The 121,896-nt window shown below is 52.0% G+C and overlaps 3 protein-coding genes and 1 long non-coding RNA gene across 24 annotated transcripts; 2 read left to right on the top strand and 2 right to left on the bottom strand.

Annotated features, from left to right (window-relative positions):
* The first annotated feature begins 3,401 nt into the window (after positions 1–3,401).
* Positions 3,402–13,791, top strand: REN (renin). The gene is made up of 9 exons (XM_072759322.1): positions 3,402–3,530; positions 6,890–7,040; positions 7,602–7,725; positions 8,310–8,428; positions 9,326–9,522; positions 11,669–11,788; positions 12,154–12,298; positions 12,521–12,619; positions 13,438–13,791. The coding sequence occupies exons 1-9, from the start codon at positions 3,436–3,438 to the stop codon at positions 13,597–13,599; spliced, it is 1,212 nt and encodes a 403-aa protein (XP_072615423.1). The 5' UTR covers positions 3,402–3,435; the 3' UTR covers positions 13,600–13,791.
* On the bottom strand, positions 5,024–15,777 carry LOC112914402 (uncharacterized). 4 transcript variants are annotated; one of them, XR_012001762.1, is made up of 6 exons: positions 14,451–15,777; positions 11,374–14,025; positions 8,287–11,073; positions 7,979–8,064; positions 6,385–7,421; positions 5,024–5,891 (listed from the first exon to the last, which is right to left on the bottom strand). It is a non-coding gene; the product is annotated as an uncharacterized lncRNA (long non-coding RNA). The 4 variants fall into 4 exon arrangements; XR_012001760.1 differs by having other exon boundaries at positions 6,385–8,387; XR_012001761.1 differs by having other exon boundaries at positions 6,385–8,387; positions 12,760–14,025.
* On the top strand, positions 15,738–37,759 carry ETNK2 (ethanolamine kinase 2). Of its 2 annotated transcripts, XR_012001758.1 has the most exons (9): positions 15,738–16,231; positions 17,845–18,104; positions 21,302–21,424; positions 25,847–25,989; positions 26,579–26,662; positions 29,518–29,663; positions 31,200–31,273; positions 32,836–33,015; positions 34,871–37,759. XR_012001758.1 is itself a non-coding variant. In XM_072759323.1 (8 exons), exons 1-8 carry the CDS (start codon positions 15,974–15,976, stop codon positions 32,906–32,908), a joined length of 1,161 nt encoding a protein of 386 aa, XP_072615424.1. In that variant the 5' UTR covers positions 15,738–15,973; the 3' UTR covers positions 32,909–34,053. The 2 variants fall into 2 exon arrangements, 1 of the variants encoding a protein (XP_072615424.1); XM_072759323.1 differs by lacking the exon at positions 34,871–37,759 and having other exon boundaries at positions 32,836–34,053.
* On the bottom strand, positions 36,928–84,754 carry SOX13 (SRY-box transcription factor 13). 17 transcript variants are annotated; one of them, XM_072759317.1, is made up of 15 exons: positions 78,191–78,655; positions 75,360–75,431; positions 48,388–48,586; positions 47,163–47,274; positions 46,779–46,865; positions 45,411–45,583; positions 44,997–45,065; positions 44,520–44,631; positions 42,055–42,140; positions 41,683–41,845; positions 41,186–41,295; positions 40,916–41,012; positions 40,524–40,667; positions 39,333–39,549; positions 36,928–38,610 (listed from the first exon to the last, which is right to left on the bottom strand). In XM_072759317.1, exons 3-15 carry the CDS (start codon positions 48,583–48,585, stop codon positions 38,334–38,336), a joined length of 1,845 nt encoding a protein of 614 aa, XP_072615418.1. In that variant the 5' UTR covers position 48,586; positions 75,360–75,431; positions 78,191–78,655; the 3' UTR covers positions 36,928–38,333. The 17 variants fall into 17 exon arrangements, with proteins under 17 accessions (XP_072615418.1, XP_072615413.1, XP_072615412.1 ...); XM_072759312.1 differs by having other exon boundaries at positions 44,520–44,634; positions 78,191–78,654; XM_072759311.1 differs by lacking the exons at positions 75,360–75,431; positions 78,191–78,655 and adding exons at positions 53,616–53,820; positions 54,593–54,860 and having other exon boundaries at positions 44,520–44,634.
* Positions 84,755–121,896: the final 37,142 nt, after the last annotated feature.

Here is a 121,896-nt window from a genome sequence, read left to right as displayed (position 1 = left end):
CTCCTCTTTGATCACACCTGGCACCACCTCAGCCCTGGATGAAGCCAGCCACACACTGTCCTGATGTCCGTACCTGAGCAGTCAAGCACTGTGGTGGCTGCAGGGAGGCAGAGAACAGGGGAGACTGGCTTCCTACAAAGGTGCGATCTCCAGACATTAAATGTCTTAATTCCTCCCAGAAAACCTCTTAGTTTCCCTAGTCAGCTCCTTCTCACTTTCCATAACTATCTCAAACCTTCTCTGTATCCCTTATGCCTCCAAGCCCCTCTGATCCCCAAGCCCCAGCGGAGGTCCTTACTCTACTTGTCTGAGAAGATAACAGTCACGGCACCGACAGACCCTCGGCTTCCAGTACCTGGCAGGTAAACGACTGTGGGCATGCGCCCTGCCCTCTCATCTTCTCACTCCTACCTGCTCAGGAACCTTGCTATGGTGATTGGGAGGATTTCTTCCACTACACCCTCAGCATCACCAGGCACCAAGAAACCTTCCTCCCCCTTGCTCCCCATATCTCATCTACCACCCAGTTTTATTTCCTAAGTGTTTCTCAAATCTATCCAATCTTTTCTCTCTCCAGCATGCCCACCTCTCCTAGTCCAACCTGGTTCTAAGGTAAACACAGCATAGAACTCAAGAACTTTCATGGTTGAGGCACCTGCATAGCTCAAATAGTTAAGTGTCTAACTTTGGCTCAGGTCATGATCTCAGGGTCCTGGGATACCCATGACGGGCTCTGTACTCAGCCAGGGTCTGCTTCTCAACCTGTCCCCTGCTCATGCTCTCTCTCAAATAAATAAATAAATAAATAAATAAATAAATAAATAAATAGCTTTAAGAAAAAGAAAATAACTTTCATAATTTGACACTCAAGTCAGCTGCGTAATGAGCTCTGGGACATACTGCCTAAGCTTACAGGCCAACTGCATCAGTTATTGTCAGTATGATCCTAGGCAAGTTCCTTTCTGAATCCTCCCGTATCTGTTTCCTCATCTATAAAGTGGAATAATAAAGGAACCACGTCATGTAGTTATCAGGAGAGTAGAATGCATTAGGCACTTAAAATGGCATCTGGCACATAATAAGCATACAGCAAGCATTTGCTCTTACCATCTTCTGCCTCTCCATCTCATGTCTCACCCCACTTCTTGTCTAGCCACACTCGCTTTATTTGGGCCTTATTCTCATCATGTTTCCTCTCTCCACAGGGCCTTTGCACATGCTGCTCCCATTGGGACTCTATTTCTTTCCCTCTTCAGGCTATTCATTGCCTGCCTGTGTAGCCTTGCTCCCCATATCCCATCTACCACCCAATTTTATTTCCTAAATGACAGCTCAAGTGTCATTTGTTTGGAGATACCTTCCCAGAGCCCCCTGACTGTACTGATCATCATTATTATTTTATATTTATGTTGTGATGATAATCTATCTCTCCTACAGACTGTGAAATCCATGAAGGGCAGAAATGGTACTTATTTTTGTCACCTTTGTAATCCTAGCATCCAGAAAAGTGTCTGACAAATAACAAATGCTTAATGAATATTGTCTAATGAATAAAGAGCACCAAGGCCTATTCAAATGCTTGGTAAATATTTTTTCAATCTGACAAGACAGATACCCCACGTTGAGGGATTTTAAAAAATTTTCCCCTGTCATCAGATACTTCCTTCACTGCCGACCACAGTGCCTGAAAATTCTCCAATAAGAGTTTACATGGGGCGGGGAGCGGGGGGGCCTTGGTGGCTAAGTAGGTTAAGCATCTGCCTTCAGCTCAGGTCATGATCCCAGAGTTCTGGGATACAGCCCTGCATTGGTGGGCTCCCTGCTCAGCTAGGAGCCTGCTTCTCCCTCTCCCTCTGCTGCTCCCCCTGATTGTACATCCTCTATATCTGACAAATAAATAAATAAAATCTTTAAAAAAAAGAATTTACACCAGATCCTTCTGTCATTCAGTAAGGGTGTTACAATCTCAGAGGACCAAACATGTTTATTGGCCAACACATTAGTAACAGAGATTAGCTCCTCTAAGTCTTTTTTTTAAAAGTAGACTGAGGTGGGGCTTGAACTCACCACCCTGAGAACAGAGAGTCAGATGCTCTATTGACTGAGCCACATAGGCACCCCATTTCTATTAAGTTTTTACTGCTCCCAGCTGGTGCAGAGAGCACCACCCTGGGCCAAGAACAAAAACTAAAGTGTCTGGCACCCTAGGAGCCACCCAGCATCTTCTTCATGCTACAGATTTAGGGACTGAGGCCCAGAGAGGGGAAGGGAGGGGCCCGATGTCACACAGCAAATTCGTGGTAGAGTTAAAAGCAGAACCCAGGTCCCAGACAGCCAGCCCAGAGCTAGTTCCCCAGTTCACTCATTTGATAAGTGCTAAACACCACTTTGGGCAGGAAATAGACGCCCGTACACAGGTTCATCTGATCTGGGACAGCTGAGGTGTGTGCTCTCCCAGAAGGGCTTGCCTCGCTAGGTAGAAGCCCATAGCAGAAGGACAGCCAATGCCAGGCTGAATCGGGGCCTGCTTGAAGGACAAGGGGTGATATTTGAAATGTGCCCAGAAGGATGAGCAGGAGAAGCCAGGAGAGAGCACCGTAGGCTGAATAAATAGCACCCACCCGGGACTTAGGGGCCAGTGTGTGTATGGAGAGCAGTCCCAGGCTGTAAGCAGGGGCTAGGGGACAAGAGAAGGGAGCAGAGACTGGGCCCAGAAGGCTGTGCAGGAAGGCCACCTCACCTTTTGCAGCAGGTGCCCCAAACCCCAGAAGGCTGCCCTTCCCTTGCACCAACGCTAGGTCCAAGGGAGGCAGACATGCAGCCCTTCCCCCAGCTCCCTGCCTCCAGAGAGCCCCACAGGGTGCTGCCCTACAGGGCGCTGCCCTACAGGGTGCTGTGGTGTCCTTCCCCACCAACGGCTGCTGCAGACCAGGGCCCCAAGTTCCCGGGGCCTGGCTTTGTCCCAAACAAGCCAGCAAGAGTCCCCCATGTTCCAGAAGGAAATTGAGGCAGTCAGGAACACAGCTAGGGTTAATGCAGAGGATGGAGCTGAAGGGTATGCACGGTGGTGTCTGGCTGGGAGGTGGGAAGCTGAGGTTTGGGGGCCGTCTCACCCCTGACCGCTGCTGTTCCCCGTAGGCCTCTGCCCCCGTCAGGGGGTTATAGGGCGAGGCTGCCATGGGGCTGCTGGCGTCACAGGGCACAGAATCACTTTCCCACAGCCCTTCTTCCCCTGGGTCCTTGACTAAGTCCTAATCTGGTCACCCTTAACCCACCTAGCCCCGTCCCATGGGGGGGATTTATTACTGGCTGCCTTGTATCTATCCCAGGACAATAAATCAGGGCAGAGCAAAACCGCAACCAGTCCACGCATAGAGCACATAAAAGGAGAAGGGGAAGCCACAAGGCTTCAGCAGAGCACCCAGGCCAAGCACCATGGCCAGATGCAGAATGCCTCGCTGGGGACTCCTGCTGGTGCTCTGGGGCTCCTGCACCTTCGGGCTCCCTGCAGACACTGGAGCCTTCAGACGGTAACTGGGGGGGCGGGGGGAGGGGATGGGGGACAGGAGTTCCCACCTTCCTAACTCCCTGGGCTTCCAGATAGGGGGTGCCATCCATCCTCACCATCAGCAGGGCAGGGAGATGCAGTCCTGTGGAGAGAGATGACTCGCCCAAGGTCACACAGCCAGTGGTGGCACATTTCTCAGACTGAAGAGCCAGGTCATTTGATCTCTGCCCAAAGCTTTTGTTCCTTGCATGGATCACCAGGGGTGCTGTGGGGACCCGGATGATTAAGACCTATCTCTTGTTCTCAAGCCTCTCACAGCCTAATTATTAAGAAGGGGGTGGCATGGGCAAGCCTATCATGGAAAAACTGTATAGTGGTTAAAGACGAGCCTTCTAGAGCTGAATTGTCTTGGTTTAAATCCTGCCTCACCAGCACCCCTCACTAGCTCTGAAAGCATGAGCGAGTTAACCTCTGGAGGTCTCAGTTTACCATTTTGAAAACAGAGATAATAACAGTGCCTACTTCGCAGATTGGCTTTGAAGATTTAATGAGATAACGGATGTATAGCCTTCAGCGTGATGCCGACAACGCTGTAAAAACCCAGCTGCCAGTCATCCTATAGGGTGGATTGTCACCAATGTTAAAAGAAAAGGCTTAAGGCAGCCAGGAGGAGGGAGGCATAACTTAACACCCAAATCCAAGGCCAGGCCCTATGGGAACTGGGCTCATTACGTTCATTAAGGCTGGGGTGTGGGGAGGATGACAAGAGACCTCAAGAGGAGAAGGTCTCAGTGTGGGGAGAGTGGTGGAACCTGAAGACCTCAAGGCAAGAGGGCAAGAATCTTTTTTAAAGATTTCATTTTTGAGTCCTCTCTATACCCCATGTGGGTCTTGAACTCACAATTCCAAGATCAAGAGTCACATGTTTTAGTGACTGAGCCAGCTGGGTGCCCCTAAGAGGGCAGGTTTTAACAGCCATAGGCATTTTACAGGCTTAGCACCTAGGATTTCACAGAATCTTTTCACATGACCCAAATTGTCCTCCCGACAACCCAGCAGTCCCACTTTATGGTGAGGACACAGAGGCTCCGGGAGGTAGGTCCTCTATGAGAGGCTGAGCCTCAGCACACATTGGGCCTTTTGTTTCCAAATCTTCTTGCCCTGCTCTGAGGCTCCCAGAGGGTCACTGCTAGGGTAGGGGTGTGGGGTGAGAGCATGTGCCTGAGCGCAGCCCCCACCCCCAGGGTAAAGACAGAGCAAGGTAAAAACATTCTCCCTTGTTCTCTTTAAAAAGAGAAGAAGGGGTTGGGGGCCAGGAGAGCAGAAAGAGGCTTTTGAAACACAGAAGGTCGCCACCTGCTATGTGGGCAGTGTCCTGCAAGGCACTTTGGGAGCTCCGAACACAGGATCCCATTCTCCAGATGCTTTCCTAGCCTCTCGTACACACACTTTCCGTTTATTGAGCAGTGGGCTGCTCATTTGATCTGCAGCGAGGCAGGACTACTGTTTCATTCATTTTTTTAAAAGACTTTATTTATTCATGAAAGAGGCAGAGACACAGGCAGAGGGAGAAGCAGGCTCCCTGCGGGGAGCCCAATGTAGGACTCGATCCAGGACCCCGGGGTCATGCCCTGAGCTGAAGGCAGATGCTCAACCACTGAGCCCCCCAGGTGCCCATGTTTCATCCCTTTTTATAGAGGAGTTAATGGGGGGGGGCGCTCACAAAAGGCCCAGAGGGGTTAGGTAAGCTGATCAGAATCACACAGTAATAAGGGGTTTTAGCATGTGCTCACAACTACTGTATCCTCACCACCGGACAACACCACCACCATGAACGTTAGGCTGTGCAGCGCTGGCTGTGAGTGCCCCAGGAAAAATGAAGCAGGAGCCCAAGCAAAGGTGGGGTGTGGAGGGGAAGGAACTTTCTGAAAGGAGAATGGGAAAAGTAAAGGTCCAGAGCAGAGGCTGTTCAGGGTAGATGGTAGAAAATGCACCCTCCTTGGGGTCAGGCCTTCTCTGTTACTCCATTTTTCCCATCTGTAAAATGGGAAGAATCACCCACCCTGTGGGATGGCTGAGAATAAGATCATAACTGTGAAAATGCTTTGTGAACAGTAAATGGTGACATGACTGTGACAAGCCATTTCCATTAAGATGTGGCGCTGGCTGGCAGGAAAGCTGCATTTTGGCCCGTGGGCATGATGGGGTCCGGGAGTGCTGGGTGTGAGCAGGAAAGGACAGTAGAGGTAGACCAGCATCTGGAAAGGAAGACTGGTTCTCCATCAACTGGGCCGCAATCCTGGGACCTCCTGGCCAACAGCTAGGGACATCTCCCTCCAGGCTTCCACAAAGAGCCTTCACAGGGGAGCCCTGGGGATGCTCTCTGGGAAACAGAACCAGACACACTGCTTCGAATCCCTGCTCCACCATTTCCGAGTCACCTCATCCCTATGAGCCTCCAATTCCTCATCATACAGTGAGGACAAGGATGGCCTCATGAGGGCTGCGTCAGGGCGCGTATAGTGTTTGGCACTCACCAGGTGGCCGCTCTTGGTATGCTTTACCCCCCCCCTTCCCCCCCACTCCCCCCCCCCCCCCCCCCCCCCCCCCCCCCCGGCGTCTTTGATTCTGCCTCCCAAAGGTGAGCGGCAGGAGTCAGGGAAAGAAGCATAAAGCCTGGGACTCCAGCTCAAGGACATCTTTCCAAGGGCAGGGGGCACAGGGACTCTGGAGACGATGGCTGCTTCCCTCCCTTGCACCATCCCCCCACCCCTCTACCCCCTCCACTCCACCACCCCACCCCTGGACAAGCAGATCTGGTCCAGCCACCCCCCCCACCCCCCCCACCCCCGCCCCAACTCTGGCCAGGTGTGTACCTTGAACCCAGCGCAGAAGCCCCTGCAGGCTGCAGTGGGTGCCTGCTGCCACCTACAGGCCTCCCACAGCACTGCCTCCTCGGCCCCCCTTGATGGGAGCAGGCCAGCCACCATCTCACAGGGGATGTCATTGTAGTTTTCTCCTCTTCCTCCTCAGGCTCCTCGCCTGCTGGTGCTCCCTGAAGGCAGCGGGAATCTTTATCCCTCCGTCTCTAGTACCTAGTGCAGGGCAGGCCTGGAGTAGGTGGTCAACATGTAACTATGGAACGAAGGAATGAGAGAGCAAATGGCTTTGTAGAGATAGTGATCAAAATTAGACAGTGTTGAGGGTTATTTAATTAAGGGGACTTGCAAATTCTCTCTGAGAGGCCCAAAAGCACAAGGAGCAATTTTTAGGTGTCTGGGCTAGGGCAGAGAGAGTCGTACTAGAAGCTTCGGGGCCCCCACCATTATTGTGGGGGAGTACAGAGCTCTTCTGGGTTTTTCCTCCTTCACCCTGGGCCAGGATCTTCCTCAAGAAAATGCCCTCCATCCGGGAAAGCCTGAAGGAGCGAGGCGTGGATGTGGCCAGGCTTGGGGCTGAGTGGAACCAGTTCACCAAGAGACTCTCCTCTGGCAACAGCACCTCCCCCGTGGTCCTCACCAACTACCTGGATGTGAGTGCCGGGCTGGGGCCTTGCTCCTCCATCTCCTTTCCCTCTGGGGCCCAAGGCTTTCTTTGCTCTTTCCGTGCTGTCTCTGACGGAGTTGCTGAGATATCTGGCAGCCTATAAAATGCCCATTTCAGAGCTAGGAAGGCTGAGGCATGGAGGGCAGAATGGAGCCCAGAGGCAGAGTTAGGCTGGGAACCCCAGAATCTAGGCTCTGGGCCTCGAGTGCAGGTGACCTGGTGGGCAGGACCGGAACATGACCTCAGGGGCTGGCTTCTGTGACCGGGCTCCGCACAGCATGACTGCTGATGGCGTAGCAGCCCCTCAAGGTGGGGCGCCTTCCTGCTTCATTTTCAGCAGATTTATTTTGCCCTCTTGTCTCACTTCCTGAGAAGTCATAAGACGGTGCTAAGCCTTCCACCCAGGCCCTGCCAAAACCTGGAAACCCAGAGAAGGCTGCGTGGTCTTCGCATCTCACCCCGAGTGCCAGAGGGGGCATCAGGCAAAACCCCAAGGCCCAAGGCTCCCGAGCTCTTCCAGCTGCCTCTTCCGTTCCCTCGTTCACAGACCCAATACTATGGCGAGATTGGCATCGGCACCCCACCCCAGACCTTCAAAGTCATCTTCGACACGGGCTCGGCCAACCTCTGGGTGCCCTCCACCAAGTGCAGCCCTCTCTACACAGCCTGTGGTGAGCCCCCCTCCACCACCATTCCTGCAGGGCCAGTGGTCCCTGTCCCCAAGCCCCCTCTGCGCCTAGCCAGTCCTGCCTCACTCCCTCTGCCCCTGCTACCGCCGCCCCCGAGAGGAGAGACGAAAATGTCCCCCATTTTCCTGATACGACCACCAAGGTAAAATGGCAAGCATTAGGAGTCCCCAGCTCACCTACAAGGCCATCCCTCCCCTTTCCTGAGATTGGGAGAGGACTGAATTCTCAGATTCACCACAGGCACTGGGCATCTTCTACCCCTTTCCTTAGTCAGTAACCTCTTGGTGAGTGCTTACTGGGACCAGAATCTTTTCCTCATCCCTGCATTGGAAATTTCTGTGAAATGCTTCATTCGAGACAATTCTCACAGATATGGGCACATGACAGGAGCCCAAGGAACACAGTCCTTGGTTGATGAAACACATTTTCAAGCCTCCAGCCTCAGGGCCACCCCACCCCTGCACCTAAGTCCTCCACCACACGAGCCATACACCCAACGCACCTGCCTGCAAGGCCCCCTGCCCAGGGCTCCCTTGGACATACCTGAGCCTATGTCCCTTTGCCAGAGATTCACTGCCTCTATGACTCCTCGGAATCCTCCAGCTACATGGAGAACGGGACGACATTCACCATCCGCTACGGATCTGGGAAGGTCAAAGGCTTCCTGAGCCAGGACATGGTGACTGTAAGTGGGAGTGCCCCTAGCTCATCTGACCCCTGCCCTTCTCGTTCCCAGACCTCTCCTGCCACTCAAGGGCCCATACTTGGGTAGGGTACAGTTCAGCACACCTTGGAGCCTGGGGATTTGGGGAGCACCCCACCTTGCTGCCTGCCAAGGGCTGGTGAGTCAAAACAGCAGCGCCCAGGACAGAGCAAGCCCAAGCTCCTGGCTGGGCACTGGATCATTGATGGGGGCCTTTATCTCTAACTCCCGTGAGTACTTATCCTAAGCCCTACAGCCTTCAATCAGCTGACCTCCTGAGGTCACCTGGCTCTGGCTGGGCTTTTAACCAGACCCTGGACTGAAATATCAGGGTAAGGTCAGTGTCAGCGGTCTTAGGGTCAGGCATAGGTTTTAAGGTCACAGTTGAGATTAGAGTATGGGATTAAGGCCAGGGCTTGGTTTTCTTTTTCTTTTGGTTTGCATCTGACCCTCTCTGTTCTGGGGTTTCTCTGGCTCCTGCTCTGTCAGAGTTATGGGAGGGGTACGCATAGAATGTGGAACAAATCAGTAGGAGCCCTTACCCTCCGCTTGTCTGTGAAACAGGGGAGAAAGCCTGGCTTTTTGAAGAAATCCTTACCCGTGGTGGGAGTAGGGAACTTAGGCCCAGTGCTGCCAGTGTGGAAGCTGGGGCCCTGGGGAGGGGGTGTGAGAGCTCCTGGCATCTCTTCTGTTACTGCCTGGCAGTAGTGCCTCCTCAGCCTCTGCCCCTCCCAGTCCCGGGGTAACCTCGGTGGGTGGGGGGATTGATGAAATGCTCTCATCCCAAATTCCTCCACCCCAGGGCCTGTGGGCCCTAGACTAGACCCTGGCCTGGGGTGGGGCAGGAGGCTTGGTCTCCTCTGATCCTTCCTCCCACAGGTGGGCGGAATCACAGTGACACAGACGTTTGGAGAGGTCACAGAGCTGCCCCTGATACCCTTCATGCTGGCCAAGTTTGATGGGGTTCTGGGCATGGGCTTCCCTGCACAGGCTGTTGGTGGGGTCACCCCCGTCTTTGACCACATCCTCTCCCAAGGGGTGCTAAAGGAGGATGTTTTCTCAGTCTACTACAGCAGGTGAGCCTGGGGCTCCAGGGGCTGAGTCAGGGGTGGGGGTGGGGGGAGGGTAGGAGGCAGGAGAGCTGGGGCTGGAATTTTTATGTGTTCATGATTAGGTGGTATTCAATCCATATGTAGAGCTCCACTCCCAATATGGAAGCCACCACTTAAATTAAGTAAAATTTTTCAAAAATTCAGTATCTTTTTTACACTATCCATATTTCAATTGCTCAGCAGCCACAGTGGTAGCACAGATCTAGAGCAGTACTAATACAACTTTCTACAATGATGGAAGTGTTCTAGAACAAGAGGAAAATGCAGGGTTGGGGTGATGGAAAGTCAAGCATTACTATGAGTAGCCCATGACCCCTCTCACACAGAAAGCTGACTTCATTCATTCATTCATTCATTTGCTCACTCATTGATTCAACAAATATTGGATGCTTATGTGCCAAGCACTGTGGGAGGTTCTGGGGTGCAGCCACAAACAGGTGTACAAGACACAGTCCCTGCCCTCACAGAGCCCACAGTCTGGAAGGAAGACAAGAAACATCACAACATGATGGGCGACAATGGGGAGCATGAGGCTGAAACCCATAGGTGCCTTTCAACTCTGGACTGAGCTTACATGCACAGTTCAGCTAGCCTTGGGGAAGCCACTGTCCACTGTTGAGCAGGGCTGTAATCCACACCAAGCTGTTGGGTTTGGAAAGATATAAAGAGCTGGACACAAGGCATCATAAGAGTAGGAACACAAGGCTAGTGGAAGGGAGGGTCAGGGTCCAGAGAAATCACACAGGTAAAATGGAGATGAGCAAAAGGGAGAAAAGAAAATGCGAGGTATTGAGAAAAGACCACCAATCGGCCCTGCAGCCAGGAGTCTCAGGAAGAGCTGTCTTAGAGATGGAGCATGGCCAGATGGCCAGCAGTTGAGAGGAAGACGTAGAGATTTGGTAGGGAAGGGAACATCAGAAGAGGGTGCTGGCGGAGATGCAGGGAGAAGTAGAGAGAAGGGTGGGTATTTGGAAATGCTGGGGGAGGCTGGAGGGCGCTTGCAGGTAGAGGGAGAAGCCAGTGGAAAGCAAGAGACAAACTGTGGGAAGAAGGAGATCATTGAGGGCACAGGAGCCTGGAGGCCATGGGAAGGAGGAGAATCCAGCAGGCAGAAAAAATGACCTTGTTGAGAAGAGGCCTTGCCTTTACCTTGACCCTGAGACAAGAAGGAGGGACCATCAGAGGGATCTTGAAATGTCAGGAGAGTCGCAGAGGGAGCTGGTGATAGCACATTGCACCTCGGTATGGAATTTGTAAAAGGGCAGTCGAGCGCACTCGCTAGCATAACATGCGTACACCTAAACTCTCATGCACACACACGCTGGAAAACCGTCCCACACATGCACACTGGAAAGCAGCCAACACACACACACCGGGGGCAGGTCGTGAGCTGTGGAAGGCATCGTGCAGCAGGGAGGAGAGGAAGGCAAGGGGGTCAGCTGTGGACTGGGCACCAGGAGCCTGGCTCCACTAACCCCACCCACCACTTGAGTGACTTCAGGCAAGTGCCTTCACCTAAAGGGTAAAAAAAAAAGTGCATCATACCCACCACCACCACCTCCAACAAGAGGCCTATGAGGCTCAGCTGAAACATAGGCCTCCTTTCTGCTGTGTTTCTTTCTCTGCAGAAATTCCAAGTAAGGAGCTGAGACCCCCTCACATGGCCTTGACCCTCCTGAACACCTGGTCCAGATTCTATACACCACCAACCCCAACCCGCCTTGGCAGGCCCAGCCTCTGCTGGATGCCGAAGTTCTCCATTCCTCCTTCTAGTTCGCCTCCTACCCCTTACCCACCCCCACTCCACCCAAGCACCTGCTCAACCTGCAGCTCCCCAAACCCAAGTGAGGGCGGGGCCAACTCTCATCTCGCTTTCTGCTTGTGCCGGTTCCTTCTCTGTGGGGATGCTTTATTGGGTGCAGCTGAACTATCCTGGAACCTCCTCTGGTCTGTCTTGGGGTGGGGCAAGAAAGGTGGACAAGTGGTGTTCTTGCAGCTTCCCAGTCTTGCCATCCTTCCCGTCTCCCCTGTACCCTGGCCCAGTTTCCTTTGTTGCTAGGTCTCGAAGTTAGAGGTTATGGGTCTTCAGGAGCTCTGATCTTTCCTTTAGGAATTCTCACTTGCTCGGAGGAGAGGTCATCTTGGGAGGCAGCGACCCCCAGTATTACCAAGGGAATTTCCACTACGTGAGCGTCAGCAAGACTGGTTCCTGGCAGATCAAAATGAAAGGGTCAGGAGCCTTGGACCCTTCGTGCTCTCTGAAAATGCTGCTGCTGCTAGGGTGTGGGGCTGGGAAGGAGCAGTACTACTATCTTGTCCTCTCCTCATACAGTCACTTCTCAAGGCACTGCCAACACTGGCTCTCTGAGTGCTCTGTCCAGGGCTGGGAAACACGGAGCTATGAAGAGCAGAGGGGAGGGGGAGGGGGGCCACTGAGAGGAGGTGGTGGGTCACCTGAGGGAAGGGCCAGCACCTTTCCTTCTCCTGCACACGCCTTGCATCCTCTAGCACATCTCGGGACCACCAGCAGGGCCTCACCATACCGGTTGGTGTCACATCAGCCTGCTGACTGATCCTCTGACTGGCCTCCCCCAGGGTGTCTGTGAGGTCGGCCACCTTGGTCTGTGAGGAGGGCTGCATGGTAGTGGTCGATACCGGTGCATCGTACATCTCGGGCCCCACCAGCTCCCTGAGGCTGCTCATGGACACCCTGGGGGCCCAGGAGCTGAGCACAAATGAGGTCAGAAGCTGGGGAAGCACCACCTGGCCTAGGACCCAGAATTACCCCAGGAAGCATCAGGTCCCAAACAGGGCCATTCTGGGCCTTCCCCTCCTCTCCTCTCTCTTCCCACGTGTGACTTGGTCCCCCAGGGAGGGGGTGGGCCATGCACCCAGCCCTCCTGGGCTGTGTCTGCTGGTAGACTTCCCACACTCAACGGGGCTCCCTTTGCCTTCCCCTCAGTACGTTGTGAACTGTAACCAGGTGCCTACACTCCCCGACATCTCCTTCCACCTCGGAGGGAGAGCCTACACACTTACCAGTGTGGACTATGTGTTACAGGTGAGGCTCTGAGCTGTCCCTCCACGACCAGGTAGGAGGGTGGGAGGGTGGGCAGGGACCCTTTAAAAAGGCCAAGGCCTTATGCATGGATCACCTGCCACATCAGTGATTCTCTAACTTTAGCTATATGTTAGGGTCACCTGGGTGCTTTAAAAATCCCAGCAATAAGGGGTGCCTGGGTGGCACAGCCTGTTAACTTCTGACTTGGTTTTGGCTCTGGTCATGAGATTGAGCCCCACACTGGGCTCCATGCTGAGTGCAGAATCTACTTGAGATTCTCTCCCCCTCTTCTTCTGCTCCTCCGGCTCGTGTTCTCTCTCTCTCTCTAAAATAATAAACAAGGAAATAAATCTTTTTAAAAAATCCCAGTAACAAGCCACATCCCATACTTATTAAATCAGAACCTCTGGGGGTGGCACCTGGCCATCGGTGTTTTTCAAAACTCCTCAGGTGATTCCAATGTGCAGCAATGTTTGGAAATCACTGCGCATCCCCTTGTCTGCATCTTCCAGGCAAATGCCCCAGTAAGGCTCTGCTCCTTACTCAACAGACTTAGAGTAGCTCAATACCTTTCCTCGGGTCAGAAGGTCTGCCAGACCGTAAGCTTGGGAAGGCGGCACTTGGCCTGATGCATCGTTGGCCCAGTGTCTAGCTCAGTACTGGCATCCGGGAGGGCACATGATGGCTTGAGAGGGCCAGGGCAGAGGAAGTGGATGGGGGAGGAAGGAGGGATGTTGCTGAGGACAGCTGCGGGGGTCAAAAGGCAAGGAGAAAGCCCATGGGCTAGGCAGTGGGGAAATTCTCTTGCTTCCCAACAGGATCCCTATGGTAATGAAGACCTGTGCACCCTGGCCCTCCACGGTCTGGATGTCCCACCGCCCACTGGGCCTGTCTGGGTCCTGGGCGCCAGCTTCATCCGCAAGTTCTACACGGAGTTTGATCGGCATAACAATCGCATTGGCTTTGCCTTGGCCCGCTGAGGCCCTCTGCTGCCCAGGTGGGCCTTGCCTTCAGCCCTCTGTTAGAGCTAGAGCACCCTCTGGGACACTGCCCTGCCTGTGCCCTCACGCAGGGGGATGGGGTGTGGAGCTCCTCCCAGGCGCTCGCCTTGCCTCCAGCGCCAGCTCTTCCCTGCTTTGAGAACAAACAGAATAAAGACTTCATGTTCGAAACCCGTTGCACCTGGGTTCACTGGGGTCTGAAGCAAGAGGTGCAGCCATGTATCATATGCAGATAAGACTGTGACACAGAATGACAAACGACACACTCACCTGCACACACAGGTTCCTACATACACGGATGATGCCATTGATCCCCGCTCAGCTGGAGTTAGTTGTTTACACACACAGCCAGATCCATGCTCCCTCTAGTCCCTGCAGGACCAGGGCTAACGCTGTGGTAGTGTGCTGTGGGTCAGAAAGATGCTCCTACTTGGCAGAAGCCTGCTTCAAGCTCAGGTCCCATTCTGCCTCTCGTGCACTGCAAACCCTCTCACCCCCTGGTCCACGTCACCATTTACACATGCAGCCCAAGACATCATCACCTGAAAATATAGCACGTCAGAGATATGACTGATACCCCCTTTTTGCATGTGGGAAAACTAAGGCTCAGGGAATGGAAGGCATTTGACCAAGACGACTCGTTAAAATGTGAAAAGTTGAGATTAGAACTCAGCCCAGATGACTCAGATGCTAGGGGCTTTCCACCTTACCTGGTGCAGGTACACTTTCACAGGTACAGAGCTGCACACACCTAGCAAGGGGACATGCACACAAGCACATAGCCATGCACACTGCTGCCCCCCCCCCCCCAGCAGACCTGGGGCACTCACATGGGACAGGTTGAAATCTTTTCCCACTCTTGCTCCACCTACTATGGCATGGAGTGTATACGTTGGGGAATGAGAGGCAGCACTGCCCTGAAGCCATAGACGCTGTCCCTCTTAACGGTAGTGGTTCACTCCTCTTTTGACCAAAAAGAGGTGAAGCACTGAGTGGTCCAACCAGACCTCCTGGTAAACCTCATACCTCTAGAATTGCAACCTCTTGGGATTGTGCGGGCCTGGGGCTCGCTCCCCAGGGCAGATTCCTGAAGGCAGGAGCTGTCTGCAGGGTCCCCGTGCAGAGCCAAGAGCATGAACCTTGTGTTCAGGACCGTGGATCCCAGCCTCAGATCACCTGCCCTTATTCTGTAAGTTCTCTTGTCAGCCTGGCTTTATTTCCTCACTGCAGAAAAGACAGAGTTGGGGTCAGTGAGTGTCCTTTCCAGCTTGACATCCTGGGGCTCCATGATCTGAAATAGGCAGGTTTCTCCATCATCTCCCTGAGCTGTCCAATATGATAGCCACATAGAGCTTCTAACACTAGAATCAAGTGTCACAGTAGCCACATTTCCAGTGCTGGACAGTCACATGTAGCTAGTGGCCACTGCACTAGACAGCTCAGATATAGAACGTTTCCACTATCGCAGAAGTTCCGCTGGGCAAAGCTGGATTCTGGACAGCAATAGTGATAGCGGCCTTGTGGTTTGAGGTTCCTGAAGAGGCCAAAGGATAACTTGCAGAAACAGAAAAAGGCCCCTTCTCTGCAGGCACTTTTCTGGATGGGGCAGCGAGAGCTCTCCCACCCCGCCTGAAGACAAGAGAGCTCAGTTCCCCTTGGCACATCCACCACGCACAGGCATCACCCGGTGTCGCCTCCCCATCGAGGATTCGAGGATACGTGTGGGCGGGGGAGGAAGGACAGAGCCCCCGCTGGGGGGAAGAGCCTTTGAGATGCAGCAGGGGACTCCTGCAGGAGCCCAGGGACGGGGGGCAGAGCCCAGGGGCACAGGTGGCGAGCCCAAGCCAACCTCCTGACGGCAGCCGGATCTCCGACCTCGGGGCTGGAGCAGGGGCGCAGGAAGAGGCCTCCCCCGGCCCTGCCCCGAGCTGCCCGGGAGAGCGGCCCCTCTGCGGCGAGAGGAAGGAAGACCAGCCGCCTGCAGTCTCAGGGCCGGGACCCGGGGCCGCGGGGGGGGCGGGGCGGGGGCGGGGCGAGCCCAGGCCCCGCCCCCCGCGTCACGGCCTCCCGGGGGCGTCGCCCCGCCCCGCGCTCCAGGTAGCGGCGGCTGCGGAGTCGGCGGCGGCCCGCGGGCCGGGACGGAGGCGGGGCGGGGGCGTTCCCGGGCGCCCGCCCCGCCGCCCGCGATGATGTCACAATCGCGGCGGGCCCCGGCGTCCCCGGGCCGGCCTCGGGCGCGGGCTCCTGAGTCATGGGCTTCCCCGGGCCCCTCCTCCACGCCCCCCGCCGCGCCGGGCCCCCCCGCGGGGACTAGCGCTCGCGCGGCGGCTCCGAGGGGGTGGGGCTGCCGGGAATGGCCGTGCCCCCTTCGGCTCCTCGGCCGCGCTCGCCCTTTTACCTGCGGCGGCGGGCGCCGTGCCCGCAGTGCTCATGGGGCATGGAGGAGAAGGCGGCGGCCGGCGCGGGCTGCCGGGAGCCGCCGGGCGCCCCGAGGGCCGCCGCCGTCCCTTGCTTCGGCCTCTCGGTGGACCAGGACGACATCCTCCCGGGCGCCCTGCGCCTCATCCGGGAGCTGCGGCCGCACTGGAAGCCCGAGCAAGTTCGGACCAAGGTAGCGGGCGGGCGCGGGGCCGGGCCGGGGCCCTGCCGGGCTGCAGCGGGGATGCGTGCGCGGGTCTCCGGGGGGCGGTGCCAGGGGTGCGCGGCCGCCGCGCGGGGCAGGGCCGCGACGGCGCTGTGGGTGTGTTCCGCCCCGTGCTCGCGGGTCCCTCGCGCCGCACCGCGCTGCTCCCGCGGCTCCCGCGGCTCCCGGGCCGCCGAGGTCCACCTGCCCACGGTGCGCGAGCTGCGCCCGGGCCCCACCCCCTCCGCCGCCCGGAGGAGCGCGGCAGCCGGCGCTGAAACCGGAGGAGGCAGGAACTTTTAAGGGAGCCCCCCACACACACACACACCCCTGCCCCTTCTCCACCCGGTGATGGGAGCAAAGTCTCGGGCTCTGAGCGATTCCTGCCGGTCCCAGGAGCCACCGTGTGGAATTCCGGGGGGCTCGGAGCGCCCCCGCCCCCGCGCTGGATGCGAGCCCTCCCCGTCGCCCCAGGCCCAGGCCCAGCCCCCCCCACGAGGGGCCTCCAACCCCCCAGCCGGGCACTTTCTCAGGGACACAGATGTGGGCAGAGCCCCCCACTGAGGGGCCTCAGGCAGGCTCCCCAACTGGTCTGCATCCTCCTAAGAGTCTTCACCTGCCCACCCTCTCCCAGTCCCTCTGGGAGCCGCCCGTGGAGGCAGGAGGCAGGAGACCCGAGCTGGGCACGTGCAGCTGCTGCGGGGCCTCCTGGGTGGGGAAAGGCCAAGGTCCTCGCCTAGTGCAGAGGCTGGCAGACTCGTCTTGGGGGAAGGATGGATGGGCAGCATTTTCAAAATAAAAGACTCACTTTGGTTGTAAGACCCAAAGGCATCAAGCAGGGCTGAGGTTAATTCCAGCGCTGCTGATTGAACATGCTACGTGCCAGTCTCTCCCCTGGGCCTCAGTTTCCCCATCTAGAACTGGTTCAGATGTCCTCTAAAGCCCCTACCAGCTCTGTCACACTGTACCCCATAAATTCCATGGTTCATTCCTCCTGGTCACAGTACCCAGAGAGTCTGTTCCCCCCAGCCCATGGGCTACTGTCTCTTCTGGTTTCCCTAAGGAGCTCTGACCCCCAAAGCCCTCTGGTGGGTGCCAACATCAGTATTTCCCACACCTCTGCTGCTGGATGGGGCATGAGGTGCAGCAGAGTCCACAGCCGGGCAGATGGTGAGAGGCAGCTGGGTCAAATGGACTCGTCCTAGGCAACTCCAACCCTCCCTGGCCACATTCTGGCCCTGAAGGTTTCTTTCAGGGATGGAGGAGTGAGAAGGGGAGGGGGCTTCTCCCACCAGAGAGTGGAAATTCCCCCATTGCCAAATCCCATCTTCTGGAGGCAGACCCAGGAGAGATGCGGGTGCCTGGGCTGAGGTTTTCTTCTCCAACTCTCAGGCTGTCCCAAGCACTGAGGAGGGTAAAGCATTAGGAACAAGGCAGAGCTCTTGCTTAAGCTAGAGGGCCAAAGGATGGGGGGGCGGGTTCTGGGTGGTTGTGCTGTGCATTCAAATGAGCACCTCATGCTGGAGCTGGGGAGCCACAGGGTGGGCAAGAGCAGAGACCCCGCCCCACGCACTCTTGTGCTCCCCTCTTCCCATGCTTAGCGCTTCACTGATGGCATCACCAACAAGCTGGTGGCCTGCTACGTGGAGGAGGACATGCAGGACTGCGTGCTGGTCCGGGTGTACGGGGAGCGGACGGAACTGCTGGTGGACCGGGAGAATGAGGTCAGGAACTTCCAGCTGCTGAGAGCACATGGCTGCGCCCCGAAACTCTACTGCACCTTCCAGAATGGGCTGTGCTATGAGTACATGAGGGGCATGGCCCTGGGACCTGAGCACATCCGGGAGCCCCGGCTCTTCAGGTAAGAAGGTTGCCCAGGGTACCATTCATTTCTACTATTCCTCAAGTCTTGGCCAGCTTCCTTGGTGTAGAATGGAATCCATGAGTGAGTCATAAGGTCTATGAACTTCTGAAATTGCATGAGAAAAGTGTGTGTTTGTGTAAAAAAAAAAAAAAATGCGTGTTTGTGCATTGCTCTGCAGAGAGGGGCCATAGCTTTGTATGGATTTTCAGTGTGTCTGCTAGAAGGGTGAGCTGCCTCTTGGGAGGCAGGTGAGATTCTGGTAAACCGGGGACCAAAGGTCCTGGTTCCCTAAATGCAGCAGGTCTCTGCCTCCTGGCCTCATGCCTCAGCCCTTTGCCCACCCCATGTTTGACCTGGAAACATCATAGAGACTTGGAAATGAAATGTGAGCCAATCCCAGAGTGCCCAGGATTTCCTGCCCCTCCCCTCCTGCCAGGAGCTCAGACATGCTAGAATGGGCCCAACCAGGGTGAGCCTGGTTTTAGCAACCCAGAGAGACATCATCCCTCCCCCAGTCTGAGCTCCTTCCAGGTTCCCTGACAAAGTGGCAGCCCAGGTTTGGGAAGCTGCCAAGGCTTCCTTCCAGAGGTTCACAAGAACCCATGATCTCCTGGGAGCCTCTCCGTTTAAATGCCTGGATGTGAAGGACCCAGGAAGTAGACATAACATTTAAGCACCGTGGATGCCTCTGTGGGGTCTGGAAGTGGGGGAGCTAGAGAGAGGCCCAGAGTGCCTTTTCTCTCTTCTAACCATTCTGGGCCGGATGTCAGATAGTATCCACCTTCCTTCCTCGTGTGCCACACCTGCATGCAGAGCACTCAGACTATAGCGAGGTCCCAGGCAGGCTGAGGACACCAGCACAAGGGTTGGCCTGGGATCCTTGGGATCAGTCCCATCCCACCCACGGGGAAGAAGCTTTCCAGATACCGAGAAGAAACAGTAAAAGCCCATCTAGGGAACAGACCAAGAAGTTTCTTTGCTTCCTCACCTGCTACCCAGTTAACCCCAAGTAAGTGCACCGGGCCCTATTTGCAGAGGAACCCCTGGCAGGTGCTTGAGGGATTTAGAAGGTAGTCAGATGCCTTCCACTCTAGTGGAAGAGTAAACCAGAGCATTGCCTCTGGGGCTGGTCCTTAGGCCCTAGGATATTTACGTGGAGTCCAGTGTTGTATCTGTGTGTCTGTCTGTCATTGGGGGACATACAAACCTGTTTAGGGGTCTTCTCAGGTGCCCGCTGGTCACGTAGCCTGGAGATCAGAGGTCAGAACAGGGTGGGGGCCACAGGAACCCTGGCCAGGCTTCTCCCATGCTGTGCTCCCAGCTCCCCTTCAGTCTTGTGTAAATAAGCTCAAATATTGGCAGGTCCTCACCAGGTCATTCCCAGTCTCCAGCCACCTCTATGAATGTGGCACTGTCCCTCGTTCTCTAGGGGAAACAGTTATCACTGTCAGGAAAGTTGAAGATTGATGCAGGTTCGATAATGATTTTACATTTGGGGTAGAGCCCGAAACGGATAGGCGTAGGAGGTAGGCTCTTCCCTGATGATTTTCCAAGGATAGACCATCATGTTTCTCGGGTGAAGATGGATCTCTGAGGCAAAGGCACAGAGGAAGCCCTGGGGAGCCACGTCCTGTGCCCCCCTGAACCCCACCTCCCAACCTCTGCCTGCTGAGGCTTTGCAGCATAAAAATGCTGAGTGTTGAGGTTACTTTCATTGCTTTTCCAGACAACAGCCCTATTGATATTCAAGGAAACGCTCTGTTCATGCTAGTCGGAATCTTCTTTTGGGAAGGGAAGGCCTGGGTCTCAGGTCTGTTTCCCTGCCTCTCCTAAGCCCAGGCAGGCTTCCTCCTGCCCTGGGGCCTCTAGCCTCTGAAAGCACAGACTTCATCTCTCACCCACTCGGTGGCTGTCACTCCCCCTGCCCCCTCCACCCTCCAGGCGGTGGGAGCCTTAAGGGCTTCCAGAAGAGCCCCTAGACTGCCCTGTGATCCTACAGGGTGATGGCCTGCCCCTTCCCAGGACCTGGCAAGGGGAGGGGTGTCCCTGGAACAGCTCAGTAACAAGGTTTCAAACAGCCAATGCCTTTGTTGTCTTTCCCAGTGATTATTATTCGAGCAACAGGCAGAGGCGAAGGAAGCTTGAATGTTGGAGGCTTGGCAGCCGGGTTGGGGGTGGGGCTCCAGAAGGGAGAGCTGGCGGAGGACTGGGGGAGCCTGGCTGAGACGTAGGGCCTCAGACGCTGGAGTCCTTATCAAGGCCCTCCCTCTCTGACCGGTCAGTCCTCCATCCGCCCCCGCCCTGTCCCAGCCCCCTTCCCCACCGCCCCCTCCTCCTCTCTCGGGACCTTGGATAATGTCCACAGGAGAACTTGAAAATAGAACGCTGGTTTGTTTTGCGTCCTTGGCACCCAGCCGCCAGCATCAACTCCCTGCTGCAGAGGAAGGGGCTGCCCTGGGCCGGCCTGTTTCCCTCCCCACCTTGGCCAGGCTGATAAAGAGGCCGGCATTTCTTTGCAGTCTGGCATCATCACCCCCTGATCCCTTGGTACCCTGCAGTCACTACCTAGGGCATGGATCAGAGTCCTAGGAGGGAGGGGGGCCCTGCCCCCATCTCCAGGTGACCCCTCTGTCGTCAGCGGTTGCTGTGGGTACACAACCTTGGGGTGGGGCAGGGTCATTGACCTGTGGCCAGTGGCCTGCTGCTTCACCTTCCTGCTCCCCGAAGCAGCCCCAGCTCCGGTTCTGGAAAGGTCACTGCTGGGCTAAAAGCCTTACGTCATTTTCATGTCTTCTGCTGAGACCTTTCCCGCCGCCCCCCCTTTCTTTAAGATTTATTTATTTATTCCTGAGAGACACGAGAGAGAGAGAGAGAGAGAGAGAGAGAGAGAGACATAGGCAGAGGGAGAAGCAGGTTCCATGCAGGGAGCCCGATGTGGGACTCGATCTCAGGACTCTGGGATCACAACCTGAGCCAAAGGTGGACGATCAACCACTGAGCCACCCAGGTGTCCCCTGCCGAGACCTTCCTCCTGCAGGAGCTAGAGCTCCTAAAGTATCTGGAATAGTCCCACACTCGGCCCTCTGGCTAGCCCCCAGTCCTAACCCTGTAGGACCCCTTTCTGGGTAGGAGGGGCTGAGCTGGGATGGGCCTGCCGCACATTGAAACTCTGTCCTTCATGTTTTCTGTTGTAGGCTAATCGCCTTAGAAATGGCAAAGATTCACACCATCCATGCCAATGGCAGCCTGCCCAAGCCTACCCTCTGGCACAAGATGCACAATTATTTCACCCTTGTGAAGAATGAGATCAACCCCAGGTACAAAGATCTGGGAGGGTTTGATGCCACCTTAATGTGACGCCCTATCCCATCCCACACAGAGGTTGAGGGGCGTCAGTCCTGACTTCTGAGTCTCTGTCTCCAAGCAGAGTTGGGCCAATTGACTAAATCTCAGGAAGTCAGATCCACAGCTTTATGCCTATGTGTTGATTTCTCATGGAGTCTTCTGGTTGTGGTGGAGGCTAGGGTTGGGGAATGCATCTCATCCCTTACTTAAAGGAGACTGAGGCTCGGAGAGTAAGCTTTTCCCAGTGTCAGGAAGGCTCTTCAGAGGCAGGGTTCTGTGTCCTAGCCCAGGGCCATTTCTACCTAAGCTGCCTTCTGAGCAACCAGAAGGGAGAGCCTGACCCCTGAGAATGGGCTATGAGTTCATAGTCAGAACTCAGCTCGTCAGCTGACAAGCCCTTGGGACGTCAAGACTCCTGATATTTGCCTGGATACCTCTCATGCCCCCACGTGCTCCTGGGGACCCTGCTCCCCACCTTGTCCAGACTGACAGCTTACTATTTCCTCACTGCTCTTTCCAAGGAAGGGGGGTACTCCACTCATCCTGACATTGCCCTTCGGGGTTACCAGGCAGCTAGGCTCTCTGGCCAGCAACCCATAAGTCCTTGTAGCCATCTGCCACCTGGCTCCCCAGCAAAGCAAAACCTTGAGTGCTAGAGGAGGCTTGCAGAGTTGGAGAGAAGGCTGCGTAACCCCTGCCTCCTCCAGGAAAAGGCAGTAGTGAGTCTCTGATCCCTCCATGTTCCCTGCTGGGTTGAACATCACCCTTGTTCCAAAGGTTCATGGGAGTAGGGTACAGAAGAGGTTTGGGAGGCGGAGGGTATCTCCTTCCCTCTAAGATGACAAGACAATAATTAACTCTGTTCCAATCATGTGTCTCTGTCACACACACACAAGCATGACTTTATCTGGATCCTCCCACTTAATGATTATCAAGCACTGCTTTAGGACTATTTGTCCAGGATGGCCCACATTCAGACCTTCCATGCCAAATGTTATCTCTGGGACAAGGACTGCCTATCCCCTGAGGGCTAAGGCAGCACACGGTGAGCAGGATCCTGGGGTGTCTGAATCAGCGGAGCCTCTGATTGTGCAGCTTACCACTTTCATTTGGCAGATGGAAAAACTGGTCCAGAGAGGGGGTGGGACTTTCCAAGGTCAGTGGCAGCTCAAGGGCTAGAGTCAAGCCCTGATGCTCAGGCATGACCCTTGCCACTTTAGCTTCCTTTGACTGTACTATCACTGTGTAACCTTAAGGGGTGAACTTGTTGGGAGCAGAGTGGTCCCCGGAGAAGAGCTGACCAACTACCTTGGCTCTTGTCATACCTTTGACCTTGGGCAAATCAAGCTGTTTAACTTCTTGGAGCCTCTTCAGAGATAGAGGCCTGTCCTAAACTGCCTAACCTGCCCCAGGCAGTGGCAGTGATGAGCAGTCACCTAGATGAGATAAAACTCTTGAGCTCTGGTCAGCCTAATAATCCTGGTTTAGTCAATCTGTATGTCACAAACATTGACTGGGATTTAAAACCATAAAAATATGGATAGGACATTGGCCCTGCCCTCAAGGAGCTTAGGAACCACCTGAATAAATAGGACCTGCCCGTGCATAGTGACAAAGGAAGACGGTGTATCATGCATGCGGAGGTGGGAGAACCAGGGCAGGTCCTCCTGGCAGAGGTAGTGGGGCAGAGCTCTGGCACTCAGGCTGGCAGAGATGGTGGGAATGCTTGGCTCATGGGTGGTGAGTGGATAAGGGTGGCTGGACCCGGCCTTCAAGAGGGATTGAGAAGGGCTCTGGGAGATAGAGCTGCAGAGGTGGGTGGGAGCTAGACTGGGAGGACCCTTCCCTGCCAGGTTAAGGAGCCAAAATTTCATTTAGCCGACAGTGGAAAGTCATTGTGGAGGCATCTGAGCCAGGGACCATGATTGTGGTTGAGGAAGAAAGCTCTCTGCCATTGTAAAGGACAGAGTCAGGTGGGATTTGGGGAGGTGGGGGTAGGGATTGGAGGTAGGGCGGATCAGTCAGTAACTGAACGGGCAGGATCCATGGGCAGCTTTTGGTGGAGGAGAGGATGGAGAGTAGGGGAAGAGTCAGGGACCCTGTGGAAATAGATTTGGTGGCCTTGCTGTTTGGTTGCGCAGAGAAATGTCCAAGGTGGTTGGGAGAATGAGGGGTGATCGCTGCTTCGGGGGCATTAGGAGGAGATGCGGGTGGGTAGAAGGGCAAAGGTCGTGAGCCAGGAAAATCCAACACCAAGTCCACTGTGGGAGAAGGTGCTTTCCCCTGCTCAGCTCTGGACAGCTGAGTGAGCACTTGGCAGGCAGCAGTCTTTTCATCAGGAGGAACCCCCAGGCTTCCTTGGGAGGGGGGCCCAGCCCCTGCATCCCCCTCCTGCTGCCTGTAAGGGATAGAGAAGTAGGAGGAGCAGGTGCCTGGGGTGTGACCATTGCTGCAATGCGGTGGTGGTTACTGTTCTTTCAACGCCACAGCCTTGAGAAAGTCTAGTGGTGTCAGGGCTGAAGGTAGCAAAGCTGGCGGTGTTTCAAGCGCTCAGGGGAGGGAAGTAGGGCAGCCGAGGGAGGCTCCCCAGGGATATAGAAGGCCTGGATGGCTCCCACAGTAACTATCTGCGTGGCCTTGGTGGGCGGGGGTACGGTGGGGGTCAGGCGGAGGTCAGGGCCTGAGCAGTAGGTATCTCAGATGTCAACGTCATGTTTTTCAGGCTGAGACCTGGGCAAACCAAAGGAGGCCTCCTAATTCTTATCTTTAGATGGTCTTGGGCCAAGGGGAAAAAAAAAAGAATCTTGAAAGGTATCTTCTTACAGAGAGCCAAGACTGAGATGCATTTATGCAGACTGGTTGACACAGATGAACGCCAGTGAGGATAAAGGAAGGCCTCCCCCAGGTCACCCCCCTGATAGACTCTCCCCAACTCAGAGTGGACTTTGCAGAGCCCCGGAGGCTGACCGAGGCTCTCGTGGTTAGGGGTTCAGCTTGACTGTGGGTCCGTGGACAGTCTGAGGACTGTTTCCCTTGAGTGAGGGGGAAGAGGGTCCAGCTGTACAAGAAATTTCTGAAAGCAGGGAGGCCTCTGCCCTTCCTTGAGCTTCCATTTCCTCAAAGAGTTGGACTAGAGGCCAAAGATCCTCTTCAGCTTTGATCTTCTCAAAGCCTGGGAGGAAGCCCGCTCGTCCTTTCCCAGCGGGACAAGGGGGTTGCTGTGTTTTGGCCACTGGGCCAGGTGAGGGGGTGACAGGAGCATCCTTTGGGAAGATTGGGAGGACATATCTCATTCTTACGTACTCTGGCTGCCCTGGATAAGAGAGCAAACAGGAGATACTTGGAGCAGAATAGGAGATCAAACCCCAGCCTCCTCCCCTCCACCCATTGGTAGCTCTGGGGTTTTAAGGGCTGTGCTAACTATTTGGCTCTTTAGTGTACACAGACCTGTGTGCTTCCTGAAGACCAAAGTTCAGGGCAGCCCAGCACGGTGTGCCATCACCGCCTTCCACATGGCCTCTGCGACCAGCACCGACTGACCCATCTATCCATTCTCCAGCATGTGTTTCTTCCAGCAGCAATGCTGCTGATGGGGGATGTGCTGCGGGATGAGGCAGGGCAGAAAGAGGGGTGGCCTCTGTTATCTTTGTTCCTGCCCTAAAGTTGGATGCCTGGTCTGACCTGGATGTGGGACAAGGACACACACACACACAAGCTCCTGTTCCCTTGGTCTTGTAGGAGTGAGCCCAAGAAGCCATCTGTTAAGTGGGATTGAGTGGTTTCTCTGTGAGATGAGATGTTAGGCTTTATGAGCTTTCTGGTCCTTTCCACCTGTGACACAAGCTGCTAAAGCAGAGAAGCGACATACCTCTGCCTCTTCAGGACTGTTGGTGCTGCAGCTGCTCCACGGAACACTGTGATGCCTCCACAGAGACTCTGGTTTTAGAGAGCACACCCTCCCCTAGGAGTCTTCACCAGCGCCCCAAGAGTGGGTCTGTTTGCGACTCTCCCCTCTGCCCTTGTTCTTAGTCTGGAATAACTGAGTGTGCACATGCATTTTCACCTCCCATTCTTTCTCGGTGCCTCCTCCCTTACCTTCCTATCCCTTTCTCGAAGTATCAGGGATGCCATGGGATCAGGGACATACTACTTTGCAAAGTGCTTTTGTGCCCATGTTTTAATAAAGCTGCTTTGAGTGACGGCAGGAAGTCAGGACATCAGGAAGCCTTAGTGCCAAATGATGCAAAGTAGGGTCTGCAGGGCGGGCCGTTTGTCCAGAGGCCCTTTGCAGGAGCAGGTGACAACAGGCCCGGAGCTCAGGGCTCTAGAGGCCAAGCATCCACCTGTCTACTGTCAGCCTCCCCTCACCGGCTGCCATTCTTGCCACTGCCCAGCCTCTCTGCAGATGTCCCCAAGGTGGAAGTATTGGAACAGGAGCTGGCCTGGCTCAAGGAGCACCTGTCCCAGTTGGACTCCCCTGTGGTGTTCTGTCACAATGATCTGCTCTGCAAGAATATCATCTACGACAGCACCAAAGGTACAGCTTCTCTGGCTGGGCAGCAGTAGGGCTGGGCCCGAGTGGTCAGCTGCCTCTGGGGCTCCATCCCTCAAACTGGTACTTGGCCAAGCCAAAGGAGACCTTGTAGTTTAGATCTCAAGTTAATTTAAGAGAGAAAGGGAAAAAGAAATTTCCACTTTAAAAAATCTACCCTGAGAAAAGAACTCACAATCATGGTTTGTGGGGTCCTTGATGTTAGGACCATTTTCCCTGACACTACTGTGGGCTTCTGAAGACATCTTGGGTGGCCCAGGCCCTCACAGAGACAGAACTGTTCTGTGTGCCTAATGAGAGCTCCACCCCCAGGGAGCACAGACCTTTATCTTTGGTCCTTAGCCATGCTGAGGACAGATGCCTTTCTGTGAGCAGAGTCCCTCCAGGAGGACAGCTGGAGGGCAGATGGACAAACAGCTTCGAAGGTGGCCACTGAGGAGGGTGGTTTGGGCTGGGTTGCCCCAGAAGCCACCCAGGGTCAGCGGGTGTACACTCCAGAGGTCCAAGCAAACTTGACCAGGCCTTGTCCAGATCTCCTGGGACCGACCCTCACTGCCTCTCTTCTACCTCACAGGCCACGTACGGTTCATTGACTATGAATATGCCGGCTACAACTACCAAGCTTTTGACATTGGCAACCATTTCAATGAGTTTGCAGGTGAGAAGGAAATTACTATTTGGTCTTTGCCTAAGATGTTTCCCTTACAATGGATGGCCAGGCGCAGGGTGAGGATTAAGAAGGGGTTCTGTCCTCGCTGGGTTGGAGGCTTGAGAGCCGCTGTTCTCTAAAATCTCACAACTCGGGATCCCTGGGTGGCTCAGCAGTTTAGCGCCTGCCTCTGGCCCAGGGCGTGACCCTGGAGTCCCGGGGTCGAGTCCCACGTCGGGCTCCCGGCATGAAGCCTGCTTCTCCCTCTGCCTGTGTCTCTGCCTCTCTCCTCTCTGTGTCTCTCATGAATGAATAAATAAAATCTTAAAAAAATAAAGTAAAATCTCACAACTCATGGAGGGGAGGTATAGCCTGCCTTGAGGGAGCTCCAGGTCTCATGGGGGGAGGCTGGACCCACATACACAGCGCAGACCCCTGCCAGCCCATATGGCAGTTTGGTACAAATCAGGAGAATGTGCCCTCTATGGGATCCCTAAGGATACTCGGGTTGGTATGTGAGTTGGAAAAAGACCCTGGGGTGCCTGGCTGGTTCAGTTGGTGGAGCATGGAGCTCTTGATCTTGGAGTGGGGAGTTCAAGCCCCACATCAGGTGGAGCTTGCTTTAGAAAACTAAAAAACCTGGGACGCTTGGGTGGCTCAGCGATTGAACATCTGCCTTTGGCTCAGGGCGTGATCCTGGAGTCCTGGGATTGAGTCTGACACTGGGCTCTTTGCATGGAGCCTGCTTCTCCCTCTGCCTGTATCTCTGCCGCTCTTTCTGTGTTTCATGAATAAATAAATAAAATCTTTTTAAAATCTAAAAAAATGGAAAAAGCCCCTTTCTCTAGAGGGGCAGACACAGCCCCTAGCAGGCAGGCCAACACAGGACAGGCATAGCCTCTGTGTGCCCCTTTGCGCAGGCTGCTTTCTGCCCAGCATAACCTGCATGATTATGAATAAGGGTCCTCCGTGCAGAGAAGGGGCAGAGCGAGCTGGTGGCCTGATGAGAATAATCTAGGTAGAACTAGTTAAAAGTATACTTTGCACCTTGGCTGTCCCAAGTTCAAATCCTGGCTTTGTTGCTTACTGGCTGTGTGACCCTCAGGCAGGTTACTTACCTTCTCTGGGCCTCTATAAAGTGGAAATATCAATAGTATCTACACTTCATAGTATCAGCATGAGATACTCAAGTGTACTAAGCATCGTGTTGGTGTTTGCCAATACTAGGCAGGGAACCCTTCTGTAACTAAAGGAGACTGGCGGAGGAATGGAGAAGGTTAGATGAGGGGCGCTTTGTAGGGGTAGCCAGTTGTTCAGTAAAGCCAGTCTGTACAATAGAATCATTTGTATAAAAGAAGTGGGGCAGGTTTTTCCAGCTTGAGGGCTTAAATGTTAAACAATTTGATGGGGCTGGAGAGGCAGCTCATGGAGGAGCTGGGCACAGGCTGGAGGGACATCGTCAGGTGGTGCAGGTGCTCAGTGTGACCTCGCCAGCCTCCGTGGCTTAGGATTGGTGAGGCACATGGGGGCAGCTGTGAGGCTGCTGCCTGGCCCAGCCCCAACCACTCCCCAGCCCCTCCAGGCCAATCGTGTCCCTTCCAGAACCCCAGGTGACCAGGTCTGTCAAGCACTCACTGTACCTAAGGGTACGACTCCCCAGGGTGGCTACCAGCTGCATCTAAGAACCCAAGGGACGATGGGGCCACAGCTGGGCAGGGCAGCTTTGCTGTGGGGTGTGGTGCGGAGCAGAGGCTGCCGGACCCACTGGCCTTTCCAGAAGGAGTAATTCATAGGCATCTTAAGCCCTCTTCACACACAGCCAAGTCCAGTTAGAATTTCTCCAAAGGGGCAGATTGCATACTGCCCCCAGGCTGAGAATGAAGGAGGGTGCAGGGAAGGAGACTGGGAGCTGGGGAAGTAACACTCCTGGGTTCTTGGGAGCAGGAGATAAAAGAGTTCCAACCCCAAACTCACCTCCAACTGGCTGACCTTGGGCAAGTTTCTTCTCTCTGGGCCTTGGTTTCAACAACTGCACAAAGAGATTGTTTTCCAACCCTCCTCTGGGGGCCCCAGGAGACTTGAGTGTTTTTCTTCAGGAGTCTGAGGGAAGCCTGGGAAGGATAGGGAGGAAGAGACAGTGGGCAAGGTGGCCTGGTCCCGGTCTTGTCTTCAACGAATGGCTGCTTGCCATCCCCACTCTAAGCCAAGCCTCTGCCACTGTGCTAGGGATGTGTCTGGGTCGTACTGGGCTGGCAGCTTGAGTACTCAAGGGAGGGCAGGACCAGAGGGAATTGAAGCCATTGGTCCCGGGCCTCTGAACCTGGCTGCATTTCTGAATCATCTGGAGAATTGGTTGGTGGGGTAGAGGTGCCTGGGAACCTGTGTTTTCACTAAGCTCTCCAGGTGATGTTTTTAAGTAGCCAGCTCAACACTGGTCGGGGAGACAAGGTTGGAGACCCACACTTCTAAGTGAGAGACTCCCGAAGTGGGAGGGAAGGCTTTGTGCAGTGTTAACCAGTTAGCAGCCAAGCAGAGAGGAGTTCCCTGATACAGGGCACGGAGGGGACAGTGATGCTATCTGGCGGGGGGGGGGGGGGGGGTCCCTGTCACACCCAAGACTGTGCCTTCCCCTTCAACCAGTCTGCCTCTGTGCTTTCCTCCAGCCCATGGAAAGCAGCACCCCGCCGCACCACACGTGGGGTAGGTTTGGTGGTCAAGAGGCTGTATTCCTAGGCACAGCCCCACAGGGCAAAGGACCCGAAGATTTTGAGGGGATCAGGGAACACCTGCTGAGCTGGAGAAGTGCCCCCCCCCCGGGGGGGGTCCATCTCTCAGCATCTGCTGCGTGGCCGCTTCCCTATCAGGTGTGAACGAGGTGGACTACTGCTGGTACCCCGGGCGGGAGACCCAGCTGCAGTGGCTGCGCTACTACCTGCAGGCACAAAAGGGGATGGCCGTGACCCCCAGGGAGGTGGAGAGGCTCTACGTGCAAGTCAACAAATTTGCCCTGGTAAGTGCCCGAGCCTGGCAGAGGGCAGGGGCCAGAGGGGCGGGAGGAGGGGCCCACCCCGGCTCCTCCCGGAAGAGGCAGAGCCCAGGGTTAGGTGTGAGGTCCTGGGACCGCAGCCTCTGCTCCTGAAGCCAAACCTAGGGTGCGTTCTGGGAAGAGCCCTCGTGGGCATCCCCGTAATACCGAGATGCCCTGTTCCCTGTTTTTCCCTACCTCATCAAGTCTCTTCCCTCTTCCTAGGGAAAGACTTCCAAGAAAGATCCCAGTTTCGTATTTCAGCAATTCTCTCATTTGGACAAGTAGTTCTCTTAGTGTCTGACTTTAGCCTTTCATGCTGCAGTTAAACGTAGTGGTCTTATTTTTTTAAGCCTTTGGAGGAGACAAAGAATGTCAGCTCTATGCCTCCCTGTTAACTACCTCCACGGACTCAGAACTCCACGTAAGCCTCTCCCATCAGGCTCTTCCTCCTCAAATTACTGAGCCGTCAGTTCTGGACTTTGAGTGCCGTTTATCCAGGGCACCTTGTTTGTGCCAGGTCTCCGCTGGGGTGTGCCCAGGGGATTGCTAACTAGTCTTATTAATGTCAGCCGTGTAGAAGCACGAAGACAAGTCCAGTGCCCTGAATTTCACAATACATCATGGAGCTTAAGTAGAATCTTTACTTACCTGTCATTCTGGATTACCTCTCCTATTTTCCTCATTGGCACAAACTGCTTCTCCATCAGGTTTCTTCCTCTTAACTGTTCCATTTATGCCTTCCTCTTGCTAAATCTTTTGATGCAATCCTTTATACTTGGCTAATTGATCTATTCCCCTATGAAGTCCTGAAAAGTAGAGGAAGGTGCTATGCAGCCAACCCCAGAGCGAGCAGGACATTGGGGGGGGGGGGGGGGGGGGGAAGAAGGGGGACCTGACCTAGGATAGTAATGATGTCACTGCGGTTCAGCCAGGGGCAACGGGGAGCAGGTGCTGCCTTCCTGAGCCTGGGGTGGCCTGGCCCTGAAGGCACCTCTGGCCAGAGGGGAGAGCAGTTGAATGCTTAGTTAAAGCCCTCACTTAGGGCTTCTTGCTCACCCATCTATCCTTCTCTCCCAACCCGACCCACCTCCTGACAGAAGAGGAAAAGGGGTGGAGGTTAGTTAAGGGGGTGTTCCTGATGACCGCAGGACTGGGTCTAGTGCAATGATTCATTTCATCCTGGTATGTTGGCCTTGAAAGCCCTGGGAGACTCCCCTGGGTGAGGGAGAAACCAGGGAAGGGTCTGTGCTTAGGCTGCAGAATAAGCTGAGGTCTGCACCATCCTGCAGATCCCCACCTGAGGCAAGTAGAACTCTACTTTTTTCTTAAGGGAGTAAAGCCCCCAAATGCTGTCCAGTGACTTGACATCCACAATTTCCACAACTTGTGCTGGGGAGACCCTGTCATGCCTGCCAGCATCTTAGTTGTGTCTTCCAGAGTGACCGTTTTCCCTGGCTCCATGGGGTTCAGGACAGGCATGAGTGGTTGCCTTGCTGACTCACTCTGGCCTCTTTCTAGGCATCTCACTTTTTCTGGGCACTGTGGGCCCTCATCCAGAACCAGTTCTCCACCATCGAGTTTGATTTCCTCAGGTGAGTGCAGGGGACAAGTTGGGGTGGTGGGAAGTGGGCAAAGGTCAGCTCAGAGAGAATATCCAAAGTCCCTTCTTCTGCTCTGCGGACTTGTCCCCATTCCAGCCACCCCATATCCAGTGGGGTCGCCACTCTAAGGGAAGCACATGCTTCTAGGGGAAGCATCAGCGATGCTCTGGATAGTACTCAGAAGTTCTTGAGTAGATGTGTTTTCCATACTGCATCTGATGACCTACTCCACTGTCCCTGCTCTGCTGCCAGTGCTCTTAGCCATGGGGCCTGGTGGAAAATGGAAATGCTCATTTTATAGCAGAGGGGACAGAGTTCCAGAGAGTGGAAGTGACTCACTGAGGTCACTCAGGCGGCTTAGCACTTATTGTGTGGGGGTATTGGACCCAGCTCCTCCTTTGGTGAGGTACCAGGGCCTATACCAAGACCATACTTGAGTATTGGCTGCTGGCTCCATCATGTAAAGTATGTGTGTCCTTAAGAACTAGGAATAATTTTGTCCTCCACTCTGGTCTAGTCTTGCCTTTTCCTCCCCACCCACTCTCAGCTGGAAAGGAATCAGTACTCTGGCTTCAAAGTGTTCACAGTGATTGGAGAAAGGCAAGTCAAAGGCACAATGAGATCTCACCTCACACCCAGGATGGCTATTATCAAATAAACAGAAAACAAGCTTTGGGGAGGATGTAGAAAATTGGAACCCTTGGGCACTGCCGGTGGGAACATAAAATGGTTGTAGCTCCTGGGGGAAAACAATACTGTGCTTCCTCCCAAAAGTTAAAAATAGAATTCCTGGGCGATCCAGCATTCTTACTGCTGGGTGTGTCGCCAGAATTGAAAGCAGGGTGTCAAAGAGAGATTTGCACACCCATGTTGGTAGCATCATTTACAACAGCCAAGAAGTGAAAACAGTCCAATGTCTATGGATGGCTGAATGGGTAAACAAAATGTGGTCTACACATACAATGGAATATTAGCCTTTTAAAGAGAGAAAATCATGTCCCATTACAACATATGAACCCTGTGGACATGCTGAGTGAAATAAGCCAGTCACAAAAAGACCAATGTTATAAGATTCTACTTACATAACTGAATTAGTCAAGTTCGTAGAAACAGGGGAGGGGGGTTACCTGGCTGGCTCAGTCAGTAGAGCATGCACCTCTTGACCTCAGGATCATGAGTTTGAGCCCCACGTTTGGGTGTTTACTTAAAAAAATAAACAGTAGTTTTTGCCAAGCACTGGGGGGAGGGAGATATGCAAAGTTGCTCTTTGATGGGTACAGTTTGTTTTGCGAATTGAAAAAAATCTTAGAGTTCTGTTGTATAACAATATAAACGTACTTAACACTGCTGAACTGTTAAAAAAAAAAATGGGGGGCGGGGAGGACTGCTCCAGTCCAATCTAAGAAGAAAAATAAAGTAGCTGAAGTAAAAAACAAACATCCACCTGCCCTGGGGTTGAGCTGGTGAGTCTTCCTCATGGTGTGAGTTCCCCCAGTAGGACCCACCTGGCTTTCCTTCTCACCTGGGCTCCCACCTTTCTGGTCTTCTGGCAGGTATGCAGTGATCCGATTCCACCAGTACTTCAAGGTGAAGCCTCAGGTGTCCGCCTTGGAGATGCCAAAGTGACCAGCTTCCCCATCTCTCCCTTACCCATCTGCCTGGCCAGACCTGTTCTCCAGGGCTCGGTTCTGCTCTGGGGTCCACACTCTTGGACAAGGTGGGAGAGGGGACAGGTGGGTGTCCAAGGAGAAGGCTCTACCCCTGCCACCAGCCCCCAGCAGATGCTGCTGGAGACCACATTCTTTTGTTTGGAGGGACCCAGCTCTGGGGGTCCCCCTCACCTTGCCAGACTTGAGGGGGGTGGTAGGGGGTGGGGATGGGGAAGTGCCTGTAGTCAGCCAGAGCCTGGACCACACCACCCCTGGGAAGCCCAGTATTCCTGGCCTCAGGCCATGCTGGAATCTGGGCGGCCTTAGATGTGTCTTTGACCTTCCTGGCTTGGGGAAAGGGGGAGGTGGGAGGGCTCCTTTCTACCTCCAGTGCCCTGAGCCTCCAGCCCATCTCCCCCTGCATGCCCCACGTGGGAGGTGCTGATGAACCCAAACCAGCATCATACCAACTGACAGATGGATGTACATATCTTGGGGGGATGGTCTAGAACTGGGTTCAATGGCTCCCCCCCCAAAGCCACCTCATCTGAGATCCCTCCCTTTCTCCAAGCCAGATCCAGTCCAACAACCCCTTCCCAAACCTCAGCCCAAAGACCTCTGCTCTCCCCTCCCATCCATGCCCTTTTTGCTCTGTGCTTGTGTTCAGTCTTTCTGCCACTTGCTGGGAGGGAAGGCAAGGGAATGGTGATGTTCTGGGCCTCCGGAGCTCAGCTCTGCTTCATGCTTGGCCAGAGGGCGATGTAGCCAAGAGTGAGGTGGCCAACAGCTACCAGCAGCTTCCTGCCTTGTTCCCTCCTGTGCCCTCCAGGCCATCATTCCAAGGATTTGTCTCTCCCTCTCCACCTTCTGTCCTGAAGCTGACCCAAGAACTTCCCACTAGGAAATGCGTAGTGGGAGTCCAGGGGCAGGGACTAGGGTCCTCTGGGGCTTGCCCAGCCTATGAGAGCCTGGGTAGGATTGGTTGTGAAGGTGCTGAGCTCATGGCCCCAGACTCAACGGCCTCCACCTCCTTTCTGCCCTCACAGCCTCCTGGCTCTGGCCCAAAAAGTGATTCATTTGTAAATTATCATGGTTTTCTGCATTAAAATGGCCATTTCTGGACCACTCTGTGTGTGAGTGCCTATGGTGAGGACTTGACATCGCAGATATGATTGATTAGTTTTCCCATGGGGTGGGGGGAGGGTCACTACAACTCTTTTCTCTAGGTTCCCTGGGGCTGCACACTTCCTACCACACCCTCTGTGCACCTGGCTCACAGGGCCTACGGCTTCTGGTTTGGGATAGGCTTGGGCAGGGCTAGCGCTTTCAGCACTCTCTGCCTTTGACCATCTTCCTAGAAGATGAGCCCAAGAGGGTGTGCTACCAGGGAAGGGAGCTAGGCTGTGGCTTGGCCAGGTGGGAAGCACTCAGGACTTCTTCCTGGGCTGGCTCTGGCTACTAGCTGTTGAGGGGGACGGGGTGCTGCTCGGCTGGATAGCAGTCAAGGATGACTTCTGCAGCCTGTCTTTCTCAGAAGGTCAGAGGGAAGGGAGAGCAGGGGTACCCCCTCTCAGCAGCCTGGGCAGTATAGCCCCGCTGCCTCCAGGGCCCCCCAGGAGGGACCCAGTGCCCGTCAGAGCGGGGAGAGCAGTGGCTGCCTGCCAGGTAGACTCTGGCTGTTTGGCTTTTGCCGGCAAAAGTACCGGCTGCCATGGCAACCGCTGGAGCAGCCGCTGGGGCCTTCAAGGTCACAGTGATCCAGTGTGGCCAGGCCCCCAGGGGTAGCAGTACCAAGCCCAGGAAGAGTACGTGGGGAGGACGTGCGGGAAAGGTGGGCCCTGGCCTACCTGGGGCCGGGCAGGTAGGGCCCCCGAGGGGTACCGTGGGGTCAGGTGCTTGTCAACTAAAGGGCAGTGCCCACCCTCCTTGTTCCTCTCAGATCCACCTCTGGAGCTGAGGGCAGAAATAACCACTGTGAAGGCAACTTCGTTTCCAGCCTCCTGGGGCCTTGATGTCACAGCGTTGGAGACGGTGTTGCAGTGGTGAGCAGGGAATGGCTGGGACAGGGCCCCCCAGGTACCATCCTGTGCCCCTACGGCCCCAGCCACCACCTGCACCAAGGGAGTGAACCTGCAGGCACCATCCCACTGCCTTTGAGAAAACACACTCATTCCTCCAGTGCTCTGGGTGGGGGGTGGGGTAGTGAGGGGAGCATGGGGGGAGGATAGCTTAGGACACCCCTCCCCCTCGAAGCCTGGAGTCCCGTCTGTCCTTTCACTGCCACCCCAGACTAGCCAGCACCCCTGCCCCCTGGCTTCCAGCACCAGGGCTTGGTGACTCCTGGGGGTGGGGAGCGCCCAGGCTCCTCTTTCTCAGACCTTCGCTGGACACATAACAGGAGCTCCGGGCAAAGCACACCAGGGCAGAGGTTCATCTCTGCTGGGCTCTGACCCTCGGCCTTTGCAGGAGGCACAGAGAGGGCAGAGAATGCCCCAGCCTTCCTGGTACTGACCAGGACCTTGTGTTCCTGGCCTCACTGCCTACCTGACCCTATCCTGCCTCTCCCAGGGCAGGGCAGGCCAAGGGCTCCTGGATTAGGAGGAGGACAGTATTGGCCTCAGGCTCCCCTGAGGCCACAGAGGACTGGGGAACAAGGAAGTAAGAGGAACTCAGGACTGGCAGGAGAGGAGGAGGATGGCTGGAAGGGTCCTGACAGACTGGCCTGATTTGGTTAGGAACGAAGTGCAGGAGGTGGGGAGTCCCCACCGTCGGGGAGACGGACAGTGCAGGTTAAGACAGCAATTCTCCCCCCGACCACTAGAGGGTGGGCGCCACAGGCAGCCTCGCTGCTCTTCCCAAGGACCCCCTGTGTCTTTCCCTGGGATGTGTTTGTACCCACTGGAAACTGGAAACGGGGTGGGGAGGACAAGATGAGGAGGCCCAAAGCTCTGGGAGGGCAGGCTGGGAAAAACCAGCAAAGGCCAGCCGCCAGGATGCTCCCTAGCTCAAAAGGCCAGGACCTAATTCCTGGGGGAGTCTTCACCCAAGTTAGAGGCCCTGCCACGAGCCACACCTAACTCACTTCTCTTACCACCACCTTTCTCCCACCTCCTTGGCTGTGGACACAGGACCTCTATTAATCCAATCCAAGGCTCAGCCTTCCACTAGAATTACCCTTCAACTTTGCTGCCCCATTCCATACAATGGGATTATTTTTTTATAAGAGTTGGTCTTTTTATTGATCATTGTTAACAAGCACTTTGAGAGTTTTAGTTTGTCATCAGCCCTTTTAAGTCTAATGGGCTGTTACTTCTCTAAGTGTTCGGTAGGTGTTTGAAATCCCCATTCAAACCAAAGGTCACAGAGGCCTGAAGCACATCCTTAGCAACCTTGCTTCGTTACTCATCCTGGAGGGCTCCTAAACAGGCTCTGGGCATCCTGGGAAGAGGCCCACAGTTCTCATTAGATTTTCACTGGGCTCCTTCTCCTAAAGCAGATAAGGACTATGGATAAGACTTAAGCTTGGCGTTTTCAGATGATGAAGCCCAGAGGGGAGATCTGACTCAGCCCTAGCCAAGGCCACGGGGCTAGTTCTAGCATCCTGACTGCTTACTGCTCTCACTGCTGCCCTCTTCCTTAGGACTTGGGTAGACAATGTGTGGTGAGGTCTAGCTTATCTCCTGGAGGCAGGGGCAGTGTCGTCTTCAGGGGGAAGGCTCTCTGGGTGGCACCTGTCTCCCCAAAGGCTCAGCCTGGGCCCCTCTAGCCGCAGAGATTGCCTCCCAGATCCCCTGCCCGAAGCTCCCCAGAGTTGCCACAAGGGGGCAGTGGTGCCTGGGCTGGCGACACATTTTGAAGTTCTGGCCTTAGGCCAGCCTCCTTGCTTCGTGCTGGCTCCCCCCCACCCCCCAGGACCAGATTCTGAAATGGTCTGTCTTTATTATGCCAACAGAAAACAAAAAAATTCCCCAAGTGTAAACAGGAGAAAGGTGCTGGTTAAGTTACTCATCATTATCTTATTATTAACAAAATAAAGCACTATCTATGTTTACAGTCATAAAAAAAAACAGCCTGGAGAGAAGTTGGGGTTGAGGGAATGGGGGGGGGGGGAGACAGAGGAAGAAGATTTGGGGGGGTAGGCACAGATGCCACATCTGCCCCTGTGGGGTTTGCAAGGGCTGTTCTGGATCTTTGGAGTCAGGTGCCAGTGGGATTTCTTAGGGAAATAACTTGTCCATGGGAGCAGGAGCTGAGACAGATTCCCCGGGGTGAGTGGGGGGTGGAAGTGGGGGGAAGCCCTGGCTCTCCAGGGCTTCTGTCACTGCCAGGAAGGCAGGCACCATCAATCCTCCTGTCCCCAGCTCCTGGCACTCAGGTTGGGCCCAGGGCCTGGGGCCCAACACAGAGCCCCTAGGAAGCTGAGCACATTCCATATTGCTCAGAGCTAAAAGTGGCTCTATGGGAACAAACCGACAGGGGAGAGAGCATCAGGGAGGGAGTAAAGGAATGGGCAGGGGAGGTCAGGGCAGCTGGTGGGCGCAGGGGCCTTCTAGAAACTCAGATGGTCCAGCGGTGTCCAAAGGGCAGAGGCAGACACCAAAAAAGGGCGATAGAAGAACACCCCCACAGAGAAACAAGGACAGAAACACACGAGGACACACAGAACCTGAGACACCCAGACTGACAGAGGTAGCAATTTGGGACAATGAAGCACTGAACGAGGCCCCCAGAGAAGCAAGAGTGGCCTCAAGAGACACACCCATGGGAACGTAGCAACAGTGCCTGGCACACAGCAGGCGCTCAATAAATATCTTGTGCAACGAATGAACAGATGGAAACAGACGTGTGCATGTGCGTACACAAACCTATACACGTGCACACACCTACACACAGCAGCCAGAGGCACAGCAGGCTTGGCAGAAGATGAAGACAGCGAGGGACAGCCAGACCGTTCTGCACAAAGTACAAGGTGATCCTGTGATAGAGGAGCGATCTGGGAGGGGGGTGGGCGTTGGTCCTACAGAGGCTGGTCCAGCCAGGACAAGAATGAAAACAAAGCATGTAGCCCCAGGGGGACAGGTCTGGAGCTGCCACATCCCTGGGGTGAGCAGACTTGCAGGAGGGGAAGGTCACACAGTGTCTGCTGGCCATGAGCCCCAAGGGCCAAGGCGCTCAGCCCGGACCACTCTACAAGTCCTGCCCAGCTAGGCCCGCAGCTCCCTGGGGGTGGCCACAGGGCTGGGGGGCATCTCCCCTCAGGAGGGTATCTACAAGTACACAGCTGTGCCCCTCTCCCGGGCATGCCCAAGTCCAAGTACCAACATAGTCCAGGCCGGCTGGCTGCGCCCATCGGCTCAGGGCCGGGTCTTCCCGGGAAGGAGGCTGGGCCCACCCAGCTAGGCTCAGTCTGTGAGCACCACCAGCTCCCCGTCGCTCTTCTCCTCGCCCTCTGAGTCCTCGTCCTCGCTGTAGCGGTACAGCTCGCCCTCCGCCACCGAGTGCCTATCTTCTGTGGCCTCCCCCTCCTCCCTGAGGCTACAAGTGTTGACGATGACAGGCATGTTGGGATCCAGGCTCCGGGGCACGTAGTGCTCCACCAGGGGCTGAGCCAGGGGCATGCCTGCCACCCGAGGGTACAGGACGTCAGAGGAGCTCATTTGCAGCTGGCCAGCCTGTGGGCTATGGGGCAGAGAAGAGGCACAGAGTTACAGATGGACCGTCACTCTGCACCCCAATATAGCTTCCTCTGCCCACCCCACATCCAAGCCACTTTAGGGCATGCTCCCCCGTGCCACCACAACACTTTTGGCTCTGGGGCACAAACACTGTCCCCTCCCTGGCCTGCCTGCTGATGGCCACATTCCCTGTCCCCTGGCTCTGCACAACACGTGGGCCATGTGTGCGTTCAACAGATATTCCTGGAGGATCATGTGTGAGTCCAGTGCCTGGAAGTTACCTGATTGATTTAAATGGCCCAGGGGCTTTCCTATTTAAAAGAATCCACCAGGGGATCCCTGGGTGGCTCAACGGTTTGGCCCTTGCCTTTGGCCCAGGGCGTGATCCCGGGATTGAGTCCCGCGTCAGGCTCCCTATATGGGGCCTGCTTCTCCCTCTGCCTGTGTCTCTGCTTCTCTCTCTCTCTCTCTCTCATGAATAAATAAATAAAATCTTTAAAAAAAATAAAAGAATCCACCAGGTCAAGCCAGGAATCCCCCCCTATAATAAGCTCCTTCATTTTTAGGTACCCCTGAATGCCCACACGCGTATGTGCTCCCAGCCAACAGACGGCACCCCCGGAGGCACACACAAAGGTTCACCATGCACAGCAGCCTCTCCCAAGAGCTACGTGAACAGCACAGTTCACACACACGGTCTCAGCCGCCTCAGGAGGCCCTACTCACGGGGTCACATAGCTCTGGCGGGCATCCTGGCGCCGGGTCCTCATCAGGGCTTTGTACTCGCCCACCCGCAGCCGCTTGCCTTCCACAATGCAGGTGCGCTTGGGCCTCGGCTTGTACTTATAGTCAGGATACTTTTCCAGATGCTGCCGGCTCAGCCTTGCCTGCTCCTCGTAGTAGGGCTGCTTCTCCTGGTTGGTCATGGACTTCCAGCGGGAGCCTGGCCCAACCCCCAGGGGCAGGCATTCAGTGCCAGGCTCTGCCAACCCCACCCCCTGCAGGCCCCAAGATTTTGATCCCCAGGTGAGTCAACAAGGTGGTACATGCGCAAGATGTAGTGAGGATCTGACCCAAACTGGGTGCCCTTTGGATGTCAGCTAAGCAAATGGATGAATGAAGCTGGCATGTATTTGGGCGTCTATACAAAGAACAACCAAATCCCAAACTACCCAGCAACTTCTGAAAGGCCTCTGGTCAGCATGATTTGCATAAACAAAAGAACAGTCAACCTCAACCCCAGGCCCCCAACAACAGACAGGTCCCCCTACTTAGGACAAAATACCTTGTCAACTGAGACCATTGACAAGACACAGAGGATCCTCAGTCTAAGGACAACTGCCAACTTCTAGCCACACCGGCCTGCCCTATGTCCCTCCTTGGCCTTCAATCAGGACCTATGATTTATTTAAAAAAAAAAAAAAAAAAAAAACCTTTCTAAAAAAAAACCTTTCTACTTGGGGCAATGGCTGGCTCAGTCAGAAGAGCATCTGACTCTTGGTTGGGAGTCTGAGCCCTATGTCGGGTACAGAGATTAAATAAAATTTATATAAACTTTCCAATGATAGCTGAAGAACAATTTTTCCTGTTTCCTGCCAGAGCCAGAGTTCCAAGGATCTGAGCAAACAGTGGAATAGGTCAGGGACTAAAGAATGTGTGCTCACACCTGTACACATGCACATACCCACATCCCTGAGTTCTCGGGTGCAGGTGTGAAGAGCCCTACAACAATCCAAGACCCCAGAACCTAGCCTCCACACATCCTACCTGACCTGCACCCTACCAGACTCCTCTGAAGCTCAGGATGCTGGGGACTGTCATCCAGCAAGGAGACAGCTATCTCCCGCAACCAGGTCCTCCTAGCATGGCTCCTGGAGCCCTGAAAGCCCCCCGGAGGCCCCACCCACTGGCCCTTACCAAGGATCTTGCTGATGCTAGAGTTGTGCATGTCTGGGAAAGCCTGGAGGATCTTCCTTCGCTCGTCCTTGGCCCACACCATGAAGGCATTCATGGGCCTCTTGATGTGGCTGCTGTTGCGGGACTCAGGAAAGTGGCGGGAGCCTGGGGGACAAGGGTGGGGTCAGGAAGGAGAGGCCTCCAGGGCTGACAGTTCATCCCCTACTTGACCACGAGGGGGCGATGGCGAGGCACCCACAGCCGCATGGACACCATCAGGAGCCCTCAGCAGAGGCCCAGCCCAGGACCCAGAGACAGACATCTGGGAGAGACACAAGCTGACCCACCCTGGCCCCCTGTGGGAGGCAGAGGCGGGCCCTTCTGCCCACCAGCCCAGCACCCAGGGCACTCACCATCCATGTCGCAGCCCAACATGGCTTCTTCGAGGGGATGCACACAACCCTCCTCCAGCCGCTCCTTGGCCGGGGACGTGTCCAGGCTGATGAGGTCCTGGGGTTGAGGGAGGAAATCTGTAGTCGGCTCCTCTGCAACGCCCCATTCCCCTCCCTCACCCCTCCCTCTGCTGGCCTCAGACTGAGTCTTCCACCCCAGCTGCCCCAGCTGTTCCCTGTGCCCCTGTGCCCCGTTCCCTGTGCCCCGGTGCAGGGGAGTGGGGACCGTACCTTGCGGAAGGGGGCGTTGGGGGAGCTCTCTAAAGCGCCACCGTGGCCATGCAGCAGCTGCCGAGCATCCTGAATTGCTTTGGTGACAGCATCCCCTTCACCAAGGAAGCCTATGGGAGAAGGGGGGGGAAGGGGTAGCAGAGGGGGTCAATCCGGTTCACACCAAGCCACCCCGAGAGTCCTTCACCTGGGTTGGCTTCCCCTCCCGCCGGCTGCGCGGCACATCCCCAAGGGGCGGCTGTTCGCCTTGGCGTCACTCAGTGGCCAACAGACTAGAATGGAGGATGGGCTCCCTGAAGCAGCAGGGTCCCTGATGTGGGGGTGCCGTCAGGTCTGGTCAGGGGAGAGGAGAAAGGGGAATATTCTGAGACTTTAAGTGTGGAAACTCAAATCGGCCAGAGACAGCGGGTCTCAGCCCTTGTCTTACAGAACCGTAAACCCACAGAAGGGAAAGACCTGCTGAACATCCTAGGATGCCCTCCTGGCAGAAAGCTTACCTAGGGGCAGGCTGGGCGGGCTGGCCTGCAGGTCCCGCGTGGGGGCCCCGTGGCTGGGGGGGCGGGTTCCACAGTTATTCATCTTCAGGCTGGGGGAGCTGGAGGCATTGGGCAGCTCTGGGGCCTTGGGCTTGGCCGTGAGGTTCAGAGGCTGGGAGGGCTCCTGAGGGAGACCCAGAGATCAGAGGCCAAGAGACAGACACCAAAGGTGACGCCCCTCCCCCCCACGGAGGGACAGAGGGGACCCGTGCTAACAGAGAAGAAGACAAGCCTACTGGGAACAGATGAGGAGACAGCAGGGACAGGTGGACCAGAACAGGGGTCCCACCACCCCCTGGGCTGGCAGCCCCAGGCCGGCAGGTGGGGCAGTACCTGCAGAGGGGGGTGTGCAGCCATGGCCCCGGGCCTCTTCACCACAGGGGCAGGAGGGCTGTGCAGCAGCGGCAGGGGGTACTCCACTACGGAAAAGGCAGCAAGGAGAAAAGTCCTGGATGAGCACAGAACAGCAGACAGCCTGCTTGATGACGTCCCAGCAGCACCAGGGGACAGGGGCTCCCAGCTGGCCAGGTTTGCTTCCAGCCACAGCTTTCCCTGGCCCTAGAGTGCTGAAGGCCTCCAGTGGCCTCATCCCCTGCTGCCCTGCCCACTGATCCGCAGCTTCACCCTTCACTGCCCTTCCCAACCAATTGAGCCACAGGTTCCAACCAAACGGTGAAATGAGACTGTTACCATCTACTCACTCTACTCAGACTTATGTTTCATACCTACCATGTGTGGGGTACAAAAGCTGCTCCCCATGTATTGGCCTGTCTCATGCAGTATCTCCCTAGTGTGTGGCACAGACCAGGTGCTCAGTACAGCATCCCATTTTACAGAGAAACTGAGACCGGGAGATGAAAAATGGGTTGCCCACATAGCTCAGAAATGGGAACACGGACATGTGAACCCAAGTCTCTAGACTCCATAGTCCATCCTTTCCTCTTTACCTGGCACCCTTTCCATTCTACCTGGCCTAGCCCACTCACCTGCAACCCAGCCCAGCATCAAAGAGTGGACAGTTCAGGTGGAGAGATAAGCCGTAGATACAAATCACTGACCACGTGGCCAATAGTGACACAGGCCGCATGGGTAGCACACCAGAGAACTTTGTTCCAGTTGGCATGGCTGGAGCAGGGTTCTTGGGGGGAGCAGTGAGAGGTGGGCTAGTGGCTGCAGGCAGGAAGGTGGAGGGGAAGCAGCAGGTGAGAGCCGAGGTGTGGGAAGGGAGCCCAGCCTGTGATGGGCAACCCTGGGATCTTGTGGACTTCATGCTGTAGGCAACAGGGCATGTCTAGGGCTCATGAACTAAGGAAAGGCATCATGCACTCAGCTTAGGGAAGGGTCATCTGGAACCCTGCTTATTAGGATTCTGGAGCCCACAAACCAGGTGGCAGTCTGGCCAATTCAGGGCTTCCCACGGTTCATTTCCTGCCTCCCTTGTCCAGAAAGCATGGGGTCAGATGTACTCCAACTCCCCCAGGCCCTGCCCTCCTCACTGGCAGCTCTAGTCACCTAGAGTTGCAATGGGTTTGTGCTGCTGGCCTGCTCGCCCTACCTCCTCCATTGGAAACTTCCTCGAGGGTAGAGCCTCACTGTGTCAATCCTTTGTGGACTCCTCGTGGAGTCCCCACCCCAGAGTGCCCGGTGTAGACACAGGCAGGAAGAGAGTCGGTGCTGCTGACCCCCAGAACTGTGCCCGGAGCCCACAGGCCTTGGCGCCAGGCCCACAGGAGCTCATCTGCCTGCTCCCACGCACCACATAGGAGGGGCAGACCAGAGGGGCTCCACCTAAAAGCAGCCCCAGTCCCTGGAGCAACCATGGGCAATATCCCTGCCCTGTCCCATGACCTTTCACAAGGAACCCATGATTGTGGCCTATGAATCCCATCTCTGACTCTGTCCCATCACCTCTGCCCAGTGCAAGCTGTCATTCTGTCCCTGGAACCACCCTAGCAGTCCCCCTACTGGTCCACACTCTGGCCAGTACCCTCCTCACTGACCCTCTGTTCCCAATCATCTAGTCATTATGACAACACACCCTCCGTTCATTCATGCAAGCATGCCTGCATCCTACAAAACAAATTCCTTCGCCACCCTGTCCCATCACCCCCATCATGCTCTCCCCTCAATTCCAAAAACCTACAGCTTCCGGCCTCAGGCTTCAGGGCCTCTGACTCCATTGCCCTCCAACCCTCAGCTCCCAGCTTCACTCTTGCAGGCCACTTTCTGGGACCCAACTAATTTCTGACCTCCTCAGAAAGCCTTCCCAGATTCCCTAGTTAATGTCATCCTGTCTCCCTCCCCAGATCGTAAATTCCTTGGAGCTCAAAGTTCATGTTTATCTCCCTCTGCTCCCCACTCCCCACCCCCGTGGCCCCCTGACAACACAGCATCTGAAAGGTGGCTGGTGCTCAGTCTGTGTTCACTGAATTTCAGTGGCAGGGCAGAATGGGCACGGCTGGGGTAGGACAAAGTGTGAGTTTGGGAAATGCATCAAACCTCAGCTAATGTCCAAGATCTGACTTTTCTGGTCCAGCAAAGGTACCAGGGCTGGGACACTGGATCTGGATTGGCCATATCCACTTACATCTGGATAAAGTACTTCATGGTTTTCAAGTGCCTTTGCTTTTCATTCTCCCAGTGAAGTTCAGAAAAAAGGGTTCCTTCTTCCACTGGACAGATCCAAAAGCAAGGGCCAGAAAGGCCACATGGCAAAAGACTGCGTGAGCGTGTCCCAGGCTCCTTCCTGGGCCTCAGAACAGCCTCAACTTGTGGCTGCGCCCCCAACCCACACTCACCTGGTTTACAGGGGATAGGCTGGATAGGCAAGGCCAGCTGGGAATCAGGGGTGACAGGCAGAGGCTGGTGGCTCGGAGGGAAGGCTGGGATCATGACATAAGGCATGTTGACCTGCTAAGAGCAGAGAAACCCTGTGTGAGTCCCTGGGGATCCACACAGCGCAGCCCAGGCCACACAGCACGGACCCAGACACGAAGGAACAGACACTGGTGTGAGGCTACTCTTTGAGAGGCTCCATCTGACTCCACATCACCTGCCTCTCCTTGCTCTCAGCCCCAGCTGGGGGTGAAGATACTCTTGCTCCTCCCTTCAAACAGAGAAAGATGGAGGTACAAGTGTCAAGCAGGAATGAGTCGCCCTCCCCCCCACCTCAGGGCCACGGCCAAGTGATTCTGCTTAATCTGCATCCATCCCTCCCTTTCCCTGGCGTCCAGGCTGGCATCACCTCCTCGGCCCCTGGACACCCTCCTTTGTACCTGGATCTGCTGCTGGAGGAGGTTGATCTTATGTTGCTGCTGAATCAGCTGCTGTTGCTGTTTGGCGATCTGGCCGCAGGAAAAAGCAGGGGGCATGGGCATTAGCCTGTGCGCAGCCCCCGCCACACCCTGCCCTCCCATCAGCGAACACCGGCCTGGGCGGGGGGAGCAGCGGGACCGTCCACCCTCAGAACGCACCCTCCCTTTGCAGGGGGCTCCCTCCTCCGTCAGAGGCCATGGCTGGAGTTAGTGCAGGAAGCCACCCGCTGCTCTCACGCAGAGCCCAGCAGCCCCTCCATGACCTGCCCCCAGCCTCGGCCCACATAGCCAGGCCTGCCCCCTATGCGCTCCCCTCTAGGCCCTGACGAGTCCCTCCTCCCACAGCAGGACAGCCAGACAGCACGCTGGGCCTACCTGCTCCTGCTGCTGGCGGGCCAGCTCCATCTGCTGTTGCTGCTTCTCAAACAGCATGGCGGCCATGTTCTTCTGCTCTGAGTGCGCGGTCAGGAGCTGATCCCGCAGCGTGGACAGTTGGTGGATCATGACCAGGAGCTGGAGCTCCTTCTCTGCCAGGCTCTCCTGGGTCCCTGCTCCATGGTCAAACAGCCACTGGTGAGAATTGTTGGGTTTCTGTCCCTCCACCTACCCACCCACCCATCAGGTGTTTGTTGAACAACAGCTACTTCCCAGACACTCACCCCCTCACCCCGTTAGAGGCAGAGGGAACAGAGAGGGTGGAGACATGATCCTTGCCCTGGAGGGGGCCGGCTTGCTGTCTGACAAGTAGCTGCCCTAGAAGCTCTGCCCCAGCAGCCACTGCTTCCAGCCCCTGGAAATGCCAACTGTGTAACAGCTCAGTCTCGGGTGTCCTCAAGCGCCCCCAGCTGCAGGGTCAGCATGGATAACTATCCCATAGAAGGGACCAGGAGCCAGACAGATCTGGGTTCAAATTCCCACTTCAGCCCATCCTCTCCGGGAGCTGTCAGATAAGTAACCAACTGCTCTGCACTTCGGTTTTTTTAATCTATAGATGAGCCTAAGAACGGTCAGTTCACAGGGGTGCTGTGAGGGTAAAATAATGGTAAAGTGGAGTCCAGGATCTGGCACATGGTCCTCACCCAGCAAGTGCCAGCACTTCCCTGCCCTCTAGCTGAGCTCATGTTGGATGCAATTGGGCCAGGCTGCAGACCATGTGCCTCAATCCCTCCAGGAGCCTTCAAAAAATACACACACATAGGCCACCCCACCTCCCCAACCCCGGAGTTCTCACTCAGCAGGTGGAGGGGAACCTGGGCACTGGTACAGTTTTAAAGCGACCTTTGTGGGTGCGACCAACCACAATGGAAAAATGGGCACTCTCAGGAACCAGACAGCAGCCCTTAAATTCATTAGTGGGGTCCTGGTGGCCTAGAATTAATTTTCAGCACCAAAAGAGCACATCCAGCTCATCTGATATAGTTAGATCCAGTTAGATCTGGGAAGTGGCAGTGACAAGCCTGAGGTCTCAAGGGTCCCTGGGAAGAGTCCAAATCCATACTCATGGAACATGATTCTACCAGGTCTCTCCTGCATGAGAATGAGGCACACAGAATGCTCAGTTGCCAGGTGAGGGGTGATACTGACCCCCCAGGGCCGGGCGGAGCTAGAGGGGCACAGGCCAGGTAGAAGGGGACCAACAGCCTCTAAAATTGCCCTAGAGACCCAGACTGCATGGCCAGGCTGGGAGAAGGGAATGGGGTTCATACATCCTAGCCTCCCCTGCCTACCCACATGGGCCTTCACCTTTGACATCTTTGGCTTCCACAGAGCTCCTTCCCAGAAACCTCTCCTTCCAGTCACTGGACAGCAGCTTCTCGATAGCAGGCACAACTGGAAGATACCAAAGAGATGAAGGAGCAGCAGTCCCAGCACCTCCCGCCCTACACCCACCAGGGCAGACATCTTACGTTATTTTTAATTTTTTTCCAAGATTTGAGAAGTGGGGGGGGGGGGGGGGGGGAGAACAAGCACAAGCAGGGTGAGGGGCAGAGGGAGAGGGAGAAGCAGGCTCCCCACTGAACAAGGAACCCGATGTGGGGCCTGATCCCACGACCCCCAAGATTATGACCTGAGCTGAAGGCAGGCACTTAACTGACTGAGCCACCCAGACACCCCGAGACATCTTACCTTCTTTTAAATTTTGGTTGAAGTCTAGCTTCTCCTGGCTTCCAGAAGCAGCCTCAGAACCTCCCGGTCTCTTGGGTTCCGGGGACCCATTGCTCTCTGGGGAGCTGCAGTCCTATAATACACACTGGATGTCACTGTCACCCTCAAGAGAAGAGAGCAGACCACAGAGGGAAACGAGTAGCCTGGGGATGTGCACCAGGCACCCCCCACACCCTCCAGGGTAGGGCCCTCCCTCCCTACCTTCCCAACTTTTGTTCTGACTTTGCTGGATATAGCAAAAGCACAAAAGGTTTGCAGACAAGAAACCTGGATTTCAGGCCTGGCTCAGTGACTCATGAGGCCCTTGATCACCTAAAAGACTGAACTTCTCTGAACCTGACTTACTTCCCTCTTCTGAAAATGGAAATATTAATGCCTCTCCTGTCAGGATTGTTGCTGGGACCAAAGAAGTTAATGCACGTGAATGAGGTTCACTGCTGTAGGGTCAGGCGGTATGTGAGCTATTAACAATTACTCCCATGCACACAGCCACACCGGCAGCAAGTGGGTATGACACCTAGGACCGCCCCACCTCACCGCTCCTTAGGACAACACCCACCCCTCATCACCTGAGTCCTCTCCATTCTTTAAGACCTACCTTGAGGCCTTATCCTCCAGGAAGTCTTCCCCATCACTACCCCAAACCCCTAACACCTCCCACAGACCCTTCCAGGTCTCATTTTCATTCACTTGGCTTTTAATTACATAGTCCCCTTTTAACATCTCCTACATGGAATCAGGGTTTTTAAGAACTACAAGAATCCTTATGGCTTGTGTCGTTCATTCAGAACTCCTTCATTTTAAGGGTGAGGGATTGCATGATCTTTAGCATCAATTTATCTCAGCCTCAGGTAATAAGGCTGATTTTCTCCAATCCTACAGGAGTTCAACTTTGAGCAGATGTATCCTGTCTCTCCAGCTAGTCCTCTGAAGTAGGCCCGGTCACACATGGGTGAGCAGTTATCAGGCGAGCAAGCGCGGGGGTGAGACCATACAGTGCTCAGATAGTCGGCCTAAGGTTGGCAGCTCCGCCCCCAAGTCCTGCCCTAGAAACCAAGGTTTCTGCCTCCTGTCTGTCTGCCCAGCTAGGATCCTCAAGGAGAGGCTGGGGGATGGCATGTGGGTGTAGGCTATGGAGGCAAAGTGGGGACACTGACCCAGGAGCCCCAAGGAAAGTGCTGGGCACCTGGGCTGGAGCTTGGGGGTCAGCGCCATCCTGGGGAGCCCGGGCTGGGTCTCCGAGCTGGGGTTCAGCTCCAGCGGCTGAGCCCTGGAGGGCCTCATGGCAGGGCTCCTTCTTCCCTTCTGACTTGACAGTACAGTTCACCATGGTGCCAACGCCATCTGGGGCCAGCAGGGCAGAGCCAGGGCTCCTCATGGACATCCTAGGGGAGGAGGACAAGTAGAGTGAAACCAATGACGGACACAGCATCTCCACCCTCACAACAATGCAAACTTCCATTGGGAACCCACAGTGAAAAAAAAAAAAAAAATCAGAAAAGATTCTTCTGTCCTGCATTCTTTTTTTTTTTTTTTTTCTTAAGTAGGAAAGTCTAGGAGCACCTGGGTGGCTCAGGCAGTTAAGCATCTGCCTTCAGCTCAGGTCATGATTCCAGGGTCCTAGAGTCCTGGGATCCAGCCCAGGGTCCAGCTCCTTGCTCAGCAGGGAAGTTGCTTCTCCCTTTCCCCCTCCCCACTGCTCATTCTCTCTCTCTCTCTCTCTCTCTCTCTCTCTCTCTCTCTCTCTCATAAATAAAATCTTAAATAAAGAGAAAGGTCCACAGCCAACTGGGCCCGACCTTCAGCAGGCCCTTCCTATTGCAATGTTAGGGCTGGCTGGCTGAATGGTCCACCCAAGGAGGGCAGAGATGGTCAACTGGCAGTTTCTGAGCCCAGTAAAGTCAAAATTATATATATTTGTAATTAGCTAACAAAATTTTAAAATCATGAGACATCTCGTAATCTAATCTGGATTTGAACTTCTCTTGAAGTTGATCTGAGACAACTGGCTGGAATTAAGGAGCCGGGACTCCTTATGGACAGGCCAGTTTTCCTTAGTCCCTACCACTTCCTACTGCCCCCCGAAAGGGGAATTAAGGGTCAACGACCCTGAATAGACATTTATTCTTTTGTTTTTCTCCTAGAGACAAGATAAAAGCAAATTGTTATTTATATCCCCTTATCTACCAGAAGTGGGAAAATAAATAACAGGCTGAGAGATGTAGGGCTTGAAGAAAAATATTTTCCTCTAGGTAGCTAGAATCTCTCATTTAGACTCTCCCTCTCATTGGCCCCTGTAGGGGCCAATTTGCAATCCCTAGGGGATGCAGACTCTGCACCCACTGCTCCCATCGCTGCCTCCTCCCGTGTCACCACTGCCCGGGACACCTGGAAGAGCTGAGCAATTGAAAGATCCTGGAGACCGAGTGCTGATGGTCATGCCAGGCAGGCTCAAAGCCAAAGCAGCAAAGGCCCACAGCTCACCTGCTCCCCATCCAAAGCCACTGTGACAAGACCAGTGGGGACACCCAGCAGTGGTTTTCAGGTATCTATAGGACCTGCACCCGCTATGTAACCTTGGGTGAGTTACTGAGCCTCTCCACACCTGTTTCCTCATCTGTAAAATGGGCATTCGTGAGGTCTAGGGATTGTTAAAATTGTTTTCAACAGTGCGCGGCACTAGTACACACTCCTTGTTAAACCACTGCTGGCTAAAATGCATTTCCTAAAAGGGACCCACAGTCTAAGCATGGGAGTCAGTCACGCATCACCCTCACCTCAGATACTCTGTGGGTGGAGCAGGAATCTATTTTTTTTTTTTTTTGCAGGAATCTATTTTAACAATAGGTAATTCTGATACACACTAGTTTGAGAAGCACTGATGAGTAAACATTTTGATATATCTGCACAGGCATTACATTTTTAAGAGGGAAATGTAAGGCCAAAAAATCAGATACAGTAAAACATCCCTTAAAACTGAATTGCAGGGCAGCCCCGGTGGCTCAGCGGTTTAGTGCCGCCTTCAGCCCAGGGCATGATCCTGAAGTCTCAGGATCGAGTCCCACATCGGGCTCCCTGCATGGAGCCTGCTTCTCCCTCTGCCTGTGTCTCTGTCTCTGTCTCTCTCTCATGAATAAATAAAATCTTAAAAAAAAAAAAAAAACTGAATTGCAGGTATAATATTGTGTCAACTCTGTACAACAAAATGTTTCTCATAACCTAGGAGTGAGGCGATGTGTTCATGTCGAACAACTGAACGGACATTATAGTTGAATAAGGTGCATTTGATTCGATGCCATCTAGACCAGAGCAGACTTCTCCTGCCACTTTCAAAGGGCAGGGGACCCGGGGAGGGGGGGGGGCAGCTGGCAGGGGACCCGGGACCGCGCATGGCAGGACAGACACGACCCTGGATGGGCTGGCCCCAGGGCTCAGGGTCCAGCCCCCGGGTCCCCCATCACCATGCAGGGGGCCTGGACCGTGTCCAGGAAGCCAGCGGCTGGGCCCATCCGGGCACAGGGAGGCGCGGCCACGCAGGCCCCGGGCAGGAGGGGCGCAGGGGGCAAGGGGCGGGGAGGGGGTATTATCCCGAAGCTGAGGGCAGCAATTACATAACAAACAAACCCGGGGCTCAAGCTGTGAATTAATCAAACCGCTGAAAATAAAACCTTCCTCTCAGGAACTTCAGACAAAAGAAATGAAAACAACCAGGCTGGCTGGAAAATAAAAGGCAGCTCGGCTGAAAAGGGGACAAAAGGAAACCAGACAATAGGGTGTTGGACAAAGGCAATAAAGCCAAAGGAAGTGTGACAGGCGAACAATGCGGGCCTGTGGGCTCGTGATCCCCGACCGCTCTGCGCCACCTCGTCCCACACCCACAGCTCCGCCGGGCGTGGGCAGGCCACCAGGTCGCCTCTGCGCTGCCCACTCGGGTCGAGGGGCTTCTCACCTCCATTCTGGCCCCGGCTTCGTGGCCCTGCGGCTCCGACCTCCGAGCCTTTCTCCTGGGTTGGCGGAACGGGCCTCCCCCAAGGGCCAGGCTGACCAGCTCTGCACCTGCACCCCCCTACCCCGGGGCTAAGGGTGAAGGCAGAGGCGATCCGCAGCCTAACTCACTCTGGGAGCACACGGCCCACTACGGCCCACGACCTAGCCACGCACCACATGCGGCCAGTTCCCCTGCAAATGCAAGTATCAACGGCACCCCGGTTCCAAGGCTGAGGGTGAGCGCCAGAATGTGACCTAGCTCGTTGATAAATGGTTATGGATTAGATGCTGAAATGATGTTTTGGATACATGGAGTTAAATAAAATACTGTTTTCACTTGTTTCTTTTTACACCTCTTAATCTGGTTACGGGAGAATTTAACATCATGCATGAGGCTCACGTTGTGTTTCTGTTGGAAAGGGCCGCACTAGGACATCTATCTCCCTTTGAGCTCTGATGGCCTTTTACCCACACTTAACGCCCAAAGAATGCCTCCAGCCGGGCACTGGGAATTACCTGTATATATTGGGAAGCTTGCCTCCTGGGGCTCCCAATCATTCCTCCCAGCCCCTGGCACAGCCCCTGCGCACCCCCACCCCCAACAAAGCAAAGGACTCCTAGTGGCCAGCCGAGCTGGCCTGGAGGTGTCTGTGTCTTCACCAGGGCGTGCTGCCCACCAGACAACCCTGCCAGATCTTGCCCACCCAGACAGATCTTGCCCCTTCCATTTCCACAGGCATCTGCCTCAACTGTGGGCACTGGCTCTTGGTTGGTCCCTTAGGACCCATCTGTTGATGGAGAAGCAACAGCCCAGACCTGGTGGGTTCCTCTCAGGTACCACGCAGTTTGCAGGGAGAGGGTCCTTGGGCACCTCCTTCCTTCCCTCTCGAGTTCTGGGAGCACAGCCTGCTCAAAGAGCAGGCCATTCCCCTGCCCACAGAGATGAAGAGTCCCTCTGAAGAGGGTCAAGTGCCAAGCTCTGGACCCTAACCATCCGCTCTTTTTTCTCAGAGTGCAGAGCAAAAGCTGCATGTGATAATCTAAATGAGGACAGAAAGGAGAACCAGGTGGTGAGTATGGAGCTGACAGGTGGTCCCTGCACAGGCAGCTTCATCACTGCAGGCTCTTGTCTGTAAGACAAGGGTACCTGGGGTATGGGGGGTGGTCAACAGTACAGGCTTTCGGGTTCCTCAACCAGGTTTCAAATTCCTGCTCTGCCACCAGCTGACTCTTGTGGCCTTAGGCAAGTTAGTTAACTCAGCTTATCTCCTCATTTGTACAATGGGTATAAGAATCCCTGTCTTGGGATCCCTGGGTGGCGCAGCGGTTTGGCGCCTGCCTTTGGCCCAGGGCGCGATCCTGGAGACCCGGGATCGAATCCCACGTCGGGCTCCCGGTGCATGGAGCCTGCTTCTCCCTCTGCCTGTGTCTCTGCCTCTCTCTCTCTCTCTGTGACTATCATAAATAAATAAAAATTTAAAAAAAAAAAAAAAAAGATAAAGAATCCCTGTCTGGGGGATCCCTATGTGGCTCAGCGGTTTGGCGCCTGCCTTTGGCCCAGGGCTCGATCCTGGAGTCCCAGGATAGAGTCCCCCCTTGGGCTCACGGCCTGGAGCCTGCTTCTCCCTCCTCCTGTGTGTCTCTGCCTCTCTCTCTCTTTCTCTATGTCTACCATAAATAAATAAATCTTTAAAAAAAAAAAGAATCCCTGTCTTACAGGGCCCGTGAAGATCAAGTAATAGAGGGTACCCATTTAAGTTGTCATATAGCCCAGGATGCTCCTAGAGTCAGGTGGTTGAGAGAAAAGTTGCCAGGTGTCAGACAGACCTGGGTACATTTGAAAGCCAACCCTGCCCAATCAATTGCTGTGCAATCTTGAGCAAGTGACTTAACCTATCTGAACTAATTTCCTCCTCAGTAAAATAAGACCCAATATCAAGGGGTGAGCATTCCATTAACACTTCAGACTTTATAACATGTGCCTGTTTTACATTCTTAGGACACTCTAAACTTGGCCATTGGGGGACTTATCACAGTTGTTAAATATCCCTTTAGACACTTCATTTCTGCCTAGCCCAGCAGCCTGAGAACCCACCCAACACCCCCACCCCAGGGCACTGTGGAAACGTAGCTGGGTTTGCTCATCATTATAGCCCTAGAGTCTAGCAGAGTGCCTGGAGCAGAGTAGGTGCTCAACAAATAGTCATACAATAATCACAGAGTATAACACAGTTCAGCAAAACAGCACAAGGCAGACCTGGACACATAATGAGCAGCAGCTACCACAAATTTTCCAAATTATGGGGATATGTCCCAATAAACCCATTGTGAGTTGAAAATATCATTAAATCAAACATGCATTTACTCCAGCTAATCACGACCAACATCATGGGCTTAACCTAGCCCACCTTAAATGTGAACACTTACACGAGCCTGCAGTTGGGCAAAAATCACCTAAACAAAGCCTATTGTATCATCAAGTTTTGAATATCTCACGTAATTTACTGAAAACTGTAGTGAAAATGAAAAGCAACAGGCACAGAGTCGTTGTAAGGGTATCTCCTGGAGGCCCGGGAGCGCTGCCGCTGCCACCCAGCATCACGAAGAAGCATCAGACGGCTTAACGGCCAGCCTGGGAAAAGATCAAAACTCAAAAGTATGGTTTCCACTGAGAGCATATCGCTTTCTGACCATCATAAAGTTGAAAAAACCATAAGTTGAACCATCACCAGTCAGACCCACTGTGTTATTATGCAGAAGCTGCGCTCTGCAGTACAGGGCTCACCAGCCTCCCCCCACCCCCACCCCCCTCTCCCCCGCGTCCCTTTGCGTTTACCATGCGACAGGTAAACACTTCCCACACCTTTTGGACCCTATTGGAGTCTTCCCTGAAGTCTCTTCTTTTCCAGAAACCAAAACAACCCCTCCAATTCCTTTATCCTAACTTTCTCAAAAAACACACTCCATGCTTCCATTACCCACAAGATTTCTCAGGAGGTTTTGAGGTCAGCAGCCACACCTGCTCCTCTCTCCAGAGGTCTAGAAGCCAGAGGACCCTCGATGCACAGGAGCTGTTGAATTACCGGGCTCCCCCCCTCCTGGTTAGAAGCCACAAGCCCAGAGGACACTACGGTCAGCCTCCCAGCTGGGTGGAACTGCTCCTGGGAACCTGGTCTCCTCCCTCTTGCCCAGCCTTACTCCTATTTTATAAATGGAGAACTGAGGCCCAGCGAGGACCAAGTCACGTGGCTTGTTTCAACAATACTGTTTCCGGGCTAGAGGCAGAGAACCGGGACACAGAACCAGCTGGGATACAGATCAGCACCCCTGCTCTGCCCACCTTTCCCTTCTAGGCCACCCACTCCCCAGGCCCTCCGCTGCCTTCCTTCTTGGCCTTATCTCACCTGAGCATCCGAAAGAGGCGAAGGCCTCTGCGGGGAGACGGTTCAGGCCATCCCCATCCCTGATGGGGCAGTCTTGAGTCTGGGAGCTGATGGTGGCGGAGAGACCCTGGGCCCCTGAACCCAGTGCCCAGCACAAGGCATAGAGAAGCACCTGCGCTCCAAGGGGCCAGTGGCTCAGAACACAGCTCTTATAGGACAAAGCTGCTAGCAGGCGCTGGTCCTCTCCCTTCTCTCCCCACACCAACCCTCTCCTGGGCCCTCCGACCCCCACCCACAGGCGCAGGCGCAGGAGAGCCCTTTTCTACCCAAAACAAATCACCAGCCGCTTCCTCTCCCAATCAGCCACAACTTGGCCCAGCTGGATTGGAATCAAAGGAGTTTCACCCTTAGCCCTTCCTCCCTCTATAACGACAGCCCCCTCCCCCCCAAATATCTAGATGCAGATAAAGATAGAGATAACTTCCAGTCATCGGAGCATGACGGGTGACTCAGACCCAGGGGTACAGGAAGACAGCCTGAGCAAACAGGCAGACCCCCCGAGGAGGGCCATGACCACACTTCCCACTGGGCACACACCAGACCTACAGACTCTACTGTGGGCTCCCACTCCCAAGCTCACCGGGTGGGTGGTGCCAAAGGGCACTGCCAAGGAGAGATCCACACGGCAGGGGTGGGGCAGGGCCTGAGTCCCAGGGGAATATCACTTCCTCTCAAAGCCCCAGAGAGCCGAGAGCCTCAGGCAGCCCTGAACAATAGCCCAAGGCGTGGGTGCCCAGAACTGTGCCCCGGTGCCACATCCTGCCATTCTTCTCCCAGGCCGCACCCTGCCACCCTTCCTGGCTACGCCCGATCCTATCTCTGATGTTTATTCAGAGCTGGGAGCTGAGCTGGCTGCAGGCTTGGGGAAAAACTTTCCTGAGAGGCCCCCCTCACCCTCTCCAGCCTCCGAGGACCCCAAGGGTACCAGATCCAGGGCGTGTGCTGGTCTAGTCTAGCCCAGCTCAGGAGAGGGCTACAGCCAATACCCCCAGTCCAGGGGCTGTTCAGGGCAGGCCAAGGTGGCATTCGCAGGACAAAGCAGCTGATATCAGCCAGTGGAAACCCCATGAGCTCCTGAGCTCCTGCCTCCAGCCTCCAAGAGCCAGCAAGCCTCCCCTGGAACCTCTGGCCCAGAAGCCCAGTTCCAGCCTAAGCTTCACGAACTACCGGTTTGAGCTGAACCCTCACCCAAGGGCACGGCATGATCGAAGGAGCCAGGGAGAGACCGTACTTGTGATGGTCCCATCCCTGGCCTCATCTGGCTGTCCTAGCTCTCGAAGGCACCTGAGTCTTCTCCCGGGCCGGGAGGAGAGTCCAGGAAAAGATGGGGCCCATAGCTTGCAAGTGCTATTGCAGTTCCCAGTGGGATGCACACCTGCCCCACCGTTCTGGGGAAAACTGAGAGTTGACCAGGTGTTTCCTGGAGCCCCTTCTCTGGGGCCCCTCCTGCCTATAGGACTGGATGCTGTCTCCAGCCCCCCAGAATGCTAGGGGGCCCTTGCAGTTCTCTTCTGGTCTCTCAGTGACCCACGTCCTGGGCAGGGGAGTGTGTCTGGTCTTCTGCGCCAGCCATGCCTGCCCAGGACCAGCACACAGCAGATGGTGCAGCCAGGGCTGTTGGGCTTGTCAAAGACCTCCCTTTGGGGACAGCCCCGAATGTGAACTAAGGCCAAGGGGAGGCCAAAAGAGCACTGCAGGCAGAGTACTCGCTTGGCTGGCAGGCAAAACAGGCAAGGGGCTGGCCTGGCCACATGTTTCTCCATCTTCCCCAAGGCCCCAAGGCAAGGGCACCTGAAGCCAGGTCTTTTCCCGTGGGCTGATACACCATCACTTCCCCTCTACACCATCCCATAGTAGGATCCAGTAGTAGGATCCAGTCCAGCACAGACGGAGAGGTCTGCCACAGTCTTCACTGTTCACAGGATTCTGGTTTGGAGATTTTTTTTTTTTTTTAAGATTTTATTTATTTATTCATGAGAGACACAGAAAGGCAGAGACACAGGCAGAGGAAGGAGTAGGCTCCCTGTGGGGAGCCCGATGTGGGACTCAATCCCAGGACCTGAACCAAGGCAGGTTGAGCCACTGAGCCACCCAGGTGCCCAAATTCTGGTTGTTTTTGACTTGAGTCACAGCCAAGGAAGAATCAGTCAAAAGAAACCTAGGCTGCTTTGAGAGCTTGGAAAAAAGACCTGACCTCTCAAAAACTCCATTTCTTTATGTGTAAATGGAGATCCCAACATCTACTTTGTGATTAAAAGGTAGCAAAAACTCAAGAGGACCTGGCCCAGAAGAGCAGCTCAGCAAAGGCAGGAGGGGGATACCCCTCCTCCCTAGCAGGGACCTGGCAGGTCCCAGGCTCCCGGGTCCCCAGCTCTCCATGGAGACAGGAGGCCAGGGGTGACCCTCCAGCATTGCTGGGAAGTGTCCTGGCGAAGCCAGGTTGTCTCTGGTTGACTCAAAGGTTGTCTCTGTGGCCACCGGCCCTGTGTTTGAAGTCTGGCTCCAACCACATGCTACTAGCTGTGGGGCCACAGGCAGGTTTCCATTTCTCCATCTCTAAACTGGAACAAATAAGAACTGTCTCATAGAATTATTCAGAAGACCCAATGTGATGTTTGTAAGAAGCAGAAAAAGTTTGCTCCCTGAATACTCCCCATCACCCTTTGAGGAAGCCTCCCCCAACCCCTGCGGGGCTGAACACACAGAAGACCCACAATGAGGCAGGTCACCCTCTTCCTTCTGTTATCTACTTATAGGCCTCGTCCCTTGGGTCATGTGTCACCATCCCATGTAGGCTGTCCCAGTGTTCTGCGCTGTCCCTGGCCCCCCCTGGAATCTCAAATGGTCAGGGCCCGCCCACACCAAATCAGACACTCAGGCCCCACATGGTGCGGACAGGCCGAAAAGAACCCCGAATTTGCCAAGGAAACCCCATGTATTCAGAGCCACTGCTTATCTGGCCAAGCCACCATGCCTTCCCTTCCCCAGCCCGTGACACAAAGCTCTGCAGCATTGAGGAGCTCCCTCATTTCCTCTGGAGCCCAGGGCAAGTGAAGTGTTGTTCCTATCAACTCCTGCAGTCCCCTGCCAGCTCCAGGAGGGGACAGGAGCAAGCGGAACAGGCAAACACACCCGTGTTTAGCCACCAGGCTGGACAGCACTCAGCTCTATCCTAAGGTCAAGTTTAAGCCATGTGGTCGAAGCTCTCATGGCATTCGGTGACACGGAGGCTCTGGAGATTCATGCAGTTGGTCCAAACCCTAGCATCCCTCTGGCTAGTGGCATGGACAGGCCAATCCCTGCACTCTCAAAGCCCACAACTTTGCTTACTTACAGTCAATAGTGCACTGGCAGGGAGTGAGGAGGCGATAGAGGACAGGCCTGGTGCCTGCAAGTACTGAGTCGAACCACTGCCATGGGTGTCCTCAGCAGAAGCTGAAGCTGGGGGGTGAGAGGCAGATGACTGGGGAGCCACCCAGTTCCACATCGCTCCACGAAGGGACCCAGCAAGTGCCTGAGGCTTAATTTAACCTCTTTACTTCTCAGATTCTTCATCTGTAAAGGGTGTCAAGAAGACCCAACTCTCATGGTTGTTGGAGAATTACTAAGTAGTGTATATGAGCAGCATCTGGCTGGCTCAATTGAAGACCATGCAACTTTTGATCTTGGGGTCGTGAGTTTGAGCCCCACGTTGGGTGTAGAGATGACTTAAAAAATAAAATCTTAAAAAATAAGTAGCACATATGGAACACTCAGCAGGATGCCTGGTAGACGGACGCTTCCTCTTGTTGCGGTTGAATGAACGAATGAACCAGTGAGCCTCCTCTGCCAGGCAGACTGCTCAGCCCAAACCAGGATAGGTCTCAAACGCCCTTCTTAAAGTCATTTCAAACATCAGCCTTCACACATCTATAAGCCCACAGCCCCTCTCAGAGTGGGCACCTGCACACTACCTCCTGGGAGCCCTCGGGGCTCCGGAAAGGTATAATTCTCTTCCCTCTTCCTGCCTTGGCCACTCACTGCAGGGTCAGGGAAATGGGCCCATTGAATGAGATGGGTAGTTGGTACAAGACTGAAGATTACATAAACACCGGTCACCAAGAAGGCCACCATGCAGTGTTGACAGGAAGAGAGCCTTGAACCCAGAAGGCTGGCATGCAAATAATCAGCAAATCCACTTTGGCCTCATGCTCCCCCCTCCCCCAATGGGGATGTGTGTTCCTCCAAAGGCTCCACACAAGATCCACCTTGAGAGAAGGTCTGGGGGCTTTCTGAGTAGTTCAAGAGTCTAGCTTCCAGGGGGATCCCTAGGTGGCTCAGTGGTTTAGCGCCTGCCTTTGGCCCAGGGTGCGATACTGGAGTCCCGGGATCAAGTCCCACATCGAGCTCCTGGCATGGAGCCCGTATATCCCTCTGCCTGTGTCTCTGCCTCTCTCTCTCTCTCTCTCCCTATGTCTATCATTAAAAAAAAAAAAAAGAATCTAGCTTCCAGCTTGAGCAGATGATGAGGAAGCAAGGTGCCCTCAGCACTGCAGGGGTGGGGGTGTGGGCCTGCGGGCTGGTCCTGGATACACCAGCCTTACCTCTGGGCACTGGCTCAGGTCTGCGGCTTCCCCCATCGCCTCCCCTGCCCCCACCCCAGGGCTTTGGGTGGGACACCACCTGTGCCTGGTTTAAATCTAATCACCACCATCTCCCCCAAGACGAGCTCACTCATCGGAAACCCCAATTCAGCAGCTCCTGCTTAAACAGCATTCATTCTGCAGGCGAACAAAGTGTTCCGTTCTTTTTCTCTGCAAAGGCCGTGTTTCCTCTCCCATTATCTACCCATCGGCAGCCAAGCCTGCCACAAAAGCAAGATTTTTTCTTCCTTTTTGTTATTTTCGTGGTCCCCTTTATTTATGGGTGGCTGTTCCTTCTTGGCTTTGGCTCCTTTTCAAAAGGGCAGGGAAGAAAGGGGAGGAGTGAAGTATGATAGTGTCTGATTTCATCCAAAATGCTCATCAAGCGATCCCCCACATGGTAGCCTGCACCCCAGTCTGCCCGGGACCCCACCTGGTAGCACCAGCACCCTTCCTTCCTGGAAATGGACGCAGGACCACTTCAACCAAAGAATCCTATCTGGCAGAGTGGTGGAATGAGGTATGATTCTGGGAAGGATCCTGGCAGCTGGATAATAATAAAATAACAAGGAGAATATTCAAAATATCTGATCCCTCATGAGCACTGACCACCAGATGGGACTCCACGGACAATGAGTCGGTAGATGCCAGCCACAATCACTGGCTGACACTCTGGTATGGATCAACTAAGCATCCCCCTTGATCAGAGCTAACATTTAATGAGCCTTTGCTATGTGCCAGCACTGCCAGAGTCACTGTCACTTACATTAATTTATTCAGTTTTCATAATAACCACCTGAGGTACACCCATTTTACAGATGGAGAAACTAAGGCACAGAGGTGATTTGAGCCCAGCAGCCCAGTGTTGGAACCCAGCTCTCAATCAGACAACGGGAACCGAGCACACAATATGTAAGTGTCAGCTTTGGGAATGAGCCTTTTTAATTCTTTCAATAGTCCGTGAATTAGTTACTATTATCATCTGTTTTACTGATGAGGGGATGGAGGCTTAAGGAGGTTTAAGCACCTGCCCAAGGTCACAGCCAATGAGTGGTGACCAAGACACTGAACCCAGAGCCCTTCCTCTAGGGACCAGATTTTAGGGTTCTCTGCTACAGATCTGAGGTTTCAAGAGCCACTGAAAGTCATCTCCTGGAGGCAGAAATGTCTGTCTTCCACCCCCCAACGTCCACTGTTTCCATGATGGGGGTCAAGGGACCCACATGTGAGAAGTCACAGGCAAACCTGGGCTGACAAAGCCCTGGTTTCATGAGTTTGCAGGCCTTACTCACTCCTGCCAGCTGCAGCAGGAGACCAGGTCAAAGCACAGGGGACGCTCAATGTAGCCTGCCCACACCACTTGCAGAGATAAAACGATTCAAAGCCAGCATCCTACCATAGTATCTTCTGAGGGAACGAGCGGCGCCACTCTGGAAGGCGCACGGCTGCTCCAGCGCCTGAGCTCCCTTATAGGTACCGCTTCTTTGTTTGCTGGCCCTCTTTCCATGCCACCTACCCCCCCAGGCCTCCAAGCCTGCTCCCTTTGCTTTCCATTCATGCCTGACCTCCATGGCATCGAGCTGAACCTTGTGCTCCGTGGTCCCTTGTAACACATGCACCTAATGAATGGTTGTACTCATTCTTATTTTCTTATCATTTTTTTGCCCTGAATGTAAAAGGGATGTATGCTCATGGTAGGAAATCTGCAAATTTTAGGATAAAATAGAGAAATGTGAGAGTCACCCATTTCCCATTAACCTGGAGGTGGCCACTGATCAGAATGTGGCACATCTCCATCAAATCTTTTTTCTAGACATAGTTTCCTTTTCCACTATCGAGCTCATAAGCAAATTTTATATTACTTTTCTCCCCATTTAATAGTCTATCAGAAGGGGGTGGGCACTTGGGTGGCTCAGTCCACTAAGTCTGCCTTCAGCTCAGGTCATGATCCCACATCGCATCAGGCTCCCTGCTCAGTGGGGAGCCTATTTCTCCCTCTCCCTCTGCCCTTCCCCCTTGCTTGTGCTCACTCGCTTGCTCACCCTCTTTCTCATATAAATCTTTTAAAAAAATGTTTATTAGAGGGAGTTTTCAGGTTTCTAAAAACCTGAAACTATAAGATCAGCTGTAATGTTTGCATACCTTCCCCTCTATGGCAGCACCATCTTTGTACCCAATGCCCAGGGTTGAAATGGTTCAACTCTTGAGAAAATTTCATTACTGAAACCTTCCCTTCATCCACAAGGTCATACATTTACCCTCCAGACACCTCTGGTGGGTCACAGCCATTCTGTTCCTGCCACAGATGGGAAGGAAAGTACCCTGACAGCAGACAGAGCAAGGCAACAGAAGGACCTCATCTGCCTCCTCTTTGATGGGCAGGGGATAGAGCAGCAAAGGAAGTGCAAGATGGAGGGCAGAGGCCAAGATGGGGGGCGGAGGCCAAGACGGGGTGCCCGGAAGTTTGGGACCAGGGCCTGACCGCTTCTACTACAGGGAGGGCCTGTCTCAGCATTTCTCAGGGCTTTGACTTCCCCTTAAAAAAGACGGGAGAATTACAATGAGATACCTCTTCACATCCACTATATGATGGATTTTTTTTTTTTTTTTTTTTTAAAGAAGAATTGGCAAGGATGTGGACAGTTGCTGGTGGGGATATAAAATGATGTAACCACCATAGGAAACAATATGGCAGGTCCCCCCAGAATTAGATATAAAAGAACTGTATCATCCAGCTATTCCACTTCTGGAATATACCCAAAAGATTTGAAAGCAGGATCTTGAGGAAATATTGGACATCATAAGCATGATTCACAACAGCCGAAGGATAGAAATAATCCAAGTGTCTATGGAAGCACAAACAGAAAAAATGTGGTGTGTGTGTATACAGAATATATATTGTACGTAGAGGTACGTATACGTAGGACTGTTATCAGCCTTGAAAGGAAGCAAATTCTGACACATGCTACAATGAGGATGAACCCGGAAAACACGATGGTAAGAGAAATAAGTGGGACACAAAAGGGCTAATATTTGATTCTGCTTATATGAGGTACTTGGAATAGTTAAATTCAGAGATGGAAAGTAGAACAGAGGTTAGCAGGGGCAGGGAGAGGGGGGTAGGGGGAGTTGTTTAATGAGGACAGAATTTCGGTTTAGGATGATGCAAAATTCTGGGATCCCTGGGTGGCGCAGCGGTTTAGCGCCTGCTTTTGGCCCAGGGCGCGATCCTGGAGACCCGGGATCGAGTCCCACGTCGGGCTCCCGGTGCATGGAGCCTGCTTCTCCCTCTGCCTGTGTCTCTGCCTCTCTCTCTCTCTGTGTGTGACTATCATAAATAAATTTTTTAAAAAATTTTTAAAAAATTAAAAAAAAAAAAAAAAGGATGATGCAAAATTCTGGAGACAGACAGGAGGATGGCCGTACAAAGTGAATGTACTTCCCACCCCTGTACAATTAGAAATGGTTAAAATGATCAATTTTGTTATTGCATCTTTTGCCACGAAAAAAAGAGATGGAGAAGATGAAGGTGCTAATAATTTACACTTTCACGGAACCTTTAATCTTGCAGATGGGCAGAGGGAAGAGCATAAACACAGCTTTAGAGACTGGGGACTCATGTCAGACTGGGTGTCGGGGGAGCAGCGGGGCTGGAGACCGGCTGCCTTTGGAGAACCCCATGCTCACAAAGCCATAATTAACATCACTAATTGAAGTGTCTAGAAAAGGCCAGAGCCAGACAGTGCCAGACCTGCCCCGCCAGCTAGATGGCCTTCCACTCCATGCCTTCCGTGCCTCCAGGAACATTCAAAGACTTCCACCTGCCAGGCAGAGACAGGTGTATTGAGGGCCCTTCCTCAGCAGGGAGGGAAAGGATCTGGGGGCAGGAAGAGGGGGAGAGGAAGAGATTAGGTTCCCTTCAAGTTGGGTCCCTGGTCTTCCCAGAAATCCTTTCCTCCAGTGTCCCTCTCAGGGTGGCAGTTTCAAGGAAAGCACTGGGCCGACAACTGGTTTCTGGAACAGATCTGGCCCTACACACCTGGGCCAGTCATCCCCCCTTGCAATGGGCCTCTCTCAGCATCATATGGAGAAGACACAGAGACACTGGTCCCAACAGAAGCTCTAGACCAGGAGGTCTGAGCTGACAGAGGCAGAGGATGGGGGACGGATGGCACAGATAGACATGGGAAAGGGAAACGAGCAGGGTCTCATCTCCTTATTCCACAGACACTGGTTTGAGGGCCACCTGCAACACTCTTTCCTGCTGGATGAGTGACAGACTGGGACCAAAGTCCCATCCAGCCCTAAGACTGATCTGCTATTTCCATTTTCTATTACTGGTGACTTTCCTGGTAAAAAATATTTCAGTTCCCACTTAACCAAGTACACATCACAGGGTCCCAGTGTCTCTAAGAGCTGCCTGTGCTCTGTGGCCACGCGGAGGGCAATCCACCACAAGGGACCCTTGGGGACTTCCTATGGAAACCAAAAGGCCACCCAGCATCTTTGTCCAAAGGGGAAAGAGGGAGGAGTTCCCCTCCTGGCCCTTGTGTCCCCAGGCCCTCCCTCCGCCCCCATTGGACCATCAGAGCCATTGTTTTCCATCCCCACAGTCACTGCCCTGACCCACGAGGTGGGGGTCAATGATGGGATCACTGGAGGCACCAGCTCTGGTGCTTAGGAAGAATTTAACCCTCTCCTTCCAGGCTCATGACTATCCACACACACAGACCTAACTGTATGGAGGGAAATATAATTGTAGACGGGCTCCAGACAGGCCCAGGTGAGACTTCTGAGTGCACAGTGGAAACAGCACTGAATTTGGAGGCTGAGGGTCTGAGAGCACTAGCTCTGATGCAAACTCAGAATGCAATCCTGGGCAGGTCCTAATTGTCTAAGTCTGTTTGCCTAGCTGTAAATTGGAAGTCAAAATTCCCACCACCAGATTGCTAGGGACCTCAGCACAGCGACTTTCTAAAAATGTCAAAGTGCTCCATACACTTGATGGTTCACGAAGCCTCATCGTACTAGGGAAAAGGAGCCGGATGCTTTTAATTCACCGTGGGGCCTGGACCCACCATCCAACTTCCCAAGGTCTCAGTTCTTCCATTTGCACATGGGGTCAATTATTACTTCTCCCAGAGATAAATTTTAAGTGGGGGAGGGCTCCAAGGTCTTTGGTGCGGCTAAGTGCCTGGTTTCCACTTGCCGGCCGCAGCCCAGATCAGCAGAAAGATAATCACAGAGTGATCACAACAAGCTCAGCACTTCAGGTATTTTCAGCGGCAGCAAGACCCATTTTATAGACGAGGCACCTGAAGCGAAGGGGTAGAGGCAGAATCCTTCTTAGATCCGCTGGAGGGGCGCCAGGGTGGCTCAGCGGCGGAGCGCCTGCCCTCAGCCCGGGGCGTGATCCTGGGGACCCGGGATTGAGTCCCGCGTCCTGCATCGGCCTCCCCGCAGGGAGCCTGCTTCTCCCTCTGCCTGTGTCTCTGCCTCTCTCTCTGTGTCTCTAATGAATAAATAAAAACCTTAAAAAAAAAAAAAAATCTGCTGGACTCCCAAGTCCAAAACCACCGAAACCTGGAGATGAGGCGGCTGCCCAGAGGCACAGCCCAGGCCAGCTGACCGTCCACCAGGAGGGCTGGGTGCGGGGAGGGCAGCCTCCACTTCCGGCCGGTCCTTCTAGGCAGCGCCTGAGCTGCCCGGAGTCCAAAGGTTAGTTAAAGGCTGTTTATTACTATGAATCATCACAAGTTCCCTGGCAGTTGGGTTTTGTGAACGTGCGGGTTTCATGCCTCGAGGCAATCCCAACTACAGGCGAATTTCAGAGATTTAACAAAAATCTATCCTACTTGGCGTAGAATTGTTCCCCGTGTAGTGACCAGTCTAAGGGGTGACCCTGTGCAAAGGACAAAGAGCGGTTTGCTCTGAGCCGGGTGGGCACTTCTGTGACACCTGGCACCGCCCCTCCAGAGCTAGTGCGTGACAGTCCATACCCTTCCTAGGGTTGCTCCTCCGCACCAGCATGGTGGGGTCCACCTGCTGGGGTCCACACCCCAGCCCGCCACCGCCGCACGCCCGCACCCCTGCTCCAAGCTTCTGGAACACCTGGGGCAGCGGTTCTCACCCTTACTTCTCTGAGTGAACGGGTCCCGCTAGCAACAAGAGCAGCCGACACCAGGGTAAGATTCCCGCACGTGCCGGGTGCTGCTCCCTTCCACCGAATCCTTCCAACACGCAGGGCATGACCGCAAGCAGCCGGTTACAGTTGCGGAAGCCGAAGCACAGAGAGGCTAAGTAACTTGGCCAGGGCTGTACAGAAGGTGCATCTGCGGGTCGCAAGTAAAGAAGGAAAACTGTGGGAGGTGGAGGGAGGTGTCCCCACCACACTGCGAAGAGCTGCTTTTCCCATTTCCCAGATCCCAGAGACCATGCTCAAGACCCAAGGGAGGGCTGTCTGCACATCCAGCTGCACATCATGGCCACCCCAGCACTGAGCCCCAAAAAGCCACAATGGCCAAGATCCTAGTGTACTGGCTCTCACTTACTGGCGGCTTCTGCACTCCCACCCCTGTACCAAGCCCTGTAATGGGTACATTACTTGACTGAAACCTTTTAACCTTGTGAAATAGGTATTTTATTCTCATCTTGCTTTGTAGATGAGAAAACTAGGCTCTAAGAAAGTTCTAATATTTGCTGGAAATCACACAGCTCAGAAGAAAGAGTCGGCACTCAAACCTCGGTTTCTCCAGGGGCACCCAAGGAGCTCAGTGGCTGAGTGTCTGCCTTTGGCTCAGGGCATGATCCTGGGGTCCTGGGATCGAGTTCCGCATCAGGCTCCCCAGAGGGAGCCTGCTTCTCCTTCTGCCTGTGTCTCTGCCTCTCTCCCTGTGTCTCTCATGAATAAATAAATAAAATCTTTAAATAAAAATAAATAAATAAATTAAGAAACCCTGGGTCTATCTGACTCCACCTTGCAGCCTTCCAACCCAAGGCTGTGGAGGTGGAAACGGCTCCATCAGTCCTGGCACTCTGGCTAACTCGGCTGAAATGCATTATTCCCACAGTGCCACTCTGTTTCCTAGGATTCTCTGCCTCACCTCCCCAAACACATTTCAGCTTCCCTGTGGGCAGGGTCTAGTCTCCTCTTCCCCCACCTCACCCAATTCCTTCACATGGGAGGGCTTGGTAATGCTTATCCATTCCCTGAGGATCACATTTACTCAAAAAATTGTATCAGACCATTGCCTTTTAAAATGACGTCTAGAGATTAATAATTCTCAACCCTGGGGCGCCTGGGTGGCTCAGTCAGTTAAGCATCTGCCTTCAGCTCAGGTCATGGTCCCAAGATCCTGGGATCAAGTCTAGCATTGGGCTCCCTGCTCAGTGGGGAGTCTATACTCCCTCTCCCTCTCCGCCCACCCGCTTGGGCACTCTCTCTCTCTCTTTTTCTCTTTCCCCCTCTCTCTCTCTCTCTCTCTCATAATCTCCCATTCTCTCAAATAAATAAATAAAATCTTTAAAAAAATAATTCTCAATCCTGAACCATGTAAATTTGCCCATTTGTTAAGAAATGGCACATGCTGTCTTTCCCAAGAAAGCTGGCCACACTTATTTACTTGGGCCCGGGGCAGGACCGAAGCCCAGGGCAGCATGGGTCTGGGCAGGCAGGGAAAAGGCACCCCCCAGAGCCGCCAGCCTTAGCCCCACACCCTGGGAGCCCACTAGCCTCCTCGCATGGAAAGGAAAGTTGTCTCGATTACCAGATGATTCAGCATGATTTGAGGCAGCAAAAATGTCTTTGAATGGGAAGAAAAAGAACAGGGTTCTGTTAGAATTTTTCACAGAACAATGAAACAGAAGTTTCAGTCTGAATGAATGAGCTAGCCATTGGAAAAGTCTCTGAAACATCCTCTGGTTCCTCATTGTCAACACAGTCCTAGCTCCTTGACCTGCTCCGACTGTGGCGGGCCCTGCCTGACTGCCATCTAAGTCTTTTCCACCCTGCAAGGCTCCTGGTGGGTGGCTCAGCCACCGCTGTTCTTTACAATCCAAAAGTCATCTTAGCAGGACACGGCGGTGGCCCTGGACCCCAGGTCTGGTGCTGGGCCCAGACTATATGCTCCATACACAGTTACTGAACTTAACTGTGCAAAATCCAATCCTGCAGCTCATCCTTTGATGAACCCCTGGAAAGAGCCTTGAGCTGGCTGGACAGGAGGATAGCAGCTCAAAAAAACAGAGGACAAGTAACCTGTCTTGGGACCAATGGTCTGGCTGTCAGCTGTGTGCGGAAAATAATCAGATAATAGTCCAAACCTCACAGCTGGAAACCAGGCCCGTTCTCTCACTGCCCAGTGCACATGGTCCTAGCCTGGGCTCTTCCCAGGATGCAACAGAAGCTTCTATCCTTCCAACAAATCTGCCCTTTACCCACCATCCAACGGCACTAATCAAGCACCACTAATCAAGCACCTGGCCAGGATGCCAAGTAATCCCTTGTGAGTGGTTCGCTCTCCCCAAAGTGGCCTGGGCCCCTCCTAGCCATGAGGCAGAGGCCAGGAGAGGGGGCACCACAGTCCCTAATGCTGAGAAGCTCCCCTGCCACCGCCCAGTTCCCTGCCCTTTGGCATGAGGGACCCTTGGGGGACACCAACTCTTTGAAGAACAGCTAATGAAGCTACTTCTCATCCAATAGTTGGGGGAAGAATAAGACGAACTCAATGGAAGACTGGGACCAACTTACGTGCTTAGGTGGAGGAAGGGAACCTGCTTCCAGGAATGGGGCCCAGCGAGGAGTCCAGAGCGGCGTGGAGGACAGACTGGGGGAGATGGCGCTACAGGTGCCACTCCTACCCTTTGCATCATCTTCCGGGACCCCTGTACCACAAAGCCCAGGCACCCACAGAGCTCTATCTATGGCCCAATCTCATGGCCACCAAGCTCAATTCCATCAGCTCAGCACTTTTGCAGAAAGGGTGGGTTGTTTTGCTTGCATACCACTCTTTCCACGGGTCATCTTGCCCACGCCCCCTCTTCCGGGGTCCTCTTGCACACTGTTCTATTTCCCTTTCCTTGTTGGTGTCTTCTCAGACCTCCTCTCTTGAGAAACTCTGTTCTGAGCATCACTGCCCTGACCCCACTTCATAGAGAAATCTGGAGCCAGAGGCCCAGTGAGCATGCGTGTGGGAGGGGAGCCCACTCACCCAGCTCATATGAGCCATGTGGGCTCACGTGGGGATGCCATGCTGTCCGGAAGGGCTCCTCCCCACATAGGATGGGGCTCAGGTCGGCCCGATGTAAAGTTATCCCCAAGTGCAGGCCAGGACACCACATAGTCCATCGTAAATTGCTGACCTGCTCCCCCTTCCTGTCCAGACTCTTGCTGTAGCCATAAGAGTCTTCCCTAACACTGGAGAACAGAATGTGCTTGGCTGGAGAGCTGGTGTCATAAATTGCTAATAACAGATTCTCAATCTGAAAAACAAAATAACAGAAAGCCTGACCCTTCCTTTCTGCTCCTCTCATCCTCAACACAGTTTCCTGCAAGGCCAAGAAGAGAAAGAAATGTCTCCTTTGGCCACAGAGTGGGAATCAATTCCTCCCCTCCCCAGGACCCCCAGGAGATCAGTCTCCTCACCAGCCTCTGCCATCAGGAGCACAAAAGCCAGGCCTACAGGAGCCTGTTCTGGGAATGTCTTTGTTTCCCAAAGTCCTCTCTCATTTCTAACTTCACTTTATCCTCAGATTAGCTGAATACCTGCTAAGTGCCAAGCACAGGTAGGAAGGTGCCCAACCCCCATTCACAGATGAGGGGTGGCCCGCTGGGGAGCAGTGGGGGGCAGAGGAAGCTGGGCAGTGGTTCTGAGGCTGACCCAGACCTCTGGGCTCACCCCAGGGAGGGCCCATAGCCAGACTACGGAGCCTGACTGGAGGCTGACTCTGTTCACAATCACCTGTCCTGTATGAGAGCCATCTGGGGGGAAGGGGACAGGAGTGGGGAGGCAAAAATGAGCAAAAGCCAGAAGCTACCATCTTTGGAAAGAACAATAGTAAAAGACAAATCTGAAAGTTCCCAAGGATAGATTACAAAACTGGGGGATCCCTGGGTGGCGCAGGGGTTTGGCGCCTGCCTTTGGCCCAGGGCGCGATCCTGGAGACCCGGGATCGAATCCCACGTCGGGCTCCCAGTGGATGGAGCCTGCTTCTTCCTCTGCCTATGTCTCTGCCTCTCTCTCTCTCTCTCTGTGACTATCATAAATAAATAAAAATAAAAATAAAAAAGAGATTACAAACTGTGTTCAGGATATAGATTATATGCAAATTGCATGTAAATATGTACATGGCCCTTGGACAAATCCACATGTCACTGCTGCTCCTTCTGCCCTGCTCAGACTCAGGCAGCCTCCAGGCTCCCTGACCAAGCTACCTGACCACCTCACCAGGGAATCCCAGGCCTTGGTCCCCAGCCCCATCTCCCAGCACTTCCCTCTACACCAGCTTCTCCTGGCCTCCTCTAACCTTGCAGCCACCTGAGAAACTGGAATGTAGAGGAGGAGGAGAGACAATGGGGCAAAGCCCCCACTGGGCACAGCCAAGGTGGCAGGTGAGAGAGGAGAGATGGAGAATAGTAGCCTCCACCAAGGTGAACATACTTCCAGATCTGGTCTTGGGACGGGCTCCCTGTGACTGTCAGAGGAGACCAGCCTCATCCCTGCAGATCCACAGTCAGCGTAAGATTAGGAAGCCCCACAACTTGCATCCCTAAAGTTCAAATTTCTCATCCACAAAAAGAGTTAAATACTATCTGGCCTCCCCACTTCCCTGGGTTTTCTCAGGCACCCGAAGGTAAGCCACCCGGAAGGAGAGGCACCGTGGAGAGAACAGTGTGCAGATGACCGGCCGTGACAAAGTGTCTGACTCCACATCTGGATTTCAAAACTGCAACAAACATCACCCGGGTGGCTGTCATTGTCCTCATCTGACTCTCTCGCCTTCTCCTAGGAGGAGTCAAGTCAAAACAGTCCTTCCCATGTTGCAGATGGGAGGAGTGAGTTTCCAAGAGATGAAGAGATAGGCCAGAGGGCACAAGAGCTGGAGCAGGGCCTTGGCCCCAGCTGCCCACCAACCCTCAAACACCAGCATGGCATCCAGAGGAAGAGGTGAGTGGGCCCCTGGGGGGCTTGTCCCCATGGGAAAGGCAGGACAGGGCCCCCACTGCCTGAAATACTGGGAGCCACAGCCCCTGTGCCGCCAGGTCCCCCTACAGTCAGACAGGCCTGGATGGTGCCCCAGGGAAGGCTACCTACCACCAGTCCTTTGGGACCCAGGCCTCCCGAGCCTCCAGGGGTCACTGATATGCCTGTGAATGGACAGCCTGGCCCATTTCCAACCTGACGATCATGGAAGGAAGACAGACTGCCATTTCCACATCACAGATACAGAAACCAAAGTCCAAAAAGGTTTATGACTTGGACAAGACAGAGAGGGTAATCCCAACAGTTCCCTTTATTGTGCAATTGCTGTGCATCAGGACATGGCACAACTTTTTCTAGAATCTTCACAGTATGTTGCCATAGGGGAGATGCCACTACCTCATTTTACAGGTAAGAAAAATGCAACTCAAAGAAATTAGGCAAATGGCCCAATATATCGTGACAAAATCCCAACGCTTCAAATCTGGAACTTTCTGACTATACAACACCATGGTATTTTCACTGAACTATCCTGCTTCTAAACTTAAGAATACTGGGACGCCTGGGTGACTCAGCGGCTGAGCGTCTGCCTTCAGGTCAGGGGGTGATCCCAAGTTCCGGAATCGAGTCTTGCATCCGGCTCCCTGCATGGAGCCTGCTTCTCCCTCTGCCTGTGTCTCTGCCTCACTCTGTGTGTGTCTCTCATGAATAAATAAATAAAATTTTTAAAAAATAAATTAATAAATAATAAATTGAAGAATATTCCAGAATGAGACTGAGTTATTCACAATGTCTTGGTGTGGGGAAGAGGTGGAAGAAAAAACCAAAATGACAACCAAAATTGGCACCTGATCCTGGCATAAGCTAGGGATGAGCCTGAACTCCCTCACCGCCATGCTGGCCCTTCTCAGTCTGTCCACCCCCACTCCACCCCCCACCCCCAGCTGTCATCCTCAAATGCCTGCAAGGCAGGCAGACATGCACTTTCACACTGCTGGGCTCTGGCTAGAAGACCCTTCCTACATTCTTGACCAGAAATCTCCTACATCTCACTCAAAGCCCAGTGCCAATATGGCCCTTTCTTTAAAAATCACTCCCTGGGGGAAAAAAAAAAATCACTCCCTGGGGCACCTGGGTGGCTCAGTGAGTTAAGTGTCTGCCTTTGGCTCAGGTCATCATGGTCCCAGGTCCTGAGATCAAGCCCCAAGTTGGGCTCCCTGCTCATTGGGCAGTCTGCTTCTCCCTATCATTCTGTGCTCACTCTCTCTCAAATAAATAAATAAAATCTTAAAAAAATTATAAGTAAAACAAAATTAAAAATCACTCCCTGATAATCCTCAAAGAGCTGATTGCTCCTCCAGGACATGCCAGAGGCTTTTGACATCCCTGGTCTCTGGTACTTGACTAGACTCCAACCAAGTATTCGTTTACCTGTGTATTCCTCAGGCTCCGGCTAGGTTTGAGCCCCAGGGACATGGACAATAACAGCCTTCTCTAATACAGCCCTTGCTAGACAACAGATAGCACACCAGACATTTCCTCACACACTTGACCATCACACAGCCCCATGAGGCAGTGACAATTATCACCCCCACCTTATAGATCAGGAAACTGAGCCTCAGACAGGCTAGGTTACTTGTACGGCACCAGACCACACAGGCAGTCCGGCTCTTGAGTTGGCCTGCCCATGCTGGTCCTGAATTACTCTTGCTCGCCTCCCCATCCCTAGCGTGGTGCCTGGCACTCAGTAAAGGTTTGTTTTATAAAAAGGTATGGACGGAGGAGGGTGTTGTCTCACCTCACCCACCTCCAGCCCCCAATCTCACCTGGAATTTTTTTTTTTTTTTTTTTTGAGACAGCGTGAGCATGCAGGATGGGAGGCGAGAGGCAGAGGGAGAGAGGCCCAACCAGGCTCTGCCCCCAGCGAGGAGCCCAACGTAGGGCTCAATCCTACAACCCCGAGATCATGAACTGAGCTGAAATCAAGACTCCCAAGCCCATGGGATCCCTGGGTGGCACAGCGGTTTGGCGCCTGCCTTTGGCCCAGGGCGCGATCCTGGAGACCCTGGATCGAATCCCACATCAGGCTCCCAGTGCATGGAGCCTGCTTCTCCCTCTTCCTGTGTCTCTGCCTATGTCTCTGCCTCTCTCTCTCTCTCTCTCTCTCTCTCTCTGTGTGACTATCATAAATAAATAAAAAAATTAAAAAAAAAAAAAAAGACTCCCAAGCCCAACCAACTGAGCCCCCCCAGGCACGCCCCTATCCAGAATTCTTTGGTCCAGGTCTCCCTGCTTCTGGTGCATCACTCCTGACATTCAGTGCTTCTTTCTTCCAAAAACGTCCCAGGGCTTTTTCTAATTCTTCCCTGAGCACCACTAGCAGAGGCAGGGGGTCTTACTGTCTTTCCAGTGGGAACCTGAGACTACAGTGGCCTCCTGGCCCATGGATCTGCTCAGAGGCAGGTCTCCTGCCTATGGGGCGAGTCTCCTGCCTATGGTGCCTCACCCAGACTGGTCTTACCTCTGCCTTAAGCAAGAAAAAACAAGCACCAAGTTGGGGGGAGGGGTGTTGTTGGGAGGTCAGCACCTGCCCTCTCCTCGATGCCAGCACCCGCTGGCTGACCTGGTCACTGGTCTCTGGCTAGGCCTGAGAGCCAAGGAGAGGGGGGCTGCTCCCCGGGGCCAGAGAGGAGGAGACAAGAGGCCCTTTGTGTCTGCAGAGCTCCTGAGACACCTGTTCTCCCTCCTGCTTGCCTGTGGCCTCCCTCCCTCCTGGCGGGCCTGTGTGCAGCCTTGTTTACCCTGCAGCCCTGGCAGCCAGGCCCAGCCTGCTCCCAGTGTGGGGCTCCAGCAGCCCCTGCCAGCACCTGCCCAGTCCTGGCAGCCCCAGGGGCCAGGGGCCAAGCACAATCACCCTGCTGTTGACACAGTTGTTGATTTTCAGGAGGGCAGGGAGGAAGGGGAGAGGAGGAGAAGCAGCAAAGGCATCTGACGCCAGCCTGGCTAATTTGCAGTTGGTCCTAGCAATCCCGCAGGCCTCCAGCCCCAGCTGCCTGGAGAGGCTGGGGCTCCCGACCTGGGCCACCCGGGCCACATACCACAGGCAGCCCTGCACACACCCCGGGCGTGTTGGCGCCGCCCCCCCACCTCCCGGCTTGCCCCAGTGCTAGCACACCTGACTCAGGGCCAAACAAGGCCCCAGGTTGCTGGGAGCCCCGAGCTACCCTGTCTTCAAGGGCCTACCACACCCCCTCCCTCCAGCATCATGATGTCCTCTCGGGCCTTGGGGTGGGTTAGGGCCACCTAACTGACATGCCCTTGGAGACCCAGGCAGGGCTCCTAGGAGACCTGGAGGGATCTGTCCTTACAATCTTCTCTCCTTTCTGTCTTGTTCTTGCCGAGCGATCTCCTCCTCACCCTCCGGGTCTTTGGGTTTCCTCTTCCAGGGAGCCTTCCCTGACTGCCCAACTCCTCGGTCCTCCTGAAGCACTACAGCCTGCACTTCCCCACTCCACTTGTCAGTAACTCATGACTTACTTCTCTTTACCTTCTCCTCACTACCACGTGAGGCTGTGCTGGTCTCTTAGCCCCAGCACAGCGAGGCACCGCTGCGAGGCAGTGCTCCCTGCAGATCCACATGGCTGCGTGAGTGGCCTGAACAAACGTCCCCTCCACCTCCACCCCGAGTTCCCACTCTGATAGTCACCTCCTGAATGACTAGGGCCCCATGGCTGGTGGAAAGGCTTCGAGAACGACCCACCAGCACATGAACCTAGATTGGTAAATCCACTTAGCCGGTCCTCTCCTCCAAGATCAAAGTACAGGACCTTGAAGGACAACAATGGGTGAATTTTGTGCATGAAGGAGGGAGAAAGGAAGGCAGGGGCGCAAGGAAGACCTTGTGGGTTGGAGGCCGGCAAAAGGGTCTGAGGCAGAGGCTGCCGTCAGGTCAGGAAGGAACTCGAATCTTCCCCCTATGCACCCCCACACACCTGTCAGTCTTCCCAAGGTCCTATACCCATAAGGAGGTCCCTCACTCCTGCGGCCACCTGGCTGCTAGGGCCAACTGTCCCAATAGGACTCAGGTGGTGTTAGTCCAGCTCCACAGACCCTCACTAAACTGCCCACCACACGCACAGACACGCTCACCCCCAGGGCCTCCCCTCAATTGTTTCCCCAGTCTCCCAAGTCAATCGATGCCCAAAAAGGGGTAACAGCTTCCACCCCAATCACTTCCCAAATTTGGGGCGTCATTTTGAGGAGAATGGATCTAAGGCTAGGCAGAGCTGGTAGAGAGAAGGGAATTTACATTATAGAAACCATAGGTCATGGGCAGCCCAGTGGCTCAGCGTTTAGCACCGCCTTCGGCCCAGTGCCTGATCCTGGAGACTCGGGATCAAGTCCCACGTCGGGCTCCTTTCGTGGAGCCTGCTTCTTTCTCCCTCTGCCTAGGTCTCTGCCTCTCTCTGTGTCCCTCATGAATAAATAAAATATTTTTAAAAAAAGAAGGAAAGAAAAAGAAACCATAGGTCCGTAATGTTCTGAGCCAGTTCCAACAGGGTCATGATGTACAGCTGTGCAGACTGCACTGCACAACACTAAGAGCCTCATCCATCCAGACTTGTATACTCATCACAACTTAGATGGCTGCAAAGTTCATCCCTTGACTTCCTCACACACCAAGGAGGTTTTCCTGCTACTCACCTCTATTCTAGGCAGGAAGTGACACAGATTCCCCCTCCTCCAACCTTTGACCCATTTCCTGGCTAGGGTACCTTGAGTGATGGCTCAGCCCTTTACCCCAACAATGACGAGAGGCCTCCCTCCCCCTTACCCACTAGCCCCACTTAGGGGATGCCATGCCCATGACTCCACCACTCCACCACTCTGCTTTCTCCAGCCCCTTACCCTGGCCAGACTCCCCAACATCAATCACTCCTGGTGAAAGGGTATGGCTGCAGATCCATGCTCCAGGTGACACTGCAGGAAAAGGAGGGAGAGAGGGTCACTGCCCACTGCTCTGCCCCTCCCTGGGTAGAATGGACTTGAAAGCCCAATCTTGTCAGGCACTTGGTCTGGAGAATTGAAGGTTATGGAGGAGGGATGAGAGGAAGGCCTCTGTCTGGTTCTCCTGGGCCTCCTAGTCCACTTTCCTTTCCTTCAAGACGTTGGTTGAATGTCCCCAGTCTCCGTGGGGCTCTCAGAGGCCAGAGGGGCTGACCAAGGTCTCTAGAATGCAGCCCCCCCCCCCAGCATGCGTGTGCACACGCGCGCACACACACACGTACACGTAAGCACCCCGGCATGCCTTTGCCAACCAGCCAGCAAGAGGGGAGCCAGGCCATCCAGAGAAAGTGCAGGGGCTGGCAAGGCCACTCCCTCTGCTTTCAATACCTCCCTATTAATTCTCTACTCCTCCCACCCCACCTGCTTCTGCAAGCCGCTGTACCAGTACCCAGGCCTCCTTCCAGCCCCTCCCCAATAACCTTTCACTTGGCCCTCTCTGCCCTTCCTTCCTTACCCAACCCACCCTCCAGAGACTGGCAGGAACCAAAGCCTCACAGGGATGAAGGAAGGACTTCAGCTCTTCCAATAGGGCTGGAGGTGGTTTCAAGAGCTTCACACCCCACAGGCAGAGACCTCTGCTCCCTCCACACCGAGGAGTGTACAGGGCCTGCCTTGCTTAGCCTGTGCAGCCAGGCAAGACTTAACTCTTTGGAGTCAGGGCGAGGGCACCTTAAGGCAGGATTTACTCCCTTAGCTGCCTCCTGCCAGGTGCCAGGGCCACCAGGAGGGTGTGAGCCAGGGGGCATGGGCCCAATCAACTGTCGTGCTGAAAGGGTTATAGGATTCTTCTCTTATTCCCACTCTTTTCCGTCCTGCCAGGACCCCTCTTTCTGGAGAATAATCCAGTGTGGGTCCCAACTTCCTGTCTTCCAAAGAAGAAACACCACTTTTCTGCATCTCTGCGTGTCGGTTCTAGATAATATTTTAAACCCTTCCCATTCTGATTACAAGAGTAATGCGAATCATTGTACTACCTTTGGGAACTAGGGAAACGCAGAAATAACAGAAATACGAGCCATAATTTTAAAAAAAGAAGTCATCAAAGGGTGGTCTAGGGTGGCTCCCCAACCCCACCAGCTACTAGAGCTGGGGATTGGTCTCTCTGGCCTGCTACCCGGCTGGCCTCCAAGTGGCCACCTGCCCTCATCTTGGACTTACAATGGCTAATGGGGGGGACAGAGACCCCCAGGAATTGGCAGCGGGGTGTGTCCAGAGTGCCAAGGAGCAGCACCCAGCCCCAAGGTGCCCCACTCCCTTTGTGGGGGTAAGGGAGGCCTGGACCAAGGCCCTCTGGGAACTAGTTCTCACCCTATCCAGTTCCACAGGCTGCACATTCCATTCTGAGTCAAGCAGGGGGCGGGGACTGGGGGAGGTAACAGTCTGGTCTCCTGGGGGTGGATCCCCCAGAAAGCTCGAGGCCCTGAAGGGATCAGCCCTAAACCACCAGGCCGGGAGGGAGCCCCAGGAGTCCGGCCCAGTCTGTGGCCCCTTCCCTTTCTCCTCTCCACAGACCAAAACACCAAAACTCTATCTTGGACATGTTCCTGGGGGTAACTCTAAACCTCCCCCCACTTCCAACCTGGCCACAATCCCCCAGGGATGCTTTATGGGGCTTTGGGTCAAGGCCACTTAAATGCTAAGGTTCTGGGCAGCCCGGGTGGCTCAGCAAGGTGGCTCAGCAGTTTAGCACTGCCTTCAGCCCAGGGCCTGATCTTGGAGGCCCCAGATCGAGTCCCTGCATGGAGCCTGCTTCTCCCTCTGCCTGTGTGTGTGTGTGTGTGTGTGTGTGTGTGTGTGTGTGTGTGTCTTTCATGAATGGATGAATAAAATCTTAAAAAAATTTATTTAAAATAAATGCTAAGGTTCTGCAGTGGGCAGGGGGTTGGGGGGTGGGCAGGGAAGTCTGAATACAGAATGTGTTGGAACTGAGTTCAGGTTAGAAGGCCTGTGTCAGGCTTCCCAGAGTGACAGAAAGGGCAGGGTAAAGGGTCTATTTAGGAGAAAAGGTGGAAGCTGGAGCTACTGTTCCCACTTCTTCCTCTATCACCCCATACACACCTCTACCCTCAAAACACACTCCCGGGCACCTCAACCTTTGAGTACACATCTCAGCAGCTGCATGCTCTTGGTGCTGACATGCCAGGCCACACACAGACACAAAGCATCCTGGGCCAGGCCCAGGCCTTGGACTCGCCTGCAGATGACCTTGGGAGGAGGTGGGGAAACCCCAGCCATTTCCTCCTCACCTCACAGCCTCTTGGAGGTCTGACCACTGTCCTGTCTGGGTCTGGGTGCATCCAGATCCTTCAAGACAGCACATAGTGGGGGGTGGGGGGAAGACTGGGCAAGGCCAGGGCCACAGGGCCCCTTGGCTGCTCCCAGATGAGGCAGGCCACAGAAGCAGGGCGAAAGAGCCAAGAACATGCCCGGAGCAGCAGGTGGCAACTGCCAGGTTCTATGCTGCGAGCCGGGCCAGAGTCCTGGGGGGCCTTCACCTTGAGGCCTGAGCAGGAATGGCCTCAGGGGTCTCTGGCTAGGTCCATGGGACAGAACAAGCACTCAGGCCCAACTAGACCCCCTCTCCCACTCCACCCACTCTTAGGAGGAGACCACCATGTTACTGCTGTTCAGAGAGTATTTGAATTTTGTAAAGGAACAGAGTCACACCTGACCTGAGAAGCAAGCAGAGGTTGAAGATGGTCCTGCTGAGCTGGCCTGCAACAGATTTCCTAATCAAGGCTTCCCAAGGAGCTGGAAGGAGGACTCCAAGGAAGAGGCAGCCAAAATGAAGGTGACCCAAGCAAAGACCCCATCTAGGGCATGCCCTCCTGCTTGGGAGCAGGGAGACAGAGAGAGGACAGGAGAGGTAAAAGCGATCTCCCATGGGTCCTGGTTCCTTGCCTGGTGAAGGGCACTGTGACAGCCTTCCTGGCTAACGTATCCAGGTTCCAGAAAGGAGACTAGCAAAGGGTGAGGACTGCAGCGCGTTTGGACAGGAGCAAACCCTCTTAAGCAAACACTGAGCACAAAAATAATTCCCATTCAAAGCACGATTTACTGTGGGCCTGGCTGGGCCTTCTCAGCACAGAGTCTTATTCAAAGGCTCCCCCTTCACCTCTGAATGTGGCTGGGGGAGGGGTAGGCAGGCCCAGTGATTTGAATTCCACTTTTTCCAGAGGCTTCCTGGCAACCTATTGAGAACTCCCCAATAAAGTACAATCTCAAAGCGCCCCTGAGGAAGGAGTAAACTAGTGTAGAGTGTCAGCTCCTCAAGGGCAGGAACATTTTTTTTTTAAGATTTTATTTATTTATTCATTAGAGAGAGAGAGAGAGAGGCAGAGACACAGGCAGAGGGAGAAGCAGGCTCCATGCAGGGAGCTAAACCGCTGAGCCACCCAGGGATCATCCCCAAGGGAGGAACATTAGATCCTCTACGGGAGCAGACCTCTCAAGCCAACACTTGTCTGACATGGGGCACCACTGCAGCCTTAATGGATATGAGCCTCCAGAGCTGTAAGAGTTTAAGTACTGTTGCTGTTACTGTCCCATTTCATGGGACATGACGGGAAAACAGAGACTCAGAGCTGTTAAGTGACGGACATCTCTCCCAGCTCTGAATTCTTTTTTTTTTTTTAATTTTTATTTATTTATGATAGTCACACAGAGAGAGAGAGAGAGAGGCAGAGACATAGGCAGAGGGAGAAGCAGGCTCCATGCACCGGAAGCCCGACGTGGGATTCGATCCCGGGTCTCCAGGATCGCGCCCTGGGCCAAAGGCAGGCGCCAAACCGCTGCGCCACCCAGGGATCCCCCAGCTCTGAATTCTTACTGGATACATCATGTTGTCCTGAATCTGCTAATTATCAGAGCAGCAAAATGTTCAGGGTGGGGATCTCCCCCACTAAGGAAAGAGGGGCTAAGGAGGAAGCTGGCCAGTGAGATGCTTTCAGAGTCCAGGTAGTATTGGAAATCGCCTTCACCGGTACTGACCCCAACACTCCTGATCACAAAATCTGAGTTGGGGATAAAATGCCTTCTCTAGGGCAGCCCAGGTGGCTCAGCGGTTTAGCGCCGCCTTCAGCCCAGGGCATGATCCTGGGGATCCAGGATTGAGTCCCATGTCAGGCTCCCTGCATGGAGCCTGCTGCTCCCTCTGCCTGTGTCTCTAACTTTCTCTCTGCCTGTGTCTCTCATGAATGAATAAATAAAATCTTAAAAAAAAAAAAAAAAAAAAAAGAATGCCTTCTCTAGGCAAGAGCAAAGAGTGGCTAATGAAACCCACTGGCTCCATCTCCAGAACAATTTGCCCTCCATTCCGAATCGAATCGGCCTCCTAGCTAGACTCTTCTGTTGCGCTCTCCTTCAAACTCCACTCTATTAGCAGCCAAAGTGACCTCTCTTTTTCACATTTTCCCCACTTACTAAAGTAATTCATGACCATTGTCAAAGACTGGAAGAACCAACAGAAGAAGGAAATAAAAATCACCCATTGTCCAGCACCTGGAATAAGCTCTATAAACATTTCGAGGCAGCCTTAGTCTTCTTTCCTTGTATTCATGCAGGATGGGTGTGCGCACAGATACAATTATCTGTACAAAATTAGTACTATACCAGATAGTTTCATATAGGGCTTTTTTTAAACCCATTTTATTATATACATTTTCCAAATCATAAGGTATTCTTTCTTTACCTACGCTTTTTGGGGTTTGAATTTTTTGGCATAGTTGATCTAGGTACATGGCACTACATTCAGGCAGGACAAAAGGGTCCCAGAGTAAAAATACCATCTTTCCTCCATCCCATCCTATCCCTCACCCATGGTTTCCCTCCCCGGGGGGCAACCCTGATTACCTGTTTCTTATATACTACATAATCTTTTAAAATCATCTATCAGACCATGTCATTCCCCTCCTTAAAACTCTCCCACGGCTTCCCATCACAATGGCCATAAAATCCAAGCTCCTAACCCGTCCTACCAGGTCCCGTGGGACCAGGCTCTCGCCCTCCCCTGATTTCCTCCAGCCACACTGCTGTTTGCAAACCCTGATCTGGCCTCAGGGATTTTTCATTCCCTTGGCCTGGAATCCTTTCTTCAGTCTTTGTGCAGCTGGCTCCTTCTCATCCTCAGGCCTCAGCTCAGCCATCCTCCCCCGACAGCAGCTTTCACTGGCCTCCATGTATGGCCACCCCTGCCGGCCTGCATGCACGCAATCTGTACCACACCACCATGCCTGCCGTAGCTCTTCCCCATCACGTAGGGTCTAATGTTGCCTTGGTTACTTACTTCAAGTTATTTAGCCCACTAGAAAGGATCCTCTATGAGGGCGGGCACGCTACCTGTCCAGTTCACCCCTGAAGCCGCACTGCCTGTACATAAGCATTTGATACATTTCTGTTAAAGGCATGAATGGGAGGAGCGTGATGTTGGTTCTCATCACTGAAAACCACCCACAGCCCACCAGCAGGATCTCTGAGCACCAAGCACCAATCTCCTGGCTGCCCTCCCCGCGGGCTGGGGCCTAGAGAATCAGAGAGAGGAAAGAGCAGCCCATTGTCCAGGCAGCATCCACCTGCTCCTCCCTCCTTATCATCCAGCTCATCCCTTAGTGGTGCTGTGCATGTGCAGAGTCCAGAATCAGACAAGGAGCTTGTGAAAAACCTGATTTCCTATAAAATACTCTTAAGTGTATGTGGAAAGTTGAAGGTCTACCCAGGCATCCAGTCTACTCAGGAGCTGGGATATTCCAGGTTCCCAAGTGAGCCCCAACAGCAGGTGACACAGATGCTACACAGGGAGCAGAGCTTACCCTGGGGAGCAGCCTCAGCTCATCCCACCAGACACCCCTCCTCAGCCCCCCCCCAGGGCCCCAGACACCTGGGCTCCTCTCTCTGGAAATTCACCCAGCCCCAGAGACACAAACACACATCCAATCCTGAGCCAGCAGCCCAAGCCAGGATACTCAGGGGACACCCTCGTGGAGAGACTTCCTTCCTGGGGCCTGATTTCCACTGAGAAAAGACTGCAGGTGGGCCAAGATTGATTTTTAAGAATGAAGGAAAGGAAGGAATGAAGTGCCTTTCACAAAAACTGTGAAGTAAAGGGGGGGCAAAAGGGGGGATGGTGAAAGACTTCACAAGGTGGACCTAGACAAGGAGTAGCGAGAATCTGAGGAGCCCAAATCCGGAAAGAGTAGGAAGTGCGAGGTTTCTTTCCTTCCCAGAAGTGGACAATTGTTATAACTGATTAAAGGAGCACAATCCCAAAGTGCCCTTCTCGGTTCTGTTCAAGGTCAGCCAAGTAATAAGGGCAAAAACAGCGAGCATTTCTCCAGCACTTACTATGTGCCACGCACTGTTCTGTGAACGCCAGATGAGCAAACCGTGGCACACAGCAATGAGGTTAAGTTGCTCAAGATCATGTCACCAGGGGCAAGATCTAGGACCTACTTCCGTTGCCCTGACTCTTCACCACCAGAGGCTTTCCGTGGTCCCACTAGGAGGGCCCTATCCTTCTGGAGTTCATGCCTTCCAAACCATTATCCCTCAACTGATCTGTTGATTCCAGTTTCAAAGATGTGCGCGTAATTCTTCTGCCCGTTGTGCATACGGGAAAAATCTGGAAAAGTTAAGGGACCCGCCTGAGCTCACGCTGCCCACTGGAGGGGAATTAGAACCAAAGTGGGGGATCCCTGGGTGGCACAGCGGTTTGGCGCCTGCCTTTGGCCCAGGGCGCGATCCTGGAGACCCGGGATCGAATCCCACGTCGGGCTCCCGGTGCATGGAGCCTGCTTCTCCCTCTGCCTGTGTCTCTGCCTCTCTCTCTCTCTCTGTGACTATCATAAATAAATTTAAAAAAAAAAAGAACCAAAGTGTGTTGAACCCCGGAATGTGGAGCGCTACTTCCTAAGGGATAAGGGCGCACGCTCGAAACCCGGATCTCGAAACTCCGCCCAGAGCAACAGCATCTCCCCCGGCTTCGGCCAGACCCCCGCGCCAGCGCCCAGGCGCCCCGCCCGGAAATTCCCACAGAGTCACAGCGAACTTCCCAGGAAAACTCCTCGGCTTCCTCCGTGCCCCGGTCGCGGAGGCCGCTGCCAAGAGCGCCGCTGGAGTCCGCGCAGCTGCCGTCGGCCCTCCGGGGCGGGAGCCGCCGCTCGCGCGCTCGGGGTCCTCCCGGAAAGGTCCGGGGCTGAAGTTCGACATTCACTTCCCGCCCAGGCCCGGCTCGCGGCCCCGCCCGGGGCTCTCCCGCGGCCCCCAGGGCGCCGGCCGCCCCCTCCCATGCCGCGGGCCGCGGGCGACCCCTGCGCGTCCGCGGACTCGCAGCAGCCGGCGTGTGTGTGCGTGTGTGTGCGCGAGCGCGCGCGTGTGCATGTCACAGCAGCCGCCGCGCACACGTGTGTACGTGTGTGTGTGTGTGTGTGTGTGTGTTTACGTACGGAACGCGCGGGTGGGAAAACAATGGCGAGCGGCTGGGAGCACAGCGACGGGGCCCCCTCCCCGCTCCCCGCCCCCCTACCCCCGGGCAAGACTTGCTCCGCAGCGAATTCGAGATGCAGAGATTCACCTCCGACTGCAAAGGCGGGAGCTGGGGGGTGGCAGGGAGCAGGCCAGGGTGGGAGGTGGGAGGTGGGAGGTGGGAGGGGGTGAAGCCGGAGCGGCTGGAGCAGCAAACAAACAGGATGCTGCGCCCGGCGGGTCCGCTGCGGGGCGAACCTGGAGGGGCGGGAGGGACTGCGCGGCCGGCCCCCGGGGCCGCAGCAGCCCGCGCGGGGGTCGGCCCGCTTCTGGGCGCCGAGACCCGAACCCCGCGCGGGGCGCGCACAGGTCGCTCCAGCTTCCCGCTGGGAAAGCCCTGAGCTGGGCGCCTAGACGGCCCGGAGAGCGAGCCCTCGTGCCCCGGCCGCTCGGCGAGGGGGGAGGGGCGGGAGAGCCCCCGAGGCCGGCAGCGCGGTGCGCGCGGACACACGAGCCCCCCGGCCCGCCACGCCGCGCCAGGCCGCCAGCCCTCGGCACAGGCGCCCGGGCCGGCCCGCGGGGAGCGGCCGCTGGCCGGCGTTGGCGGGGGCCGGTGGGGGTCCGTTCCGTCTCGAAAAACTTTGCAAAGGATGAAAACTCGCAGAAACGAAAACCGGCGTGTGCCCAGCATGGCGGGGGCACGAGTGTCAAACTTGGCAGGGCTGGGGTGGGGGGCGCAGCGGCGCGCTGCGGGGCGGAGGCGCGCACTTACTACTCGGCCAGGCGCCCGGCTCGGCGCTCCTGCTGCTCCGCACCGGTCCTCGCGCTGCCAGCCTGGGCTTCCCGCTCACATGCCCCGGCGACGCGGCGGCTCGGCTGGCGGGGCTGGGCGGCCGGGGCGGCCGGGGCGGCTGGGGCGGCTGGGCCGGGAGCAGGCGCGCCCCCGCCGGGGCCCGGGGAGCCGCTCGGGACTCGGGCCGCCCGGGGTCCTCGCCGCGCCGCGCCGCGCCGCGCGGGCCCGCCGTCCCCGGCTGCGAGCTGGTTCCCGCCGGGCGGCGCCCTCCGCCGAGCCAGGCCGCTCCCGCACTCTGCCCTGTGCCCTCGCTCGCCGCCGTCGCCCTGCCTTCCGCGGTCCTGCTCCCCGCCGCGCCCGCCCGGCTCTCGGCGCTCCCGCTCGGCGCCTCGGCTCGGTCCCGAACCCCGCTGCGCCCCGGCTCAGACCTGGGCTCGCCGCTGCCGGGCCGGGGCTCCGGGACCCGCCACTTGCACAGTCCAGTTCGAGCCGGGACCGGGAGCAGGGCGTCCGCAGCCCGCTGCCGCGAGGCGACTCCACAGCCTCGGAGGAGAAAGAGGGAGGGAGAGACGGAGAGCGGGCAGGGGGAGGAGGAAGGAGGAGGGTGGGGAGATGCAGAAGGAGGGAGGGACGGAGAGTTCCCTCCTCCTCCCTGCAGCCAGGTCCACCCAGGCTTCCACCGCCGGGAACCTGCGCTGGAAAGAAAGACGTGGATTTCGCGCACTCGCGTTGCTCAGGTGTGAGGGTCGCTCCCGAGACTCTCCCCTCCTTAGAGCAAGAGCCCAGAAGTTGCCCGTCCAACTCCCGGCCCCCTGACCGTCCACGCAGCCAGGATGTAGTGTTGCAGCCCCTGGCCCAGAACCTCCCTGGGGAGCCGCGTCCCACCTGCAGCCAGCCTGCTCCGAATGCCCGCGACCACTCTCCAGCCCTGGCAGTTGGCGCTCTCTCAAGTGCTTGTTTCTGTTTTCCTGAGCCGCTTCTATTTAAAGGGGTAGATTCCTTGAATTCAGGGTATTTATGAAATGCCTATAATATGCCTGGCCCAACAGGGTGCTGAGGACACCAGGATGAATGAGAGGGTGCCCTGCCCTTTCTAGAGTCCCATTTTGTGAAGGAGACAGATGAGTGATGTGTCCTTGCGGGGAAGTGGGGGAGTGCCAAGATCAGACCCATATAGGGGGCTGGGGTTGCCAAGGGCACTCCGGTGTGGGGGCAGGGATCAGTCTTCTTGGGGGAGGTGTTATCTGAACTGGGTCTCAGAAAGTAGAGCAGGTTAAAGGAGTGGCAGTCGTGAAACTGCAAATAATGTGCCCACAGTGTAGGTGGCCAGTGTCTTCTCAGCAGGTGATGGTCAGCCAGGCTCCTAAAACCTTCTGAGGGCTTTGGAGTTCATCATTCCTCATGGCCTTACTTACCTGACTCCTTTCATTCATCTTTTAGGTCTCGGCCTAGATATCAGTTCTTCCAGAAACATGTTTCAGCAGCCCAATCTGGGTCAGGTGCCCCATCTATGTAGGGGCTCCCTACACACACACCCCACCCTGTCCCGGGGTTGTACGTATTTGTGTGGCTCCCCTCACTGGCCTTCAAGCTCCTGGAGAGCAGGGACATCGCTCTGGCTCACTGTTACATCCCTTGTGCCTAGTGAGGGCTTGGCAAAGAGCAGGCCCTTAATAAATATTTGTTGATTGAAAGGAATGGGAAGTCACTGAGGGGATTCTAAAGAGGGCTTCTGGCGAGATCAGTCTAGCTGAGGCAGGGAGGCCGGTGACCAGACAATGGCAGTCACCAGGTAGAAATGATACAGATAGGGGATCCCTGGGTGGCTCAGCAGTTTAGCGCCTGCCTTCGGCTCAGGGCATGATCCTAGAGTCCCTGGATCAAGTCCCACATTGGGCTCCCAACATGGAGCCTGCTTCTCCCTCTGCCTATGTCTCTGCGTCTCTCTCCCTCTCTCCCTCTCTGTGTGTGTCTTTCATGAATAAAGAAATAAAATCTTAAAAAAAAAAAAAGAAGAAAGAAAGAAATGATACAGACCTCAGCTAAGCTAGGGACAGGGAGGATGAAAAGGGAGCAGGGGGATTGAGGAGGGACAAGTCAATATTAACTCTTAGCCAACTGCCTTTTTTTTTTTTTAAGATTTTATTTATTTATTCATGAGAGACACACAGAGAGAGAGAGAGAGGAAGCTGTTTGTTGGAAGATTCCTAGGAAGAATCTAGGAAGATTCTTTCTGTACTACCACACCATTTCCTGGGAACACCCAGCAGAATGACACTATTTAACCTAGTGGACCACTCCCTCATCAAAATGCTCACTTCATGGCGCCATATATGGTCCCATATCCCCCCCCCCCCCCCCCCCCGGGGTTTCTTCTGACTTCAGTGGTCATCCTTTCTTAGCCTCCCTTATTTATATTCCTTTCTCCACCTTGTCTGCAGGTGGGTGTTTCCAGTGGATTCCCTTCTGCATCCCATTTTCCTATCTCTCTCCCTTCTCTCTGTAGATTAAATTTTATGTTTCCATAGCTTTAAATACCAACTATTGGGGCCCCGGGATGACACAGTCGGTAAATTGTCTGACACTTGATTTTAGCTCAGGTCATGATCTCAGAGTTGTGAGATCCAGCCCCCACCCATTAGGCTCCATGGGGAGTCTACTTAAGACTCTCTCCCTCTGCCCCTTCCCAGCCAGCCGGCTATCTCAAATAAATAAGTACCAACTATGTGCTAATGATTCTCCCAGTTATTTGTTGTTTTTGTTGGGTTTTTTTTTTTTTTTTAAGATTTATTTATTTGACAGAGAGAACCAGAGAGCACTAGTGGAGGTGGGGGCAGGGGCTGGCAGAGGGAGAAGGAGAAGCAAGCTCCCCGCTGAGCAGAGAGCCCTATGCGGGGCTTGATCCCAGGACCCTGAGCTGAAGACAGATACTTAACCAACTGAGCCACCCAGACGCCCTGATTCTCCCAGTTTTTAATGTAAATCTCCCAAACTACTTAGTGCACCTCAGAGTCATGTATCCGATCCCATACACAGACATCCTAAATTTAACGTGTTCTGAGATGGATCTTTAAACACTCCTCCCCATGCCCATGTACAGCTGTACCATCTTTCCCATCACAGAAAATGGTACTACCTGGAGGCTGGAGCCTAAAACCTAGAAGTCATCCTTGATTCTTCCTATCTTCCTTTCTATCTCCACAAGTATGTCCCAGTCCTCTTCTCTGTCCCCACTGTCCCCACCCTGGCCCAGGTCATCATCATCTGTCAGCTAGACCACCACAGCCTTACTGCTTCGGAGAACTGAGACCACCTGAATTTCACTAGGGCTGCTTACATCAACGTGACTTTAATATTTGTTCCAGAAATTTATTGCCCAGGAGGATAAGCCCATAAACTAGTAAATAATTTCATTATTTTGCTCCAGGAACTTCCTGAAAATCAATTTATCTGAACAATAGACTACTCAAACAGCCCCCTTCTTGGGACAATAGTTTGCTTAACCTGGCAAACCCCTAGTCTATCAAACAATTGTTTCTTTTTCAAGACCCTTCCTTTACTATATTCTCCAATCCTGAACTGTTATCTTACAAACTGCCCAATCCCAACTATCTCCATATTGAAAGATCTGCCTTTAACCAGACTTCAAAGCCTATACATACCTCTTTACCTGGAAAGCACTTCCCCAAATTCTGCTCTTCCCTGGGGCAGGCTCCCTTTCATCCTCTGGTCTCAACATAAATGTTCCTTTCTTTATCTTCTCCTCCCTGAGATCATCCTCCACACCTTACTCTCTTGCTTCATAGCACTCACCACCATTGGTACTTACTTTATCTGTTTTCTGTTTTCTTGTTTTTTTCCTGCTTCCCCTTTAGACTATGAGCTCTGTGAGGAAAGAACCTTGTCTGCTCTATTTGCCATTTAATTTCCAGAGCCCCTTGTAGATGCTCAAAAAATATTTGCTGAAAGAATGACTTTGGCTCTGGTGAGTGTGATCTCCAACACACCCAAGCTGGCTGCCTATTTCTGAGATCCCGGTGGGGACTGCGGAGCCCAGGGCTGCTGGAGTTCCCCACTCTCCCTTTAACCTCCAAGGTTAGAGGCAAAGGGGCAAGTGGGAGAAGTAGCACAAGGATTAAATTCACAGAACGGTGTGAATTGCTTTCCTCAGTGTTATAGGAGCAGGTGAGAGGAAGAAATCTCCAGAAAGTGAGCTGAGGAACTGGGAGAAGGAAAGAGCAGTGAAATCCCTGCTGTGCTTTGCCTTTCCTGCTTTTCCCAAGGAACCTAACAAAGGACCCTTTTCCCTATGAGACCAAGAGAAGGGTACTTGGTTGGGTCAGGTCTGGGTAGGCCTAACCTAGTGGAGCTTCTCTGGGTACTAACTCTTCATCCTCAGGACTGAGCAAGTGCTTTTCTACATATCTACAGCCAGACTCTCCAGTTAGAACTGCTGAGCTCAGATGGCCTTACGCCGTGTGGATGCCACAGGATCCACCTTTCAGAGTCGGACATTCCCTTTGGGCTGAGCTGGTGGGCCTCTACTCAGTTCTATTTGAATTTCTCCCGAGAGAGTCCCACTTGGGTATGGAAGCAAATCAAGAAAATAACAGGTTAATTCACAGAATGTTTCATTTGCCTATCAGAATCTGAAAATGTAGGACGCCTGGGTGGCTCAGCAGTTGAGCAACTGCCTTTGACTCAGGGCACGATCCCAGAGTTCCAGAATCGAGTCCCACATCAAGCTCCTCGCATGAAGCCTGCTTCTCCCTCTGCCTGTGTCTCTCATGAATAAATAAAATATTAAAAGAAAAAAAAAGAATCTGAAAATATAAAATCTGGAAGGAATCAGCCTTCCAGAACCATCTCCTCCATCTCCTCTCTTTGTGCACAGAAAGGAGAGGGATCTTGCCCAAGGCTGACTCTTAACACACATGATCTCTTTTTATCTATCAACAGTTTTGTGAGGATGAGGACTGTTCCATTTTACAGTGGAGGATAACCACACTCCAAGGTGGGAAGAAAAGTTTCCAAGACCAAGACCACATGGTGAAGGGGTAAAGGCTGGCATTTGAACCAGGTTTTCTGGCCTTCAAATCCATACTTTTTCTGCTATGCCATCTTGTCTTGTTTCTTACGGGGTTTTATGGTCCTTAGACTCGGAACCATATAAATTAGCACTGAAATATTATTCAACAGCCTCAATTCTAGCCTAGGCCCTAGAACTAGAATCAGCTCAGGGATGTCGTGGTGGATCAGTTGGTTGGGTGTCTGACTCTTGGTCTCCACTTGGGTCTTGATCTCAGGGTCATACATCACGCCCAGCATGGAGCCCTCTTTTAAAAAAAAAGGAAAGAAAGAAGAAAGAGAGAGAGAGAGAGAGAGAGAGAGAAAGAAAGAAAGAAAGAAAGAAAGAAAGAAAGAAGGAAAGAACCAGTTCTCTGCTCTTTTTTTAAAGATTTTATTTATTTATTCATGAGAGACACAGAGACAGAGGCAAAGGGAGAGAAGCAGGCTTCCCTCAGGGAGCCAGATGTGGGACTCAATCCCTGAACTCCAGGATCACACCCTGAGCCAAAGACAGAGCTTAACCGCTGAGCCATCCAGGGGTCCCCAGTTCTCTGCTTCTTATGTGACAATTGGCCACCTGTCCCCCAACTTCTTCAGGACTGTCTCCCAAGGAGACACTCACTCAACCCATATCCCACCCCCAACACACTTGCATGCACACACAGGGACCTCACTCAGTGTGCATATTCCCCTAATGCCAGTGACATGAGTCCTTTCTACACAGACACATGTACAATCTTCCAAGACTTCTCCATTCTTCCCAAGTGGGGAAGAGGGCTCCAGTATCACTTCTCACCCCCAGAGATAGCAAACATTCTCGCCCTACAAATTTAACTATTTGTAGTCCGAAGCCCTGGGGACAAAAATCAGGCTCCATGTCTTACTGATCAATTTGGAATGGGTGCAAAGGCAGTGTTACCTTTCTCTGAGGGCGCCCACACACAGTACTGGCCTTGCACAATAGGTGTTTTCTTCTCTCCTCCTTCCTTCTCTCCCGTCCTTCCCACAGAGGGGGGCCTTGGGCCCCACCTGAACTGGCAGCTGATGATGGGAGGGAGAGAAAGAAGTGAAGGGGGTTGTTCCCTTCCCAGCAGCCCCAGGAATTTAGGAAATCCTGAGGTGGCCTCCTCATTCCCCTCCACCACCACCCCCACCTGATTTATACTGCCCCACCCCCACCACCTAACTTTTTTTAACCCTCTTTCCTGTCTTGAGGAGACCTAGATCCTCATCCTGGGAGGGACTGGCAACAATTAACAAAGACACCATGGAGTAAAGACAATTAACAATCCAGAAAAGAGGGGAAAGAGAGGCTTTGTTCTGGTCTCCATGGCAACAGGGGGGAGGAAGGAGGAGGAGGAGGAGGAGGAGGAGGAGGAGGAGGAGGAGGAGAGGCCATCCAGAGAGGCCCATACTTTCACTTTCCTTTCATCCCTCCCCTGTACCGCCCCCTTGGGTTTCTGCCAGGGAGACATGGGATCTTAAAGAACACAGGACTGGGACAGGCCCAGTCTGCAGGCTGGAGATTCAAGGTGGGTGACTGTAAGGTTCACGCCCTAGCGGAGAACTCACTGGGGAATTAAGGCTAGAGAGAGTGCCTCAGGGCCTGAAGGGAAGACATCCTCCCCTTCCTTCTTCTTTTCTGAAGGGCTTATCTTGTGCCAAGAACTGTAAGCAAGTCTCTGCTCTGGACAGCTTGTGGTCAAAAAGAGCGTGAGTGCCTGGTGTTTCCTTCCTGATCAGAGTCAGGGGGTAGGATGGCCTCCACAACTTGCAGGGCCCACTGCAAAATGGTACGCAGCTCCCCTTGTTGCAATGTTATTAAGAATTCAAGATGGTGGTAGCAGAGCATTAAATCAAGCACAGGGCCCTTCTGAGCACAGTGGCCTATGCCACTGCACAGGCTGAGAGCCCGTGAAGCCAGCAGACAGAAGGCAGCTGGGAGCCTGGGCTCTGTTTGCCTGGTCAGCGTGCAGGCCAACAGGCATGCCTGTGCATGTGTATGAGAGAGAGAGAGAGAGAGGGAGGGAGGGAGAGAGAGAACACTTCTGGGCAAATCTTTACTTGGATTCCTATTTCCTCAACTATTACCAAGGATATTGAACTAGATGACCGTTGTCTCTTCTATGGGTTTGTGTTTCCTCTTCTCCAGGAGAAGAGGAGAAGGATTTTCAAGGCTTCTCTCTACTGCTCACAGTTCTTGACTTCTACCTCTGAGCAAAGGAGAAACCAAGTACAGAAAACCTGTTCCCAAGTGCTCTGGTCCAGCTCTCCCAGGCTTCCATGATGGGAAAAGGCAGAAGGCAAAGAAATATAAGCTCTCAAACCCTGCTTGAGACCGTGCTGCTGGTTTGAGGGAAATTGGAGGGTACCTGCCATCTCACGAGTGCTTTTAGCCAGAGCAGAAGTTTCTTGGCATGAGAGGCCAGGAACCCCGGCCCCACCTCGCCGGTGGGCCTCTCCATTAGCCATAGGAGACTGTCTGCCAGGACATTTCTTGCTCCCAGTGACCCTAACATCCTGAGAGAATCTGGGCTAGGGACTCCAGAACTTTATCTTTCTAGGACTCAGCCTTATCGCCCTGGGGGTCCCAGTGAAAGGAAGACTATTACTCAGAAACTGAAATCAGGGGAGGCCTAGGTGGTTCAGTGGTTGAGTGCCTCCCTTAGGCCCAGGAAGTGATCCTGGAGTCCTGGGATTGAGTCCCACATTGGGCTCCCTGCATGGAGCTTGCTTCTCCCTCTGCCTGTGTCTCTGCCTCTCTCTGTGTTTCTCATGAATAAATAAAATCTAAGAAAGAAAGAAAGAGAAAGAAAGAAAGAAAGAAAGAAGAAAGAAAGAAAGAAAGAAAGAAAGAAGAAAGAAAGAAAGAAAGAAAGAAAGAAAGAAAGAAAGAAAGAAAGAAAAAGAAAAGAAACTGAAATCAAGTAGGAAAAAAATAATTTCTGTCAGAGGCCCTAAACCAGGCAAGAGGTCAAAAATCCTGCTCTCTGCCTGGAGGGTATCCTGCTAGGGACTCCTTGCTGGGATGCTGTTATGGGCTGAACTGTGTCTCCAAGTTCATATGTCCTAACCCCCAGTAATTCAGAAGTTGACTGTACATGGAGACAAGGTCTTTACAAGGGTAATTTCATTAAAATGAAGTCATCAGGATGGGCCATCATCCACCATGACCGGGGTCCTTATCAGAAAAAGACATTTTTACACAGACACGGAGGAAAGATGATGCAAAGACCCACAGGGAGGAGATGGCCGTCTGCAAGCCAAGGAAAGAGGCCTGGGACAGATCCTGCCCTCAGGGCCCCCGAAAGAAGCCTCCCTTCCTGGGCTTAGAGCCTCCAGACCTGTGAGAAGTTACATTTCTGCTCTAGCAAATGAATAGGGATGCTCAGAGGTTGGGAGGTCTGTACAGCCTTGGGGCTGCATAAGGGGGTAGGCTTTTGTACTAGTGGTGCTGTATTATTTTAATTTGAAACAAAATTGATCTATTACTCTCTTCCCCCATTGCCTGGTCTTTTAAATTTTTTATTTCTTCTTGTATTGGTTTAACACATTTTATTGTTTTAATCCCTTTAGTCTTTTATTTTTCTGGTTTTAATGATTTTACTTATCTCTGTCATTTTTAATCTCTGTTTCGTCTTTGTTCCAGCTATTTCCTACGATTTGCTTTTATCTCATCTTATCTTCTCAATTTATTGTTATTGTATTATCTTTTTATTCTCCATCTTTTATTTCTAACCTTTGCCTTATCGTGTCTTTGTTCTATCTTTTCATTTCTTTTTAGTTTATTTGGTTTATTTTTAGTTCATACTATCACTTTGCCGGCTGCTTTTTTTTTTTTTTTTTTTTTTTTTTACTGTTTTTACCATCTTTTTATTTCTTCTTAGTTTACTTTATCTTTTTATTGACTGGTGTATTATCTTCCATATTTTACTGTTTTCAATTCTCTCAGCTTATTAAATGCGGAGGCTGGAAACACAGCCCTCAGGGGAGAGCTGCAAGGCTAACCCAGGCCCCAAGCTGAGGAGGCTGGATGCTCTGCCTCCTGGATCCGGCCCACCCAGCAACTCCCAACAGATGCCCCATTTGCTCCAAAGTGGGCCCCTCCTATCTGTAATAATTAATCTGTGTAATATAGGAGAACTTGGGATAAAATTCTCTCAGGAAGATACCAGGTTTGCTTATAGTAATAACACATCAGAGCTTGGCAGAGCCCAGCTTTCTCATATTATATGCCACCCCACTGCTCTCGGAGCACTGTATCATTTCAGATTCACCATCGGTAGACATCAGACCAAGGGTAAAGGAAACCACACCACTTGGCAGGGTAGGTATGGTGAGTAGGAAATTTTACTTTGTGAAAGACTCTCAACAGACCTCCTCACGTTTAATTTTAACAAGAAGCCAAGTGGTCTTGATCTTTGCCACAGAAGTCCTTGGGAAAAGGCACAGTGAAGGGTCTTCTAGAATTCTTACATCTAGCTGCCTCTTGTTCATTCATTCAACAATTTTTTTAAAGATTTTATTTGTTTATTAATGAGAGACACACAGAGAGAAACAAACATAGGCAGAGGGAGAAGCAGGCTCCCTGCAGGAAGCCCGATGTGGGACTCAATCCCAGGACCCTTGAGATCACGACCTGAGCCAAAGGCAGACGCTCACCCACTGAGCCACCCAGGTGTCCCTCATTTGATAAAGTTGTATTAAGAAGTTACTATGTACCAGGAATTATGCTAAGAAATGAGGATAAAGTGAAGAGCAAAAAGAGCGAGCATCCTTGCTGTTATACAGTTTATAATCCTGTAAAAAGATATATTACCCGGCAATGACTGATCTGATTTGCCTTCCTTGCAGACAAGACTGTGGGAGGTAACATCTGAGACTGCCCCAGTATGTTTCTCCCTTCTAGAGTAATACACATTTTGTTTTTTTTACATTTTTTTAAGGATTTTTATTTATTCATGAGAGACACAGAGAGAGAGAGGCAGAGACACAGGCAGAAGGAGAAGCAGGTTCCCTGCAGGGAGTCCAATATGGTATTTGATCCTGAGACCCTGGGATCATGCCCTGAGCCAAAGGCAGACCCTCAACTGCTGAGCCACCCAGGTGTCCCCCTAATCCACATCTGAGCTGAGAAAATGACTGCCACTCCAAAGACTGCATTTCCCAGGCTCCCTTGCCGTGAAATATAGCCATGCGCCTAGGTTCTGCCAGAGACAATCTAAGCAAAAGTGAAACGTACAACTTCCTGGTTCTGCCCCCACAGGACCTTCCTGGGTATACGCCACTTCCTGGTCATATCCTTAACAATGAAGAGTGCATATTCTTTCTATTCTCTCTTTCTCCCTTCTGCTGGCTAGAATGTGGGTATGGTGGCAGGAGTTCTTATAGTTATGGGGTAGCCTGGAAGGCCATGAGATGAATGAAGGGCATTGAAAAAGGATTATGGGTCTCTGATACCATGGAGCCCCATAAAGTTCTGTACTGCCTATTCTTTTTTTTTTTTAATTTTAAAACAATTTTGTTATTTGCTATACAAATATACATTTCAATTTTTACAACATCCACTCCAGTCTGAGCCCTTATCTTAGAAGGACAAGAGACCAACATCTCAAGTCTCCCACTTTTATGGACAACATACAACACACACAGGCCCTTGAAAGCTTTTGCAACTGACAGAAACTATGGAAGATGACCAAGAGGCACAGGTGTTAGGATACATTTTCCATTTTTCCAACAGCACATCAGCTCCTTTAAGGAAAACAAAATGTACTGCCTATTCTTGGACAATTACAGGAGACACTAATAAACTCTATCTGGTATAAGCCATGGTGACATTGGCCATTGTTATGGCAGCTGAACCAGTTCTCTTTAGCATGTAGGTCTCTCCCAAACTTTCCCTGATTTTGACTCAAGCCTAGAATCATCTCTTTCCAAGCACTTTTAGAAAAGAATTAGATATATCCCAGCAGGGTTACTCTTGTACGCAAGAAAGAGAAAGCCCTTTCTTGTCACCAAGGTACACGAAGGTGAGCAATCTGTTGTATTTTTTGGCTGGACTCTGATTCTATTCAAGCCTCTATACAAAACTCTCTTGAGTCTCAGAAAAGTAAACTAGGTCTTAGCACTTGTTCCCACTTTATTATTTTTTTGTTTGTTCTCACTTTAAATATCTTTCATGACAAATTATATGTAAACAGAAGAACATTCTGTTAAAAACAATTATTTCATCAGTGCAATCTATACAATGACCAGTGATTCTACCCTCCCTCCAATGGTGTGATTCCTCTCCAGATAGTCTACTATTGGCTTATCTCTCCAAGTCCACCCTCTAAATGTTTGTTTCCATGCTCCCTGGTCACATTTTCAGTAACTTCTTCAGCTATTGGAGTTCCCTTTCATCAGCCCTGCCCCACTGCAGACAGATACTGTGGTGAAACCTCTAGATTCCCCTACCACTGAACACCTGGTAGTAGCCAAACACTGTGAATTTAGTCTTGCTTCTACTCAGTCGAGTCACAGTAGCTCCTTATGTTAGTCTGCTCAAGCTGCTATCACAAATCAGCCACATATTGGGTATCTTACACAACAGGAATTCATTTCCCACAGCTATAGAGGCTGGAAGTCCAAGACCAAAGTGCCAGCCATTTGGGTTCCTGATGACAACTCTTTATAGCTTACCTTATAGCAACTCTTATAGCTTTAGGCCACCTTCTCCCTGTGTCCTCACTTGGTGAAAAAAGAGAGCTCACATCCCTCTTCCTCTTCTTGTAAAAAACTGATCTCAGTCATGAGGTCCCCACCCTTATAACTTCATCCAATCAACTACCAATAGCCCCATCTCCAAAAACCATCACATTGGGGATTTAGGCTTAAACATGAATTTTGGAGGTACACAAACATTCAATCTGTAACATCATCCCCACTCCCTTCGGTCTTATTAACTGCTGCATCCTCAGTACCTAGAATAAATAAATTCATAATCTGTGTAATTCTAAACTGCCAAAGGATAATGACTATATCCTAGAAGATTTCTAGAAGTTGCCTCCTGATATCGAAAGTATTTCTCTCAGCATGGGGCTAGATACATTTCTCAGGAAAACTATAACATTTTATTTGGGAATATAATAGTATAATATCTATATAAAGAGGACTAGATTCTACAAAATAATTTCATGTCTAAGAATTAGGACCTTTTCTTTAAAGTTCCATGTGGGGATCCCTGGGTGGCGCAGCGGTTTGGCGCCTGCCTTTGGCCCAGGGCTTGATCCTGGAGACCCCGGGATCGAATCCCACATCAGGCTCCCGGTGCATGGAGCCTGCTTCTTCCTCCGCGTGTGTCTCTGCCTCTCTCTCTCTCTCTCTGTGACTATCATAAATAAATAAAAAAATTAAAAAAAAAATTAAAAAAAAAAAATAAAGTTCCATGTGGAGGGCACCTGAGTGGCTCCATCAGTTGAGCACTTGACTCCTGGTTTCAGCTCAGGTCATGATTTCAGGGTTGTGGGATCAAGCTCCATGATTGAGTCTTCTTGAGATTCTCTCTCTCTGCCCCTCTCTCCATGAACATGAGCTTTTTCTGTCTCTCTCAGATAAATAAATAAATCCTTAAAGTTCCACGTGGAAAATGAGGCACAGGTAAATTGGCCATCTCAATTTCAGTGCCATTAAGCTTCCAGATTGTTAATATTGTAGTCAGTGTATAAGCATATCTGTAGTAGTAAGTCTCCAAGATGGACCCAAATGATCCCCACTTTTTGGTGTGCATGCCCTTGCCTTGATGTAATCTCTTCCCACTGAGTATGGGCAAGACTTAGTGACATTTCTTTTTTTTTTTTTTTTTATTGTTTTTTAGGGCAGCCTGGGTGGTTCAGCGGTTTGGTGCCGACTTCAGCCCAGGGCCTGATCCTGGAGACCCAGGATCAAGTCCCACATCGGGCTCCCTGCATGGAGCCTGCTTCTCCCTCTGCCTGTGTCTCTGCCTCTCTCTATCTCTCTCTCTGTGTCTCTAATAAATAAATCTTAAAAAAATAAATAAATAAAATCTTTAAAAAATAAAAAAATAAAATTATTTTTTAAAGTAATCTCTACACCCAATATGGGGCTTAAACTCATGACCCCAAGATCAAGTGTTGCATGTTCTTCTGGCTGAATTAGCTAGGCACCCCCAGACTTAGTGACACTTTTTTTTTAAGATTTTATTTTGGGGCACCTGGATGGTTCAGTTGGTTAAGTGTTTGCCTTCGGGGGAAGCCTCGGTGGCTAAGCAATTGAGCGTCTGCCTTTGGCCCAGGGCTTAATCCTGGAGTCCCAGGATCCAGTCCCATATCGTGCTCCGTGCATGGAGCCTGCTTCTCTCTCTGCCTAAGTCTCGGCCCCTCTCTCTATGTGTCTCTCATGAATAAATAAAATATTTTTTAAAAAAATTAAAACAAACAAAAAAAGTGTCTGCCTTTGGCTTAGGCGGTGATCCTAGTGTCCTAGAAACAAGCCCTGCATTGAACTCCCTGCTTAGTGGGGAGTCTGCTTCTCCCTCTCCTTCTGCTCCTCCCCTCACTCATGTTCTCTCTCTCTCTCTCTCTCTCAAATAAATAAATAAATAATATTTAGGGAACCCTGGGTGGCGCAGCGGTTTGGCGCCTGCCTTTGGCCCAGGGCGCGATCCTGGAGACCCGGGATCGAATCCCACGTCGGGCTCCCGGTGCATGGAGCCTGCTTCTCCCTCTGCCTGTGTCTCTGCCTCTCTCTCTCTCTGTGTGTGACTGTCATAAATAAATAAAAATTTAAAAAAAAAATAAATAATATTTACCAAAAAAAAAGGATTTTAAGTAATCTCTACACCCAACATGGGGTCAAACTTATGACCCCAAGATCAACAGTGGCATACTCTACCGACTGAGCCAGCCAGGCACCCCAAGTAACACTGTGACAGTGTTCGATTTGGAGACCAGTTCATAAAAGGCAGAGTGGCATTTGGATAATTTGCTCTTGGGGATGACCCTTGCATGTCAGGCAATGTCTGTCGAAGGGCCCACATGGTGAGGCCTCCTGCCCACAGCCTGGTAAGTGAGCTTAGAAGCAGACCCTCCAGCCCTGGTCAAGTCTTCAGCAGCCCAGCCACTAACTTCCTGAGAGACCTAAGAGACCCTAAGCCAGAAACACTCAGCTAAGCTACTCTTGGATCCTCAACCCTCAGAAACTGTGTGAGATGATAATGCTTATTGTTTAAGTTGGCTACATTTGGAGGTAATTTGTTATGCATCAATAGGTAAGCAGATAATAGATTAGGATGTCAATATCAATTAGATAACTCTACAGCTTCTAAATATATTTGCCTTTTATGGATAGGATCAGCCATCTGCAAAAAAGAAAATTAGTAAGTGGGAACCTGAGAGAATATTTATTCTCTAGAAAGCATGATTGAATCATCTGCATAATCTGTATTCTCCCAAACCTCTTAGCATGATGCTGGACACAAAATTAGCTAATTGATTAATTGATATCTTCTTATTGAAACTTGCATTGCTTTCTATTTGCCTTATTTAAACAAATATTTAGTAGATTCACAAAGCTCTTTCTGGAGTGAAGAGGTTTTTTTGTCTGCTGAATCCATTTTAAAAGTTTTTTTCTGATGTCTTCCATGACCAGCCTCCACTCCCATCCTCATACCAGTGACTAGAGTTTGTCATTCTTTCCTCAGTGCATTCATGGCACCTGGAGGACACCTCTGTCATGACATTTGGCACTGCATTGTAATGATCTGATTACTTGTTATCTCCCTTATTAGGCTGGGAAATTTTTGAAGGCAGAGACTATGACTTGGTTCTTAGAACAGAACACAGTCTCTGGCCCATAATATAAATTCAACAAATATGCCTTACATAAATGAATAAGACTGTATTAATGGAGGAAGGAATAAATAAGTTAATAAATGAGTTGGCTTTAAAAGAAAACTAAGCAAAAAAGAAAGAAAGAAAGAAAGAAAGAAAAGAAAGAAAGAAAGAAAGAAAGAAAGAAAGAAAGAAAGAAAGAAAACTAAGCAGCCTGAGGAAAAGATACTCTCCCTTGGATTTCTGTTCACTTATAAAATGAAGGGGTTGGACAAGATTACTTCTACGACCCCTTTCCACTCAGACCTTCCAAGCTTTATGATTGAAGGTGGGAGTGGGAACCTATGCCCTTCTACAACCTCAAAAAGCAATGTTAGGAAGAAAATAATAAAGAAAAGACTAGAAATCAGTGAAATAGGAAACAGACCAACAATGAAGAAAATCAATGAAAGCAAAGACTGGTTCTTTGTAAAGATCAATAAAATTGATAAACCTCTAGCTAGATTGATCAACAACGAAAGAGAAAAGACACAAATTACCAATATTGAGAATAAAAGGGAGGGAGGATTATTTCAGATCCTACACATTAAAAGGATAAGAAAGGAGTATTATTTACAACTTTATAGAATAAATTTGGCAACTTACATGAAATGGACAAATTAATTAAAAAACATATTAGAAAAACTAGCTTAAGAAGAAATAGAAAATCTGAATAGCTCTCTATTAAGACATGAATTCTTTTTTTTTTTTACAAATTGATGAAATTCTATCATTTAAGGATGAAATAATACTAATCATACATTAATTGTTTCAGAACACAGAAGGAATATTTCCCAACTCCTTTTGAGTCCAGCTTTGTCCAGATGCCACAGCCAAAGATGTTATAAGGAAAAAAAAAAACCCTACAGATTAGGGATGTCTGGGTGGCTCAGAGGTTGAGCGTCTGTCTGTGGCTTGGGGCGTGGTCCCGGGGTTGAGTCCTGCATGAGGTTCCCTGCATGGAGCCTGCTTCCCCCTCTACCTGCGTCTCTGCGTCTCTCTCTGTGTCTCTCATGAATAAATAAAAATAAATAAAATCTTTAAAAAAAAAAACAAAACCCTACAGGTTAATATCCCTCCTGAGCAGTAGACACAAAGCCTTAACAAAATCTTTGCTAATAGAACTCAATAATATACAAAGTGGGGTAATTCAGGAATGCAGTGCATACAGATAGTAAAGGAAGAAATTAAATGGTCTTTATTCACAGTTGTAATGATATGTATGTAGAAAGCTCTAAGCAATTTACAAAACAAAAACAAAAACAAAATCACCAGTATCTGTATAACCTTGTAACAAACTATTGGAAAATGGAATGAAAAGGTGTCATTTACAGTTGCATCAACAAACATGAAACACTTGGAGATCAATTTAATGAAAGATATGTAAGACATTTACATGGAAAAGTATAAAATATTGCTGAGAGAAATTAAAGACCTAAATGAATGAAGAGATATGCCATGTTCATGGATGAGAATTCTCAATATTGTTAAAATGTTAATTTTCCCCAAATTGATCTACAGATTCAATGTAATCCAAATCATAATCACTACTCTACACTGAATATTTGTGTCCCACCCCCCACCTCCAAATTCATATGCTGAAACCCTAATCCCAGTGTGATTATATTAGGGAATGGGGCCTTTGGGGCACCTGGGTGGCTCAGTCAGTTAAGAGCCCAACACTTGATTCCAGCTCAGGTCATGATCTCAGGGTTGCAAGATCAACCCCTGTATAGAACCCCGTATCATGCTCTGTGCTGGGAGCCTGCTTTAAGATTCTTTTTCTCTTCCCCTACCACCAGCCCACTCTACTCCCCACCCTAACCCCACCCCACCACCCACTTGCATGCTCTCTCTCTCCCTAAAAAAAAAAAAAGGAAAGAAAAAAAGAAAAAGAAAAAGAAAAATGAAATGAGGCTTTTAGAGGGTGATTAGTTCATGGAGACAGAGCCCTCACAAATGGGATTAGTATCCTTATAAAAAAAAGTCCCCGGAAAGATTCCTTACATCTTCTGCCTTGTGAGGACACAGCAAGAAGATAGCCATCTATGAACCAGGAAGTGGGCTCTTACCAGTCTTCAAATTTGCCAGTCCCTTAATCTTGAACTTCCCAGCCTCCAGAACTATGAGAAATAAATTTCTGTTGTTTAAGCCAACAGTAAGTCTATGGAATTCTGTAATAGCAGCCCAAACATATTAAGACAATCATCCGATAGTTTTTGCAAAATTTGACAAAATTGCTCTAAAATGTGGAAATTTAAAGGACCTAGACTATCCAAAGCAATCTTGAAAAAAAAAGAGCAAGGTAGGATTTATATTATTTGACTTCAAAACCTACTATAAAGCTATAGTAATTGAGTCCGTGTGGCCTTGGTGTTAGGATGAACATATACATCAGAGAAACAAAATGGGGAGTCCAGAAATAGACCTACAAGTGTTTTGTCAATTGACTGTTGACAAGGGTGCAATAGTAATTTATTTTTTTTTTTTTATTTTTTTTTTTATCCTTTATTTATGATAGTCATAGAGAGAGAGAGAGAGGCAGAGACACAGGCAGAGGGAGAAGCAGGCTCCATGCACGGGGAGCCCAACGTGGGATTCGATCCCGGGTCTCCAGGATCGCGCCCTGGGCCAAAGGCAGGCGCCAAACCGCTGCGCCACCCAGGGATCCCTGCAATAGTAATTTAAAGAGGAAAGGTATCTTTTCAACAAATGGTGCTAGAGCAACTGTACAGTCTTGTAGAAAAAAATATATACCTTGACCCCAACCTCATAATACATACAAAAATAAACTGGAAATGGATCATAGACCTAAACATAACAGCTAAATGATAAAATTCTAAAAGAAAACATAGGAGAAAATCCGGGATAAGAAAGATTTCTAGGGATCCCTGGGTGGCGCAGTGGTTTGGCGCCTGCCTTTGGCCCAGGGCGCGATCCTGGAGACCCGGGATCGAATCCCACGTCGGGCTCCCGGTGCATGGAGCCTGCTTCTCCCTCTGCCTGTGTCTCTGCCTCTCTCCCTCTCTCTGTCTATCATAAATAAATAAATAAATAAATAAATAAATAAATAAGAAAGATTTCTAAAAGCACCAAAAAAGAAACAATACATTTCACTCCACTGTAATTACAACCTTCCCTTCATTTTTTAAAAACTATTTTTAATAGATTTTATTTATTCATGACAGACACACACACAAACACTCAGAGGCAGAGAAAAGGCAGAGGAAGAAGCAGGCTCCATGCAGGGACCCTGACGTGGGACTCGATCCCAGGACTCCAGGATCATGCCCTGGGCTGAAGGCAGCGCCAAACCACTGAGCCACCTGGGCTGCCTGCAAACTTCTCTTCAAAGAACACTTTTGGAAAACAAAACAGGAAGTCACAAGTTATGGCCTAAGAGAAGGTATTTACAGACATACACCTGACAAAGGACTTATTTCAGAATATATTAAAATATATTCAGAACATATAATTTTTAAAATATTTGATTTCTAAGTAATCTCCACACCCAATGTGGGGCTTGAACTCACAACCTTGAGATCAAGAGTCACATGCTCCACTGACTGAGTCAGCCAGGAATATATACTTAAAATATAATAGATATATTCTTATAATTCAATAATAAGAAGAAAAACCAATATATATATTTTTTAATGGACAAAAGATTTGAACAATCACTTCACCAAAAGAACATATACGGCAGCCCAGGATCAAGCCCCACGTCGGGCTCCCTGCATGGAGCCTGCTTCTCCCTCTGCCTGTGTCTCTGCTTCTCTCTATGTCTCTCATGAATAAATAAATAAAATCTTTAAAAAAAAAAAGAACATATAAATGGCCAATAGACATGTTTGACTTCATTAGTTATCAAGGAAATGCAAATTAAAACCACAAGGAGATATTACCACGCTCCTATCAGAATAGCTAAAAGGAACAAAGATGGACAGTACAAGTGTGAACAAGGATGCAAAACAACCAGAATTCTGTATTGCTGGTGGGTGTGTAAAACATCACAACCACTTTGGGAAATAGTTTGGCAATTTCTTATAAAGTTAACATAGACACCTGTATATAACCCAACAATACCCCTACTAAATAAAATACTCAAGAGAAATGAAAAAATATATCAATAAAGACTTTTATGTTAACCAAAGTCTTACTCCTAACAGCCCCCAAATGGAAATAATCCAAATGTCATTAATAAGTGAATGGATCGGGGTGCCTGGGTGGCTCAGTGGTTGAGTGTCTGCCTTTGGCTCAGGGCGTGATCCCAGGGTCATGGGATCGAGTCCCATATCAGGCTCCCCAGGGGGAGCCTGCTTCTCTCTTTGTCTGTGTCTCTGCCTCTCTCTGTGTCTCTCATGAATAAATAAATAAAATCTTTTAAAAAAAATAAATGAATGGATCAAAAAAGTGTGGTAAAGCTCCCCCAATGGAATACCATGCAGTGACGACAAGAAGCAAACTACTTATGCAGGGAACTGGGTGAAGAATCCATATTCTACAGTTCTGTTTATATGAAAATCTTGAATTTGCAAAGCTCTCCTACAGTGACAGAAACCAGGGCAATGGTTGCCGGGAACCAACGGCTGGTGGGAGACTGGCTATGAAGGGCCACAGGGGAGCTTTTGGGGGTGATGAAAATGTTCTAGATCTTGACTGTGGTGGTGGTACATAGGTCTAAATATTTGTTAAACCTCCATTGAAATCTACCCTTAAAAGTGGTGTAATTTAAGTAAGTTATATCTCAATAAAGTTAATTTAAAAAAGAAAACAAAAAGGCTACATTGCTGTATGCTACAGTGATTGGACACTCAGTCTTCATCTTCCCACCCCTTTAACATATTTCCAACATCTCTACCCCAAAGCCATCCTCCAGCAGGGCCTCCTTTCTCTGTGACATGTTTCCTTCCCAGCATGTCCTTCCCACCTGCCACCCCCAGCCAAGACCTCTCTTCATCAGCCTTCACCATCCAGAGCCTCCTGGACCAGAGACCAGCTGGGTCTAAGAATGAGCTGTCAGTGCTTCCCCAGGGAGGGGCTTTGGGCCAAAGCCGAGCAGCCTGAGCAGATTGTGTTCAGCTGATGTGGAGTTGGCCCTCAACTCAACACATCAGCCTCACCAGCTCTTGCTGGGTCTTGGCAAGGGCGAGTAACTGCACACAGAGCCTCTGGTACCTTGGCCATCAGACCTCCACACTTCATCCCCCAGAGCCAGGCTCTCTGGTCTGCACCTGAAATTCCAGAAGACCTGACCTTCTTTGATATGTTGTCCCCAAGTCTCATCTTCCTTTCAGATCCTAGTTCCCTCTGTCCCAGGTCCTTTGCTGTCCCTAAGACATCATTCCAAGTGATATCCTAAGACATCATTCCCAAACAGAGTCATTTAAAAGGAAGAAATCTGAATTGGCAGTAATTGTGGCAGAGGCCCCCGGAGGCCCCACCAAACCCCCTTGAGAAAGGGCACCCTGGGTGGCCAGTGTTCCTCCCCAGCAGGCCAATGACTCTTTGCAATGCTGGGTGACCTTGCTGTTCACATTACTAATGGGCCCTATTTGGCGCCACCACTCCACCCCTAACAAAGAGAAAGGGGTGCCAGGAAGCCTGAGAAGTTTGGTTAGGGCTCCAGCCTGCATTTGTTTCTAGGGTCCTCTTTGTACCCCAGAGAGAGGCTGAGGTATGGGATCCAAATGGTCATAGGCGACCTCGGGCCCTCTGGCCAGGAATGATGAAGATTGGGAGCTATGGGGAACTATGGTTCTCTGGCCCCCGGCCCCCTACCCTCCTACTCTTGGAGGGTGGAGAGGATGCAATTTCCCTGGTCATGGGAATGGCTGGACCCGGCTGTCTTGGACACAATGGCTTGGCCAGAGCACGTGGGCGAGCCCAGGAGACTGGCTCGGGTTTGCGGCTTCCTGGGAGGAAGTGAGGCATTGTTTTGGGGGTTGTGTGGGCCCGCTGGAACTCTGCACAATGCAGGGAACGGTGGGTGCCAGGTCCAGCCCACCGACAATCGGGAACTTGTTTATTGCTTTAATGACCCCACGGTGGATCCACCTGGAAACAGACCTGCTAATGAGCGGAGACAGAGCTGGCACAGCCCCAAGGGAAGCCTGTCGGGCCAGCTCCCCTGGAGGCGCTAAGGGTGTGTGGTCTGAGACTGGGAGAGCTGGGAAGTAATAAGGCCTGGGATCTGTCTGGGAAAACCACAGCGAGATCTGATGCTTCTCCATCCTGATCTGCCTCTTCTGGGTCATGACAGGGCAGAGTGGGGGAAGGGGCCAAGACATTGAGAATGGAAGGCACGATTGAGCTTCCTATGGCAGCTTCTGCTCCAAACTGCTGGTGACCTTGACCAAACTGTCAAAGCTTTCTGGGCCTCAGCATCCCCATCTTTCAGGAAGGGATACCCAAATCATTCCTGCCGTCTTCCCACTTTCCCAGGGTGTTGAGAGGCTAAGGTAAGATCAGACACAGCAACTGCTTTGAACTTCTTGGAAGAGAAACCCTTTTAGACATCAAGGCTTTACACTGTTTGCTTCTTTCCCTTGTGGCTAGAACCTGGGAGCTTGGGGAGATGTACTGTCTGAGACTTGGTTTTCCTAGACTGTTTGTCAGACACCTGCCAGGGGCTGAGACAAAATTAAAAACTGCCCCTGCATCAAGGACGTCTGGGAGCCAAAATTGGGCAGCATAGGAGGGGCGATGCTACGCTGGAGCCAGCTCATGCCAGCTCACAAGAGCCAAACACTAAATGTTCAGGAATGTTAAATCCATTGGTAGCTTCAATCAGCCACGATAGGAGTCTTTACACCATAAAAATTAGCAGTCTCTACAAGCCAGGGCCTTTATTTTTTTCTTAAGAGCTAGTTTTCTAGCCCGAGTGTGTGGAAGGCTCACTCAGTGCTGCTGTGACCCTGCTCAACTCCCCACCCCGATCTCACCAAGCAGATGCAGCTCGTTTGCTCTGGGACACAGACTACCCCCCTTTCACACCCACAGACCCGGCCCCAGAGCCTGGAGGCCTGAGAGGGTAAGAAAAGCGGGCCAGGGCAGGCAGCAGTGGGGCAGGGGTGACTAGTGAGATGGAGGGTTCTGGACTCCAGTGCTACAGCTAGGACAGCCGTCTCTCCTGTCCCATGTACCGAGATCTCAGGGTCTGGAAGCCAAACCAAAGCTCCAGTTGGGTGATGAGGCCTGCTGCTGCTTTGGTGTTTCGGTGCCCTAGTTCAAACACAACAGAGGTGGGGATGGAGACCACATGAGCTGGACATCTCAGGCATTTATGAGGAACTTACAGGAGCATGACTGAGATCTCCTTAATTATTTAGGAACTTGTTTGTTCGCTTGTGTTTGAGGGCCTAATTTTAACCCAAGAAGTTTCTTTAGTGGCTGAAAATAGACAACCATGGATTCTGCCCACGGCCTCTGACCATGGCAGGCAGTGCAGAGTAAAGCTATGAAGTGGGGGAAGGAAGCTGCCGATGACCTGGGGCAGGTCAAGGGGACAGCTCAGGGCCTGCAAGCCAAGATACCCGGGCTCTGGTTCTGGCTCTGCCATTTGGTCCAGGGCACATCACCCAGTCCCTGGGGGCTCCCTTTCCTTGCCTGCAGGCCACCAGGAGGGGCTCTGACTACCCGGATCCTGATCCTACTCACATCCTCTGATCCTGAATCCATCTCTGCTGCCCTTTCGTTTTGTTTCTTTTCTTTTCTTTTCTTTTCTTTTCTTTTCTTTTCTTTCTTTTTTTTTTTTTTTTTTTTTAAGATTTTATCTATTGATTGATTGGAGACACACAGAGAGAGAAAGGCAGAAACACAGGCAGAGGGAGAAGCAGGCTCCATGCAGGGAGCCCAACGTGGGACTCGATCCCGGGTCTCCAGGATCACGCCCCTGGGTGAAGGTGGCACTAAACCTCTGAGCCACCAGGGCTGCCCTGCCTTTTTTTTTTTTTCTCTGTCTCTAAGTGGGTGGCATGTAAGCACGAGACTTTTCTCTTTCAGTGAATAGCGACTTGTGCCCTAGGGTGTCTTTCAAGTTAAGGCATTTGTTTCAGAGTCCAGGAGGTCTGGGGCTTAAATCTTGGCTCTTGCCTCTCACTAGGTGTGTGACCTTAGGGCAGGTTCTTCTCCAATCCTGCCACCTCCTCCGAGAGAGAAGACTGATTAGAGAGCCCTCAACTCAGACTTGAGGGAATGAAATGGGGGAGTTGGTGTAAACTCTCAGCACAGACTGTGGCACACAGCAGGTGTGGAATAATGGTAGCTGTGCTCGGCCCTTCACTCCACGGGGTACTGCTCCCTAAAACAGGACACTGGAGGGCCCAGGAGGGACCTGCCACTTAAAAGAGGTAGGAGACCTTGAATCCCCTGTTGGGGTAGCCAGGCATCACCCCGCAATCTTACTAGGGGATTTCAACTCAGCAAGCGAAAATCACAGTCTCCCCGAGGAGACCCCATATTGTCACAAGGAAATGCATAATTGATCTGAGGTGGAAAGGCAGAGCACTCGGGTTCTGGTTTTGACTTGTCCTCAGCTCTTTTTTATGACATGTTGCTCATCTCTGCCCTCCCTCATCGCTCTGGACAAATGAGGTCATGCTGATGAGCAAAATGAAATCAGTAAAAATGTTTTAGAGTATTGCTATAAAATGTATTATTATCACAAATAATAATATAATTAATCTCCATGGCCTAGGACAGCCCTGGGAGATTTATTTGTGGGTTGAAGAATTTTCTTTTTCCCATTCTTTTCCAGGGGGGTTGTTTTTTGTTTTGTTTTGTTTTGTTTTTCCAGCAGGAGCCTCTGTGCCTTGGGGACAGAGTGGGGCTGAATGTCCAGTGTAGTCACAGTCCTGCCTTCCACCCTCCCACTCGTCCCTCCACTGGGAAATCTAAATATATTTTTAGGGAACCTCATTCCTCCCGCTCCGGTTTCCTTTCCAGGGCATGCCTGGGAAAGCTCTCAGAGCTTGGGAGTGAGGGCTGCTGTAGGGACGTGCCTGAGCACTTCTCTTCTCTGACCCTGGGCTTTGGTCCTCAGGAAAGCTGTTCCCAGTCTAGGGAGGCCCAGGGACTGAGATGGCCCAGAGAGACAAAAGGTGTGGCAGTGACAAGGAGGGTGAGAAATGCAATAAAGCCATTGGTTGGATGGGGAGGGGAGGCACAACTGTCAAGGCCCCCAAAAAGAAAAGGGAGTCACCAGCTCAGTCACTGTCCCCAGATCCACCTTGGATGAGGCTGAAGGCTGGACTCCAGGCTCCAGGGCAGGTCAGCCAAAGCTTCAGCAAGCTGGGGGTGGGGCAGGCGCTGACCCAGGCTCCCCTGGGAATGGGATAAATAATCTTCAGCTGCAACAATAAAGATCAATTATGACCTAATCGCCCAGCCCAATTCCAAAGGCCCAGGGGGTGGGTCTCTTTCTGCCCGTCCCTCCAGGTTTAATTATCTGAAGAGTCTTTGGACTTTGGGAAACCCAAAAGGGAAGGAAGATCTGCAAATAATTAAGCCAGGGAATGGCCTTCACCAAAGAAGCATCTATGGGCGTGGGGCAGGGGGCAGGGGATGTGGCAGGTCCCCTCTGGGCGCATCTGTGTGGGTTGGGCACGGGGTGGGGACAGAGAACCAGAGCAGAGGAAGGGAGGCCGCAAGAGCTCCATGGTCAAGAAGGAAGGAAGCCGGAGTGCGCCCCGAGACGCATCCTGGGCCCCGGAAGGCAGACACATGAGGAAGCTGCCCTCTGAGGACCGTTCTCACCCAGGAGTTCCCTTCCGTGTTCGTGGCACCTTCGCAAACACTAGACTTACCGGCAGTATCTTTGAAGGACTGAAAGAACGCAAAACAACACTAAGCGGACCAGCGTGATTGTTGCACTGGAGGCTGCAGAGTCCTGGAAAGCATCTGCCCTTGTTTCCCGCTCGCCCTGACATGTCACCTTTAGGGTTCGGCTGTCTCTCTCTGACACCAGCCTGACAAAGTTCTGCCTGGCAACAGGCTGTCCCCTGTTGGTACCATGTCGCACACGCGCCCAGCCCGCGTGCTGCCTGACACGCATCCCCGAAATGCATGCACACCTGCAGCGGCGCCAAAGCTCAATCTCGCCCAGGACGGAAACTGGCAAAGTTGGGGCACCAGGCTGCACGCTCTGCTGTGCTGTGACGGTGCGGGCCTCCTGGCTTTCCCTGGAGGAGTTCTGGGGTTGCAACTCATTTGGCCTGGTTCTTTGTTTCTTTTTTTTAAGATTTTATTTATTTCTTCAGGAGAGACACAGAGAGAGGCAGAGACACAGGCAGAGGGAGAAGCAGGCCCCTTGCGGGGGAGTCCAGGGACCCCAGGATCACCACCTGAGCTGAAGGCAGATGCCCAACCTCTAAGCCCCCCAGGTACCCATAAGGACCCTCATGTGATCTGCATTTCTCTTCCACCATGTTTGTCCCCCGATTCCTGACTAACCCCTTTGGAATCACAGCTTATAAGCACCCGAAAGAACAGTAGAAGCCATCAAACCTATTTTACAGATGGGGAAAGTGAGTGTTCTTTCTCTGTCCAAAGCTGGCTCTCTAGACTCCCATTTGCCTTCTAAATGAATTTTCACATTCTCTTCTGCTAGCTGGGTATACCTTTATTAATGATAGTCAACATGTGCCCCCAGGGTCATATGGTTCATTAACATGATGATGGAGGCTCAGCCTGGATCAACCATGTGCCCAAAGCAGCCCACTGGGAGAGGAAGACAGAACATGAGTTGCCTGTGAGCATGAGGCCCATCCCCCACTCCGGCACTGAGGTACTACTGTGTTTTAAAATCACCTTGGTATATTTATATATTAGTGTTCTTTTCTATTTTAAAAATGCTTTCCCATTGTGCTTTGGCTCACTGGGGCAATGCTGTTCTCCTGGTTGTGCCGATAGTCTTTTCAATCAAAAACAAACAAAAAAATCCACGTTTCTATTTCTTTATATATCTCTGCTTTTTCAGGAAAATAAATATTTGTTGAAGTAGAAAAATTTTTGAGAAAAATGATTTTGTACCTAGTGTATTTTGCTGTTATTGTTGTTAAATACGTGCTTTCGGTGACAGGGCTTTTGTTCTGAGAAAGGGCTTTTTATGTTAGGGGTAGAGGGATGTTGTGCATCGAGGGGGCTGTGTTGGGAGTTTCAAAGTAGGAGAGTCTTAAATCATACAAGCCAGCAGTCACCTCTCTTCTTTCTCTTCTCGTCCACTTTGTTTCTGCCTCCTAATTCACATATTCTGCCCCTATCACCAATGCCATCCTCCTACCCCAGCAACTTGGCTTTCCAGCCACTATGTGGTAGGAGAATAAGGCAGACGGTGATGGGGATCCCTGGGTGGCTCAGTGGTTTGGCACCTGCCTTTGGCCCAGGGCGTGATCCTGGAGTCCCGGGATCGAGTCCTGCGTCAGGCTCTCGGCATGGAGCCTGCTTCTCCCTCCTCCTGTGTCTCTGCCTCTCTCTTTCTGTGTCTATCATAAATAAAAATAAATAAATCTTTAAAAAAAAAAAAAGGTAGACGGTGATGTAGTTTGTCAGTCTGCGTTACATGACAAAGGGGACCAGAGGTCCCAGGACCACTGGAAGCTCTACAGAACTCATCTGCTTCAGTGTTCCCCCTTGAGATGAACAGAAAGTTGTTCTGGGGTTTAAGTGCTTGACAGCTGAGGTCCCTCCTTCCACCTTCAAGACAATTTCCAGGGGATCCCTGAATGGCTCAGTGGTTTAATGCCTGCCTTTGGCTCAGGGCCTGATCCTGGAGTCCCGGGATTGAGTCCCGCATCAGGCTCTCTGCATGGAGCCTGCTTCTCTCTCTACCTGTGTCTCTGCCTCTCTCTTTCCCTCTCTCTGTGTCTCTCATGAATAAATAAATAAAATCTTAAAAAATAATAATAAAAGTAAAAAGACAATTTCCAGGTGCCAACAATTCACCAGCCTCTCTCAGGAATCAGTTCACACATTGGGTTTTACTTAGGTGCAAACAGTAACGTACATGGGGTATGGAATGAATTCCACCCCTTCCTCAGCTAGCAGGGAGCCGGGCCCTAGGGCTAAGGATGCAGTGTGGCTCCAGGCCAATCCCAGGCACCTGTCACAGGGCCTTTCCCTTTTTGTAACTCATTTTACCGAGGCCACAGGGCCAGAGCTCTGTCAGGTCTTCAGGGATGCAACAGTGAAGGAATCATAGCCCGGGACCTCCAGAGTCCAGCAGCTGGCAGGGAATGACACTTAGATGATCGATCACACCAATGGATGGCAAATGTTATGGTGGGAGAAGCTCTTAAAAGATAAATAAGTAGGGACGCCTGGGTGGCTCAGCGGTTAAGTGTCTGCCTTCAGCCCAGGACCTGATCCTGGAGACCTGGGATCGGGTCCCATGTTGGGCTCCCTGCAGGGAGCCTGCTTCTCCCTCTGCCTGTGTCTCTTCCTCTCTCTGTGTCCCTCATGAATAAATAAATAAAATCTTAAAGAAAAAAAAAAGATGTATAAGTCTTGGGGCATCTGGATGGCTCAGTTGGTTGAGCATCTGGATTTCAGCTCAGGTCATGATGTCAGGGTTGTGAGATGGAACACCACATTGGGCTCCAGACCCAGTGGGGAGTCTGCTTGGGATTCTCTCTCTTCCTCTACCATGGCCCCCCATCATGAACTCACCCATGTGAACTCTCTGTCTTTCTCAAATAAATAAGTCTTGGGGTGCCTGGGTGGCTTAGTGGTTGAGCATCTGCCTTTGGCTCAGGTCATGATTCCAGGGTCCTGGGATCAGGTCCTTCATTGGGCTCCCTGCAGGGAGCCTGCTTCCCCCCTCTGCCTTTGTCTCTGCCTCTATGTGTGTGTCTTTCATGAAGAAATAAATAACATCTTTAAATCAATAAATCAATCTTTAAAAAAAAAAAAAAAAGAATGTATTGGTCTTCACCAAAAGAAGAAGGGGAAAGAGCATTCTAGGAGAAAGAACAATATGTGAAACAGGATGCCTGAAAAAAAACTTCAAGAAGTTTGGGAAGACAGGAACGACAGCTATAAAGAAGTACCAGCAGGACATAAGAGCTCTCTGGGCTCCTTTATTTATGCCAAGCTCCCTCTTTCATGGAGCTCCTATTCTAGTGGGGAGACAGATAACAAAAACCCAACCAACATATCAGAGCGAGAGATGCTGAGCAGAGAATTACTGCAGGAAGATGTGAAAATAAGTGACAGAGGCACTACTTTGGGTTGGGCAGCCAGAAGAAACTTGCTGGAGAGCTGGATAAGGAAGTCAGGCAGAGAACAGCGACAGAAAAGGCCCCAGGCAGCAGGGTTGTTTAAGGACGTTTGAGATTGCTTTAAGAGATGTCATCAGTCATTCTTTCCACCCTCTTGTAATAGATATTGCTGCATAACAAATGACCCCAAAAGTCAGTAACTTCCAACAACAAACATACCTCACAAAGTTTCTGAGAATCAGGATTCTGGAAGCGGCTCCACAGGGTGTTTCTCTACCATGTGGGCTTCTCCACAGGGTCACTCACAGCACCACTGCTTGCTTCTCCCACAGGAAGAGACAGAGAGACAACATACCCCAACAAGTGGCCATAGTCTTTGATGAGCTGCCTCAGAAGTGGTGCAGCATCACTTTTGCTGTGTGCTTCCAGGACGGCATGTAAGGGACTACGCAGAGGTGTGATTCTCAGAAGTCGTGAGCTGTGGGGGCCAAACTGGAAGCTGGCTATTTCTGCCCTCTGACCCCTAATGTTTACATCCCTCTGGCAGACAAAAATATGCTCCATCCCCCACCCCAAAAAACCCTCAAAAGTCTCACTTCATGGCAGCACCAGCTATAACTCATCATCTAAATCAGCTACAGGTGCAGATAAGGCTCCTTGGGTGTAGTTTCTTTATTTTTTCTTTCTTTATTTTTTTTTTAAGATTTATTCATTTTAGAGAGAGAGAGTGCAAAAGCAGGAGGAACAGAGAGAGAGAGAGAGAGAGAGAGGGAATCTCAAGCAAATTAGGCAGGGAGCATGGGGCCCAACTTGGGGTTTGATTCCATGACCCTGAGATGATGACTTGAGCCAAAACCAAGAGTCAGACGCTTGGCAGACTGCACCACCCCGGCACCAACAGGTGTAGTTTCTTAAAAGGACTCCCATGAAAGGCTCCTCTTGACCAGCTAAACAAAGAGATGAGTTATCTGCTCCCACCACACCCTGTATACAATGTAGGAGAGGCATAATATAGCTGCTAAATACATTCTTGTTCAAAAGGGGGAAGGTGGTCCATAACAATTCTGAAATCTAACCAGGCAGATGGAATAATTCTCCATAGCTCTCGGCTCTCCCCTCTGAACTCTTGGTTCTGACCTCTGTGTCATCCCTCTGTTTCCATGAAAGTTAGCCTGTGTTTTCTCAGCTTGCCTCCTGCCAATAGAATTTTGAGAGTCCAGAGGGTTCTTTTCAATTTTGTATTGTCTCAATAGTGCACGAAAACACTTAGGGAAAAAAAATCAGCCCAGAGCCTGGACTATAAAACATGTTCAGTAACGGTAGCAATTATTACTAAAGGGAGGTGTGGTATGTAGAACAATGGCCCCTAAGTATGTTCACGTCCTACTCCCTGGAAACTATGAACAGGTTTCCAACATGGCAAAAGGGACTTTGCAGATGCGACTAAAGTAAGGATCTTGGGATGGGAAGAGAATCTTGGATTATCCAGGTAGGCCCAATGTAAATCATAAGAATTCTTTTAAGTGAAAGAAGGAGGAGGGTCCCTGGCTGGCTCAATCAGAAGAGCATGTGACTCTTGATCTCAGGGTCATGTTTTCAAGCCCCACATTGGGCATAGAATCACTTAAGTAAATAAATACATTTAAAAGAGAGAAAAGAAAGAAGGGGGCAGGATGTTTAGAGAAGGAGATGTGAGGGGATGCCTGGGTGGCTCAATGGTTAAGCATCTGCCTTCAGCTAAGGGTGTGACCCTGGCGTCCCAGGATTGAGTCCCACGTCGGGCTCCCTGCATGGAGCCTGCTTCTCCCTCTGCCTGTGTCTCTGCCTCTCTGCGTCTCTCATGAATAAATAAATAAAATTTTTTTTTTTTAAAAAGAAGGAGATGTGAGGACACTACAGAGTTTGGGTGAAGTGATTGCTGGCCACAAGGGGCCATGAGCCAAGGCATGCAGGTGGCCTTGGGAGGTGGGAAAAGACAAGTAAATGGATTTTCCCTAGAGCTTCCAGATGGAATACAGCTCTGCCAACATCTTGAGTTTAGCCTAATAAGAGCTGTTTTGGATTTCTGGTCTCCAGAACTGTAAGATAATAAATTTGTGATGTTTTAAGCCAATGGGTGGTAATTTGTTTTAGCAGCAATGGGAAACTACCAGAGTGGGTATTAGTGCCACCTTCCAAGTGCCACCATGAAGGTATGAAGGAGTAGGAAAATATTGGGGGAAATGATTTATGTTAGAGACATGTTAATCTTTTAGAGCCCAGGTGCAGATGTGCAAGGAATAAATAGCTAGGTATTTGAGGCTGGAGACCAGGAGGGAGAGGTCTGGGCAGGGGAAAGAGAACAGGGTTTCAGGGGATAGGGAAGTTATAAAAATGAATGAAGAATGAGAGGGAGAAGAGGTGGAGGATAGAGGATGCCTGGAGGGCAGGCCAAGGAGGAAAAGAGAGGAGCCCTTGAAGGAGAGAGAAGGAGCACTTAGCAAGGATTAGCAAGGGGATTAGCATCCCTTTACAAGGTGGTAAAGTGATAACATAGTGAAGACTCTAGTTCCCTTTAGCTTATTCCCTGGGGTTTGCTCTTTATTTTCTGTGTTGTTTGAATCAGGAGAGTTCGTCTGGAAAACCTCAGGAGATGGGGTGTTATAGCTCCCAGGATCCCAGGGACGAAGGATGGGGGAAGAGCAGACAAAGCATGCCTCGGCAGCTGCTGTACCATCATCCTGGGAGTGAGGCCCAAGGCCGGGCTTGTGTCTCAGGAGCACCCTTTGGGATCCTTAGAGAATAGAGGAACAGAGGGACATCAAAGCACAGCTGTCTTTTTTACTTCTTTGGCACTCTGCCCAGGGGCCTAGATTTATCCTGAGCTGAGTGAACAATGCTTTGCACCTCTTTTGGGGACCAGATGAGGCCAAAGTGGGGCAATGCACACAGAGATAGGAAGTCCAGGCCATGCTGGGGAAGGGGAGAGGTCCTTCCAGATACTTCCATCCCTAAACAGAGGGCCTTAGTGATGCATCTCACTGTTCAACTGGAAAGGCTAAGGGGCCCCTTTAAGCTTTCTGGCTTTGAAAACATCCACAAACAAGTTTATCACTTAGGAATGCTTTCCAATGATAAGAAACAGAAAAGCCAACTAACAAGGGCTTACACGAATTGGGATTTATTCTTCCTCCATAACAAGAAGCCTGGAGAAAAAAAAAAAAAAAAGAAAGAAAAAAACAAGAAGCCTGGAGGTTGTCCGTAGCTGGAGTTGGTTTAGGGCACGGTAATATTAGCGATAGCATCTTATATTTTCCTTGGCCTTTCTCCCAGAGTCACACTATGGATGCCACAGCTCCAGGCATCATATCCCCATTCCAGGTGGGCAACAGGAGGAAGGGATGGTGCCAGATACATCTCTCCCAGCCATTAAAGAAACAAGGGTCTCTCAAAAGCCAAACAGGAGGATTCCTGGGTGGCTCAGTGGTTTGGCGCCTGCCTTTGGCCCTGGGTGTGATCCTGGAGTTCCGGGATCGAGTCTCGCGTCAGGCTCCCTGCATGGAGCCTGCTTCTCCCTCTGCCTGTGTCTCTGCCCCCCGCTCCCATGTCTATCATGAATAAATAAATAAAATCTTAAAAAAAAAAAACCAAACAGGTTTTTTCTTATGTCTAATTAGCCAGGACATTGTCAAAAGTCACCTACAGCTACAGAAGACAGAGTGTGGTTTTAGTTTTTCCAGGGAGGAAGAGAGGTTTGGGATGGGTGTGGGGTGAGCTGTTCTATAAGAACGGAATGCTTGTTGACTCAACTTGCTTCTCCTAAAGGAGATGTTTTGTTCCATTTGAGGGCAGCTAGAGTATAAGGGACCCCATACCCACCACTAGCCAGACATCATGTGGCCAGGCACTTGACACCAGATGATGCATCCCACTCATGCCTCCTTCTCAGGGTGGAGGTGGGGTTCCTATCTTATAGAACCACCACTGAAAGAGAAGGAGGAGATGTCTGTCTTAACTTCCAAGTCCTAAAACTTAGGGCTGTTATTTTTTTAGGTCAAAGTTGACTTCAGTTGACTCAGAGAGGAAGAAGTCAAACCAACTGTCTGGGATGGTGACTAGTTCCCACCTTCTAACCAGCTGCTAGGCCTTGGTAAGACAGTTGGCACCCAGGCCAGGAGGACATGAGGGAGTACACCCCTCACAGTCAGCTCTGCCTCTTTCCTGCTGCCTTCACCCCAGACTTGTTTACACCTGGTCTGGGTTGTTTACTCAGAGTTAGGGCCTTCCCCCATTCATCTCTCTCACCTGCTGATGGACTATCTCTGAAGCTATGTTGACACCCACCTCCTCCCTGCCCACCCACAGACTGCCCACCCCACTGCTGCAGGCTGGCAGGGAGACTCACCTTCCTAACCGCAGCCTCTTGCCGGGCACACACATGATCCTGGCAGGACTCCCCAGAGCGATGGAAGCTATTAGATGTGGTGGGAGTGTGTGGAAGGCAAGGCTCTCCCTACTGCCTCTGGGAGAGGACCAGGATTGGGGAAAAATCCAGACGGACCTTCAGGCATGACTCACACTTGGTGCTCAGTGGGTGTCTGCCCACATGAATAGGAAGATAGGCACCTGCCCATTGCCAAGAGTGCCCGGGGGTCTCCTGCTGCTCCTGCTGAGCTACTAACGGGAGCTCCTTGGCACATGCTGCAGAAGCTGGGCCCTCACAGTGACATCACCCAGCAGGTCTGGAGGCAGAGCTAGAGCAGGGCTTGGTCCCGCAAGAACATTGCATCTCCTAGTGATTAATGGACAGAGGTCACTCGCATCAACCCCATTTCCTGAATCCACACAGGCCTGGAACAGGGGAGGGGTGCAGTGCAGGGGCAGGCTGATACAGGAAGAATTTCGAAAGGCCTGCCTTAGACCGTGTGCTGTGCTGGTGAGAGTGTAGGCAAAGGGGGAGAGGGCCCTCTTAGGAGCTGTTGGTAGGGGTACAAATTGGCTTAGTGTGCTGGTAGACAATTTGGTCCTACCTACCAGACTTTAAATGTGCTTGTGAGATGCTACATATAATATTTCCACACACTTATTATGTTAACAAGGCTACTCTGAGTCTGGAGCAGGATTTGGGGCAATAGAGGGATCGGTGCTTCTTACTTCACGCACCTCTGTATTTGCCTTTCTTGTTGATGAGCATACATTACCTTTCTTTATTTTTAAAGATTTATTTATTTATTTATGATAGACACACACACACACAGAGAGAGAGAGAGAGAGAGAGAGAGAGAGAGAAAGGCAGAGAACAGGAGGAGGGAGAAGCAGGCTCCATGCTGGGAGCCCTGACGCGGGACTTGATCCCGGGACTCCGGGATCGCGCCCTGGGCCAAAGGCAGGTGCTAAACCGCTGAGCCACCCAGGGATCCCATATATTACCTTTCTAATTATGAAAATAGTGTTACCACCATCTCCTAGTTCAGATGTATTATCAGTAGAGGTAAATACATCATGACCCTGGGGGAGAATTCTGGCCTGGAGGCTCCTGTTCCACAGATAGGAGTTTTTAAGAGTCCAGAGGGTCACTGGGTCCGAGACATGACTGGCAAGGGGATGTCAGAGTCCAGTCAGAGAGGGCAGGGTCCAGCCTTTTCTGCTTGGGCTGCCTCAGGGCTCTCCCCTGAGCCCGGGCCCCCAGTACCCAGTTTATTAAGGTGAAGAAATAGCAAATGGGAAGAGAAGAATATATATATATAGCCGCCCATAAAAAAAGATAAAGTAAATTAAAAGAAATAAAAAGATAATTAAAATGATATAAAAAGCAGTGTGCAGCTAACTGATGAAAAGGACTAAAATAAGCCTCAGCTCAGCCCACAGCTCTCCTGCAGCCACACAGCCCTGAGGTTGCCAAGCGCAGACACTGGTCCCTGAAGGGGCAGAGGGGACCCTGGTGTTCTTGCTGCACTGACCTGAGAGGCCAGCCAGGCCGGGGAGGCGGGCCCTCCATTTGTGCTTTGTGCTCCCTCCCTGCTCATCCGGTGGCACTGTTCCGACAAAACCTGTAGGAAGGCTTGAGACCCTTGGGGGGGAGGGGGGGTGGCACTGGGATGTGGAAACACCGAACTTGGAACGAACTCCAACCTTTGAGTCCCTCACAGCCTCATTCTCACCTGCTTCCTGCTTCCCAGGCCTGCCTTTCTCTTCTTCAAAGAAGCCTGCTTCCAGGGAGTCTCCAGGGCCCCAAAAAGCACTCTCAAGCCTACTTCTCCCAGGCCTCCATTCTCTCTGGGGGTCTGCCCCTTCCTAGGACAATTGACAGAATGTGCAACCACCCTTAGGACACAAGTCTAGGACTCGGCCTCGCTCTGAGGAGGGTGTTTAACCAGCCCCTCTCCCCATCAGTGCATTTCCCAAAGTCAGGGTTCTTCCCCCTGGCGAAATCCGCTCCCCGCTCTGGGTCTAAGGTCATGCGGGTCTGGCTGCTACAGGCCTCTCTGCCAGGTGGGGGAGAGTAGAGCACCTGGCCTTATCTCTGGCTGCATGCTCTCTGTGCTCCATGGAGCAACACTAGCTTAGAGCCACATCCTCACTCCTTTTGGACCTGAGGGAACAAGGCCTTCTCCATCCCCAAGAAAGGACATCTCTGCACCTGGTGGAAAGCTGAAACACGCGCCACTGCATCCTCACCCTGGAGTATTCCTGAGCACATAAAAGGATGAAGAGCACCTACCTGCAAGTGGGGACAGGGAAGGGCATCTATGCTGGGTTAAGGACCCTGAGGGCAAAGAAATATTTAACCAGAAATAAATCCCCGCCACTTAGGGAACAGCCTCCTGTTTGAGACTGGGTATTTCCAAAGGCTTCAAAAACCTGAGGACAAATTAATTCTTGGTCAAGCCTTGAGCTGAAGGGGCACCTGGGTGGCTCAGGTGGTTAAGTGTTGAGCGTCTGCCTTCAGCTCAGGTCATGATCAGGGTCCTGGGATCGAGCCCCACAGCAGCTGGTCTGCAGACTTCGTGCTCAGCAGAGCCTGCTTCTCCTGCTCCCTCTGGCCCTCCCCCTCACTCATGTGTGCTCTCTCTCTCTGTCTCTCTTCTCTGAAGTAAAAAAAAAAAAAAAAAAAGTCTTGAGCTTAAATTGTGAGGGCTCCCCACCACCCAGAAATCTCCTCAGGGAGAGAAACTCTCCCAAGTACAGAGCAATCGGGCTCTGAGGGAGGGGTGGCAGTAAATGATCACTGCTTGCTCCTCTAAACCACAGGGTCTTTTCTCAGCTACTACAAAATAGCACAATAACAATAAAAACAGAAAGATAAGACAAGATAAAAGAATGTAATATAAAATTATAAGGGACAAAATAGAAATAAGGAATAATCAAGAGAAGTAAAACAGAACTCAAGGACCAACAGATTAAAAGGATAAAAGAAAGAAATGAGCTTTAAAATTATATAAAAAATTTATGGGATCCCTGGGTGGCGCAGCAGTTTGGCCCAGGGCGCGATCCTGGAGACCCGGGATCGAATCCCTCATCAGGCTCCCGGTGCATGGAGCCTGCTTCTTCCTCCGCCTGTGTTTCTGCCTCTCTCTCTCTCTCTGTGACTATCATAAAAAAATAAAATAAAATAAAAAATAAATAAAAAAATAAAATTATATAAAAAATTTAATCAACAATTTATAAGTCCAGGAGCTGAGGTTATAAAAACAAAGAAGGTTTATAATGGTCAGATGGGACAGGGCAATCAGGGAGCTAAGCAACCAGCTGCACACAGGAGTCTTCTCTTCTCACATAGGTTCAGGGTTTGAGTCTGACTTAGCCAACTCCAACATCCCTTCCGGACTGGATCTCATTGCTCAAACATTTTTGGACCTTTGTTTCTGATTTTTGCTGATGCCCATACCATGATAGTCACCCCCTCTTTCTGCCAGGGTTTCCCGAAGCAAATTTGATTGGGAACTAGCATACTATAGGTCTACAATGCCAAGTTCTGAATTCTGAAACAACAAAAGCCCTGAAAACCAAACAAGTCATCTTTTATTTGGAGGCATGACCCAATCTGGCCTGAACTCATTTGGTGGAAAAACCTGACCTGAAGGGAAGCTATTTCTAGGATGAGCATTCATACATTTCCTTGCAGAAACATGCATGCATCTGGTTACAGGGGACTTCTGCACACCCAGCCTACGGAGTTGTGTAATAACAGCACGTGCGCTTCACATCTCTGTTTACCATCTTTCTAAAATCCTGAAACACATCTGGCCCCAAGATTTCAGATAAGAGTTTGTAGACCTGATGAAAATTCTCCACTAGGTATAAGAATGGCTATATATGTAAGTATCTATTTACATCATGGAATATTATACAGCAATGACAATGACTTATCTACATTATATGCAGCATCATGTTGACAGAAAGAAGCCTGACACAAAAGCATATGTGTTGGAAGGCTCATGACCACATTATTTTTGTGTGTTCATCTCTTAAATTCTATTTATGAAGTTCAAATACAAGAAAGCTGCTCAGGTAGGAATTCTCTCATCAAATATAGGCCAGTACTCTGGTTACCTCTTCCACCTTGGAGCCTCGGCTGAGCCCCATGGAGAATGTACTGCTGAGCATCCCCGTGCTCATGGCCCTGTCACCAGCACAGGACCAGTTTGCTGTGCTCCCTCCCTTCCTGCCTTCCTCTCTCAGCCTTTGTCTCCAGCCCCTCTTTGCTTTCCCTGGGTGGAGTACTCATGGGATGGTGGCAATCTTGTCTTTTCATGCCTTTGTCCCAACTCCATTTGGGGTCCCTCTCCACCCTCTTCCCTGGCCATTCACATCAGTGTTTTATCTTCCTTCATTCCCTCTCCTCCTTGGCTAACAGGGCTGCTGATCCCCACGCAGTCTGCTCTCTTCCTGTCCTTGTGTCTCCACCGTCTGATCCTTGGGATCAGCTGGCTTTGGGCTTTTGTTTGGGCCGTAGGGCTTTCTCTCTGACTCTGCCTCTCTGTCCCACCACCCTCCCTTCCTTCCCCCTCATCTCGATGTCTTTTGTGGGACATGCACTTTTATCTCCCTTTGATTTGCTCTCTCCTCTTTGTAGAAGAAGAATAAAAGGCTCAGCTAATTGTAGCAGGAGGGCAGTGACGCCCCATTCCCCTTCCCGGCATCTTCCCCACCAGGCCGAACAGGAAGGGAAATGAGGGCAATTCAGACTCCCACCTGCTCCGGAGTCGGCTCCGGGTCTCTCTCCGCCGTGGGCTCTTCTTCCCCAGTTTTCTCAAGGGGAGATGACCCAGTGCTGGAGCCCCTCACACTACCTCCACCAAGTCTCCCTAGACCCACCACTCATCCACTTATGTCGTCACTGAACGCTGGTGTGTGCCAGCCATCATGGAAGGTGCTCGGTGCAGGGTGGTGAACAAGACAGCTGTGCAGTCTCTGAGTTCACAAATCATAGCAATAAAGTGAGTCAGGGGTGCGATAGGGAAATTACTTTAATGTCTCTACCAGGGGACCTGAACTCAGAATGGCGGCAGGGACCATCACTGAGGAAGTGATGTGTAAATGACTTGCCGGAGTTAGTCAGCTGGGAGTGAGAAGATAAACAGGTCCTAAACAGACAAAATATTTAGTCTAATGACACGACAACATGAAGTGAAATTCATTGTATGAATTTATGGCACATAAGCTGCTGGAGACCGATGATAGAGTCTTGCAAGGAGCTTGGAGTTTATCCTAAGGATACAGGGAAGTCATGAAAGTGTTTTGAATGGAGATGTCACAGATCATATTTGTGTTTGGGGTGGGGTGGAGAATAGAGCAAGATTAGAGGAAGGGTTAAGAGGTGTATTCATTTTCTATTGCTGCCATAACAAATGATCACACGTTTAATGGCCTAAACAACACAATTATATATATTATCTTATAGTTCTGAAGGCCAGAAGACCAAAGTCAGACTAAAGCTAAAATGCTGGCCACGCTTGTACCTTCTGGAGGTTGGAGTGGAAAAACCATTT

This window comes from Vulpes vulpes, chromosome 5 (assembly GCF_048418805.1).
Source record: "Vulpes vulpes isolate BD-2025 chromosome 5, VulVul3, whole genome shotgun sequence".
Taxonomy (NCBI): domain Eukaryota; kingdom Metazoa; phylum Chordata; class Mammalia; order Carnivora; family Canidae; genus Vulpes; species Vulpes vulpes.
Note: the sequence above shows the minus strand (reverse complement) of the source record. Positions and strands in the feature narration are given on the sequence as shown.

Excerpts from the sequence above, each read along its gene's own strand:
- SOX13 (XM_072759308.1), bottom strand. The coding sequence starts at position 78,402 with ATGGGAGATCGCTTTTACCTCTCCTGTCCTCTCTCTGTCTCCCTGCTC. Across the intron at positions 48,587-78,190 it reads AACCTCTGCTTGCTTCTCAG|GATGTCCATGAGGAGCCCTG; the intron begins GTCAGGTGTGAC and ends CTCCTCCCCTAG. Across the intron at positions 47,275-48,387 it reads ACCCCCAAGCTCCAGCCCAG|GACTGCAGCTCCCCAGAGAG; the intron begins GTGCCCAGCACT and ends TGTGTATTATAG.
- REN (XM_072759322.1), top strand. The coding sequence starts at position 3,436 with ATGGCCAGATGCAGAATGCCTCGCTGGGGACTCCTGCTGGTGCTCTGG. Across the intron at positions 7,041-7,601 it reads TCCTCACCAACTACCTGGAT|ACCCAATACTATGGCGAGAT; the intron begins GTGAGTGCCGGG and ends CCTCGTTCACAG. Across the intron at positions 7,726-8,309 it reads CCCTCTCTACACAGCCTGTG|AGATTCACTGCCTCTATGAC; the intron begins GTGAGCCCCCCT and ends TCCCTTTGCCAG.
- ETNK2 (XM_072759323.1), top strand. The coding sequence starts at position 15,974 with ATGGCCGTGCCCCCTTCGGCTCCTCGGCCGCGCTCGCCCTTTTACCTG. Across the intron at positions 18,105-21,301 it reads CGGGAGCCCCGGCTCTTCAG|GCTAATCGCCTTAGAAATGG; the intron begins GTAAGAAGGTTG and ends TTTCTGTTGTAG. Across the intron at positions 29,664-31,199 it reads AAGTCAACAAATTTGCCCTG|GCATCTCACTTTTTCTGGGC; the intron begins GTAAGTGCCCGA and ends GCCTCTTTCTAG.